We start from the raw sequence: 104,313 nt of genomic DNA, 5'->3' as shown, positions 1-104,313 counted from the left end.
TGCTGCCAAGTGCGCTTCTCCCCCGCGGGATTGCACCTAAATGAAATAAATTAATAGGCTACCACTCAAGCAGTTTCCCCCTGTAATATTATTGTGATTGCAAAGGACTACATTTAAACTTATGCATTGACCCGAGCACCAATGTTCTCCCACGCCGTCTCCCTCTCTTTTGCTTCTGCAGCGGTGTTACACTTCCTTCTAAAAACGTGCTCAAACTCACCGTATGAGCGCATTAATATTTCTAATTCCAGGTGGGGTGAAAAACGTAGCCCTCCTCTTCCCCGTTGCCATGGTGACTCGTCGAATCGGGGCTCCATTGATGCTGTCTTTTTATACTTGTGGTGCACGTGCTTAACTCCAGGTGAAACTACTCCGAGTTGATCAAACTAACTCAAATCTGCTGTTCTGGAACCGAAAACTCAGAGTTTCCTATCTCAGAGTAGATCAACTCAGAGTTTAGGGTTAGACTCAGAGTTTGTTGAACCTGCTTTGTGAAACGGACCCCTGGTTGGGTTGCATGTGCACAACAGATAAGAGGGAATCAAGATGGCTGACTCTGCCTTGCAAACAATGTCTATAAATTATTTGTGTAGAGCTAAAATTGTGGGATCTTAATCAAGATTAAGAGAAATGTTCTAGAATGTGTTCCCACTCCTTGTCACTGATGATGTCACTCATGTTTCTTCAATACACACCTGTTATAAAATCTTAGACAACAAGGCCTCAAAGAGGAGTGGGTTTGAGCTTATTCCACCAGGACCTCCCATTAGGGGCTTTGATGTATTTTTTGTGTAAAGGTCACTGTGGGATTACTGTACTTTGAACATCAGGCGCACTCAGCCCTGCTGCTCCCACCACGTGCATCACGCGCTGTGCGTAGGGCACCAAGTGCTGAGGGGGCATCAAAAGTAGCCTAACGAAAAATCATCATAATCATCATAATTATTATGCCGATATTATTTCAGTATAGAAATATTATGCACTGTTTAGGCATGTATATCACAAAACAGGCAGAACAAGAAATATATTTAATTCCCCCCCGAGATGATGCCCAGGCATCACTTGCAGGTAAGTCCATGTAAAATCATTCTTAAATATAGGAAATGTGCTGCTTATGTGATGGTTAGCCCAGCATACACCTCCAACTAGCTGACGTTATTGCTAATGTTAGCAAACTCAAATATGTTATAACTTAGGTGCAAGCTAAATTGAGATTTTACTGTTAAACATTATCTATGTATTTTACAAGTAACTGACGCCAGCTTACTGTTTCTTGATATTTAGATATTGAGCAGTAGTTTATGGTTTATTTTGACGTGATGTACGTGGTCAATACTTTCTCAGTAACAATAAGCAGTCGGTGCACAAGGTGGGCTAACAATTCCTCTTGCTACAGACCATTTATTACTGTGTAGCGTGCAGTTAATAGTCTTTAGCCAGGCATTTAGCAAAGTGTACCTAGCATAGTATCATTAGAGAACACATATTTTGGTGTTTGCAATGCATAATAAACCCACGACTATCTTTAGGATTGTCATTCAGAAGAATTCAGCAGAATGTATGCTACAGTCTCTCACACAAATTAGGTGAGGTGTTTGATGTGCGGCGGGACAGAAAATGGCACTTGATAATGTGAAGTTTGAAGAGCTCAGACCTTTAGTGTTACTGCTACAGCTAGCTTAGTTACAGCTGAATGTGACACAAGCTACATGACCAAATGAACTGGTGTTTTGATTGCATTTATGTCAGGATGCAAAGGCATGGACGATATCTGCCAGTGAAATAGAGAAATGTTTTGTAGTAGACAGAATGCTCTCATGACCATATTTAAGTTGTATTCAATTAAATGGTAAAATAATGTTTAAGATTCAGAAATGTAGTCTTGTGTAAGGTGTATCATTTTGCTCTTATTCCTGTAGGTAAGACATAAATATAAAATGTCATTATAAATGATAGAAAGCAAATATTATTGTTGAATTGTGTGCAATATTGCAACTCATTCTCTTATGTTTTTATATTAGATTAGACTTATCAAATAGTTGATAAATAATTATACAACAAGTAGTTCTGACCAAGCAATCTGATTGGTCAACAAGAAATTTAGAACGTGATCAAATCAGCATGACAGCGCGCCTGACTCATTACTCAAAATATTACTCCGCCAAGTCTGTGTCAAAATTGTATCATCTCCCAGCATAAAATGCGTCGGTTTTTTGTTAATTTTGATTTATTTGGTGGTCTCAGTTTGGATGAATGGTTGGAGGAGGATGAGAAGAACCAAATGACAAAAAAGGAAAGATTTGTGCCTATGTCACATGAAGAGCTCAATCAACTGGAATTGTCCAGGAATGAACAGACTACGTCCCGATCAACGTCTTGGGCTGTCAGAGGTTTTCAGGAGTATCTGAAAAGCACTAAACAGGATGTAGATTTTGTAACTATAACAAAAGAAGAGCTAAACAGGATTCTTCGTGAATTTTATGGGTCAGCAAGAAACAGCCAAGGTCAGCACTACTCCATCAGCAGCTACGTCGGATTGAGGGCTGGCATCAACCGTTATATCGGTATATACCGGTTTCTTCATTTGAAAAATACATTTCAAAAATCCCAAAAGAAGCCAAAGCTTTCTACCTCCATCCAAAAAGAGAAAAGTTAGGGGGCGTGTTGTACTCATTGGAGCTAATGGGTGTTAATTACCTGGGTTCGATGCTATCGCTTTTATCCAAAGAGGCAGGAACATCGGTTATTTACACAAATCACTGCATCAGAAGCACTACCATCCAGAAACTGGCTGAGGGTGGACTGGAAGCCAGAGAAATAATGACAGTCAGCCGACACAGGTCTGAGAGTTCTCTCCAGAGCTACTGGGCACCTTCTCTGGATAAAAGAAAATGGTGGAGCAACCTGCTGTGCGCTGGCCGGGAAAATAAGAGACCTTTGGAAGTCAGCCTCTCAACCAGCTCTAAAACATCACCTGTTAACGGCAGAGATCCCACATGGACTTTATAAACAGCTACTTCAACAACTGTAATTTTAATGCCAGTATGCAAGTTAATTTCTATAATAACCCCAAATAGGCGCTGCAGGACGGCGAAGATGCTGTCACAGAGACTGCTGGCTACTGTCTGCCAGTGGCGGTTCTAGACCAGTTTTAATAGGGGGGCCAGGTTGGGGCCGGCTTTTTTGTTAGGGGGCACATACAACCCGGAAAAAAGGATGAATCCCTCATTCAGACAAAGCAGTGTTTACAATTTCAGCAATTTTGATTGGGTAGTAAACTGCTGAGACACTTTATTTCTGCCTTTCCCTTCAGAACAAAATCATAGCAAGAAATCTGTCATTGTATTATTAATGCAGACTCACTGTCAGGGGGGCCACAGGGGGGTCCAGACTCAGAGTTACGGGGGCACTGGCCCCTGTTGGCCCCCCCCTAGAACCGCCCCTGCTGTCTGCGGAGACTTGACAGTGGAAACACACTTTATTAATTTGTTCTTATATATGGAAATACATTTGATTTTGTATATTATTAATATGCAGTGTTGGGAAGATTACTTTGGAAATGTAGTTGGTTACAATTACAAGTTACCCTGTTGAAAATGTAATAGTAGTGTAACTATTTCAATTACTTTCTCAAAGTAATGTAACTAATTACATTTGATTACATTATTATTACTTTTCTTAATTTTGAATGAAATCTCTCAACTGCTAACTATTTTCACATTTTAAGACCTATAGTGTGATAAACCTTTCAGTTCAAAGGTTTAACCATATATTATGAGTCTGACCTTAGGCCTGTACTGAAGGAGGCTCACTTCCTCACTAAATTGAGCGACAACAGGCTGATTTCAGCCAAGAGGAGCAGGTTGTTTTAATGGAGAGAGTATGAGCGATACAAAAAAGCCTGATCACAGCCTGAAGCAACAGTGTTGCTGCAAATATGACAAGAGGAGGCTGATTTTAATTTCTGACATCTCTACATTGAGCTGCTTTTAAATATGAAGCTTTAGAGCAACAACAACTGTTGTTTTAAACTGTGTTTTATATTGTTTTCATATATTTCACTGATCGCAATTATAAAATGCCAGTGTGTGTTTTATTGAAAGCGAGGCTGGTGTGCGTATGAAAATAGGTTACAGTGGGTTTTTTAGGTGCTGTAGCTACAAGCAAATCTCATGTTGTCTCTGTACAAAGACCTTTTTAAATGTGAGAAAACACAGTAGCCCTACTCAAGATTTGCGTTTGGGCAACACATAACAGGCGAAACAATTAATTTATTCATGGCCACATTAAGTTGAATTAGCCTATCTGTCCTGCTGCGAGCGCACAACTTCTTTCAGTGGTGACTGACTTTATATATCTGCGCGATCTCTCCCTCCGTACAAATGCTCCATTCTGATCCAGCTCCACTGGACTTTCAAAGTAAAGGTGACGTCAGCTGTAAATTAGTTAAATAGTGAAACAGCGGCGCTTTTATAACCGATTTTATGATTAAACTCTGAACAGAACCTGGTCGGGACCAGGTTATGAGCTAAGTATAAGTTACCATGGTGATCTAGCCGGGTTAAAAGAGAGCCACCTTTGTAATACAGGGAAGCCTGGCTTCTGTCTGTAGGAAGTGTTTTTTGTATTTCCAGCCCAGGAACATCTTGTGCGCCGCCGACACTGTTGCCGCTGAGTCTGACTGCCGCCGTGCGGTTTGTCGGTTGAGTCGAATGGCACATGACCAGAGAGAGCCAATCACAAGCGTCAGTTTTGGAAGGAGGATGTTGATATGAAAAAAACTAAAAACAAATATGAATCCAGGGGGGCGAAAAACTATTTGATAAATCCGAGCTTTTGCGGCGATTTTTCAATGTAACTTAAGTTGTAATCATTGAAATTTCCAAAAGCAACTGTAATTTAATTACATATTTTCTCCCAGTAATGTAACGGATTACAATTACGTACATTTTGTAATAAAATTACGTAACGTTGTTACATGTAATTCGTTACTCCCCAACACTGTTAATATGTAACTATTTAAGAGCACATTGGAGGTAAATACAGTGATAAATCTGGAACTTATTTGTTCTTTACAATTAGATGATAATAAGATTATAATGAAGTCAGAGCTGAGTATTTTATTATTATTTTTTTTTAGAAACGTTATTTATTCCTCATGAAAATAAATCACAAGGCACCTGACAGGTGCCAAAGTCACATTCATAGAATAAAAAGTCCTGTTTTAGCCGAGAGGGTAGCCTATTCCCTTCGGTGTGAGAGACACTATTGTGAACGTGGTGAAAACTTATTATAAAACATTTAAAAGAAAAAATCAACATCTTTGTTATAACTTGGGCGATAAAAATAAGCATTTTCTGTTTATCTGTGCAGTATTGATTTAGTTCGGGAAATTCCAAGACCGTGATAAAACATTAACGTCAGCTCAGAGTTCACTCATCTGGGACTAGAAAATCCTTTCTGTTGCTAGGTCATTACTAAGGGATGTTATTTGCTGTAGTGGTAAACTACGTTCCATTACACATATGAGTCTACTGACGTGACTGATTTTGTTTCAGTTATTAGTCAGACCCCATGTGTTTCCATGGAAACACGACGCACACTCGCAAAAACCTTTAAATTTTAAGAGCAAATTGTCCATCAAAATGGATATATTTTGATTATACATTTTGTTTTTGTTTGTATTAGTTGTACAAACGCAGTATTACTCTCGAGGGTGTGCTTAATTGATAAAAAGGGGAGAGCTCCTTGGCTGCATGCTTTTAGTTTTAAATGTTTATCATTTTTTTTGGTATAAGATTCTTTGATTGAATTTTTGTCTCTTTCTATGCTGATCCTTTTTCTTTGTTCTTTTAAATGAATTCAGGGTCAATGCTGAGATACGTACAAGGAGGAGCAGGTGGCCAAGAGGATACAGGTGATGAGCAACCATCCACAAGCAGTTCAGGCACAGATCAACCCCAGCCAGCCAGCAGGGGTCCGTTTCACAAAGCAGGTTCAACAAACTCTGAGTCTAACCCTGAACTCTGAGTTGATCTACTCTGAGATAGGAAACTCTGAGTTTTCGGTTCCAGAACAGCTGATTTGAGTTAGTTTGATCAACTCGGAGTAGTTTAACCTGGAGTTAAGCACGTGCACCACAAGCATAAAAAGACAGCATCAATGGAGCCCTGATTCGAAGAGTCACCATGGCAACGGGGAAGAGGAGGGCTACGTTTTTCACCCCACTGGAAATGTAAATATTAATGCGCTCATACGGTGAGTTTGAGCACGTTTTTAGAAGGAAGTGTAACACCGCTGCAGCAGCAAAAGAGAGGGAGACGGCGTGGGAGAACATTGGTGCTCGGGTCAATGCGTCATTTTAAATGAAGTCCTTTGCAATCACAATAATATTACAGGGGGAAACTGCTTGAGTGGTAGCCTATTAATTTATTTAATTTAGGTGCAATCCCGCGGGGGAGAAGCGCACTTGGCTGCAGCTTAAGATGAAACATAAAAACATTAGACCTCGGCATAATCTCATGGGGGTACCTCATTTTGATCATGTTTTACATTGTAAAGTAAATATTAAGTGGCTGTTTGACTGTACAGTTGTTTTATCCCCAACATAATGCTGTTTTCACACACATAAATGTCTTCTCATCTATATCATGTTCTGTTAAATAATTAAGCCTATTTAAACTAACACAGACTTCTACTCAGCCAACAGAAAGAAAGCAGATGCCCGTAAAACGGGTGGTGGCCCAGCACCGCCACCTCTAACGGAGGCAGAGGAGCTGAAAATGATAAAGATGGGTAGTAGCCGTTTCAGGGCGAGGCACACTTTTCTGACCGCTCTGCATACAGTTGCCTTGCTGAAGTGCTTTGCATCTCCGAAGTTGTATAAAAAAACTCCCATTTGCAAAAAAACGCAGCGCAATACACAATATCTGCTGGGATGTGAGAGCATGACTTCGGTTGGTAATGTTGGAAATGTAAGGACGGATCAGGTTGTGTATGTAAATGATGGACTGTGACTTGAAACGGTACCGCTCAAAAAGATAATTGTCTGGAAATGCAAGAACATCTATGCGCGTCTGATAATCATCTCCCGACGAATATTTAATTATCTGCGCAGTAATGCTGCACCTTCATCCACGGGATTATTATCAAAAGGACATGCCATGGTAGTGAAAATAGTCGCCACCTAATATAACTTTGAATGTAGGCCTACTGACTGATTTTTGCAATGATCAATGAGAACTATACTACGCCAAAACTCGCCTGCTGACTGAATGAATGAGGAAATCAAATACCGTGTGTGGCTGAAAGAGGGCGGAGACAGAGAGAAACTCGAGGTTTGTTGAGAAAAACCTGGTCCCGACCAGGTTAGTTTCAGAGAGTATGTTACCATGGTAACTGACCGAGAGCTTAAGTTACCTCTCTCTGTGAAACAGGCTAGAGTTACCCCTCTTTCTCTGGTTTGAGTTACCTCCCTTTGTGAAACGGAAAACTCAGAGTTTCCCTCATTTCAGGGTTAACAGACTCAGAGTTTTCACTAAACCTGCTTTGTGAAACGGACCCCAGGTCTATAGACTCCACAACAGTACCAAACCCTGATCAACCACCCTCAACCAGCAGTTTAGGGACAGATACGCAGCAGAGAACCACCACCTCTGAAAGCCCAAGTCCTGTCATACAGAGTCCATCAGCAGGTGACAATGTAGAGACCTGTGTGACCTGTTCTGTGTGTTGTGTTTACAAAGTAGATTTTCCTTTTTCGTTTTATTGTTCTTAGGTGTTACATTGTGATGCTACTATTGTGTTATTGGTATTGAGTCATATGTTTGGTAATAAATTGTTGGCAAAATACTGGCAAAAACAAACTTTTTTTTTCTCAGGGTGGGGCATCATAAAGGAATTATGCTTAGGGCACCAAAATGGCTACCAGCAACACTGGGCACACTAAATGCTACAGACACACATCCAAATTGTGCAGCACATGAACGTTTATTTTTGAGTGTTTGTGAATGGTTTTAAAATATTACTACAATCACACGACTTTGAGCCAATAAAGGAACGCGCCACATGATTAATATTTTGGTTTGTTGCCTGTGATGAACGTGTGCTGGAAACAAGCAATGTAAGGATGAAAAATAGCGTCACTTTAGTTCTGTGTGTACAGGGAATCAGATTGGATAATTGTTTGTGCAATATAATTACAGATATTCCCATTGAGGAGCAAATGCAAACTTGCTCCCCAAAAGATGACAATATAATTAAAGCGAGAGACATGTTAAACCTTTTATTTTAAAAGCTTAACATCATTACTTTAAAAATCCAAAGGTAGTGGATTTTCACCTCGTCCCATCCCAATCCCATGACAGAATAAAACAATGAATCTGCTCCATTGGATGTGATGTGAATGTGATATAGTATATCCAGTGTTGGGGAGTCTTGAACTACATGTGGGCTAGTTAAACTACTAGCTTAAATACATTTTGCAGTTGTTTCAAAACTGACGAGACAACAGGCCCCTTTTTTATTTCCTTATTTAGAGTTTTATTGTTTTAATGTGTTATTTATTAACAAATGTTATTTGTTTTTTAGATATTTTTTATTTTATTCATGTATGAACTGTGTGGAAAGAAATTGCACTTACAGTTTAATTGCAATGAACTGGAAATTTCTTTTGCTATAATTTCATATCATATGTTCATTGTCAAATTGTCTGTAGTTTGAACATTTTTTCTAAGTGGCTTTAGTTAACCAAACTAGATGTATCCCCCGAGTTGCTTTGCTGTAGTTTAACTTTTTCCAGTAATAAAGAAATGGTAGTTTGGAAAGCTATACTTTCAAAGTAGCTTCACCAACACTGTTTTGTTTTTTTCACTTTTTAATCATGCATCATATTGCTTAAAGTCAATATGCTACGTGAATTGGTTAATGTAGGTATACTAAACATATACTTTATATATACATTTATATAGACTCACTAATGTTAATTTTGTGTGCTTAAGTATGCCTTAACAGCAGAGACGGTTGAAGAAGAAAGAGAAAAACCTCAAGAAGGCTTCTAAAAGAAATGCATCATTGCAGAGCTGGGTAAAAACTGCCAGCAGGCCAGCAACAGGAGGGGAAGCATTTTGTTGATGATAAGACACCATCCTACATAATTGATTTAATGTGAAGCAGGCCAATCTTATCAGAAGCATTTTCTGTAAGTTACAAACTCTGCACTATACAGTATACAGTATGTGCTATGCATAGTATTGTGAATGTATAAATATGTTCTGTAGGGTGCTAACCCTGAAAGCACCTGTTCATGAGAACATTTGAGAGCCTAATGATCAAGTAAAATAGCGGTAGTGAAATATGGATGGTAAGGCCAGATAACGGGTTCACAAAGGCTTTATAATATATTGTGATTGTTCGTAATACAAGTAGGCAACATACTTTCATATATTCTTTTGAAATAAATAAGTAGATATTCTCCAGTGTAATTCCTTGGCTTCACCAGAATCACTGAATGAAGCCACATTATATGGAAATTCAACTGATTGCTATAGAGGTTTCGGTTGTCAGTGCATTTTTTGGTGCCCTTTTTCCAGGTTAGAGTAATAGCCCCTCCAAATGTCTGTGCACGTCCCTGGACTGTTTTCTTTTTGGGGAAGAGTACCATCAGGGGATCAAAACCTAGTCTCATATCTGTGTAAAAAAAAAACCTATAGAAAAAATATGGATTTACTTTATTTGAAGTGTTATCAATTTTTACATTTACAAAGACTTAAAAATCAATGCTCATTTGCGGGAAATTTAACTAGTCTTTATTTACAAAGTGTACAGCATTGGCCTGATTAAAAAATGTGTTCATAGACAGTCCATTTTTTATTTGAATAAATTAGCACAGGTTTAAGTGTTTCAATTTTTTAGGGAAGGTCAGGCAAATCCTAAACGTATCCTGTGTGTTAAAAACAAAAATTCAGTATCTTCACTAGTTGTTTATCCTTGTGGTGAACGTGGGGAAATACAAGAACTTCATAGTTTGTTTTTATTGCAGTGTCAGGATGTTGATAAAAGAACAACAACAGATATCTTGGCATGCAACACTAAATTGTATTATGCTGTAAAAGTCAGGACTTTTATCATGATATCTTTTTTCCCAAAGATTTTTTTAGCGAAAAAAAAGTGGTTCAATACGATAGGACATATAGTTTTGATGAAGAAATAACCTAGTAGGCTCTCTGGGGTCTTTCAATCTTTCTGTGAGCAACCTTGATCTGATTTAATGCAGCACATGGCCTGAGTCTGTCCCCTGCAGCTCCTTTTGTGACATCTCACTTTTTTTTGTCCATTACTGAACTTCCTGCAATGTTTCAAACTGATTCACTGTCAAAGATAGTGTTGTCTTATTCTTAGAAGCATACAACACAGATGTAACATGACAACATTCTATTAAAGTTTGCTTAAAGTAGGGCTTATAACATTTAACCAGTTCGTTATTAAAGATTCTTAAAATTTTCATGTTAAAGTGAATTCCAACCATAGTGACTCCCTTTTTTAACAGCATTGTGCATTTTTTTCTGTAATAAACAACTAGTCTACCTATTTCTTTTATACACATCAAGGAAGGCATACTTTTTCAGTGCATGAAAAAAAATATCATCCCTGAGCCCATATATCAGAGGACTTAGACATTTTGGAGTAAGATAAAACATTACATAGTTAAAGAACCTTACATTAATAAATAAACTTAAATTAATCTCTAATACGTAACTCTCTATGAATGGGATCCATAGCTGGATGAGACAGAGCAGCAGCTGGAAACCATGAAGAATTACTGTTCTGAGACCTTTCCATGTTGACTTTTTATTGTCTCCGGATGCCGTTTTGGCCACTTTCATTATTTTAACATAACAGAATACAATGATGATAACCATAATCAAGAAGTAAAACTGTTGTACAGTTGACCACATGTGATCCTGCCATCTGTGCAACATGTACATCTGTGGAGAGCATATCTTGTGTTGTTTGTACGAGCTGAGAGAGGCTGATGCAAAGAAAGAGGAAAAAACAGCAATGCAGGGTAAAGAGCTGATGCCATGAATGATGAGAATGCAATGCACATGGATGTGTTCAGAGCACAGCTCTGCATGGCGCAGAGGCATGCAAATGGCAACATATCGCTCCAATGTCATTGCTGTCAGAGTAACTGGTGTGACCATCGAATACAGAATCACCATCGCAGAGATACTAATACATAACCAAACTTGTACTGTAAAATTAAAATAGGACAAGAGGAATTGAACATTAGATATGAGCAATAAAAAGCTATCAGACAGTAGTGTAACAGCAAATAAGATGTAGCGTGAAATTGTGTAGAAGGACTTCTTCTTGAAAAATGTTAGAATGAGCAGAAAGTTGATATAGAGAAACATCATGACCAGGACCTGCACAGAAATCAACCGGTCAGTGATCTGTCTCACCTCACCACCAACCCACGAGCTGTTGTCCCCCATCACTTTTCTAGGCACATACACAAGTTGTTGAGTTACAGTCAAGTGTTCAATCATCATCCATCGAAAGAAAATGTGATCCTCATCACAAAAACAGTTTCCCTGCAATGTCTCAGCATTGTGGCACTCTATAAGAAGACAGATGTCTGTTTCAGCCTTTCTTCTGAGTGAAGGTTCTGCATGAAGACTTTATAGGACTGACTCCACTGCAAGGAGAGTAACAGCTAATTAAAGTTTACTCACCACAGTGTCATCATTGACACTTTCTGCTTATTCTCTTAGTGGCTATCTGTAGACATATCTGGGTTGTAAGCCATTACTGTCATGGCCCGTAACTGACCCTTATCCAAACCTGACTTGTAAGCCACAATCCAACACTACATTATATTTATTTACATTATATGATTTATTGGTTTCCATTCAAAATGTTGGGAAGTCGCTTTGTGGATCATGAAAAGCACTATATAAATAACATTTATTATTATTATTATCATTGTTTTTATTTTTATCATTATCATTATGATTAGAACTATAGTTTTGAAAAGTTCTCTCTCTAAGCTGTTTTGCCAAGACTTTTTTTTCCCCAACAGGGGAAGCTGAAGAATGATGAATAAACTGATAAAAAGGACACCTCATTTGTTTTTCAGCATGATGTCTTTACCTGATGCCATTTTCTCGTGAAGGCCTGGTCAGGTTGCATGTGCACAACAGATAAGAGGGAATCAAGATGGCTGACTCTGCTTTGCCAACAGTGTGTATAAATTAATTGTGTAGAGTGAAAATTGTTGTAGCTTAATCAGGATTAAGAGATATGTTATAGAATTTATTCCCACTTCTCGCCACTGTAGTGATGATGTCACCCATGTTCCTGCAATACACACCTGTTATAAAATCTTAGACAAAAAGGCCTCAAAATTGAGTGGGTTTGAGCTCATTCCATCAAAATAAAAGACACCACATGATTGGTATTTTGTTTTGTTGCCGATATGAAGTTTTGAAGGTCAATTATTGTTAATTTTGCATGTACATAGAATCTGATTGGATATTTATCAGTGCAATATCATCATGAACGTTTCATAAGGGACCAAATGCCAACTTGCCCCCCAAAAGATCTTTTGAATCATTTCAGTAAAATGACAATATAGTTAAAGTGAGAGACATGTTAAACCTTTTATTTTTAAAGCATGAATTTATTACTTTAAAAATCCAAAGGTTTTTTTATACAAGCCACAGAGAGCGTGGTATTTCAGTGCATGAAAGAACATTTCGTCGCGAAGACCATAAATGAGAGGACTCAGACATCTCGGAGCAAGAATGAAAGTAATGTAGTTGAAATACCTGACATTGATATATAACAGAAAATTAGTCTGAAGTGTTGACCATGTTGACTTTTTATTCTCTCCAGATGCAGCTTTGGCCACTTTTATTATTTGAACATAACAGATGACAATAATGCTCACCATAACTAAGAAGTAGAACTGATTGATAGCTGATGGAAGATGACCCTGCCACTTGTGAAAGATGAACATTTCAGAAAAGCATACATTTTTCTGAATATAGAAGCCATGGGTTGAAGATGTAAAGAAAATGGACAGAACAGCAATGCAAGGTAAACAACTAATGATGTGAATGAAGAGGATACAGTGCATACAGCTGCGTGTGGAGCACAGCACTGAGTGTCGCAGGGGCAAGCAAATGGCCACACAGCGCTCCAGGGTCATTGCTGTCAGAGTGACTGGTTTTAAATAAGTGTATAGAAACAAAATCATATATATAACGAGACAAAACCACATTTGTATGATAAAACCAAAATAGCTTAAAATGAGAAGGATATCAGTCAGGAGTAGATACAGACAATCAGACAGTATTGTCATAGCAAATAAAATGTATCGCATAGTTGAGTAGAAGTAATCCTTCATAAAAAATGTCATGATTAGCAAAGAGTTGATGCAAAGAAAGACAAACACCAGAACCTGAACAAAAATGACCCGACCACTGATGATCTTCAGAGAGGAGTTACCACCATTCAGTGAGTTATTGGCTGCCATATATCCTGAAATATCAAGGGCTTAGACACTTCCACAGCTCTTCCAGCCAAAAGACAGTTTCAAAATTAAAAAACTCATATATCTCTCAGTATAATCTAAAATATTTGTATTGGCAAGATGCCCAGATTATCTGTGGCACAACACAGCAATAACTTCAACTTCAACAACCTCACAGATGTGATTGCTGGACTTGTAGATGATTAACACAAACATGACACACATCAGAATAGTATCAGATACTTTGCACTTAAAATGCATTTGACAGAAACACATCAAAAGGTCAAATGGCATATACCATCAGCTTAACAAAACATCCCTGCATCAACATGGAGTTGTTGCACAGAGTACCATAGATAAACATCTTCTGCTGGAGCTCTGTGTGGCCCTCTGAGAGAGGGCTGTGTATGAGGACTTTATAAGACTAACTATGATGAAACTAACCACAGTGTCGTCATCATTGTTACGGCTTCCTCTGCTACTTAAATAGCACGGCTCAAAAGAGGAAGCAACACACAAGGAAATGCCACTCACAAAGTCCGCAAGAATGCCAAATTTATTATTACTCTCAGAGAGAGGGAAACAAAAACCAGGAGCAAACAAAAGAGGGACAGGAGACCCCACCAAAAAGAAACCAAACGTGGGAGGATGCGGGACCAGCCACACAATGGGCCATCGCTCCCGCACCTTTCCCCTGAACTCCCCACGTAACAATCATCAACCATACTGAATATAGTTACTCACTTTGTGTTCCAGAGATGTTTTCCAACAAATATAAAAAACTTCTCATATCACACACATTATGTACACATGAGGTTGGAGGTTTAGTTATGAATATGTTTTCTGTTGGATGACCAAAGCAAACATGTTGACAGATGTTTCAAAACTTCCACATAGGAAGGTTGGGTGTAAATCCAGCTGTAGCAGTCAACAGCCTCTCCTCGAAAGGCATTTGTAGCGTTGCATTCATTTTTACACATAAACAGTGATGGAATTAATTGGGTTATGGCTGGCCCATGTAAGAAGCGAACTAAGCAGTTTGCTTAGTTTTATAGGTTGATGAGAGGGAGTCATGCTATATGGGGTCGAGGTGAAGTCTGAACAACGTAAGTCGTGATTCCGCTGTCCTGACATTGGTCAGGAGCTCTTTCCACCACTGATGTGTCAGAACAGTTGCTTGGGTTGACAGGTTGATAAATATAATTTGTTTGTGTGTGTGATGTGTTTTATCAGTGGTAATCATACAAAAGAAAAACAACATACTTTGTTATTATTTTAACTGTCTGGCAAGTCCATACTACTGGTTAAATCATTTCCGTACAAGTTCCATTTCACCCAATACATTTTACATCGATCAGGCATAACATTATGACCACTGACAGGTGAATGGAATCTCTTCATCATGGCTGGGGTGGGCTATATTAAGCTGCAAGTGAACATGTTGTTCTCAAAGTTGATGTGTTAGAAGCAGGGAAAATGGGCAAGCGTAAGGATTTGAGCGAGTTTAACAATAGCCAAATTGTGACTGCTAGACGACTGGGTCAGAGCATCTCCAAAACTACAGCTCTTGAGAGGGGTTCCCATTCTGCAGTAGTCAGTATCTATCAATAGCGGTCCAAGGAAGGAACAGTGGTGAACCGGTGACAGGGTCATTGGTGGCCAAGGCTGGCCCATGCGGACTGATCCAACAGATGAACAACTGTAGCTCAAATTGTTGAAGAAGTTAATGCTGATCTTGATAGAAAGTTGTTCAAATACACAGCGCATTACAGTTTGTTGCGTATGAGGCTGAATAGCCTCAGACCAGTCAGGGTGCCTATGGTGACCCCTGTCCACAACCAAAAGCAGCAACAATGGGCATGTGAGCATCAGAACTGGACCATGGAGCAATGTATGTCTTTTTCATCACGTAGATGGCTGATGGCGTGTACATAGCTTACCTTGGAAACACAGGGCACCAGGATGCACTTTGAGTAGAAGGCAAGCCAGCGGAGGCAGTGTGATGCTTCGGGCAATGTTCTGGGAAACCTTGGGTCCTGCCATCCATGTGGATGTTACCTTGACACGTACCACCGACCTAAACATTGTTGCAAACCATGTACACCCTTTCATGGAAATCATATTCCCTGATGGTTGTGGCCCTCTTCAGCAGGATAATGCGCCATGCCACGAAGCAAAAATGGTTCAGGAATGGTTTGAGGAGCACAACAACGAGTTTGAGGTATTGACTTGGCCTCCAAATTCCTAAGATCTCAATCCAAACAAGCATCTGTGGGGTGTGCTGGACAAACGAGTCCGATCAATGGATGCCCCACCTCTCAACTTACAAGTCTTAAAGGATACAATATTTGGCAGGTGGTCATAATGTTATGCCTAATCAGTGTATGTCATTATTTAAGTTTCTATTTAATTTACTTCATATTGTTATATATCTTTTTATTTTTTATTTAATTGAAACATTTGCATTTTACTAACATGTTACTTACTTAAAGCTAGGGTCTGTAATGTTGTTCAGAAGCACATTTTGTTATACTGGGTGAAATGATCCTGCTATCCTGAGAGTAGTCAATACATTATGTATTCAGAAAAAGTAACGAAAATAATTGGACCTCTGTGGCAGCTGTAGGACTGAGAAAAATCTGACCAATCCGTGCCGTCCGTGCCGGTCAGATGCACGGATTGGTCAGATGCCTTCATGTCTCGTCCTCTGTCCCACCCTCCTCCGCGCGCGCACACGTTATGTTTAACTGATGCCGGAAATATTCAGCATGCTCCCTTGCAGAAATACGAGTTGCAGGAGAAGACGTTCATTTGGTTACAATGGCAGAGAAAATGCAGCCAGCCTTACTTGTAACAGCCCACCCCGCTAAAAAGGCAAGGAAAAGAAAGCCTGAGGCTGAAAAGGCTGCTACGAAAAAAGCTCTGGATAAAGAAAGAAGTTGGACCGAGTCAACATCAGTGTGGCGTTTGAGCGGTGGAGACAACTGGGGCATGTGAAGGGCTTGAAAAGTGATGCAGAGGTTGCTCTCTTTCTGTTGGACAGGTAATTGTTTGTTTTGTTTCAGGGGAATTTGTTATTTTCATGAAATATGTGAGGTTTGCTGTTACGTGGGGCGGGCGTGCGTTTCTCTCTCTCTCTTTCCCTGTGTTTCTTTCTCTTGCAGGTAGCGCTCCTCCCCCGTTAGCTGAGCACACCTGAGCGGAATCAGGGCTCTGGAGTGGGCGGAGGTGTTATAAGGGCCAGAGTACAGCGACACAGGGGGGAATGACACACGAGCAGCAGCACACCGGCGGAGGCTCTTCTTCTCCCGTTTCCTCCTGGCCTGATGGTTCGAGCCAGGTTACGAAGTCCTTTCTCCCCCCTCCCCGTGCGCCTTGGGTGCTGAGGGTTGATTGTCTTTGTTATTCTGCTTTCAGGGCTGGAGATCACTGGCAGTTTTGTTGTTCGCCTTTTGTTTTAGGTTTAGCGATCATTTAGGCAGTTCAGGGGAAAGGTGCGGGAGCGACGGCCCATTGTGTGGCTGGTCCCGCATCATCCCACGTTTGGTTTCTTTTTGCCGGGGTCTCCTGTCCCTCTTTTGTTTGCTCCTGGTTTTTGTTTCCCTCTCTCTGAGAGTAATAATAAATTTGGCATTCTTGCAGACTTTGTGAGTGGCATTTCTTTGTGTGTTGCTTCCTCTTTTGAGCCGTGCTATTTAAGTATCGGAGGAAGCCGTAACTTGGCTACGTTTGTAGCTCGTATTAGCACAATGCTAACATTAGCTTCTTTGTGTGTTGTTTTTAGCCATGAGAATGGCTAATGAGTCGGCCCAGTTTCCACTGGATAGGGGTCCGCTGCGTTGCGGCTCCGATCCGGTTTTGCTCCGCCGTCCGGCAACCCATGCCGGTTGCGGTTTGAGTCCGAAATGGCGCAGTACGGTAGGAAGCTACTGTGCTGAGGTGGGTGATGCGTTTAGCTGGGGACCAATAAAGGCTCTTGTACACCGATGGAGAAGCACCAGGGTTGGCCGGCCAGGAGTGTTGACTGGGAACCACTTCCAGGTGTCGGCAGTGCTGCCAACGTAGAAAAATGGCAGGTGTCGGCTCGGAAGCCGAGTGTGAAACACTGGCAGGAGGCAACTTAACCCCTGACGGAATAAAAACGTGATTCATCTGCCGAATCACCGACGGAGAAACACAGGGGTTGGTCGATTGCACTACCAACTGAGAACTACTGCCAGAAGATGGCTTCACGATCGGCCCATTTTCCAGTATCAGGCACATCAGCATCCCCACACCAGAGTACTCTGGAAAAAAAGAGGCTCATCATAGACCTCCCTTTTCCCCACATCACTACCATACCAAGCATCAACAGCTTCATCCCCAGCCCAGATTATTCCATGCTTTACACCAACACCATACAGGCCATCAACCTCATCTCTCTTGCCAGCCACGGCACCTGGTTGGAAAAAACAGACATCACCAGTGCTTTCAAGTTCCTGCCCATCTGCCCAGATTTCCTCGGCATATCCTGGAGAGGCTGCTTCTACTTTGCAGTCCATCTCACCTTTAGAGGCAAAAGTAACTCAAAAATATTTGATTCCCTCTCACAAACCCTTTGCTGAATACTCCTAAACAACCACAACCTGCCTTATGTTGTCCACCTCCTGGATGAGTTTCTCATTGTGTAGGAGACGCTACTTTGATAAAAAGGGATAATTAATTACTGGTAATTAATTAATCACTGGTAATCAACTATGCCTCACACGGGGCACCACGAATTTGTAGGACAGGTAGGTAGGCTATGGGCCTCACATGGACGGCACCATGGATATAAATGTAGGGGACTATCACTGCTTGATAATCAAGGTCATTAATCACTGGTGATTAATTTTACACTCGTAGAAGGGGCACCACCTCCATTGTTTGATTTACTAGAATAGGCTGGAGGGAACTATTCCAAACATCTAACTGTACAAGTTTGACTTGGGCAGCTAGAGTATCAATTTCAAATCAATTTATTCAATCTCAATATTCTGAAGCAGTGAATTCTTTGCACGTATCCATCGATTCTCCACATCAAAATTAAGTTCCAGACAAAAACAAATGATTATATATATTTATTGACTAAATAATTTGGGGTAACATAAATGAACGGACAATTTTAGGACGAACAACAGATAACAGAAAAGGTAAAGACTGTAATTAGAAATAAATAAATTACGTGACCGTTGGCAGATGGTAAAGTTAAAGGGTCAGGTTTTTATATATTAAGTTTAACGGGCGTAATCTTTTAATACTAACGAGACCCTAACCTCAACTTTCTTAAGTTTATAAGATAGAAGTCAGAGCTTTAGACAGAAGTCAGAACCTTAGACAGAAGTCAGAAGTTTAGACAGGAGTCAGAAATTTAGACACCACTCATTCTCACGTGTGTGGATCCAACTGTATGAAGACGTTCAGCCTGTTTTGTCTGGGCGTCAGGAGGCACTGAAGCTTGGTCTCTTTGAGAGTTCTGGGTTGGACCACGGCACGGCGCGTCGGTCCAGTAGCCAGAGGGAAGGCTGGTACTCTGTAGAGGGACTCTTGGTCCGAAGGCCCAGCGGGGTTTCCGCCTTGGGAGCGCTGGGGGCAGAGTCGATCTCGGCTGGGAACAAAGTCCCTTTTGTGGAGACTCCTTGCACGGCTTCTGAGGCAGACGATGGACTGCAACGTTCTTCATCAGATGATCACAGTCTTGAAAAAGACTTTTCTTTGATGTTTCAAAGTGGTTCTTTAAGTTCTTTAAGTTCTGATCCTTTAACTAATTCAACTTCTTCTGGATCAGGCGGTGATACTTTAAAGTTATATTAAAATCAAATCAAAAATCAAAAAGAAAAGAATTTGTTCTATTAAAGACTTGGATAAAAGTAGAGTACTTAAAGTAGTTATTCAATTCGCTTTCTTAGAGCTTGTTGCAAAAATAAAAGTAAAGATTACTTTAAAAATAAAAATAAGAATAAAAAGCAAAGAAGTGAAGAGAAGAGAAGAGAAGAGAAGTCAGGAGGAGAAACAGGGGGGCAAGAGAGCCCGGAGGAGAAGACTCCAAGTCATGACCGAAGTCAGGACCCAAAAGGAGAGAGAGAGTGAGCCAAAGTCCTGACCGAAGTCAGGACCCGAAGGTGAGAGCAAAGCCTCAGCATGAGAGAAGACCAGAGAAGAGTAAGCGAAGTGAAGAGAGAAGAGCATCTTCTCTGTTTTTATGACCTTACAGCAGGCACACCAAGCAGGGGTGGGGCTGGCTGACAATGCTCCTTCTGTGTTGGGAGTTGTGACCCACAACACTTTAATTCAAATAAACTATATTGCCTTAATGTTTCAAAATCGTGTTTTAACTTCCCAAAAACTTTGCCATCTTAAAAGTCGAATTTTTGTCTTCGTTAAAAGATGTAACATGAATATGATCACTTATCATTCAAGAGAATTATAACCTGGTTAAGACATAAAACAATAAGGTATACAACATAAACAATAAAGCATTCAATACACAATAGGACCAAGGACTTATACATATTCCTTGTAGTTCTATCTTAACAAAACATATCAGACATGTAACTGGTGAATAACACAAGCATTACACACAAAGACGATCATGATATGCAAGTCTGTGCCCATCGCAAAGGTGGGGCTAGTTTCTTTCAAACCCCAAATTCATTAAGTAATAAACTTCATTTGGGCTTGACAATAACATGGAAAATATCTACTGTATGACTTTCTTGGCTATTTGGAAATCTGATAAAATTAAGAAGATGAAATTGTAGTTAATAGTTATTCAGAACATATTGAAATGTGGATGAGTATAGGATTGGGATGCAGCAAGGATTGGAATGTCACAGACAGGGTCGTAAAACGCTTTGGCCTGTGAGGGGGGAGGACTGGGTCATCTTTACCCCAACCAACATCAACCCCCACTTCTTGTCATCTGATGTGGAGAGAGAGGACTCTATTGTAGTAAGTCGTTAAAATTGATAAGAAAACGTCTCCAATGATCTGTTTATAGCAAGAGCAACACACCGTCCTAATCTATAGGGAGAAGAGGCCATAGTTTGGCCTGAGGAAGAAGGACTTCATCTTCTTTGTGAGGGGGAAGAAGAGGCAAATATTCAGTCAAACAGATATGCTTTGTTTGTTAAATTAGTCTTGTCTTGTGGTTGAGATGTCAGAGGTCAGAGGACGCAGAAAGGGAGCAGAGCCTCGTGATGGAGACATAAGGGCTGGTGTTCCTACAATTGTCACTCTGCCATCCTCCCCACCAGCACAAGGTCTCAGTCTTTCCACTCTTAAATCAACCTTTCACGAACTTAGCGTCCCCCTTTCTGCCGATACAACAACAGGAGCCAGTACATCCCTCAAATTCCTCAGCGCCACCCTTGATACACTAATCTTCCAAGCCACACTCCAGACTGAGAAGCCACTACGTACCTCCTTGTTCATCTCCAACCACCTCCTTGCCCACTGCTGTACCAAGCACCAGCTTCTCTCCCTGCTTGGACACCTCAACTACGCCATTCGCATTATCCCCCAGGGTCGATCCTTCACCTCCCACCTACCATCCTTGTCTCCCACCATTCGAACCCTCCACGACGACATCACCCTGGACGACTCCGACTCTGCAAAATGGAGCTGAGAATGTGGCAGAACCTTCTCTATGTTGGAATGGCATGTCTTTCTTCTGAAACAACCAAATCACCTAGCAAGAGGACATCCAGCTATACATAGATACAGCATTATTAGTACGTTTTCTACAGCAGTAGATGGTTCGCCTCTGTCTGCCCCGCAGAACTGTCCCCACTCTCCCCTTCCTCTGCCTTCTACGAACTATATCCAGTCATAATTGCTGCACTTCTTTGGGGGCACTAATGGTCCAGAAAAGTAATCTTTATCCACTCAGACAACCTCACTGCCATCGACATAAAAAAAAGGCAGCTCGCAATCACTAGATATCATGAAATTCTTCCGACACCTGACCATAGTTTTATCTTAGCACCACTTCACAATCCGCACAGCTCACATTCCTGGCCACCAAAACTGCATTGCTGACTCTCTGTCACGGTTCTCATTTCAAAAATTCAAAATCCTTGGCAGCAGACTCAGACCCTAACCCAACACCAGTACCACAGTTTTCAGCCCCACCTACCTCTAAACCCCCAGTTCCTCCACCTCGTCGCCACATCTCAGCAAGCCATACTAAGCAGCCTGTCCCTTAAAATCTTTTCATCTTACTATTCCAGATGGTGCAGTTTAAGATGTCCCATACCCTTCACAACATCCTTTCCCCCTCGACATTGTAACAATAACCAGCTTCATCACATATGCCCATACCATTCTCAAAATCAGAACATCAACCATCCAAGTGTATCTCAGGTGCATGAACTTTTTCACTTAACTTTTTCCAAACTACCTTAACACTAACCTGTGGCATGGTCTCTTTATGGATATAAAGTTATTATAACTAAAATTCAGGAACTGGACCAAGCAATACTACCTCGCTGATTTGCCACCTGGGCCCATCCAATTCAACCCTCTCAGTCTCATCAACCTAACCACCTGTGTCTCATTAAGTCAACCAGCTATGCAAACTTATTTAGGCAAGCCAAACCATTTCCCTCCTGTTCGTCTCAAGTTCTCTTAATCCTCCACCCCAGACATTTTCTTTCTCCTCTATCCTCTCTTACAGGATCACAATCCCGACTTTGACATCACCATCCCATGGCAAGAAGATCCGCCAGAAGAGTGACCCGGGCCACTCCAGCACAGGATCCACGGGGGGATGATGAAGCCAAGCTGACAGAAACATGCGCACATCTAGACGTGCCCCCACGCACCTTAATCTCCCCGATTCCGAGATGGTTCCCCCAATCTGTAACCCAACTCAAACCTCCTTCTTCATCAACCAACCTCGACCCCCGTACTTCATCCACCAACCCTGACCCAACTTTCCTTCATCCACCATCCTCGACCCTCCCTTCTTTCATCCATCAACCTCAACCCCAATTTTCTTCATCCACCAACTTCGACCCCCTTCTTTCATCCAACAAACCTGACCCCCCTTCCCTATCCTTCCCAAGTCTTCTATCAATTTAAATAAACTACCGTAATGCTAAACAATGGTGTGGTCTTGTTAGTGACACGTTCATTATTTACTTTGCCAGAGTTGCTTAGTCCTCTCAGTCTCATGTTACTGAATATGATGTCTTTACTTCAACATTTTGCAGTAGAGAAAACACTATTTTCTTTCCAGTCTCATAGCTGTGGACATGAGTTTGTAATGATAAAGTAAGCGGTTGGTATGCATTTAAAGATTAGCAAAGAAAACTATAGAAAATCTCTGGATTTACTTTATTTGAAGAGTTCAAAGGTGTTATCAATGTGTACAGTTACAAAGATTTACATATCAACGCTGCAATTTATGATGAGGGCAAATGTAAATCGTCTTTATGTACTAAATTACATTTGGGCGAAAACACTATTGTGTTTCTGGGGAAGAGTAACATCAGAGGATCAAAACCCAGTCTCATATCTGTTTGTTGAATATGTAAGGATACAGCAAGCAGTCGGTATACATTTAAAGAGAAAAAACAAGTATATGGACATGGCCCGAGTCTGTCCCCTGCAGCTCCTGATGTGAGATCTCACTGCTTTTTCATGGTCCATCATTGAACTTCCTGCAATATTTCAAACTGATCCACAGTCAAAAACAGTGTTGTCTTGTTCTTATAAGCATACAACACAGATGTAACATGACAACATTCTATTAAAGTTTGTTATAAGTAGCGCTAGAATATGCCGGCTTGAAATGAAATGTTCTTAAAATTGTCATGTTAAAGTGAATTGCAACCATAGTGAGTCCCTTTTTTTAACTGCATTGCGCATGTTTTCTGTTATAAACAACTAGTTAACCTATTTCTTTTATACACGTCAAGGAAGGCATACTTTTTCAGTGCATGAAAAAAAATATCATCCCTGAGCCCGTATATCAGAGGACTTAGACATTTTGGAGTAAGATAAAACATTACATAGTTAAAGAACCTTACATTAATAAATAAACTTAAATTAATCTCAAATACGTAACTCTCTATGAATGGGATCCATAGCTGGATGAGACAGAGCAGCAGCTGGAAACCATGAAGAATTACAGTTCTGAGACCTTTCCATGTTGACTTTTTATTGTCTCCGGATGCCGTTTTGGCCACTTTCATTATTTTCACATAACAGAATACAATGATAATAACCATTATGAAAAAGTAAACCTGTTGCACAGTTGACCATATGTGATCCTGCCATCTGTGCAAAATGTACATCTGTGGAATGCATATCTTGTGTTGTTTGTACAAGCTTAGAGAGGCTGACGCAAAGAAAGAGGAAAAAAAAGCAATGCAGGGTAAAGAGCTGAGGCCGTGAATGATGAGGATGCAATGCACATGGATGTGTTGGGAGCACAGCTCTGCATGGCGCAGAGGCATGCAAATGGCAACATATCGCTCCAAGGTCATTGCTGTCAGAGTAACTGGCGTGACCATTGAATACAGAAACACTACCATTGTAATACTGATACATAACCACACTTGTATGGTAAAATTAAAATGGGACAAAAGGAACAGAGTATTAGATATGAGTAATATCAAGCTATCAGACAGTAGTGTAACAGCAAATAAGATGTAGCGTGCAATTGTGTAGAAGGACTTTTTCTTGAAAAAGGTTAGAATGAGCAAAAAGTTGATGCTAAGAAACATCATGACCAGGAGCTGCACGGAAATCACCCGATCATTGATCTGTCTCACCTCACCACCAACCCATGAGCTGTTGTCCTCCATCATTGTTCAATGCACGTACACAAATTGTTGAGTTACAGCCAAGTGCTAAATCATCACCTGTCAAAAGACAAAGTGATCCTCATCACAAAAACACCTACAGTTTCCTGCAATGGCACAGTATTGTGGCACTTATTTCCAAAGATAGATGTCTGTTCCAGCCTTTGTTCTGAGCGAAGGCTCTACATGAAGACTTTATAGGAATGACTCCACCACAAGGAGAGTCACAGCTAATTTAAGTTTGCTCACCAGAGTGTCATCATTGACACTTTCTATCTGTCGACACTCCTGGGTTGTAAGCAACCATTACTGTCGTGGCCCCTGACTGACCCTTATCCTAACCTGACTTGGTAGCCACAGTGCAACACCACGGTATATTTATTTGTGCATTATATAGATTCAGCGCTGGCCCAAGTCTTTATGGGGCCCTAAGCAGAATTTGATTTGGTGCCCTCGGCCTCCAGCTAAATGCACCACCCTCCTATATATTGTCCATGCGACATCGTTTTCTCCATTGTACATCTCACTCAACCATAATCATGGCTTACTGGTGAGCTGGAAAGTAAAAAAATAAATCAGCATACAATACATTCATCGTCAACAAATTCATTATTTTAATATGAAATATGCAAAAGTGCAATGAATGAAATGAATGTGGAGTATGTACAATGTGAGTAAAATGCTAATGTTAAAAAGAGAATACAACAATATGAAATAAATTAAACAGAAACGTAAATACTGACATAAAATTAACTGGGTTCAATGGAAATTGTGCAGAAATCATTAAACTGTTTATCTGTCATTGTAAAATTAAATTTCACAAGGAGTGATTGAAACAGACAAGGTTTTAACAGATTAGGGACCAAAGGCCTTGTATCGTTTCAAATATGTGTGTGACATATACAAAAGTAAAATATACATTAAGATACCAGACGTTCATTGTTCGCTTCACCAAAGTTGCTCAGTCCTCTCAGTCTCATGTTACTGAATATTATATCTTTACTTCAATATTTTGGGAATAAAATGCTCACAGTATTTTCTGTCTCGGGGAGAGAAACTTCAGAGGATCAATACCAGTCTCATATCTTTGTATTACATATGTAACAATACAGTAAGCAGTTGGAATGCAAGCGAAAGAGAAAAAAAACCTATAGAAAATCTGTAGATTTATGTTATTTAAAAAGTTTACAAATGTTATCAATTCGTACATTTACAAAGATTTAAAAAACACACTGTAATTTGCTATAAGTGGATACCAAGGAATTCTGCTTCAATCTGTTCTGCTCATGGACAGTCCATATTCTATTTGAATAAATTAGGAACAGTTGGAGAATTTCATTTTTTTAGGGAAGTTCAGGCAAATCCTAATCATATTCTGTATATTAAAAAAGTTAGCATCGCCACTAGTTGTTTATCCTTGTGGTGAATGTAGAAAAATACAAGAACTCCACAGTGTGTTTTGTGTTGTAGTGTCAGGATGTAGATGAAAGAATGATGGCAGTTATCTTGGCTTGCGAAATTGAAGTGCATAGCATTGTGACAGTCAGGAGCTCTATCATGATATTTCTTTCAGAGAACCTTTATCTTAGAAGCATACAACACAGCTGTACGTATGTTATTAGTAGGGTCTTGTTATAATAAACCAGTTAGATTTAAAAAAAAAAAAAAAAAAAAAATCATGTTAAAGTGAATTGCAACCATAGTGAGTAACTTTTTTTTCAGTGCGTTGTGCATTTTTTCTGTTAAAGGCTACTAGTCTACCTTGCAAAATATATTCTTTATACAAGCCAAAGACGGCATAGTTTTTCAGTGCATGAAAAAAATGATCATCCCTGAGCCCATATATCAGAGGACTCAGACATTTTGGAGTAAGATAAAACATTACATAGTTAAAGAACCTTAGATCAAAAGATAGATTCATCTGAAATACAACATTCTCTATGAATGGGGTCCATAGCTGGATGAGACAGAGCAGCAGCTGGAAACCATGAAGTATTACTGTTCTGAAACCTTTCCATGTTGACTTTTTATTGTCTCCGGATGCCGTTTTGGCAACTTTCATTATTTTAACATAACAGAATACAATGATGATAACCATAATCAAGAAGTAAAACTGTTGTACAGCTGACCTGATGTGACCCTGCCATCTGTGCAAAATGTACATCTGCAGAGTGCAGATCTTGTGTTGTTTGTACAAGCTAAGAGAGGCTGATGCAAAGAAAGAGGAAAAAACAGCAATGCAGGGTAAAGAGCTGAGGCCGTGAATGATGAGGATGCAATGCACATGGATGCGTTGGGAGCACAGCTCTGCATGGCGCAGAGGCATGCAAATGGCAACATATCGCTCCAAGGTCATTGCTGTCAGAGTAACTGGTGTGACCATTAAATACAGAAGCAGCACCATAGAAATACTGATACATAACCAAACTTGTATCGTAAAATTAAAATAGGCCAAGAGGAACAGAATGTTAGATATGAGTAATATCAAGCTATCAGACAGTAGTGTAACAGCAAATAAGATGTAGCGTGTAATTGTATAGAAGGACTTCTTAAAAAAGGTTAGGATGAGCAAAAAGTTGATGCCAAGAAACATCATGACCAGGAGCTGCACAGAAATCACTCGATCATTGACCTGTCTAAACTCACCACCAACCCACGAGTTGTTGTCTTCCATCACTTTTCTATGCACATACACAAGTTGAGTTCCAGCCAAGTGTTAAATTATCATCTATCAAAAGAGAAAGTGATCCTCATCACAAAAACACCTACTGTCTACTGCAATGTCTCAGCATTGTGGCACTCTTTAAGAAGACAGATGTCTGTTTCAGCCTTTGTTCAGAGTGAAGGCTCTGCCTGGAAACTTTATAGGAGTGACTCCACTACAAGGAGAGTAACAGCTAATTAACGTTTACTCAACACAGTGTCATCATTCCTACTTTCTGCTTGTCCTCTCTAAAGCTATTTGTAGACATGTCTTGTTATTACTGACTGACCCTTATCCTAACCTGACTTGTAAGCCACAGTGCAACATTACACTACTGTGTCCTATTGTTTTTGATCCTACATAGCTACAAAATAGATTCATGACCTCATCGCCCCACATCTTGCTAACAGCTGTGTTCACAAAAGAAAATCAATTAGTGCCAGAATCAACAAGAAAATAGAGTTCCTTGTAGCTTCTTTAACAAGATTGTTGCACATTTAAAAATGCTCACCTTGGGTTGTATGTGTACAACAGATAAGAGGGAATCGAGTTGGCTGACTCCATTGCCACTTTCATCATCTACTCAAGGAAAAAAATGTGTTTGTAATTGTTTTCATCCACTTATTAAATCATCAGCATCAGTTTCCAGATTTGTTAGACTGACATGGCATTTTACTTGCTCTAGGCAACTGGGCAATATTTATATTTGACCCATGTGAAGTCCACAATTTGAATTTGCCAATACAGGAAGATAGTTTGGCATTGACTTTTTTTACAAAAAGATCTGAATTGAAAATAGACGAATCACTAAAATCCAATTAATAAATTAGATTTTTCCTAATGTTTAAGCACACATATGGCATACAGCCAACATTGCAAGTCTTCGTGCTTCTGTTTGCTATTTTAATGAAAACTTGTCTGTGTTTTATAATAAAAAGTATTTATATCGGTAACAAGATATTGGCATTGAATATCTTGGTACTGGATGCAACCAAATTTTGTGGTATCAGCCCAACATTTCCTCCTGATTTGATGAATAAATTATGTGTGTAGAGTGAAAATTGTGGGACCTTAATCAAGATTAAGAGAAATGTTCTAGAATTTATTCTCACTCCCCACCACTGTATTGAAGATGCCACCCACTTTTCTGCAATACACATCTGTTATAAAATCTTAGACAATATGGCCTCAAAGAGGAGTGGGTTTGAGCTCATTCCACCAGGACCTCCCATTAGGGGCTTTGATGTATTTTTTCTGTATGTGTCACAGCGGGGTCACTTAACTTTGTACATCAGGCATACTAAATGATACAGTCACACATCCAAATTGTGCAGCACAAGAATGTTTATTTTGGAAAAAGTGTTTGTGAATGGTTTTAAAATGTTAGCAAAATCACATGACTTTGAGCCAAAAAAGAAACGTACCACATGATTGGTATTTCGTTTTGCTGCCGATGTGAAGGTGTGCTAAAAACAAGCAATATGATTACAAAAGAAAGTTTGTGATTATATTGCCAACTTGTCCCCCCAAAAGATCTTTTGAATAATTTCAATGACATTTATCTGTAAATTGACAATATAATTAAAGCGAGGGACATGTAAAATCTTTTATTTTAAAAGCATAACATCATTAATTTAAAAATCCAAAGGTTTTTTATACAAGCCACAGAGAGCGTAGTATTTCAGTGCATGAAAGAACATTTCGTCACGAAGACCATAAATGAGAGGACTCAGACATCTCGGAGCAAGAGTAAAAGTAATATAATTGAAATACCTGACATTGATATATAACAGAAAATTAGTCTGAAGTAGAGCAGCTTCTATAAATGGACACCACAGCTGGATGAGACAGAGCAGCAGCTGGAAACCATGAAGAATTACTGTTCTGAGACCTTTCCATGTTGACTTTTTATTCTCTCCAGATGCAGCTTTGGCCACTTTTATTATTTGAACATAACAGACTACAATAATGCTCACCATAACTAAGAAGTAGAACTGACTGATAGCTGATCGAAGATGACCCTGCCACTTGTGAAAGATGAATATTTCCACAGAGCATACATTTTTCTGAATGTAGAAGCCATGGGTTGCAGATGCAAAGAAAATGGACAGAACAGCAATGCAGGGTAAACAACTAATGCTGTGAATGAAGAGGATACAGTGCATACAGCTGCGTGTGGAGCACAGCACTGAGTGTCGCAGGGGCAGGCAAATGGCCACATAGCGCTCCAGGGTCATTGCTGTCAGAGTGACTGGTGTTAAATAATTGTACAGAGACAAAGTCATATATATAACGAGACAAAACCACATTTGTATGGTAAAACGAAAATAGCTTAAAATGAGCAGGATATCAGTCATGAGTAGATACAGACAATCAGACAGTAGTGTCATAGCAAATAAGATGTAGCGCATGGATGAGTAGAAGTAATCCTTCATAAAAAATGTCATGATTAGCAAAGAGTTGATGCAAAGAAAGACAAACACCAGAACCTGAACAAAAATGACCTGACCATTGATTATCTTCAGAGAGGATTCACCAGCATTCAGTGAGTTATTGGCTGCCATATATCCTGAAATATCAAGGATTTACACACTTCCACAGCTCTTTCAACCAAAAGACAGACCCCAAATTCAAAAACTCATATATCTGTCAGTATAATCTAAAATATTTGTATAAGCAAGATGCCCAGATTTTCTGTGGCACAACACAACAATAATTTCAACTTCAACAACCTCACAGATGTGATTGCTGGACTTTTAGATGATTAACACAAACATGACACACATCAGTATAATATCACATACATTGCACTTAAAATGCGTTTGATAGAAACACATCAAAAGGTCAAATGGCATAAAACCATGAGCTTAACATAACATCCCTGCATCAACATGGAATTGTGGCACAGAGTCCAATAGATAATCATCTTCTGCTGAGCTCTGTGTGGCCCTCTGGCAGAGGGCTGTGTATGAGGACTTATAAGACTAACTATGACAAAACTTACCACAGTGTTGTCATCATCAGCTGTTGCTACCAACACACCTCAATGACCATACTAAATATAGTTACTCACTTTGTGTTTCAGAGATGTTTTCCAAAGAATATTAACACTATTGTGTTTCTGGGGGAGAGTAACATCAAAGGATCAAAACCCAGTCTCATATCAGTGCATTGAATATGTAAGGATATAGCAAGCAGTTGGTATACATTTAAAGAGAAAATAAAACTTATAGAAAATATGTTGACATGGCCTGAGTCTGTCCCCTGCAGCTCCTTATGTGACATCTCACTGCTTTTTCATGATCCATTATTGAACTTCCTGCAATATTTCAAACTGATCCACAGTCAAAAACAGTGTTGTCCTGTTCTTAGAAGCATACAACACAGATGTAACATAACAACATTCTATTAAAGTTTGTTATAAGTAGGGCTCGTAACAATATACCAGTTTAAAATTGAATGTTCTTAAGATTGTCATGTTAAAGTGAATTGCAACCATAGTGAGTCCCTTTTTAACTGCATTGTGCATTTTTTCTGTTATAAACAACAAGTCTACCTTGCAAAATATTTCTTTTATACACGTCAAGGAAGGCATACTTTTTCAGTGCATGAAAGAAATTATCATCCCTGAGCCCATATATCAGAGGACTCAGACATCTTGGAGTAAGATAAAACATTACATAGTTAAAGAACCTTACATTTATAAATAAACTGAAATTAATCTCAAATACGTAACTCTCTATGAATGGGATCCATAACTGGATGAGACAGAGCAGCAGCTGGAAACCATGAAGAATTACAGTTCTGAGACCTTTCCATGTTGACTTTTTATTGTCTGCAGATGCTGTTTTAGCCACTTTCATTATCTGAACATAACAGAATGCAATGATGATAACCATGATCAAGAAGTAAAACTGTTGTACAGTCGACCATATGTGATCCTGCCATCTGTGCAAAATGTACATCTGTGGAGAGCAAATCCTGTGTTGTTTGTACAAGCTTAGAGAGGCTAATGCAAAGAAAGAGGAAAAAAAAGCAATGCAGGGTAAAGAGCTGAGGCCGTGAATGATGAGGATGCAATGCACATGGATGCGTTGGGAGCACAGCTCTGCATGGCGCAGAGGCATGCAAATGGCAACATATCGCTCCAAGGTCATTGCTGTCAGAGTAACTGGTGTGACCATCGAATACAGAAGCACTACCATTGTAATATTGATACACAACCACACTTGTATGGTAACATTAAAATGGGCCAAGAGGTAGAGAGTATTAGATGTGAGTAATAAAAAGCTATCAGACAGTAGTGTAACAGCAAATAAGATGTAGCGTGCAATTGTGTAGAAGGACTTCTTCTTGAAAAAGGTTAGGATGAGTAAAAAGTTGATGCAGAGAAACATCATGACCAGGAGCTGCACAGAAATCATCCGATCATCGATCTGTTTCACCTCACCACCAACCCATGAGCTGTTGTCGCCCATCACTTTTCGATGCACATACACAAGTTGTTGAGTCACAGCCAAGTGTTAAATCATCATCCATCGAAAGAAAATGTGAGCCTCATCACAGAAACAGTTTCCCTGCAATGTCTCAGCATTGTGGCACTCTTTAAGAGGACAGATGTCTGTTTCAGCGTTTGTTTTGAATGAAGGCTCTGTATGAAGACTTTATAGGAGTAACTCCACTACAAGAAGAGTAACAGCAAATTAAAGTTTGCTCACCACAGTGTTGTCATTGACACTTTCTGCTCCTCTTCTCAGTGGCTATCTGTAGACATATCTCAGTTGTAAGCCACCCTCAATGTCGTGGCACCTGACTGACCCTTATCCTAACCTGACTTGTAAGCCACAGTGCAACACTACAGTATATATTTATACATTATATGATTTATTGGTTTCATTTCAAAAAAAATTTAAGTGGCTTTGTGGATCATGAAAGCACTATATAAATAAAATGTATTATTATCATTATTATTATTATTATTATTATTATTATTATTATTAAATAATTTCCCAGTCTGGGATCATTAAAGTAATTCTATCTATTATTATTGATATTATTATGATTGGAACTATAGTTGTAACAAGTTCCCTCTCTAAGCTGTTTTGCCAAGACTTTTTTTCCCCCAACAGGTGAAGTTGAAGAGAAATGAATAATTGATAATAGATAGATAGATAGACTATTTTTCACAACAAAATTTTGGGTGCACTCAAGTACTGGACTCAGAATACATTAAAATACCATCAGTAATGCATTAATTCAGCAGTTCAAAAAGGTGATGAAAACAAAAAACACCTCATTTGTTTTTCAGCGTGATGTCTTAACTTGCCGCCATTTTCTCAGGGAGGCCTGGTCGGGTTGCATGTGCATAACAGATAAGAAGGAATCAAGATGGCTGACTATGCTTTGCCAACAGTGTGTATAAATTAACTGTGTAGAGTGAAAATTGTGGTAACTTATTCAAGATTAAGAGAAATGTTCTAGAATTCGTTCCCACTTCTCGCCACTGTAGTGAGAATGTCACACATTTTTTGGCAATACTCACCTGTTATAAAATCTTAGACAACAAGGCCTCAAAGAGGAGTGGGTTTGAGCTCATTCCACCAGGACCTCCCATTAGGGGCTTTGATGTATTTGTTCTGTATGAGTCACTGTGGGACAACTTAACATTGAACATCAGGCACACTTAATGATACAGGCTCACATCTAAATTGTGCAGCACATGAGCGTTTATTTTTAAATGTTTGTGAATGGTTTTAAAATATTACTACAATCACACAACTTTGAGACAAAAAAGGAAGGCACCAGATGATTGGTATTTTGGTTTGTTGCCGATATTAAGGCGTGAAGGTCAGTTTAATTTCGTGCGTACAGGGAATCAGATTGGATGTTTATCAGTGCAATATCATCATAAACATCCTCGTGAGGAGCAAATGACAACTTGCCCCCCAAAAGATCTACTAAATCATTTCAGTGACATTTCTCTGTAAAATGCCAATGTAGTTAAAGCGAGATAAATGTTAAACCTTTTATTTTTTAAAGTATATCATCATTACTTTAAAAATCCAGAGGTTTTTTTATACAAGCCACAGCGAGCGTAGTATTTCAGTGCATGAAAGAACATTTTGTCCCTGAGGCCATAAATGAGAGGACTCAGACATCTTGGAGCAAGAATAAAAATAATGTAGTTGAAATACCTGACATTGACATATAACAGAAAATGAGTCTGAAGTAGAGCAGCTTCTATAAATGGACACCAAAGCTGGATGAGACATTCCTGTATTTGACATTACTGTCATTGTTAAGAGAACACAACTCACCACTCTCCTGCAGCAGCTTCCTCTTGTGGGGAAGCCCGCAAGTCGATTTCCCTGTCCGCTCTCGATAATCACTGTTATAAACTGGTAGGCAAGACACATATGAACTTTGAATGCATTTCCATGGAGTAATAATCCTACATTTTCATCCTTGAGCTTCGGAACTCTACTGCACTCGGTAATCGACTCGTCGGGCTTCCCCACAAGAGGAAGCTGCTGCACGAGAGTGGTGAGTTGTGTTAACTTTACAATAGAAATCCGGCTAAGCTAGCGGATGTTTGATGCCTCGAACTATGTGCTGGGACCCTATTTGTACTGTTGCAGAAGTTTAGTGCTGTTCTGAGCATTATTTGTGGCTTTTTGATGCCGGTTTCATCTTGGAGGCATATACTGCAATGTATTGTTATCGTGCAGTCTTTTTCTGAGCTTGCTAAAACTACGTAAGTTAGCAGTCTGCAAACTTGATCTCTCGAGGGGGGGTCTTACTCTGTGTCACGGTGTGTTAGACCATGGATTAAATTTACACCAGAATATCCCTTTAATTTGTACACATAAACAGTGACGGAATTAATTGGGTTATGGCCGGCCCAAGTAACAAGTGAATTAAGTGGTTGCTTGGGTTGACAGGTTGATGGGAGGGAGTCATGCTATGCAGGGTCGAGGTGAAGTGTGAACAACTGAGTCTTAAGTCTTTTGCGGAAGATGGAGAGTGATTCCGCTGTCCTGACATTGGTCGGGAGTTCGTTCCACCACTGAGGTGCCAAAACAGAGAGGAGTCGCGACTTTGTTGAGCAGGCTTTGTTTGCTCTCAGCGATGGGGGTACCAGCCAGCTAGCTGACGTAGTGGAGTGAAGCGCTCTCGCTGGGGCGTGTGGTCTGATCCGTGTTTGGAGGTAGACAGGTGCAGTTCCGTTGACGGCTTTGAAGGTCAGCACCATCATCTTTAATTAACAGTTAATATTTTAACAGTTCATACTACAGGTTTAATCATTTCCACACAAATTCCACTTCACCCAGTTTATTTTCTGTCTTTACAGTTTCTATTTAAGTATTAGTATTGTTCCCTTTTTTTTATTTAGAAATAGATAGATAATAGATAGATAGGAACGAGAGGCCAGGCAACTGGTGCCAAACTGGTGGTGTTGCTGCTGAACTGTATGTTACATTACATCTGACATCTTGTGTTGCACTCAAAAAGTGGGGGGCCCTAAAATTGCAAAAGTACAAATTCCTACATAACGACACTTTAAGGATTAAGTTGTTTGATGTTTACAGCAGCAGTGTGTTATGTTTCACAACTTTTAATTGCTACAGTTATTAACAATTATGTTAGCTCAGCAGAGAAGCTTTAGAGAACGTCTTTGTTTTAATAAATTACAAAGTATGCCAGCCTCTATAAACTGACACCACATCTGAATGAAATATAGAAGCAGGAGAAACTTTACTTGGCCCTCTCCATGTTGCCATTTACACTTTCCGGGTACAGCTTTGTGAAGGCCTGTTCATTATGCGGCAGAAAAAAATTAAAAGAATGTCCAGTATGATGGTTTATTTTATTTTTGATTTGTTTTTCTCCATATGGATTAAGACTCAAAACAGAGCAGCGATACTAATGAGCCGATCAACAGTGTTCCCTCATGGCAAATTAACTCATGTGAAACTCCTTAAGGAAATTTAATTGCCTCATTTATTATTTAAACTGGATGGGTGACATAACAGGTAAAAAACAACAAACTTTTTGTCTCAAAGTTTCTGTAAGAATTCTGTGCTGTTATCAAAACGATGATCAACATGCTTGGATTCAAGTATATGTCTAAACAGTCAGATTAAAATGTATTTAATTTGTCATTTCCACGCAAATTTTGCAACCAACACCAAAACAACACATCATACAAACGAGACAGAGCACCTTGTGAATTTTTACTCAGACATCGTGGTGTTTTGGGCTAATGCTCACATAAGCATGCTAAGATGCTCTCAATTATATTTCTAGCATGCTTGTGTGGTTGTGTGCTAGTGTTTAAGATACCCTAATTATCCCTTAACCCAAACCAAAGCTGATGCTGATGGGAATAAGAAAATGTTGAGATATTCCACTGCAGAAGTAAAAATTTGACAGACTTATGCAACTTAAGGAATGGTCAGAAAACCAACAAAGTAATTTTAATTTTGTTAGAATTCGATTATATTCACGGAAGGAAATGCAAATATCTGTACCAAATTTCATGGCAATCCATCCAATAATTGTCAGTACATGTCACTGAAACCTAAAGTTGGCAATGTCATGATGGTGCAAGAGTGAAAATCAGTGGATCAACATTTTAGTAGGTTTCCTCCTATGGGGAACATGAATACCTGTCCAAAATGTAATGGTAACCAATAGTCGTTAAAAGTTAATGTTTGAATATTTTAGCAATCTTGGCAATGTAATTAATTCATTCACATGCATGTACAATGAGCAGTCATTTTTGTATTTCAGTTGCAAAACAACACTTTTCATCCCTTTGGCCATACACAAGATGACTCAGATATCTTGGAACACGAAACAATCATTATAAAATAGTTGTCCCTAATATAAAATAATATCATAAGATTTATCTGAAGGAGAGCAGCTTCTGTGAGAGGCCACCACAGCTGGATGAGACTGAGCATCAGCTGGAAAGCATGAAGAATTACAGTTGGGGGCTCTTTCTGTGTTGCCTCGTTGTTCTTTCCTGATGCAGCTTTGGCCACATTTTATTATTTTAACATATGAGAATACAATAGTAATACACATGATCAAGCAGTAGAACTGACTTATAGCTGACCTAATATGACGCTGCCAACTGTGCAAGACGACCACCTCCACAGTGCAGATCTTGTATTTGTTAAAGTTTAGGGTGACAGATGCAAAGAAGCTGGACACAATAACAACACAGGGTACAGAGCTGAGACCGTGAATGATGAGGATACAGTGAAGGCCGTTGCATGTTGAGCACAGCTCTGCATGGCGCAGGGCCAGGCAAATAGCCACGTAGCGCTCCAGAATCATTGCTGTCAGAGTAACTGGTGTGGAAAGTACAGAGATGACCCACAAAACACAATTACCCATAACCACATCTGTACCTGAATATCCTGATTCTGACATATCACGAAGAGATTTGTCACAATTACAATCAGACAATCACACAACAATCTAATACTGAATAAGATGTAGGGCATTGTTGTGTACAATAAATACTTCATAAAAAAGATTGCTATCAACCTAAAGTCGTGAAGCAAAAGTTACACAAAAACCTTAACAAATTAATTTGTTCATTGATCTGTGGCATTAAGGATCCATTATCATCCACTTATCAGTTGTCATATATTTTACTATTGTGACTAAAAACAGAAGGATCTCACTGTGACTGTACAATTTCCCCCTTTATACAAGACACATACAGTGAATACATGAGGACACACAGAGAATAAAGTTCAAATGTTGATAAATACCCTTGTCTCTGTGTGGAAAAAAAAATAAATGTCAACAAACTTAAAATTAAATGTAATTGTAATGTAACTGAGTAATTTTATTTAACTTTCACACTTTGCTGCACAGTGAAGCCTGAACTTCTGATAGTTAACTCTGAGACATCACAAGGGATCATCACAGTCAGAGCGGTGGCTTGTTTGTCATCATCAGATGTTTTCCTCGTTGTATTGCTGATAATTAGCCATTAGTCATCTGCATCCCTGTGTGTAATAACAAACTCCAGAGAAACTAATTAAGAGACATAGTTAATGGCATCATTAATTATTTAAAGACTGCTCTGTTGATGTTGACTTGACTAATGAAGGCACCTGTAAAAGCTTGTTTAGAGTTCAACATTGTTAACAAAACTTTAAATAAAATGTATTTTATTTATCTTTGTTATATTTGTACTTAGGATTAAACATAATGGTACATTAAGGCTGCATTCACATCAACAATTGCAGTGCAAATGCATTGGTACAGCCGTGGTCTTGATGCAAAAATGGCACAAAAATACACACAAAAAAAGATAGCATTACAAATGTGAGGTCATCCAACAAGAAAGTTGAACATGGCTGAATCATCACTACAGTGCAAAGCCAAAAAGCTCAACAAAATGAATTGTAGTGCTGTCATAAGCAGTAATACCTGCTAAGTCACAAAAATGTATATGCATTAAAGCAAAGCTACGAAGATGTTGATGTTTCTGAAAAACCGTTTAACACTTTTTCAAGTGTGCTTTATTTACATTTTTGTACTCGTATTGGACACATTTTCCTGACTCTTTGCTCAGTGCTGACAGGGAGATCTAAAGGCCTTAAAAGGGTATGATGTTTGCACAATGATGTTTCATCATTACATATCTGGAATATGTGAATGAATGAATGAATGAATGAATGAGTGTCCGAAAAGGAGTAGGGAGAAGAAAAACATACACATCCCTACCCCTTTCTCACTTTTCTTCCCATTTATTATTTCAACGAATTCCCAAAGTTAGTTACAACTTTTATACAAACTACTATCCCCAGTTAATTTCAAATAGATGACTGTATGTCAAACCTTGACATAATTTGTTGATGTACTCGTTTCCCTTTAGTTTAGTTTTATATAATTTTGGGTAACTTCCCTTAGGTTTGATTTTCTGATGAACACACTTTAACACACAGAGAGACAAAATATCTTCGTTTGCCATTAAACACATAATTTTTGGTGTGTTTTCCACAAAACATTACTGAGACTTTACAAAACCTGTGGCCATGAGTCTTTTTTTCTTGAGCAGACGAATTGATTTTGATTGATCTGCAATAATTGAACATAAGAAAAATATAAATAACATACACAAACTATTTTGTATTATTTACAATTTATATTATATTCTATATAGTATAGAAACCTATATTAAGTTAAACTATAATGCCACATTTTACCTAAAATACTATATTGTATGTCTCATACAATGTCATACGGTACTATATCATGCTATATTATGTCAATATGTTTAAATGTTTTATTCATAATCAAGTACATCTTATTGCTATAGTTAATACAGATAAACACTAAGTACACTAATTATAAATATCATTGATGGAATGTTACTAGGTAAAGAAGCACATGTTTATTAGTTTTTATTTGATAAGCAAAAAGGTTTTTAAAATGTGATTCCAAAAACTGGTTGATGATTTTATATATTTAATTACATGTAGCTTAAATATGTGTACATTTTACTTGTGTTTGAACTCTCGATACACCTACACATTTTAAACCAGATGCTAACACAATATACTCACCCCACTACACTCTGCTTGAAATAGTTCTGTACAAGTTACCTTGTAATATGAGTATAATTGCCCTTGTCTAGTTTCTATTTTATTTTCTATTTTATTTTTTGTGTTAATTATCTCTGTTTACAATGTGTCTTTTTTTTCTTAATCTATAATAATCTATATTGTGTCACTGTGCTGGCCTTATCTTTTGTTATCTTCAACATGACTGAGCAGAAGATAATGTTGTTGTTTTGACCACCAGGTGGCGACAGTGTTGACAGCCACACACCAGGGGAACCTTTGCCCGGTGACGACGAACATGTTATTGTGGCGGACCAAGATGGCCGCGCTGTGGAGGGTAACAAGCTACCTCCGTCTCCTCAGGTAGGATGTTTATTACAGCTAGATATCTTCACACTGGCAACGTTTGTCGTTTCATATATATATATGCGCTTTACTTAACAATCAGTCTCTTACGGATTAAATGCTGCTGGTGATGTTAATGTGGGGAATTTAGCGTGTTACGCTTCATAACAGCGGTGGCAGAGACAACCGGAAGTTGTCAAAAAAGACGTTTAACTTGTTTTTCATTCCCTAAAATACGCATATTCGTTTTATTTTCTGTACGTATGTCTTTCATTGTACTGAATCATACAGAAGTGACTCACTAAAAAGAGCTTCATGAAAAGCGGTGTTAAATATATTTTCAAATTAGGTTGAGGTTTGGTGTCAGTCGGATTCTGTCGCCAGTTTATTACTACCTAGGTAGTTTTGGCATTATGTAAGACCAGTTTGCCATATGTGACAGTGCGTCAGATAAATATGAGAGTATTTGATGTAGTGGGACTCGACATTAAGCTGAACCTGGATATTTGTGTTGTTCAGGACTTCTGCTCGTGTCCTGTTAAGCAGCAGAACACCTGCAGTCCTTAAACCTGGGAAATGGAGAAATCTTCTCTACACAGGTGTGGCATCTTTTGCAGTTGGCGGCGGGCTGTGTGCCATACCCTTCAGACAGGTGAGTCCGAGACACATTGAGGTTATAACCAGTCCTCTACAGTATGTTACTTCATACTCTGTTCCTTGTTTCCTCTCTGTGTCTCTGCTGCAGGTTGAAAACCTCTCTCACGACTCTCTGATCAAACGAGCGGCCTCTCTGGTAACAGACAGCTCAAGCACATTTCTCTCTCAGGCCACCTTGGCTCTTGTAGATGCCATCACAGAGTACTCAAAAGTAAGGTTTTTTTAAATCTTGTTTCCTATGTCATTAGCATGTTCATATTCAGTTTTAGATGTTGTATTTTTAAGTGTAAGAGCTTTTAGTCAATATAATTTTATGTAATGTTTTGTATAGTACCTGTGACAGCTTAATCAGTTGAAGAAAAAATTCATGCCCAACTATTTTTTGCGATGGATTCATTGTACATCATAATTCTTTTAGCAAAAATGTCAAATATTTGCTGGATGCGGCTTCTTAAATGTGAGGATTTACTGCATTTCTGTTATATATGATAAAAAGTAAAGAGTCTGTGGGTTTTGGACTATAGAATCAATTTGAAGACATTAATTGTGATAATTTTTCACAATTTTGTCAATAGAAGATAAATTAATTAATTGGGAAAGTAAATAGGCAATTAAACAAAATTAATAAGCTGAAGCTCAAACCAAAAGATTTAGTTTCTCGTGTAACTACACACTCGCTACAAGTCACAATATCCTTGTAACACAATCACATGCATCAGTGTTGTTGGAAAAACAGAAAAGAAAATGAAAGTAAAATTCACACATGTCAAAAAAGTGCACTTGCGAGAAAGTTTAGGCGCTCCATAGACCGACGCTTCAGTTTCCTGCGAATGTTGTCGTTAAGCAGAACACAACTGTGATGTGAAAACCGCAGCTAGACACAGGGTTACTCTTAATCTTAAAACTGACCAGGAGACCTGTCAATCATAAACCTTAAAAGGTCAGTTCACCCCAAGCATACAAAAAACGGAACACTGTTTTCTCATTCATCTCATTGAAAGTCAAGTCTGCAGACAAGTTTGGTTTATTTTTGAATACAAGATCTCTGTGACTTCTCCTCCCATTCTGATAACAGTTGTGAAAAGGATTTCATTTGTGGTACTCAAATCACCAAAATACTTTATCCACAAACATTCTTTCAAGAAACACTGTACTGGCTAGCGAGTAGGGATAATCTACAGACCTATTTGTCACTTTTAAAAAATTTGACATTATCTGTACTGTGGAAACTCCTCCTCTGTGCTATTCACCATGCTTGGCCTATAATTTTTAAATGTAAGCTGTGTACATCCCTCTGATTGCTAACAGGCTGTGCACACACTAATCGCTCTCCAAAAACGATATTTGGACTCACTGGGAAGACTGAGTCCAGCAGAAGAGGACACGATCTGGCAGGTGATCATTGGCCAGCGTGCGCAGGTTAGTTTATATTGTCTGTCAAAACAAACCTGAACACATTGTGTTGATTTATTGATCGTGACGCCAACGGACAACAAAACAGTTGCAGATCTGTTTGATCTCACTTGGGTTTTATAATTCTCTCTGTCCTGACAGGTTGACGACAGACAAGATGAATGCAAGCGTTTTGAGTCCACCTGGATCAATGCAGTCAAGCTGTGTGAAACGGCAGCGGAGGCAGCATACACGTCAGGTGTGTAAAAGAACATGTCAGAGTGGTTATATGGCTGTGTGATTGAATAGGTCAAGGCAGGTTTTCTCAGGGCTCTAGTAACGATGAATTCAAGTGTTTGGCTTTGAATCATCTTCTGAAAGCTTTGTATGTCTTTGTCTGTGCCTGCTCCCATTCAGCTGCTGTCAGTTTTACACTTTGGACAGTGCGCGGATCATTTGCTGTCACTCAGTAGGCCTTTGTGTAAAACCAAACTGAGATGATGGACAGGAGTGCCTTGTTAATGACCACACACTAATGTCTGAACTTGAGCTGGTGTTATGTCAACCTCTGAACCTTTTACAGCACACTGACTGAGCGTGTGTTTGTGTCCAGGAGCTGAACATGCGTCAGTCACAATGAGGACGAACATTCAGGTGGCCCTGTCGCAGGTGGAGGAGGTGCAGAAACTGTCAACGGATGCGGAGAAGAAGCTGGCGGAGACAAAAGTGATGGAGGTTGAAAGGATGTCACAGTACACCGCCTCCTTACAGAATACTAGTGATGAGGAAGAGGTGCCTGAGGCTTACCTAAGAGAAGACTAAAACAAAAGAAAGCATTAAAAAAAGGTTAATTTGTGTTCATTGCAAACAATAATTGTATATCATCCCTACAGTGTTGTCTTTCTTTTTGGGTCTCCAACATGTTTGACTCTGTGATTTGTCATGTCTCAGTCACATTCAATTTATGTCCTTTCATCTGCACTTGAGCTACAATGCGGAAAAAGTGAATCAGACAAAATGAGGACCACCTTTAAGACTACTTTTTGAATTACTCTCCACTGTTTATTGTGTTGTGACTTGTCCAGCACCAGATTTTTTGCTTTATATTTTGCTATAATTCATTTTAATAAAGACAAAGCACAGCACAAAAAAAACGTACAACTGTTTGTTTTTGGTCTTTGAGTCAGATAATGAAGCGTAGCACTTTTCCGTTTCCTGTTTACTAGATGATATTTGTGTTGACTGAGCGACTGGTATTGTCTTGCTGTGGTTGTTTTTTGATCCAAAGGGCTGAAAAACACTTAACCAGTGCTAAAAATGGAGAGAAAACAATGTGTCCACCTCATACTGCTGCCGAAGGATAAGAGTTTGAAAACCAGCTTTTGCCAGATTTTGTTCTGATTTAATTGCTGGTGTGAACTGATGTTTCACACGGGAAGTGTCTCTGCCAGATATGTGAACAGAATGTCCCCTGCGGTCATCTTGGGAGATATTCTGTTTGCTGAAGTCACCAGAAGCCACTTTGTAAACACCATAAAACCCAGAGACACCACACGATTGGCTGACCAACACTTTTTTGGTGGAGTTGCAGTTTTTACATGTTGTAATGTGTGATCATCTCATCCACACAAATTTCGATCCACAAATGAACTAATTTCTCACTGATTCCAACTACTTGTGTTCCCATGAGAACATCGTTTAAGGCAGTGTTGCTTTACTCGTTATTTGTATCTCTCTTTATCACTCAGCAACTCTACCTTCGCTGCAAATTACCCATGTCCTGACTCTGTCAAGGAGCTTTTAGGTCTTTTCTCAAAGCCTTCTCTGCCTGTCATCACTTCATCTTCAGTGTCACCTCTTAGCGCAGAGTCTACCTCTGATTGACATAAAAAATAAATAAACAGGTTGAAATATGATGACTTTAATAATGGAAAAGAATAATTATTTTGTTTTGTACACAGATAATAAAAAGTTAATATTAATTTTAAAAAAAAGTTTTCTTTAAGTTATATTTAGGCTACGGTACAGGATGTTGCCCAAGCTTTTAGATGAGAGGATGGCAGACTGATGATGATGATGATGGATGTACATTTTTTTCAATTTCCCACTGCAACACATGATTTAGAATATCAGTCAGAAAACCAACCATATTAGTTTTTTTTGCTGAGGGAGAACCAGTATCTTATATGATATAACCATCTTTCTCTCTAAGCTTGAAGGACAGGTTCACAATTCTTCCAGACCAGGTGCGGATGTGTACACAGAACCAGGTTTGGCCTTGAGAGATTGTTTTATGCTTGTGATGTTAGTGGCAAAATCCACAGTACTCGTTCTATCCAAAAATATATTCAAGAGTCACATGTTTTTTGTTTTTTTTATTGAAGTAATTGAAAGCTTAGATTTTATTTTTACACAGATGAGGTCCTATGGCCCCGTACACTGGACGCACATTAGGAATCAATCAAACAAACTTTATTTATTAAGCATATTTCGAACAAATGCAATGCATGTGCTTTACAAGTGATTGGAAAAAAAAAAACAGGATATTTAAGGAGTTCATTCAGAGACTAATGTACACCACTTGTGTAAAATCTGTTAGAATAATAAAAGAAGATAAATACAAGCAATAAAAATGACTGAGATAAAATCAAAAGTGACAAAAAAAAAATTCAAATAAAATAGAATATTATAATAATAACAAACAGCAAAATATAGCGAAAAAAATATTAGTGGTTACAATGAAAAACAAAACAATCACAATATTAAAACCATAAAATTATAAGAAACTACATAAAATTCAGACTGAATTCATACATTACAAGTTTTTAGTTTATATTTTAAAGGATCCATATTCCCGGACGGAAGGAATGATCAATGAAAAGCTGTATTAATGACAGCTAACTACTAAATATTGTTTTCATTGTCGATTGATCTGTAAGATTATAGTCTCAATGAATCAATTAGTTGTTTGTTTAGTTGTCTGCAAAGCCCTTAACATAAAATATTCACATTAAAGAAATAACTTTGACAACTGATCCATTAAAGGATTCATCGTTACAGATCCAATTTTAATATTCATGTCGACATGATTATTTAAGATGGACTTGAACATTAAAGAACCTCTCGTGTTATTCCAGCAGATGGCGATCTAAATCCATCACTACACATCTTATTTTTTTTTTATTGCCACATTTGGATGCACTTTGAACTTTAATTTCTTGTCAATTACATGTTTTTTCTTGGAGTCACTTCTTTTAAATTGCAAGAGTTATGACCCACACTATTTTCTTTGGTGTTTCTGGTTGTGAATACATGGGAACACCAGATTAGGAGAGGAGCTTATTATCTCTAAACACAATGCTCATGTCTGTCACCACGTATGTGCATGCCTTCACACTGTATTAGATTCTGGGGAGACTATAGAAAAATATACCTAACCTGCAAGACTGAGACCAGATCCGCTCACGTTCAGTAATATGAATGCTCTCTAACAGGCTCAGTTGTCTTTATTGTCTTCACGTATGCCTCCCAAAGGTCAGTGTGTACCGCAGAAGGTCATTTCGGAGGGAGCTCATTACGGGGAAAGACCTGTGTTAGGCTGCAAACACAAGTGTGTGGCGTCAGCAGCGAGGTGACCTCTCCCTGCTCTAGATGGTCAAGCCTTGGCAGGGGATGGGACCATGAGGGTGGCTACAGAGGGGTGGGGGGGTTTGAGGTGTGCAAGGACCGGCTCACCAATGTGACTAGTGAGGAATGTTGTGTTTAACAAAAGGCTGTTTTCACAGACTGTAAAACCAAATGTCCCAGACGGTCTGTGTGGATGTGCACCCACTGGTCACAGGGGAGGTGGTGCCAGCGCAGCCTTGCCTGCCTGGAAGAAAATGTAATAGTGCTTACTGAGTATTTTTGCAGCATAAACCCTCAATGAGGTAACCACAATTACAAAGGTCATGGGTAATAAATGCTCATAAACTATTTAGTGCTTCTGAGGGGATTTGAGCATTGGTGCAGCATTGGTGCAGCACAAGTAATGCCGGCGGCGTGAAAGTAAGCCTCGTGAAACTATTTCACCCAGAGTAGTGATATCATTAACACATTAAATGTATTGTGGGAGAAAACAAGACGTGATTCATCATCTCATAAATACACGAGCCTCCTCCCTGCACTGACTTTACTGTTCTGATGTAAAGTGGCCCAGGAGGGGAGATTGATCGGTGAAAAGGGCAGCACTTTCACCTGGGGATTTATAGCTCTTTGAGGATATAAATAAACCACCAGAGGGTATAAAGGCAGGGGGTATAGTGTGGTGACACATCATGGGTCATGCTTTAATCACAGTGAAGCTGGGCTGTAGCGCAGAGAGAGAGAGAGAGAGTGAGAAAGAGAGAGAGAAAGTGAGGTACATTTTGCAGGAGATGGAGGCTCCCCGGAGAGTTCCAGTCCTCTGATGAGGACACTGATGCAGGCTTGCGAGGAGGACGTCACAGCAGAGTGAAACGGGAAGCTACAACGTGAGGGAATCACATTGAGACGAGCGGCTTTTTGCTTATCTTCACTGACTGAATATGATGTCCGCCTAAAACTGCTGAGGGAGCGTGTTTATCGGTTCAAGCTACGGAGCATGATAATAACACCGTGCTGCACACAACGCCGGATTCCTGAATGTGTAAAAGCTGTAATTATCTCAAAGAAAAAGAACAATGCAGGAGAGTGTTTCATTACCGCTCTGTTTTAGGACAGAGTGGAGCAGTGTGCCTGTGTTTAAGCTGGAGGAAGCACACTTTTTCACTTTCTCAGAAACAGGAATAAGGGAAGTTCAGCTGCATATGATTGCTTTGTCCTTCAGTGGCTGATCTCCTGGGGTTTATATTAACTTTCACATTCACTTCCTTGTTTTCCCCCTCACACTTTTGGAATAACTTTATGACATTGGTTATACTGTCCATGAAATATGTGCCTCATCCAGCTCTGTTACAACAGTCACAGATTAACCTTTTAATCTTGGTTTAGCTCAAACAGTTCGTATGGTAAAGGTGCTCAGAAATGTTCCTTCCAGGCTGTGTTAACCTGTCTTATACATATTTCCCCTTGACTGATTGAATCTGCTCGCGCAATCTGAGAGCCCTTTCAGATGTGTAAAGTCAAAACAACATTTATATCAGCTTACATTTCGAAACCTCCGTCTTTAAATAGGCTGGACATGGTGGTTAGAGAGTTATAGAGTAACCAGCTGCAGATCTCCACAACACCCATGGGATCTGCCAAAAACAGATAACAGTTCGGTGTCTCCTCCAGCAAGACAATGAGCCTTTATTTGTTCAGTCACTGCTGTGAAGAATGCAATCACGCTTAAGAAGTAAACTGTTATTTGTGCAATTAATGGTTTCATTGCAGTTTAGCGAGCGCACAGTGCCAGTTTTCACAACCGTGCCCTCCGAAAACAAGGGGGTTCCCAACCAAACCCCACTTTAATTTGACTGGTTTTAAGATAACTTTTTTATACATCAATTACCATGTTAATATTTGAATTGTGTTAGAAGGGTCATGAAATTACTCAGGCACCATCACAAGCAGGGGCCTCACAATTACTGCATGTAACAAGGTCGTTAGGGCAATTATCATGGCAGTTTACGTTGTGCTTTAGTGTTGCAAACAGCATTACGTAACTAATGTTCAGTTAAACAAATGATCAAAAATTTGCCACATGGTGAACTTGGAGCCTTTGGGGTCCCCTGAGGTCTTTTGGGGGGGGCTCAGGGCAGCTGCTGACTTTGTCCAGCTGGTAAGTCTCTAATGTTTTTAAGTTGTCTCATGAATGATGGTCTGCTCCTGCTATGGGTCTTTATGGTGATTATAACTTCATTATATTTACAACTACAACTCCAGGACACCCATTGGACAGCAAGTTACTTTAAGATTAAGATGTACGTACAAATCACATGACAAAGGCTTTTTAACGATTTTAAGCTATGTTGATACTTATACAGAAGTAAATACTTCCACCACTGCTAGCCCTGATCCAGGCTACTCTTGGAAGTTTTCATGGTTTTTGTTTGTTGTTATTTTGCATTGAATCAGATGAGATTTTAACTGTGTAAATGTACTCAAAAGTCCTACTTGAGTAAAAAATAAAGATAAATAATAAATGAATAAAATATTACTTTAGTGAAAGTCACCAATGCAAACAGTATTAGAGAGAAAGTCTTACATTATCTGATATTCAATGTATTTAAGTATCAAAAACAGAGGTAAAAGTAAATTATAGACACTGTACGGTGTATTTACATGTACTTACTTCATACTATGGGTTAACTGTTTATTGGCCTGGATGATTATCAGACCCCATATTCAGCATTTTCTGATTATTAGAATCAACAGGTTTTTTTTTCTACTGATTGTCAAATAAATTAGTTTAAACATGTGCTACTTTTGATCAACCTGCAAAGTAACTAGTAAAAAAAGTTATCAACTAAATGCAGTGGAGTAATAAGTACATTTCCTCATATTGCAGTGGAGTGTAAGTATAAAGTAGCAGAAAAGGGAAACACTCAAGTAAAGTCCAAGTGCCTCAAAGTTGTACAGAAGGTACGTGAGTAAATATACTTAGTTACATTCCAACATAAAGTAACTAGGAACTAGGGGTTATCAAATAAATTAAGTTGTGTAATGAAGTGGAGTAAAAAGAAAAAAAAAATATTCAAAAATTTAAGTATTAAGTTGCAGAAAATGGAAACACTAAAGTAAAATACCTCAAACTTGTACAGTACTTGAGTAAATGTACTCAGTTACATGCCATCACTGGATGTAATGCAGCTTCTTCAGATAAACATCAGATAAAGGAGTCTTTATAGATCCCATACTCACCACACTGCTCTGTTGACTTGTCATTATATCTCAGAAGTGTCCCGCGTGGTTCAAATCAGATCAGATTAGGGCTGATTGGGACCGTATGCGTGCGTGCGTGCGTGCGCGTGCAGGCTGCGAGTGTCCGTGTGTTGTCCCGCAGCAGTGGTACAGCCCACGCGGGTCCGTCGCTATGGAGAGCAGCTCCCCAGGAGCGCGAGCCAGCAGCAGCAGCAGCAGCAGTTAGAGAGCAGCGAGCGACGAGCAGCGAGCAGAGAGGAGGACGATCCACCGAGAGTGCGAAGGCGCACACACAGACGGGAATCATGGAGAAAAGAGCCGCTCTCAGGAGGACTTTGCCACCTAACGGACTGCGACTTTTAACATCACTCCTCACCTTATACGGACTTACCTGTGAGTTAACCGCTCTCTTTGTCATTGTGCTACTTTCGAGGCTGCTGAGGGAAGTTGCAGTGGAGGCGTAATTCACCAATACAAAAAGCCCCTAAAACCGGCCGGACCTCGTTGTGTTGAAGTGGGGCTGTGCTCCATTGAAGCCAGCTAGCTTTACTTGAGCTAGCGGTTCTCGTCTGCGGACAGTTATCTCAACAGTACGTCGGTTGGAAAGTAACTGGCGGCTGGCGTCAGTTAACCGTTAGCTAAACCTCATTCGTCTGTCCCGTTAGAACACAACTTCGTTAATGTTACCAACAATAGTTTGTGTTAACTTTCTTACCCCATATAGCCACTGCTAATTAAACATTACTGGCTTCTCATTCCGAGTGACTCAACCAGAACTTAGGGCTCGGCACTGATTCGGTGGTAAATATGCGCACATTTTCTAGCTAACGTTACTTCCAGTGTGTCACATCATGACTTCGCCTTCATTGCTCAGGGAGTGTATGGGGGGGAAAATACCGGCTGCTCGTCTCTCGCACTCAGATGGCCAGAAACATAGAGGAGCAAGCAGCAGCGTACAGAAATAGAAACGAAATAAGTGTTATGGGTGTCACTTGTGGTGAGCAAAGAGGAGCCCCTTTGTGAAAAGTTTGCCAAGTGGTTGCACAGATGAGGGGGGGATATGTGATACGGGACAGGAGAGGCAGCGCAGACTTGTCTTGCTTTGGGCGTGAGGGGTGGCAGGGGAAATGAAGACATATTTCAACAGAGGCACTGCAGTCGCAGAGTCTCTGGAAGTATTGACCTGCAGTTGGGCTGCATGCCAGCCAGAGCACCTTTCAGCCACCATACTGTCCCTGGTAGTGCAGCTGGAGAGCTTTGCTGTATCCCATTCCTGAGCTGGGATTACAGTGCATGACAGGACCGCTAAGACAAAAGAAGAGACAAACACTGGTGGGTAGTGAAGTAAATACCGCCCAGGAATGCACCATTTGTTTTCTCTTCCTCAATGCAAAAGCAATTAATGCCTCTCGGATATGCCATGGTAGCAGTTTCTATAAATAAACATAAAAGCTTGACTGCATCACTAACTGTTATAAGTATGACAGCCACAAAAATCATTTCTGTAGAGCTGACATTGATCAGTCCCTTTGTATGGGACAAAATATCAATATGGCAATATTTAGTATCGCCTCCTCTTGTGATACGATTATTGTTACCCTGCCACTGAATATCTATACTGTCATTAAAGTGTGCAGGCACTAAACAGATTCCCCTGACAATTTGATTACAAGAGTCACTACTTTATGACTCCTCCTGGTGTAAACTTCTGTAACGGTATTGTAGTCAGTCAGTTAATGTTTTTTTCTACATGATAATGATGCTAGACATGGACAAGTTGCTGTCAGTGTGTGTTAATGAGACCCTAATCTAAGAGTCACCACACTCTTATACAGCATCTCATCTCAGTTCATGTCAAATTCTGTGAAACTGACAACACAATGCAGCGAATAAATAAAACTAATTTGTTACATAGACATTATGACTTATCATAGATGATTATCTTGCAATGCACCAGGATTTCAGAATTGCTGTGTTGTGTTACTAATGTTATTTTGGACGTTGCATTGTGCCGTGAGTTACTCTGTGGGGACCCTGCCCCAAGCTACCAGTAATGATTTTAACTGATTAATCTGCAGAATATTTTATCAGTTGATTTATAATCTCTTGGTGTGTAAAACATCAGATAATGTTGAAAATGTCCAGTTTCCCAAAGACGAAGGAGATGTTGTCACATGTCCTGGCGATGAAGGAAACAAGCAGGGATTCTTTGGGGGCAATTTTTCCCCCATAACTCAATCATTTGATTATTAAAATGTTTGCCAGTAACTTTTCTGCACAGAGACATGTGCTGAGTGCTACATTTTAGAGTTAACCGTAAACATTTTGGTCTGTATTAGTGCACAAACAATATAATGGAGACATTTCCAAATGACCCCAAACATATTTTTGGCATTTCTCAACTCTTGTCATGTATCAGGGGACACATTTTCAGATACTGATATATCTGCGATAATGGTGACTGATATATTATTGGCCTGGCGAATTCATCGGTCGAGCTCTAGTATGCAGCGCCTCAACAGCTGCCGCCAGTGTCATCTCTGTCATCCTTATAGACACACTCACACACACACACACACACACACACACACACTTCCAACACATACAATTACAGAGTCCTCTTCATACCATGCTCTTTCTGTCTCTACCCACAAAACACTGGTTCGTAAATCAACACAGAAAACTGATAAACAACGAACTGCTCCAAACTAAGCTGATTAGGCTCCAAACGTGCTCTTTGGTGCCATGTGCATGCAGGTTTTCAGCCCAACTAGTCCTAGTCCTGGAATGCCAAATTAGCTTATTATTAACATGGGACAAACTAGTCAGTGAAAGGTTAGTTGTGGTGTCGTGTTTGGAAGAGACATGTGTGCAGGTTTTTGACTCTGTAACATATGGTTGGAGACCATGTGGTGTAGGCCTACTGTGGTGTGTTTAGCAGCAGAGCACAAGTGTGTAGGGGGACTAAAGAGACAAAAACAGTTTTGATGCCAGTTTCCTTCAGTGTGTCATTTTCAGATTCCCTGTATTGTAGATGGGCTTGTGAGGAGGGGATTCGTTCGAGGCGTGGCTACAGGCTGTGAGGTCTGTAATTGAAGACCATAGCTTTGAGGTTTCTTCTCTTGGGGCCGCATGATTCATAATCTAAATAAATAATGTAGTAATGGAGCCACCTAAATTACAGACTCAAAGCAGAAATAGATTTGAAAAAGCAGTGCACTGACTGAGCAGATTTGGTCCTTATAGAGGTTAGTTATTAATTGAAAGCAAAATGTAGCCAAGAAAGTAGGTTTGTCATTTAGCTCTGTCACCACATGGCATAGGGCAGATCAGGTCAAGCACATTTTTGGGACCATTTGTTCAGGGGGGTTTGATTGAACAACTTAATTCATTTGTCAGTCTGAACATTAAATATGTGTCATGTATGCAGAAATATAGTTATGTGCCAATATTTGAACATTTACTAAGCTAAGAAATATTTTATTTGATTTACTAAATACACTTACAATTTCAGTCATTATTCTCCAAACAATCATAACTTTTTGCAAGAAGACAAAGTGTGATCCATTGTCAAAATGTGTCCGCTGATGCCCTGTTACTATTTGGAGTTGGAGTTATATGCAAGAAAATAAGTTTAAAAATGTGGATGCACATCTGCTGGTCACAGCTGCAGCATTCATCTGATCCTCTCATTTGATCTGAAATCTCGGTTGTGAGGCAGCAGACTGAAAACTCCTAATCACATTAAATGCAGGCAGTGTTTTCTTTTTGAAGGAAGGCCATCAGCAGATGAGTTGGCTGCTTTATTGTGGGACACGGAGGCTGTGTGTGGGGCTGGGGAGCAGGCTGTGGTCACCAGCTTCTGTTGACTCCACCCTTTGCTTCCTCTTCCCCCGACAGATGTGACTGACTGTCACAGGCTTTGTATGCCAAGCTGCTCCCTGGTGGTCCATTAGTAAATTCAGAGCTGTAACCCCCAGTTTTAGCTTATCCCTGGACTTGAATACTTTCAGCCCACTGCTTTAACAAATCAATTTCAGACTGCCTACACCAACCTATTCTGTCTTGAATCACACTAGATACTAAATAATATACTTTATAATGGGGATCTTTAAGATGGCACCAATTCCCAGTTATTCGTTATCATTCTTATTCCATGATAAGTGTTCCACTACTTATGCGCTTCAGTGTCACAATCCCACTGTTCTAAACTTCTGGTGATTATGATGCACAAAAGTCAAAAACAGTTCTCAACATTATAATTGCCTGTAACAGTTTTGCAGGGCTTGGCTGCACCCTGCAGGTCATAGAACTGCAGGTCATTGTTATGCCTCAAAATTTTGCATGTTAAACCATACCTGATGTAAACATGTGCATCGTGTTTACGTTCTAAGCTAGGCTACTTAAGAAACTGGTGAGGATGGCTGAGCGTGACCAAAGATAATGTAAGTAAATTCATCTGTTTATCAAATTATGGATCATTGCCAAACACATTTTAAAAGTAAGGTAGTCACACAGTGAGATAAATAAGCATGTATAGAAATCAAACGTTTAGAGTCAAGATGGATGATTGATCATTTTATAGATGGCATTTTTTGTCCTCATATGGCTTATTCCTCCGATGTTGTCCAAACCACCAGTGAGTCACACCATTCACCTCCATTACATTGAACGTGGCCAGTTTAAGTTATTCTGAGTAAATCCCACATAAACAATGCTGGAGACATAAATACTAGCTAGCTCACCAAATGTACCAAATGTCATCAGTGAAACTTAAATTTTGTTTTGCTTTTACAGATTTTCATCTTCTGTAGAAAAGTTAATGGGCTGGGGCTGATTGCCACAGGCAGGGTAGGGAAGTCGGAAAGATTTTGCATGCAGACTAACTAATTATTGAATCTGGTCTTCATGAGATTTAATGATAATGACACAAATATAGAATAACGCCACACCTCAACCTTTAACCCAACCATCTGGTTTCATGAGCCAATCCCAGTCCTTGTGCCATTTACTATTTTGTGTCTCCTTCCTCCCCAGACCAGCACTGGGATTTACCAGTCATTAGGACCACAGTGCACTGGTAATTGGCCATTCAAAATTGGGAGGAAAATGCTAATATTAGGGATGCTGTGTGTTAGCTACTATGTCTTGTCTACTGAATAAATCTCAGATAGACAGGAATCGACTGTTTGAATCAATGCGTCATAGGAAAGTACGCTGTAAAAATGGCTTCCAGATATTTCCATGGCTAATTACCCACTGTGAATGAACAGAGGGAAACCTTTTAAACAGTTTCTTGCCTGCTGTTTTCAGGAGTCAAGTTTTTTCTTTCTTTGAAAGAGCACATCACAGTATGTGACTGAGGCTAGGGTCACTCGGATACACTGAGGCTCCACAGTCCACATTAAAGAGGTATACATGCAGGATGTGCACACTCAGCAGCTGAATCCCCCAGGAGAGGAGCGCCGGGGTTATGGGAAACAGGTGTGGCTGCTTTTCACCGCTCAGTCTTATTTGTTTCACTCATTCAGCTGTCAGGTTGCTCTGATGTTTGGGAAGAGCACACAGTCAGTTGTATGCACTGACACACCCCCTACCACCCAAGTGGGAGATTATTAACACCCACCAGTCAGATACGGGAAAGTGCTGATTGCTTGTACACAAGAAATGCGGACATACAGTATACCACAGCTAGATAGGAATCTTTTTTTTGCTGATGTTTTCCAAACACCTGCAAGATGGATCCTTCAGTATTACACCCAAACTTTTAAGATGTCTACCACAGTGTTTGTTTAGTGTCTTAATAGACATCTGGCTCTGTTGAATTTGAGCAAAGCCAGTCAACCAAAATACTAGCTTTTTTTAGAGACTATTTTTCCTTCTACAAAGTTTATCAAAGTTATTAGGCAACAAGCTGCATACAACTTCTCAGTGAGGTAACCATCATTAGACTTGTGGTTAAATCCGAGATATTGCTTTTCACTCCTGTCATAAGTGAAATGTGACTCCTTCTACTCTGCGTAGCGACTCTGCTGCTGGCGCTGCTGGTGCGTTCATCATCAACCAAATATTTATTAAAAAACAAAATGACAGCGAGGGGCTGTGGACAAGTAATGTAATCGGTATATGTCCAAACACTGTGTAACAACGGTAACACGGACTACTGCAGCGAGCCTATTATTGACAACTAATAAATCTATGACATACAACGGAAATTAACCGTGAAAAATAAAACAAGTCTCTGAGAATAACAGGTCCAAAACCATAAGTGAGCAGGAAATGTTCACTGCATGCATTATTTACAATAATGGACTTGCTCATGAGTGACAGTCCACAACCGTGTCTTGTGGTACTAAGTGTTAACATTCCTGCATTTCAGTTGGGAACACACACACATCATTTGAAGCAGACTGCCTGTGACAGTCCGATTTGACGCAGTTGGGTTTCACATAGTTTGCTATTTTATCAGCACTTTTGTCCAAGTTTTCTAGGTTTCAGCACCCGCCCTCTGCCCTCCTTTTGTCTGAGATAACATCAGACACCGAAACTAAGGGAAAGAAAGACCTGTCCCTTACCTCAGAGTTCCCTGATTTGGCTTGCAGAGCAAGGCCCTAGTTCTTGATGCAGATATATTGCAGTAATGGCTTGAATAGGATAACTGTATCCCTGCTGGTATTTAGCCAAATTATTATGTATTCCCCCCACCACCCGCATCCACAATCCCCCTTCTTTGTTGCTGATGGTCTCTTTATTTTCAAATAGACTTTAAAACTGAAGACACTACCCACTGTTTGACTAAAACTGTTTCATTAATGTTTAAAATTGATGAAGAAAGGTAGAACATACATTGTCCTTTTTCAGTAGAGAAGCGGCTCTGTCACAGAGTCATAGATTACTGCTCACTACTGACAAACATGATAGGTTAATGTGGTTGCTATATTTTGCCTCTACTCTGATTGCGAAAAGGATCATAACAAAACAAGTGGCCAGTTCTATTTAGGGCTTAAAAACAATGTTAAAATGTGCATTGCATTTCATTTTAAAGAGGAGGGCATCACAGTTGAAAAGTATACTTATTCTCCAACCCAGAGCTGTTAAACCACCAATAAATGGGGTACTGCTACCTTTATGTTCTCAAAATATTTCTCTTTCAGATCCAAGCGAGTTTCACATAATGGGAATACTATGTCAAATTAGACATGTAATCCGAGTCCCAGAAAAAATACACTTGGATGTTGCCATACAGACTTTAGTCTTCTAGCAAATTGAATCTCTTTGGACTTTGCAATTGTAGAAGGGGAGTGTGGTGTACACTGCAACGATGTGTAGACTTCGATTGAAGTCTATACATAGTTTTACAGGATGTAGGGCAACTTAATGTCATCATACACAAAACAGCTGGCCTAATGCTTTGCATTGGCATGGTGGCATTGCACATAATTGTGAGGTCACTATAGATGTGCTTTGGTCAGCTGGGATATTTTTCACCTAAATCTCCTTGTTTTCACTGTTCAAAGTGGGTGGTAAGTGTGATTCAAGAGTACCTCTCTAATCTGTTGCAGAAACAGGGTGAGAGTGTGTGCCGGAAAAGTGAACTCCCTCTAACCAGGATAATGCTGCTGAAATGCCACACTGACCGAACTCTCTACTGTTTTTATTGACCACTGGATACACACAGTACAGAGGCAGTTGGCTTGCTTAACTTCTTCCTGTTGTTAAGTGGTGATTGTTGACATATGCAGTGATGCTAATTGCTCAAGAATGTCCAACGGCACTAACTTCAACAATGTGTTAAAACACTGTACGTTTGCTAATTTCTAGAAACTTTGTTGATAAGAGGCTGCATCCAAAATGGTCAACATTTGGGTATGGCTAGGTTACAGCGATAAGAACATATATTTGGTCCCGGATTTTGGATATGGTTATATTGTGATATGTCATCTGTCATCTTTTCCTGGCTTTAAAGGCTGCATTACAGTAAAGTGATGTCATTTTTCTAAACTTACCAGACTGTTCTACTTTTCTAATACTTGCCTTTCACTTAGTCGTTATATCCACATTACTGATTTGTTTTTTGTGAGAGTACCAATAGTCATCCCTACTATATTGTTGCAACATCAATATCAAAGTAGGGCCTATTTGCTCAAAAATATTGTGATGTTTGATTTTGTTATTGAATTGCTTTTGAGAAGATTTTAAAATATCGAGGTATATATCGTGTTGTTTGAGAAACAGACTGAGTTGTTTGAATCATAGCTTCAATGATGGTCCCCGGTGCTCTAAAGCTTAGATCGGGCCCAAAAGATCAAGCCCGACCGGACTGTAGTTTGAACTACAGAAATCTGTTTAGAAAAAAATCTTAATGAATAATGCAACACTTAATGCACTCGACAAAGCCGACACATATGTTGTCACTGCCCACGACTTGTTTAAAATGCTTCCATACCTGTGACTGTCCTCCAAACTTGCTCAAAGTTAATTCAACGGTTTTAATTTTTTTCTTTACATCTTCAAGCTCCATGTTGCACCTAAGATACACAATCAGTGATGCCGGGGTTAAACCAGTTATCATATTAAAGTTACTTACTCAAGTCACTGTGCGTTACTATTTTTTTGGTCATTTTCCTTAGTAAAAATATATAGTTTTGCTTTCTTCTCACATCTCAGGAAGTGATGTCAGTTATGCGACAAGTCACGTTTTCAGCATGAGGACAACTCCCAGGTAACAACACGGAGTGACACAAACACAAACAACAATGAAGGGAGGACAGAGATGCGTGTTTTCTAGCTGGAAATACAGTCATTATTTTGAGTTATTAAAAAATAAATAAATGAATAAACACAAATGCTTCATCAAGGGCTCGGCCCGGCCTGAGGATAGTGGCAGGAAATATCGACCCGAACTCTATTGTGATCCCTCTTTCCTCTGTTGGTCTTCAAGGAATGGTCATATAAAATTATGTATTTAACATAGCAAACTATCCCATATAGCATTAAGGCCCCATTAGAGGACACAAATAAGGTTAGATGCTTGGTTGGCAGATCAAGCACTTAAACAAAGCCGGACTATTATTCTTGTATCAATAAAAGGGCTGTAGACATGTTCAAATAGCAATTTTTTAAAGATAAAGTGGTTCGCTTTTAGTCTGAAACGCGTGTTACTGGATAAAAAGATGTAGTTATATATAAATATATATATATATATATATATATATATATATATATATATATATATATATATATATATATATATATATATATATATATATATATATATATATATATATATATATAGATAGATATATAGATATATAGATATATAGATATAGAGATATAGATATAGATATAGATATATAGATCTATCTATCTATCTCTATCTCTATCTCTATATATAGATATAGATATAGATAGATATCTATATCTATATCTATATCTATAGATATAGATATAGATAGATAGATAGATAGATATATAAAATAGCTGTGTATTGTTCCCCGCCCACCAGTATTCTTCTTCCACACCAAAACATATTTCAAATTTCTGCACTTTCCCAGATAATACTAGTCCAGTGGGTGTAGCTTACATGTGACAGCCACTGACATAATGTAGGAAAAGAACAGGACATGCTGCTGGTTGTTGGCAGAAACAGCCGTCATACAAGAAGTCTAAAATTGGACAATCATGGGAATCATTTTAAAGAAAAACAGTCTAATTCCCTTCAGGGTCTCTGTGGCATGTGGGAAACTTTGTTTCCATTATGTTAGATCGGCCTAATGAAAGTACAGTAGCCCATTTAGACCCAGTCGAGGGCAGTGGAGTCTGTGATTAGTACAGGTCTCATTCGCTTTTCTCTGCAAAGCTCCACCCACCGTCTGCCACCACCACCCAACAAGGGCCTGATCTATTTCTGTCCTAATGAATGAAATTTGAACTTGGCTTTATCAGATTTCTTGTCAGGAAATTACAGTATTTATCAAAGGACACTAACATGTCTAAAAACAATGCATAATTATTTACTGAAACAGTTGGTATGGTTCATTGCTGCCTGAGTTAACACTTGAGCATTGGTAAGGAGACTGCCGTGAGGAAAAGGATATTTCTCCTCTTTTAAGCCAAATGTTTGTGAGCACAGTTGTGTGAGACATAGTGGCAGAGTCTTGAGGGCAGTGGGAGCATGTATGCAGCTGCGCTGAGTCAAAGTTGAACAAATGCCAGTCCAACATACAGTTAATCTTTTTTTTTATCACAGTGGCTAATGCAGAGGGTTAGACCTCCAATTATCACTCGGTAGCCTGTCTGTGCTGTCTTTGTTCGTGATGGTAGATTTCAGTGGACGCTGTGAATAATTTACTAAAATCAATTACACAGATACTAGGCCAACCATAAAACACCTCTTGTTCTGAAAGTGTAGACGCTTCAGTTGTCTTGACTAATTGCTTTGTGTAGTAAATGTCTAAACATTCGTTCATGGCTGTCAACTTCTAAGACAAGATAAAGGTTTTTTTGAGAACACTCAGCTTTCTTAAAGAGGACAGGAGCTGTACAGATGCACTTGATGAGCTTGCAGGACCCTGCGATAAACAACATTTCTACCCCACTGCAATTTTCAACACTGCTGTGGTGAGTTCAGTGCAGTCTCTATTAGCATCAACATGTCAGGGATGACATACACTTAAGCTCTAATTGAGAAAGAGTCCCTTTGTAGCCTCTCCGCTTGAAAAGAAGACCTCTAGAATTAGGTTACTTATTTACACAACAGACTGAAAATGCCTTTCTTTTCCTCATGTGACCAGCTGTGACTTTTGCAGTACTCCTTACTCTTTCTGTTTTCCATAAGTTCCATGTGCATGGAAAAATAACAATGCTGGCCCACTCTGGATCCATAGCGCTGTGTTCACATGCTGAAATACCACAAACACCCACAGCAAACAATAACAAATCCCACACAATAAGGCAGGACGCTGTAGGAGTATTTGTGTTGCCTTGATACACAGTGGCAGACATTGTCCTTCACGAGTTCCACTTCATCGCTGTAGTTGACTCTGACGAGAGGTTGTAACCTACCCAGACACTTTGTATGTCAACACTATTGATCCTTTTCTTTTAAGCATGGATCTTTAATCAAATGTGACCGGGATGCGAAGGACACAGGAGTCCACACTGCTATGGGGGAGCAATGAGAAAAAGGATTTGAAGAGGACAGTGACATGTGAAAGAGGCCCGCCTGCCCCTTTTTAAAGGCCTGTCAGCCTGTGTTTGTTTCCACCATGAATTAGCCCACTGAAAAAGCCACCCACCCTCACAGGATACAATGCGAGGAAGGAAGGGGGTTGATGGAGCTGGTGTAGGAACTAATGTTTTCACACACTGCACAAATATTTCTTACGATTAAGACGCGCTATAAAACAGGCAAGTCACCACTTGGTCTATCCTGTGTCGAACTGATTGGGACAGAGTTACAGACCTCACAAAAATAAAGCAACAGTCTGGGGGCCTGTGCTGGGCATTTAGGCATTGTCTGATTTTTTTTTTTCCCTAGTCACCACTTTAGAGCGTAACAATAGCAAACAAATGGCTCCACACCGCCTATTGACTTCTTTGAGTTCGCAGTGTTTAAAAGCACAGAGGAGTAAGAAAATGCCGCCCCCAGTGGAAGATTTATTGATGTGCTATTGAAATTCCCAACTGTTCGACTCTGTGTTCAAATTTCTCACCTGTCTAATGCGTTTTTTGTTTTGTTTTTTGTCCTCCACACACAGGAAATGGGTCAGGGACAGTTGCTGCCAATGTCTTATGCCCATTCAGTCCTCAAAAAAAAAAAGATTATTTTATGACTCTATCTAAGTCATTTATTAGTCCATATTCATAGATCCATTTGGATGTGTTGCATGAGGTTGGCATAGTTTGCCAATACAGTTTTCAAATACATGTTAATGGACATTTTTGAAATGTGACCTTGAGAAAAAGATGGAAGTTTAATAGTCAGCTAATGTTGCCATTGGCCAGTATTAGACTGAGGGACTTCAGTGCCTGGAAAGAGTGTAAATTACTGCGCTCATTAAACAGTAATGAAACACTGCCCTTCAGCCTGTGTCCACCTCCTACTCACAGTCGAAAACTACTGAAGCAGGGAAGAGGCTGAGGAGGACTAGATTAGGTGTGGTGCCCGGAATGCTTGCTAACACCTTAAAGAGGAGACTTCGACCGACACCATTCCAATTACCAATTTGAAATAAGGGGCACATAAAGATTTTGCCAACTTGGTTTTGGCTGTTTTAAAATCTTAAATGTGATGTAATCAGAAAGGGCTGAACCAGCTTTGCTGCAGTCAGTAGAATTTCAAAACCTGGAGAAGGCGTCTAACTACAATTTGAATCCCCCCAAACAGCAATTTGACTATTTATCTTCATTGCATAACATTTTACTTAAAAATTAAGAGTTAAAAAATACATTTCTCAAAATAATTATGCTTGACGTGATAATTTGGATCTTATTTTGCCACTGGTTGTGATCACACTGTACTCCTCTAAGTAACTGTTGAAGGATTATTGCAATGATGGACTATTACTAGGGTGTGCTAACTTCCTCTAAATTAAGTTGTAGATACTATTACTAAACTCTTTCTCAGCCTCCTCTCCGATGGTCTGACCACATGTTTATTCCCTTGTTCGACTTTGTTACAGTGATGTTGCAGGTTTTCAAAGCGTCACTAGTAGTTTATTGAGAACATAAACGATGCATGTAATCATAAATGATAGAAATGATTATGAAAGCAGGCACTATAACGTCTGCTCAGATCAACCAGTTTTGTCCTGGTTCAGCAGCAAACTTGGTGGTCTCTGTCATTCCCTGTCATGTATTAATATGAGTTTGTGAAAATGATTGACCCAGCCTGGTTACAGTTTTATATCCTAACATAGTTCACACTGTTGTAAAATTCTTTTTTTTCGGTTCATCTCACTCCTCTACTTCTTCTCAATAACTGCCCTATTTTTTGCCTTGTGTCCTTAGTCATCCTCTTTTCACTGTATTCAGAGTTTCCTCTTGCTTTAGTCCTAAACCACACTCCTTCCTGCGTAGATCTCATGTCTGCATTCTTCTCCTGTGAGGTCTTCAGATCAGTCCCTCATGAGTGCTGTTTGACATGATAATCTATGCATGGAGTTTGTCTACACGAACATGACATATTGTCTATTTTGTTGCTGCTTGTAAATGTTTCTGGCCTTGGATCCCCCTCGTCTCACATGGTTCTGACATGCACTGCAGGCTTCATAGTGAGAATCTCCAGCCAGGCGACGGCCTCCTCTGCGGAGGTCAGGGCTGAAGCTGGGTTCAGGTCTGAGGAGGTGGAGATTTTGGCTCAGCAAGTGGCTGACGTGGAATGTTTGAGCCAGTTGCCAGGCAAAGAGGAAGGTTTTGATTTAGCATTGCGTCTTTCGAGCAGCTTGTCGCAATTAGTGATGTCAGGAGGGAAAGAAACAAATATGAAGCATTTCTTCAAAGGGCAGGCATATCCTTCCCATGAGTTCATTCTTTCCTCGCCTTTCTCAGGGAAAAAGGGGGCAAAAGTGCAGCTGTGCTCTCTTCGGTCAAATTAGGTTTTTGCCGGATGTTCTGTGGTGCACGGAATCACACTTTGAGTTGACTAAATGGGTTGCAAATCAAAACAGTGACACAGCATAAAGATGGCCACCCAAATAATCATTTCAAGTTTTGAGCCTAATTGTTTACCAGATAAGATTGATAACCAGTAATGCAACTCTCGACAGCCCTGAGCTGTGCTTCAGCTCTGCAGCAGTATTCCTTTTTCCTTGATGAAACAGTGTGACAGCTTTGTTTAACGCACTGCTTACATTACATTTGCCTGCAGTATTTTATATAATATTTCGCGGTGCTCTAGTTTGCGAGCCCTGGCTGTGTTCTTCATGCTCCCAGCTTGCAGTGCCAAGTTTCCCCACTCTCCTCCTGGCTGTAGGTATCCCATGCAGAGGCCATCTGTCACCCCTCCCATAATGGTAAGGGTGGAGTCCTCTTAAAGCACTTCCCCCCTTTCTCTCCCTCCTTTCCTACTTACTCCCAAATGCTCACTGTAAAACAAACAGCATAGCATGGATGGAGTCTAGTTTCTTTGTATGCTTTGACAGGCTTGAAAGCTGACACACTGAGATAGACAAACTACGTACGGTAGCAGTTGGAGTGTCGTGTCAGGTAGCTGCAGTATGTGTAGCATGTTTGGGAGAAGAAGCCTGGTCTGAGACACGTGTCTGCATGCATCAACGCAATGTCACGCATGCCAGGCATGTTGGTTTACTACTGAGAAAATCAGCACTGCAGGAGAATTTTTATCAGCATGCCATCTCTTTTCTTATACCAGTTATAGATATATATTTGCAAACATTTATCTGACTGTCAAGCTTTTGTCATGGCAGTGTAATTATGTTATATATTGACAAGCAAAGCAACTGAGTTGAACTAGTAAGGTGGCAACAAACAGCTGTTCTGTCGGCTCAGATGTCCGTGGGGTGGAGAACGCAAAACTCACAAGGCTCTGACCCTCATTCTCCCCCACACCAGTGCACCCAGAGGACTCCGGCAGCCGCAATGCAAACACAGGCAACACATGCACTGCAAAGCACATTATAGCAGCATGAGCTCTCTTTAGTAGAGCAGGTCATGATTCAAAGGTGGGAAAATGATGTTAACGTATCCCTTAAATTGTCTTGTAGAAATGTCTTAATAATCTTTCCTTTGGAAGTGACTTTAAGTGGTGTCTTTCCAAGTGAAAGATAATAAGGCAGGCTGAGTTAAATTTTTTGGTTGCTAGGTTAATAGCCTAAATACAGTGCACAAGTGTGTTAGAGTAGTTTGAACAGCAAGACAGGAAACATAAGGAAAATATTTTGACAAATGTGGGCCAGCAGAGAAAAAAACAAACAGGAAAGCCCAAGTATTATAGCACAGCATGACAGTTCACAACACAATGCAGCAAACATTTAGGATGCAGCAGCCATTCAAACAAAATCCCTGACTCTTACACACATGGTCACACTCTTATTCCTTATTTTGGAAGAGTGAAACTCTGTATGTGTGTGTGTGTGTAATCACTAAAATTACAGGGGACGTAATGGAGCACGGGGAGCCTCAGCCTCCCTTGGCTTTATTCCTCACAAACCAAGATAGCATTGCTGTGGCTTACCACTCACATTCATGCCAAAGACTCAAAATACCAGCCAATGGACCACTTTTATAAGCTTTACTCCATACACATCCGAGACTACGTACAAAGTGGAAATTTATGACTCCCAATATAGCTTACTCCAACTGCAACTGTGTTAAGAAAACAGAGACAGTTTGAATTTTTTGAATGAAATCGACTTTCTGTATTTTGTTTACAACAGCGACATATTCGTAAAGGCTTACTACAGATCTACTTGTCAATTCACCTTTGAACTTGTAAAGCCCCCAAAAAAGTCTTTCTATCAATGACTCATTTGTGTGATTATACTCACAAAAAGCAGAGCTAGGATGGATTTTTTTTCCATTCAAGGTTATAGGCCTAGCTATAACCTGTAATTTAGGATTTATGTCCGGCTAGTTTTCCAATATACTGCATTCATTCCCACTGAGCTTGTTGTTTTTTTGTTTTTTTTTTATACAACCCAGTAGCACATCTATCAACTGTGACATGCACATTACTGTCCATACAGCTTGCACGTTAACAATATTGAGTCACATCTCCTCACTGTTGATTTATCAAGATCTAAGTATGATTTTAACCATAGAGACTACTCAGACATTCGTTGTGACATGCTCTTTGTGTCTTTACCCGACTATATGAATTGCAGCATCCAAACGGCCGTTAACATTCAAAACCAAGTTTACATGCTGCATTAGCTTTGAAAAAACCTGTGGTGGGCTTCAAGTCAAATTAAGGGCCACATAAAAAGAGGGAATAAAACCATTAAATTGCTTGTTTTGTTTCATCTCCTTCCAGAGGTTGTTTTTTTTCTTCCCTGTTTGAAAGGTGCTCAGATGATTAGCAAGAGGGACAGTCTGAGTGTCCTGCGGTGAAAGTGTGTTGCTTATTAAAGCACTCAGAGTAACACGGATGAAGTCTGGTCTTTTTTACTTCAACCACAGGAAAACATGTCTGAAACAAATGATGGCTGTTAATGAGACCATGGAAACACTAGTACTGATGATGATGATGAGCGAGGGACAGGAATGTGTGATACAGTGTACTGCAGCTTGTAGAAAGCTCATCAAGAATTAAACTCTACCCTGAATTTCACTGCTGCTTTTATGTATGAATGTAATGCACTGTCACCAACACCACACCACAACTATGTAATCTCACGAGTGGTACAGAGTTGTGACTCACTATGCCATGTAGGTTTATGCTAATGTCCTGTTTTTCCAGCGTTAACAATAATGAGCATGCCGTAATAGCAGAAAATGTCTCCACACTAGCTCCCTGGATTGGACCAATAAATTGTAATTTTATGGACTTTTGGCGATTAGACATGGGATGATATGAAAACTTCATGTCAAGAGTATTCTGTCCAACTTAACTGGGATTCATACTCATAAAACTTAAAAGTTAAAAATATTAATTTCACTTAAAACATACTGGAAGCACTTACACTTTGCATCACAGATAGGACATGCATCTTTTAATGAAAATAAATGAATCAAAGAATTTTAGATAAGTAATCATAAATCACGAAGGTAAGCCTAAATAAATGGTGGCAACCTCACCTCCTTGTGTTTAGTTTTTAACCTGATTTAACTTGTTTTTTGTGGGGGATACAATTAGCAAGCCAGGCCTTCAGCTGGAGTGACAGGCTCAGGCTATTCAAATAAAACGGGAAACCAATATAAGACTGTACATCAGTAAGCTGGACAGTTTTTTTGTCGATCATGCAAAGATATGAACTATTATCTCGACTCATCATCACAGTATTCAACAATGTTGGTGCACAGCAGATTTTCCTCATGCTGTGCACACCTAGTCTGGTGATAGCTGGTCTACTTCTGTGGTGTTACAGCTGTCACAGTGGAAGAGAAGAAACTCACTGTGTGATAAATTGAATTAGAATTTTAGTTCCCAGACAGTTCTCCTCTATCGTTAGACACCAGAGAACAAAAATTGTCATTTCTGAATCCAATGCAGTGATGCATTTTTATAGTTTAATTAAAGCTTCAACAATGATGTGTCACTGCTGTTTATCTGAATCTTATCTCTGTCATCTTCTCTCTCAGCAGGTGTGAGCAGTAACCAGGTGGTTGTTCCCGAGAAGGTGAACGCAGTGCTGGGAAAGAACATCACACTGAGCTGCAGAATAGAAGTGGGCTCCAACCTCAGTCTCACACAGAGCTCCTGGGAGCGTCGCCTTCCTTCAGGCACCATTACCTTGGCAGTGTTCAACCCCGAATTTGGGATCTCCATCTCCCCAGAGTATATCAAACGGGTCTCGTTTGTTTCCCCCTCTGTTCGTGATGCTACCATTAACATCGGAGGAGCTAGCTTTGAAGATATTGGGTCCTACATCTGCAAAGTGGCAACGTTTCCCCTGGGCAATACGCAAGCATCAACCTACGTCAATGTATTAGGTAAAGAAGAGCTTTACCTTCCTTTTTCATAGTATTGAGTTCTTTATACTGTTTTTAAACCTTACTTTTCAAAGCAGAGCATTGTTTGCTGTGATTAAGCAAAGCTGATGTGACCACTAAGCATTTTCCCTGGAGGGATAAACTACTTCCTGAAGCTACATTGCTTTTTAAATTACCTGGACAGAGGGGATGTAAACCTAAATCCCAGTAAGAATCTGCAGATGTTTAGAAGCTGCTGTGGTGTGGCCCCACTCATCTCACTCACTCCAGTGTCGCTCACTGTAGAAAATCTGCTACGTCAGGTTAAAATTAATTTCACTGAGTCTCTATAATGATCTCCATAAAGCCACTTGCAGACTGCACACAAAGTGCACATAATAACATTTTTATGGAATATGCAGACTCTTTCCTCATGTAGCAACTGTGTAAATAGAGTACAAGAAAGTTCAAACAGTCCCAACTTGATGCAACTAGTTGCATGCAACAAGAAGTTAATTGCAGGGTGTGATACAGCGTGATTCTCATGACATTCAGACGCATTTAACCAAGCAGCATGAAAAAGTTTCATTTGTAGCACTGGTCATAAAACTACAATGTGGAGCTATTTCCCTGGAGGCTGTGAGGACTGTTGTAAGTTCTGCCCTCTTTAGCCTTTGTCACTAATTATGAAATCATACCTCAGACTGAATAATTGGCATTTCTAAAGCTCTCACATGCCTTGAGTAAGCAGATGACAAACTTCACTTTCCAGTGTAAACAGTATATCATAAAATAAGCTATACTTATCTATGTCTGCACATTTAGCTTCACCAATTTTCTTGGTGCTCCATGCTTCTCTCTATTGTTGCTGATATTACATCTTTAATTTGAGGCTGTTTGTCTGCCCCTGATAACCAAACAGAAAAACATGGCAACAGTTTATAATAATAATATAATAAGACCAAAAAATCAATTTGAAATGTTCAGCATCACATCAAACACACCGTGGTCCAGAGTTTGCTTATTTATTGCTGATTTTATGAATAAGAAAAACTCCCATTTCAATGGGGTTTTTTTTTTGTTTCCAAAAGCATTGTGTACTGACAGTATACAAGAGAGTATGGACACAAAGGCCTAATACTACTACCACCCATACCATTTAGGCCCAGTCCCATTTCTAACTTTTACCCCTGCCCCTCAGAACAGAGTTGTAAAGGGTATTACTCCCTGTGAAATGGGACAACCCTTAAAGATCCTCATACATCATCAGTTGAAGTAACATCTGGACATTTCCAACAAGGTTTCTTCTGCTGTGATGATTCCTCACTCCCTGTATTATTGCGATGCCTTCTGCAGTTTTCTGAGGAAAAAGCATGAAGGCTTGTAATTCGTTCACAATGTCAATGAAGTCATCAAATTAAAAAAAACGCTGCCTTTTTACTGACTGCTAATGTTGGCGAACTGTGCTCCTACCTTGCCAGTCTGCACTGATATTAGAGGAGCGGTATCAAGTACAGTAACTCCACTGTTGGACTTAAGTTAGATTTAAGGGGAGGGATGCAACATTGAAACACCTCAAAATCTTGGACTGTAATGCACAACTCTGCAAATGCAATGTTAGCAAGCAAGATAGTTAGCTGCTGAGACATCTGCAAACGGGGCGGATTGTGATACGCTTGTTATAAAGAAAAGGACCGTAACACATTAAAATTTCAGAGAGTTCTCGTAACCCTTGGCTGCAAATGTGCCTTTGAAAAAGCTCTGTTTGGAGGGTCATGTAGCCTTAATGCTTCATGTTCCCCTCTAAACCATAAAGCATAAAACATTCGCTAACTAGCAAGCTTACGCGTTACATTGTTTGATTTATCTAAAGTCTGGCAGCAAATCTTCGTTACTTGATAATGCTGCTTTAATATCAGTGCAGAGTGACAGTGGCAGAATCACAGGGTTGCTAATGTTAGCTTATAAATCCCAGTTAGTGGCCAGCAGTGATATATTTTATTGATGGCTTGAATGATAACGTGAGGTTGTGGACAAATTGCCGGTGTCCATCCATTTTTATGTCCAACAGATAAATGGCAAATTGCATTTTGATAACACTAGGATCGAGTGAAATCACCACAGCTTAAGACGGCATACAGGAAATGACCGGTTGCATCTGTTTACACAATTGTCAACTTGAAGGGTCGTGTCATTCAATAGGAGGAGATTTTGAACACTGCCCCTATTTGATCTGTTCTGAGGGGCAAAGGAGCACTTAAAATCACAGGCTAGGAGTAAACGTTGGAAATGGGATTGGGCTATAACCTTCTGTCTGAGGAGCATGAACGCTGAACTTCCTCTGTGGTCAGCATATGTTTCAAAGCCCCAAATAGGTGGTTGGATTGCACTCGGGCAGGACTGAGAGGAGCAGATTGCACTGTAGGCAGAAGTTTCTTGTCTCCCTCCAGAGAGCGGAGGAGACTCTGATGACTAATGAGTGGTACATTAAGTGCTGCTGTGACAGCCACAGTGTCTGGAGAGTCACAGAGTTCAACTACACCTTGCTCTCCTCTCTGAGCAGCTTGTCAGACATAGCTCACATAAACACATAACATGCACACCCATTCACAAATACATGCTTGGGCCTACTTTACAATTCACATGTAATTATAGGGTTTAATTATGGAGGACATGTATGTTCTTTGCAATTTGATACATGTCATGTTGGAATTAGGTTGTCTCGTAGCATATTTTCTCACAGGGAGTACATCACAATTACAAGAGCTAAAGTCAGCAGATTCTATTTCCCAAGGCAGCGATGAAGAGTAGACTCTTCATCTCTGCCTTGTTTTGGTTGACTGTTGCTGTTTTGAGAAAGGACACGATGGCTGTAGCCCTGCACTGTGTATAACACGTCAGTATATGGACAACGTATCTGTGTGCATATTGTATTTGTTTCAGTTTAAACATGTTTTTTTTTAACTCAACTCAAAGTTCCCAGTTTTGATTTGTGTTTATACATTTGAGGTTTATGAGAGAGAACTTGACCTCATTTTCATTCCTTTCAAATGAACTAAAGTAAATCAGTGAAAAGGCTCAAACGCATAAATAATAGACCAAAGTCACGACACGCATTATAATGATTAACAGGTGCCGTGGACATTGACTTAATTTCAAAACTCGTCTTGTATTAATCAGTATCACTAGACACTCAACACACAATATTTGTTTTGGACCAGCACATTCTTGATTTTTTTCCCCCCTCCTTGTGTCTGCAACTTCTCACAGAAAAGGCCAGAGCATTCAAGGAACGGTTCCACAGGAACTGCGCTACAGTACATGAGCCAAAACTCCCTACCAATAAGAAACAGGAAGGAAAATATGACACATAAAGTGAATTAATTAGAATTACCCTTTGTTTGAGAGTGCTGACAGATGAATGGGGCATTTATTGAACTGCACTTGAGGTTCTTCAAAACAAAACAAAGGCAGATTTTTTTGATAAGCAGTTCTGTTCAAGCCTACATTCTTTTATCTTTAGAATTGTTTTTTCATCATGTGCCCACTAATGCAGTTCTTTTTGTGCTGAGACATAAAATTGAGAAATCTCCCCACAGAGTTGGTTAAAGTTGCTTACTCATTGAAGCCAGTGGTTAAAAGTATTTATTCCTTCTTTCAGTGAAGTCATGCTGAATGTGTCATTAAGCTATATTTTGTTTGCAGTTACTATATAACCTGCCTTGTTTCTAGTTCTGTTAACTATCAGCTAAATGAGGCCAATCTTAGTTCAGAGCTTACTTGCAGATAATTCCACTGATCTTACTTGCTGCCATGTGTGACTCCATTTGCACAATGAATTATAGTTGTTTTGCATCACAAACTTGCTTTTGGTGCAGAATTTAATCTTTGTCTACACTCCAGCTTTTTGCATCACAGCATCCAAAATCTAAAACAGAAATTATGGCTGCTATAGATCATCACACCACCCCTCGTTTTAGGGGATCCCACTCTGACGTCATTCGGTGTGCATATGTGCATCAGTGTGTGTCTGTGTGTGTGGGCGGGAAAGGGCCAATGCAGCCAGTTTGCTGAAGGGAAATCGTTACCCTTTCCCCGAAGCATTTCCACTCATCCAAAGCACTCCCCTCCCTTCCTGACAGCAGCACCAAATTAACACGTCTCTCTGATTTAGTTATTGTGGAGCTTCAGCCAGCTCGCCGCCGAACATAGAGCTGCTACTGTTTATAGTCAGAGGCCTGTAAGGAGGGGCAGAGAGAAGGGAGTGAAGAATGTGGGGTGGATGACTGAGAACGGTGTCCCTGCCCCTGCACTGGGCACAGGAGACGCCAGGTTTTATTTTGGGAAAAGAGGGAGCCAGGAGTTATTTGGATTTGTTGTTGGACCTCCTGCTCGGCTGGGGAGGAGTGGGGTGGCAGATGTCTTTAAAGGTGATGGCCTTGTCTTAGGCCGATGTGTGCCTCCACGTGCCGCCTTTAAAGCTGTCATCATTGCAGTAAGTGGAGCAGCTGTTATTGTTTTTTCAAGAGAGACAGAGATAGAGGAGGTGGCGCACTGCAAGACAAAGAAGAGAAAATTAGCTTAAGATAGAAATTTGAGTGATGGAAGTGTAATCTTGTGTAACCTTAGTAGCCAGTTTACTTCACTACCCCTACACAATGTCCTCCCCTCCCTCAGCAGATTATCTTTTGTATTTCCACTGTCCTGTTTCCTCTTTTGTCTTGCTGAACTTTCGCAAGTGTCATTTCCCACAGTTTGTGATTATTAAATACAGCCCCATACGTGTTTTTAGGCCAGTGAAGCAAAAAATAAATAGTTGTACCTTGTTGCACAACAGGTAGAGTGTTGGATTATTCTGGTGGCGTCCCTCTTGCATGAGTCTGCTTTGCCTGTCTGTTGAAAAAAATCATTAAGTCTAAACCTCCAGTTATTCATCAGAAGCCTGGGTTTCATTACCACAGCTCTACAGCATTGAGGCTTAGCTTCTCATCTTCCAGTACAACATAGTCAGATACAAACACAACAGTTTAGCATCAGTATCCTCTGATTCTGCATTATTTAGGGTTTTGTCCCCCAACATCAAATCCATACTTTAGGCACTGATATGCTTTGCTAGAACCATGCAGTAGGATCAATAAATTACCCTTCCATATGTTTGACACACAACAATAAAGAGAGCTATGTCTCCACTGAAATGCTTCCATATGATTGAATAGTGTGGTTCATCAATTTTTAATGCATATATGTGAAATGGAAGACTTCAATCTGCTCTCACTGGCAGTTAAGTATACTAAAGCCACTTCCCTCTGTCCATTGACTATATGATGGACAATATTTATTCATATACATACGCAAAAAAATCGATATTCATTTTGTAATCTCTTCCCGATTCTGTCATTTCCTCCCCTCCCCCTTCTCTCTTTCACACAGTGGAGCCAAAGGTCTATGTGTCTGCTGGCCCCACAGCTCTGCTGGATGGCGGCAATGAGTCACTGGTGGCCACCTGCATAGCCGAGCGGGGTCGTCCTACCGCGGAGGTCTTTTGGGAGACAGAGCTCTATGGAAGAAGTGAGAAACAAAGTCAGGATGAGCCCAACGGCACCAGCACCACACATGTGCGCTACATGTGGCAACCGCAGAGCTACGCCCAGGGGAAGACGCTCACCTGTGTGGTGCGCCATCCGGCCCTGCAAACAGAGTTTCGCATACCCTACGTACTTAATGTTCAGTGTAAGTGCTGAGTTGTAAGACCTTCTTTTTTTGTGTTGTCTTCTTACATCTGCCAGAAAAAAATTTGTGATATTTTCTTGTTGAAAAGAGATCCAACAATAACGTGATTCCACTGCTTCTGTTGGGAAAAAAAACCCACAACATTTTAAACCCATATTTGCCGTTTTTCAGGTACAGCGGAACATGTTTAGCTAAAACATTTGACTTTTCCCAATGCAGTTAACACAGCTGCAGTTCCTCTGTAGACAAAAATTTCTTTAAATTATTTGGACTCAGAACCTTGACATGGAAGATTTGCATGTGTTTTGAACACTGATGAGTGTTTCCTACAGAATGACCACGCACCTGTGGTGGATATATGAAATCCAAGCCTCCAACCTACACCGTCTGTATTTGATGACCTGAGAATGAGCCTCAAAAAATCATCTAGGCCTCGGATTTTCTGTGTGCCTGAATAGTGTTGCTTTAATTGTCCACCTATTGAAACCAAGGTGGTACCAAATTACATCACAAAAACCAGGGGCACTAACAAGCATAAAAAGAGCTACATTAGATATCACAATCAGTGCTTTTACAGGAGGAACATAGTACCAGAGAAGAGAACATCTCCCTCTCTCTCTGTTTCTCTGCAGAGCATGTGTGACTGTTAGTAGATGAGAGGTGTAGAGAGGTCAGATTTTCCACTAGTTAATTGATCACAGATGAAGTGTCCTCTCAAATGGATGAAAAGAAATTCTAAAAAATGCTGAAATGGGTCGCCACATATACTTGGGCAGCGTTTAATCTACCTGGGCGGCCCGCCCAAGTAAAGTCTGTGTGGGAAATATTGCTGACTGCCCAAAAACACAACACTGATGAGGACCATGGATACTTTAGTTTACTTTGAGTCACATATGCAGTCCTGCTGCAGTAAATACTCACTGGCTCATAAAATCTGCAGTCCCTGATCAATTTACAATGTACTCCAGTTTCAGCAATGTTTACTTAAAAACTAAAACAACAAAAATATAGAATATCAGCCGCCCTAAGTTCCACCTCTAAATGTTCATAGTTAGTCTGAATGGTATCATCCTCTGTAAAAAGTTGCTTCTGATGATGTTGCTCACCCCCTTGGATTGAGTTCAATCAGATGGCTGCTCAGTTAAATGTGTAAGGTTACACTGTGTGTTGAAATCTTTTTTATTCTCATTAAAAGTATTAATTTAATTTTAAATGTCCTCTTCTGTGAGTATGAAACAGAGAAAAAACGATTTTCTTCCTGAAATCGAGTTGAATAATCATGATCATTGCATATGAGAAGTAATGATTATTGTAGCTCTAATTGTGCAGCCCTAACAGGTACAGCATATCTTATCGATATTATCCCATGCTGATACTTGATTTATGGCTCCCTACCTTTCCTTTTGCGCCTGTAAAGAGGCCATTTAATAGTTATTTTAACGTTATAATCATTGATATGTGCTTCCTTGGTGATCAGCACAGAGGGTGAGTCTGTGTTTGGACTATGTGAGCGCAGGCTAATTAAGGTATTTTATGAAATATTGATCAGGCCTCCGCAGCAACACAAGTAGCAGGGGGGCTGCTGGGGGGCAGCGGATGGAGATGCAGAAAAACCAAGGTTAATACAGGAAGAAAGAGGTTTTCCAGCTCAATAAATCATGTCAAATGCCGAGGCAAGGGATTTTAAGTGCAAAAGAAGCACAATTTCTACGTCGAGCTGCGTGAAAAGGGTCAGTGGACACGGTGAGCTGGGGCATCTTCCTGCGTGTCGTAATGAGTTCCTCATTTGTCCTCCAGAGAAATCAAAATGAAAAATTGGATATCTAAGGCAGTGTTTGCCATTTTTTATTGCAGTAGCATGTGCCGAGCCTCATTTAGGCATCCTCCTGCCTTTCGTTGTTTTTTTTTTTTCTTTGTCATGGTGAGGCAGTGGAGTTTATTATTAGCTGCACTACATCTACTGTCTGACTGAGTCTGTCATTTTCTAACTTTCCACCAACCCAGGGTCATTTGTTTGTTCTCTAGGCTCGTTCACCAGCAGATGCTGTACCCTGCTACAGTCCTGCACAGCCTTTGTTTTTGTCAGCGCTCGCTACTGTGCTTATAATGCAAGCTTTGTTCCTTCTGGAAAAGCTTGTTTGTCATCAGGTTGCTGGGATCACAGTGACTGATTATTGAGTCCTGGACTTTCACATTTTAGAATTAAGATAGAATAACATTTTGGTTAGAACAACCAGCCTTATGTTGTAAAAGAATAACACAGCCTTAATATAAATACATTTTCTTTTCTGTTTGTCTTTGTAAATCATTTTAAACATTGTAACCCTTTTTTTTTAATTTTGTGTACAGTTGCACCAATGGTATCAATAACAGGAAATGACAAAAACTGGCACGTGGGTCAAGAGAATGTGAAGTTCATCTGTGGCGCCAAAGCAAACCCAGCTGCCCATCACTTCACATGGATCAGGTCAGTATCAGCAAAAGCTGCCAGAAATCTGTCCGACTTTGGATAAGATCGGATCTCTGGGACAACCATTTTGTTTGATTGTCAAGTGTAGCAACACAGTTATTGAATGGAACTCTGGTGACTGACAGTAAGCTTCAACCTCTGTGACTGAATGCTGAAACAAACAAGGACATTTCTCTAATGGTGGCTTAATACTTGCTTCCAAAAACCTCACTTCTCATCGGAAATAGATGATCACACATTTTCCATGGTTTCAGTAGATTATCGTGTTCCTCTAAGGGTTGAGTTATGCTCGAAAATAACTGGTTGTGATCATGCGGATGGCAAAAGATTTCAGCCACACTTGAATATGGAGTGAATAGTCACAGATGGACGAGACGCAGTAATGGTTTAAATTCATAGAGAGATATGAAAAAGTGACAGAAATACTTGTATGTGGAATCACAAAAGAGCATTTCATTGAAATGTTCAAACCCTCTTAGTTACCCTGTTGAAAGCTGGCTAATCAGCCTGAAGTGGGTGTGAATGTCGGATTGTCAATTTAAGAAAGTTTCCATAAACCATTTAACCATTCAACAGACAGACTTTATAAAACGTGATGTGTCTTCAGGTGTTTCTTGGCTGCTGTATTCTACATCCTTACATTGTCAGACATTAAGTTAGTTGGAGAACAACATATCCCTGAGGCAAAACTAAACCTGCTCACAGTCTCACCAAATCTTTATGCCCTGAAACAACTACATGAGCATGTCATTCAGAAGTGCTCCTTGAACCTTAGCTACACACACTAAATTTGGACTTAAGAAATGAATGAGATGATGCTACAGTCTAATTCAATGGCTGTGACTTTCGAAGGGTCTCAGGTACTTCTTTGTGTCAAAACAGGCTGTTATATTCTGCCAAGTTTCTTGCTGCTTCTACCTGCTTTATCCTTTGCAGACCTTGGTAGCGTCAGAGTGCAGTCAGTTGTTGAAAGGTGCATTCAGAAGGTTATTCTCAGCGTAAACCTTGGGAAATCTTTTGATATTTGTATTCAGGTTGTCAGCAGCTAATGTTAAGCTGCGTAACATGATCTACACCTCTGAAAAAGCAATTGTAAAAAGTAAATAATTAAAGTCAGGCTTAAACTCCACTTTTACTTTTTATTATACACTGGTATGTTACACTTAGGTGGCTACAGCAACACATTTTGACTAGTGAATGTTATAGCAAATACTACACAACAGATCAGCTTCTGTTTGGTCCAGTTGCAGCGGTCCAAACTGGGTTTTAACAAACTTATATTAAGGCTCGAAGTGAAGAAGCGTCAGTCTATAAATTACCTCCAGCATAACTTTGGAACCCGGACACTGGAGCTGTTGAATGCTCTGCTGCGCCCATCGGGACTCCCTGCTATAAATAAAAGATTCCAAATGGTTCATGCATCGGAACAACACCGGCCTATTGGCAGCTCTTTGTCATCATCTTGCTTTGAAAACAAGAAATATGGTCTCATTTGAGCTGACAGAACCAGTAAAGTCTAGAAAGCCGAGCTCTTTATTTTCTTTTTTATTTCGGCTTTTTTTTTTGCCCTGACGCTGAAACCTTGTGTTAGAGTAGAAAGCTTTTCCCCTCGATTGATGCAAGTGCAGTCATCTTAAATTATCACAGTCATGTGATCTTTTAATAGCTGCAACAGGCCTACAGTGGCGTCATTGGAAGTCATGAAGTGGTTTCTCAATTATAGTTGTGTCTCTGAAACATAATAAGAGTAATAACAATGTATGAACTTTAAGGTCTGTGTTTGATGCACTGTGAGATTTATGTAATGTTTCATTTTTCCACAGGTTGGATGGAGTGATGCCTGAGGGTGTTGAGATCTCAAACAATAGCTTTGCTTTTACTCGCGCGTTGGAGCGCAATGACTCTGGAGTATACCGCTGTGAAGTGATAAATGACATCGGTCTCCGCAGTCAAGATGTGAACCTCTGGGTACAAGGTACTTTTGACTTTTTCTCTCAGTTTCTTAAAGTGCTAGTGGATGCTTTTATAGCCATCTACTAACTTAAATAAATAAACTTTAACATCTGAGTTCAAAAGAGGAATCTGTCTACTTCCATGGTGCCTTTCTGATGTAAGATTACCCTCTCAGTACGATCAGCCCTCGGTTCAACACTTCTAGCCGAGCTAAGCCGCCGTATAAATGTCCCAGCCCAGATCCACTTTCACACATTCCTGGCAACAGAGGAGCACGGAGCGCAGATAAAGAGTATCAGTACCAAACATTTCCACTGTTGTGGTTTTGGCAACATTAGATTTCTCAGATAAGGAAGAGGGTGTTTACCCCTGCTGGTTCAGCAAAGTATGCCCCCATGTAACCTTTTTCTTTGTTTTGTTTAAGGTCAGATTTCACAGCGGGGTGTAATGAATTGTGTTCACAGATTTGCTGTACACAGAAGTATGTGTGTGTACTCTCTACTCCCTTTGTTATTCTTCTCTTAAAGCTGTTCTGAATGAAAAGTGATCAACTTATTTAGTTCAACTCAACACTTCACAGATTAAACCCAATAGCCAGAGAGGGGACTTCCCTGCCTCATTTAAAGGGGTTTCCCTGTGTTTGGATTAGTTGATTCATTGACATAAATCCTCGTCAGAAAACTCACAGGAAACCAAACGACTCCCGTCTGCTCCCTCTGTCTGTCCATGGGTTTGGAGTCCATTATTGTAAGGTCAGGGCGTGGATCCTGAGAACTCTGCATCTCTTTTTATTTTCACTTCTCCTCTGCTCCTTTTAATCCTTTTCCAAACAAAGCAACTGCTGCTTTTGGACACGTACTCGGCTAACACACACAACCCTTTTCGTTTCTCACTGTCGAGAGGGAAAAGCTGGAGGAGCCCCAAAAAGGGCTGTCAGGCTCCATCTGTGTACAGGCCTGGTTTGGAGTCCTGCTCCAAACGAAAGCACAGCTGACATCCTGTCCAGGACTGACTTGCACTGAGCAATTATCTTGCTTCTCTTGTCAAATATTAAGAGTTGGGCATGCAGCCTCTCACTTCCCTCCCCTGTGGAGATAGTCAGGTTGAGCTCAGCTATATATCCCCCCTCCCCCCTCCAACGCTGCTTGGTGTAGCTGTTTCATATTCCCAGTTGTCTGTGCAGCCTTGTGGTTTTTGGCTGCTCGTCACTCAGATGATCAGCTACATGGTTGCAGATGCTCATAACCTACATGAGGTTAAAATGTCGCGCTGCAGGGTGGGATTGATGACTGACGAATGAGACGATTGCCAGTGTATCAGTTCACTGACCTCAGTCTGTCTCCATTATCCTCACTCATGCTTTTACTTTAGCCCTGATCCTTCAGGCTCACACACAGTGCATAATTGCAGGTAATTGGATTCTTACTTAAATTGTGGAAATCATTATGGCTCTACAGGGAATTTGGTTTTGATAACTAGCGCCTCAAAACCTCCTGGAGATGCAGACCTCTATTAGTGCGAGTCATATTGCTTTGTAGTCAGGCCTTTGATGTGCCGGCACAAGGATTGACTAGTGGTATCAGGCTGCTCTTAGCCCCAGAGGCTGGGGGTCAAAATGGAGACACTTATCCTGACCTTGAGCTCCACACAGCCCTTTTCTCTCCGACTCTGGCAGCTATCAGAAACGCCGGCCACCAGAGGACAAATCAGATGCAGGAACCTCACATCGATCACACAGCGCTTCATCTTCTCACATGACTTCCCCACAGCAGGGTTTCGCAAGAACGGGGTGGAGAGCCAATCACGCTCACTCAGATGCTCATGAGCGCATGTCCTCTTGTCCTCTGATTCCTCTCTGTCTTTCTGTCACGCAGACACACAATGACATTTAGCACTTAACCTCACTCTGCCCCTTTCATTTCCCTCTTTATGCTATACAGCACGGCTTTCAACAAATTCTGTAGTCTCAGGAGAGGCATGTCTGTGCTCCAACACTGCTCAGTGTTGTTATAGATTAATCTAAAAACCAGTCACACTTGCTTCGTCAGTTGTTACAGAGCATAATGTGCGTTTTTTCTCCCCTTTATTTTTATGACTCCTCACTCCATATGCCGTCCTTCCTCTCTGTTTAAATCTTTTCATCACATGTTCACTCTGCAGATCCTCCCCCCACCACGGCCGCCCCCAGCACCACTGCATCCCTCCTGCACGACACAGCCGGAACCGGTACTGCAGTGGACCAGCATAAATCCCCGTTCAGCTCGCCAACCCTGGCCTCCTTGCCTGACAGCAGCCTGGGCACTATAGTCGGTGGGGCTGTAGGTGGAGTCTTGTTCCTGATTCTCCTGCTGATCCTCGGTGGGGCCTGCTTTATGCGACAGCGCCGCACCTTCAGAGGAGACTACTACACCAAACAGTACCTGGGACCCTCCGACATGCAGAAGGAGTCTCAGCTGGACGTGCTGCAGCCGCACGAGCTGCAAGAGGTCTACGGGGACAAGACGAGCAAAGGCAGCCAGGATCTGAAACCCAAACTGGGAGGAGACATTATTTACCCTGACTACACCCCTGAACGAAAAGATAGGGATGACTGGGCTGACAGGGGGGATGGCCACAGGGTTCTCAAGGATGGAAACTACTACCCAGATCACTACAACACCCAAAACATGCACCCCTGTGGGCCTCCTGTGCACAGCCCCGTGGTGAACAACGGCTCCCCCTATATCCCGGAGGACTGTTATGACAATGGTACAGACAGCGACTATGTGTCCCACATGGACGGATCTGTGATCTCACGCAGGGAGTGGTATGTTTGAGGAAAGGAGCGCATAAAAAACGGACGAACGACTGGCTGAGAAAAATTAAACAAGTGACAGATATAAATATCATTAAAGGTCATGTCATGTCAGTTACTCAGCTCAGTCTCACAGTGAGCTCTTTGAACAATACTGCTCTGCCTTGATTGTAACCACTTAACCTTAAGGACTTGGATATGGATTGTATTACAGTTGTTGTAGCATTTCAAGAAGCTACAACTAAGCTGGAACACCTTGATGATATTATCTTTGTAGGCTTAAGAGGCACACAGTGGAGTTTCAGCTGATGTGAATGAGGTTTTTTATTGTGCTTGTTTGTGTTTGCACCTGTCTTTAACGCAGGTCACAGGTCAGGTGTTCGGACCCTTGTTAGTGAAGTATTTATACCCCTGACTGACTGAGCTCTGCTCCCATAAAACCTCACAGCTTCTGTGGCATTTTGAAACTGATATCTCAATTGCTTACAGCGTTTTCATACACAAGAAATGTTTTATCATGGCTGCAATCAGTATTTACAGCTCATTGTATTGCATGATTTTTTTTTAAGAGACAAAAATGTATCATCACATTAAAGGGAACGTTCGTCAGACACATTGTTAAAAGGGAGATTACACAGGCATTTATTCTGAGGGAAAAGTAAACTGACACTCTTACAAAAAAAAAACTGCCCCTTGTTAAACTTCTGGTAAAGTTCTTCAGTTGCTTTTGCAAACTTTCAGTATCTTCTGTAAATTATTCATGAAATAGAAAGCCTGTCACCTGACAGCGAAGATGACAACAGAGTAAAAGAGGTCACTCCCTGTGGAAGTGCTCTTACTTTCAGCTTCAGTTTAGTTTATTTATTCTACAGACATCTCTGATCCTACTGTTGTTATCCTTCAGTTAACAGTCCTGACCGATTTGGTGATACCCGTGGTTTCTCTAGCAACAGCCAGTTTGGTTTTAAAACTGCAAACTTGAACAACTTTGTCAGAAATATAAGGGGAACATGTGGTGCATCTGTTTTCAATGCAGCCAAAGACAGTGACTAATGAAGTTGTCAGTCAATAATAAATTGCGTGTGAATGGCGTGAGAAGTTTTTTAAACAGCAGCAGGTTAAACTGAAGTTACCTTTCTGAGGAGTTGTCATCTGCAGCTCCGTCTTGTTTCATGACTTGCTTTTGAAATTAAAAAATTATTCAGTGACATTTAGAGCGGCATCAATTAATGAATTAGCTAATTGGAAGACGATAGCCAGCTATTTTTTCAACAATTATTTGTTTCTGTCATCTTTTAAGCAAATCTGTAAAACATTTTCTTGTTTCAGAATGTAAAGATTTGATGCTTTTCTTTGTCATTTATGATATCAAATGAAGACTCTTTGAGCAAGGGTGTTGCGATATACCAGTATTGACGATAGCCATGATATTAAAAAATTAAATATTGATACTGTGCTAATAATGCACATATGATAATATCCTGCTAGTATTCTTGGAAGAGATCTTGGAACAAGTGCATCTTTTAATCATGAATTGGTTTAGTTGCCTTTTCACTCAATTTATATGCCAAAAAGAGACAAAAATACTCAAAATAATCAGTAGATTAATTGATAATGGAAGTAGTCGTTACTTGCAACTTTGCAGACAAAAGAATGCCAAAAAAAGTCTTGTTTTGTGGACGCATTTGTAACGAACAATCTTGTTTTGCGCTCTGCTCAGTGACAACTACTCTCCAATTGGATCTTCACAGTAAAAGCCACCCAGCAACAGAAGGAAACGTTCGGTTAGCAGATGCAGCTCTGACACAGTGTCAAAGAATGTAAACAGTAAACAGTGAAGCCCATATCAAGATCAAATCGTGCTGGACTGAAGTCATGCATCATTTCCACTGAATCTCTTGTGCTGAGGAAGGCAGTCAGATTCTTGTGTGGGAATGGTGGACTCCGCCACTGCCAATAGAAACTGTAAAGATATTTAGATAATTCCTTACCATGAATAAGTTAAAGGGCTATGACAGAAGAAATGCTGACCATATATAGTATCAGAACTGGGCTTCAAGATTATAACTGTTACCACACACATCATCATTGTTGAGTTGTGTTAATACGCTCACTCCTTGCAGTGAAAGGCACAACTCTGTTATTACAGTCGTCAGTACACATCAAAGGAAGCCAACGAGGCCTCGGCCCTCTGCACTTATCCATGATAACAGGCTGCATCGCTGTCTTTTCCATTTACCCTCCTCTGTATCCAATGATTTCTGTCTGCGCGACTAACACCAATTGGTCATTATAGTTTTTATTTTAAACGCCAAATCAAAGCAACGTGTTATAAATACCAGATGTGACTATCACAGCTGTCATCGTCTGATGTTATGTGGCTCCATTAACCACCAACAGTTTCACTGCTCCCGCTCAAGACTCCTCAGCTGTGATTCATGACGGTAAATAAGCAAAATGGTTGTTGAAAATGAGGTCGGGGAGCTCAGAAATAAGGGGCAGTAATAAAGCGATCCCTCAGCTTCAGTTTGTTTGAAGTACGATTGGGCGAATACCTCACAGAAGAGTTGGAAACACTGTGAGCGGCTGACATCACCGCTGATCACAGAACAGGCTATAATGTTGGGGTTTGGCTCCTCGGCAGCTCCTCTGAGGATACACAGCGATTATGGAAAACTAGAAATTTAATCTGTAAGTGAAAAAATAAAAAAAACCCATCTAGGTCTGAGCTGTCTGTGTAACGGCTCCCCAAGGGATATATATTTTTCCTACAAACAACAAACCCAGCGACTTAAAGAAGAAACAAAAGAGTTGACATCATCAGTGATCTCATCTCTCACTGCTTGATTTGACCTTACGCTTTTCCACTTAGTGCTCCCCCCCTTTTTTTTTTTTTATTTCCTGAGGAATGATGACATGGATCAAAGTGGCCTAGCATGAAAGGAAAAACAAACCCTTTTCTGGAAAGATCTCCATTTAGTCAATCAGGGTATTTGTTGCTTGAAGACGGAACCATATATGTGTGTTACAGTCGGATCAGAATGGGGGGGTTGGCTAAAGTTTGCGGTCTGCGCTTTCTTATTGGGGTTTTATAGATTGTGGTTGCAGTTTCTCCCTTTTTTATTATTTTTTTTATTTTTGTTAACCCTTCTCCACCCTCACTTTCCCATGCCAGGGCTTTGGTTGAAGGTTCAGATGTCTGAGAATAAACTACTTTAATCTCGCTCTCACTCTCATCGTCGCACGCACGCACCCAGCCGCCACACATCTGCCACTGCGGCCCACATCCAAAGAGCAGTCCTCACCTCAAACCGTGAGCTTTTCAATTAACTTTTCTGTTTTTTTTTTCTCATCGCCCATGGCAACCAAAGTGCTTTGACTCCATGATTTATTGCGCATCCGTGTCTGCATGCACACATCTGATTCGTCGGTGTCGACTTGTTTCTTACTTGGTAAAACTGCTGTCTCTGTCGTTTTCTTTTTTTGTCCCTGCTTCATCTCTAACGCAAAATGGACTGAAGTGATGATGAATTGGTCGCCCATCTAACTGGTTGCATGTAAATTAAGTTATTCGCTACACTACTACGCTCATTATTTCTCATCACTAATGTGTATACACATGTACATAATGCTAATAGGTTAGCGTAGGATTAGCTGTTTGATTTATATGTTTGTGTACAGTTTGTGTACCCCCCCCCCACTGAACAGTCGGTGCCTTAGATGGGCTGAGCAATGCACAGAAAACTTTGAAAAATGACAATTACTGAAAGCGTTAATGTAAAGGATACTCGAGAGGAGGACTGACTGCTCCGTTAACATGTCTTCCATCCTGATATTTAAGATTCTGCTGTTATCAAAAATGTCAGAATAGACAAAAGGTTGATTGTCATGCCTTATACTCTTTGAGCGGACACGTGTAACAAGTCGGTTACTGAGAAAATTAATAAGTAAAGTTTCACTGGGAATTTAGGCAAGCCAGATTCATAGAAAATATTATTGTCCTGTAAATATGCTGGCTGTTTTTTTTTTATGATTATTATTATTATTGAGAAAAAAAAATCTTATTTTTTTGTATGAGGTCTGTAATTTTCACAGAGTACTAGCTCTTCTTTGAGGAGCTCATGATAACCTAGAGGGCGATGCTGTTTTCACTGCATTTTGTATTTGTTCTGGAGAGTTTCTGACCAATTATTTTGTATGTTGTTCTTTGAATGATTGATGTCTCGCAGGAATCAGAGATGAGAGTGCGGTAGATTGTGTTTTGTTCCTTTTGTTTGCAATAAAAGACCTTCATTATTGCACTCAAACGTGTCCTGGGATTGTGCTTTCAGAGAGGAGGGTTTTTTGTTTTGCTTTATTACATTTTTTTTAACTCGCATCAGCGTTTTTAGGGGAATACTGTGTTAATGTGATATGTAGATTGCACGTATCCGTCTAGAGCTGTACAGGGAGACACAGGAGAGGACAAAAAAAACAATTCACTAAATGGTACAGAACCCCCGCAGGAAAAAAAACGTAGCTGTTTGATGAATGTCAAGATTTTTAGTTAGCTATTCCTGTTTGTAGGTGTTTAATTTTCAGTCTTCCTCAAATCTGCTCAGGACGGCTGTGTGACTCAATCAAAAACTGCAGGACGGCGACTAAATTGATCTCGTGGTGAGATTGTTTTGTCATCTGCTGTTTCCAAGGTCAACGGCAAACTTTCAGTCCCCACTTTTAATCTACAACATGGACAAAGTTCTCCTTCAGAGGTGCTCAGAAGAGAAATTCAACAATAATTCACGTGAAAAACTGAGCAAACTGAGGAAGACTGTGTAAAAAAAAAAAAAAAAAAAAGCTCTTAACCCTACTTCAATTTGCAACAGACCAAAGCAAAGTTCAAGGTGATTTACTTGCAAACTTCTTTATTTCAATTGTCATTTTTGACCCTAACTATAGCATTTAAAGGTATATAGTGATTTTTTTTTTTCTGTTTTATATAATTTTAATTGGAATATAATTGGGGTTGGGGCTGTTGTTCAGACAGAGTAAACGTGACGGCCTCCTGCTGGTGTGTGTTTTCCCTTTGTTTGTTCTGTTGTCTGCTGTCTTGCAGGTGCCTGGGGTGGAAGGTTGGTTAAGGTAACTGGGAGCACCTGGACAGACTCCACAGCCTTCAAGATCCAGCAGTCACAAATCTCTCTCTCTGTCTCATCGTCATCCTCATCCTATCCTCTGGCACTGCGATCCTGTTAGTTTGGCTTCGGCCTGGTTAGTAGTTTTAGTTAAACGCTACAGCACTCTGCATCCATCACATTTACTCCCTCATCGGCTGACAATCTGATAACACGCCTCATATCTTTGGTATGTATTTTTAATGTTTGTGTCTATTAATTCATATATTCGTAAAGCTTTCCGCGTCTCCAGCCCTTTTGTCATGGCTCATGAACCGGGACCATGACATAACTAAATACATCACAATGGGACATGGAAACTTGTGATATAGATCATCTTTTTGGCTGTCTTTATATCGTAATAGGTCATAAATGTTTTCTTTCCCTGGTTTTAAATGCTGCATTACAGTAAGGTGGTGTCATTTTATACACTTACCAGACAACAATAGATACCATCCTTACATTATTGTCACATCAATATTCATATATTTGGTCACAAAATAATTGTTTCTGTTGCCCAGTCCATTATGAAATGCTTTTGAGAAATGTTGAGACTTATATTGTCTATTTAAGGCCAAAGTGTCCAGAAAACAAAACTGACATTTATGATTAAATCGCAGCCCTTTGCAGGAGTTTTTAAGATGTGATACGGCAACTTTAAGAGCTACACATACGCCAGATAGATAAAAAAGACAGCAAAGACTTAGAGTGCTTTTTCTTCCCTTATGAAGTGAAGGTGTTTCTGTCTCTGAGGCCAGTGGCCATCAGTCTCTGTCACCTCCAGCCTCTTCCACTGTCCACACCTGTGATTGTAACTAACTGACCCATTTCACACAGCCCTCCATCCTGTCTAACTCAGCACCCTCTTCATCACCGGTTCACAGACTGAAGCGAGTGGGTGTTTTTTTTCTTGTCACACCTGCGCGGACTTGGCCGGTCGCTGACCACCCACAGCTTCCTCCTGTCGGCCGTCAGAAAGATGCGCCTCCTTGAATATTGTCTTATCGCACTGAAATTATGCCCTCAAAACATTTACAAAGGAATTTTGCAGCGGCATCCCTAATCCCAGCCCTCCCACTTTAAGTGCCCGTGTTTAATCCCCAGTGTTAACCTGGCTTTGGAGGTGACGCACACACTATCAATATGTGTTGTTTAGCAAAGTGACAATCGTCCCCTCTGGTCCAGATTAAATGCAGGAGGAGAAACCAGATACTTAATCCTCTGTGGCATGTTGGACACAAATCTCCCTTCTTGGACGTCACTTTCATCACTTCGGCGTCGACGTCGCCTCAGCCCAAAAGCACTCACTCTATTATCGCGGTGTTGCCTGACTGGGATAACCTCGGCCTAATCCATCACTGCTACCATCTGCATGTTTGTGCAGGCGGTGTGGGTAAATAACTCCGTGCTGGTGGGCTTGGGTTACCTCTCCTTTTCACTCCTTGAGTTTTTGGCAGATGGCTGCAAGGGGCATTTTCTTTTCTTTTTTTTCACACTTAATGAATCCATCAGCAAATGTGTTTAGTTTTGTTACCCCGTAAAACAGCAGAGGGTCCATTCTTGAAACATTCTTTCAGACCCCACCCAAAGAAGTTCAACTGGCGGGGTTTTAATATCAAACTTTAACCTTTAAAAACTATTCTCGTAAAAATGCCTCTTCTTGCATGTGTTGTTTTCTTTTGTTGCCTTTCATGATTTATTCATTCAGACCGAAGAAAACAGAGGTGGCCACTTCTGTTTTGTTCCCCAACCCCCCTCCTCCTCCTCCCCCTCCTCCTCTGCAAAAACACTGATTGTTAGCTAATGAACACGAACGCAGCACCGGGGAGCTCACATCAAAGGCCACAGCTGACTGAGCTGAACAGACAAATTGTTTGAGCTCATGGGTTTGGAAATAATGAAATGCTGCAGAGGGTGGGAGAGTGCGGAGCAGTTACAACAAAAATGTTGTCACATGGCCCGCGGTCTCACCGGCCCTCGTCTCGGTGTGAAGTGTGTGAGGCTTCAGGGCAGCAGCCACCTGTGGCTGAGACAGGGGTGACGAGCACCGGGGCAAAAATACAAGTCTGTCAGTCATGAGCAGTTAGCGTTGTCCCTTTATATGAGAGAATAGTGATAACATTCGTAAGTTCTCCATTAGTAGCTCTTCTCTCTTCTTTGTAGCTGTGTTTCCATCTTACTGCCAAGAAAATTTGAAGCGGAGCTCTGAAAAGCTTCGTGTTATAGCCGTTTTGAATCAACTGCTGTGGAGTGAATAAACTTGGCTATGCTTAAAAGATGGTGGCATATGCTACGTCCCACATGGCTGCCATGAACAGTAGAAGGGCGGCAGAAGCAGAGGCGGTGACAAACAAATCGAAACAAATCTTCCTCTTCTTCTAATTCTTCTTCTCCTTCCTCTTATTCTTATTTGTCTGGGGGGGGAAAGGCTGCTCAGTCATGTCAGTTAAATGTCAGAAACTACTCGGAAAAGGTGTTCAATCACCCATTAGACGCATTTACTCTTAGGCGGCCTTGAACGTTTTGGTGAAATTGAGGAGGTGTCTTTTGAATTTGCAATTTTTCACCTTTTTTTCGACCTTTTCTGATGCAATACTTTAGAATGCGGCTATTAATACATTAATGGGAACACTGAACGTTGAGTTATAGTTGCCATAATCAATATTCTTATGTTACCGATGGATCAAATAGTGCACACACTATGCATGATGTTAAAGGAGCCGCTTGTTTAGTGCAGCTCATAGTCGTCATAGTGACAAATCTATGGAGGATTTTCACTTCATAACCAGATATTTCCCTCAGGAGAGGGTAGAGACCAAACGCGGAGTTTAAAGCAGAGTTAATATCGGAGCTGATAATGTTGCTCCACATCTGCTAGATCTCTAAATAAGCAACTTTCTGCTATTCAGTTCACCATACTGACTTAAAAGTTGTTGATATGCCAGTGTTGCTTATTTCTATTGCGGCAAGAGGCCGGAAAACGGTGCAGGTTCAAGTGCTCAGAAAAATACAAATGACGACAAGTGGGCCAACTCAGCAGAGAAAGTCTTTGGTTTTTCTGTCTTTGTTTTTCAATGCTTAATTTGCTATATTTATTTTTATTCTCCAAAGGCCATCCTAAACAAATGAGCAGACATAGTCATTTACTAGAAACATACAAAGTTCAAACTGTAAAGCAAAAACAAATAGACAAATAAACTTTCTTTCTTTCAAAGTTTGTAAAGAAAAATATGTAGAATAAGTCTGGAAAAACCTTGCGGCCTCTGGTCTGTGTATCTGCAGACTGCTACTGTTTCAGTCTGCCTTTGTGATTCACAAGCCACAAGTGTAGGTTTCACTGTGATGTGCAATGGAGCTTTTCAAATGATGCAGTATTTCATCAGCGTGGCTTGACTCCGACTTAAAATCTACAACCAAAATGAAGAACCAGCTCTCATCTGTATCGAGATATATTTACAATCCCTCCGACACGCATCACCTTGAAGCAGCGAGCTTCGGCTCGTCTGCAGTATGGATGTGTACTTCCAACAAAGCTGAGAGGTTTGGGCACCGTTACAAAACCCCCTTTGTGCAGCGACTCCCCTGAGACCGAGAGCAAAGACAATGAGGGTTTTCATCGATGAGCCTCATTGTTACTCTAGACTTCACTGAGGCCCATTCACAGATCAGGTCTTGCAGCTCCGGCTCGCTCTGCCGCCACCGTGGAACAGCTCGCTGCTCTGAGTCGCTCTCTCTCTCTCTCTGCTGACTCAGAAAGTTTTCCAGAGACAGTTTAAGGAAAAGCACTGAGAGAAGCATATCTTATTGCACAATATGAAAGTAAACTGGGATGATAGAGTGGTTTTCTCTTGGGTCTAATAAATAAGGTCTAAACACGGCGGACGGGGAGAAAATATCTATAGGATCGTCCAAGCTCCTGGCAGACTGACCATCTCTGCCGCCCACCGCTGTAACAGGCACCTCTGAAGACTAAAACATGCACATGTTGAGGTGCAAGGGGCAGACAGCTACATGGTTTTACATATGCGACCCAGAGTTTTTCTTATGGATCAGCCTCTAATTGGGCTCATGGCATGACACAGGCTCTGATCAGAATGGGTGGGCAGCGGTCTTGCTGGGCCGTGACAGGGAGACCCCCACTTCCCCCCCGGCATTGTTCTGCAGTGCTGGAGCAGATATAATCTTCAGTGAATTTTAATCCCCACAAAACAATGCAACGTACCCTGGGAAACGTCCACAGGATATAAAAATAAGGATACAACGACACACAAGTGAATGGAGCAGAGTTGAGCACAGCGAGGACTGCTCTGGACCTGCAGCTCCATAGATGTCTGTCAGACAAATATGAGACACGCCTGGAGGAAGTTTACTTCATGCAATCAACCAGAGAAAGAGGATAGCTGTACTTGGACACAGCAGTGGTTTGAGCTAAGGGTCAGCACGCTTACATCACAATTCATCCTCTGGGAACCATGAATATCTGTAACAGGTTTCAGGGGAATACATCCAATGGATGTTAGGACATCCCGGGCAGATTATCTTTTGGCTTACTACACTGGGCTCTTATCCAAATGACCGTGGAGATAACTATGACTTCACTTTCAACGGTCACTGGGACAAAACAGCTGCATGTATAGAATCAACAATCAAACCTGATGAGCAACGCTTGTGAAGTTCAGTGACTTTGGCCGAAAATAATGTTCAAGTGTTTCTCCACGGGTTATATTTCAAGCTTTTACGTTGTGTTGCGTTGCGTTGCGTTGTATAAACTTGTTAAGCAGACGACTGGCTTTTTGGGATGAGGAGAAACATTTCTTCTGTTACAGACTTTTCTAATCAAAATGCTTTGAGTAGTTCGCCTCCTCTCTTATAACACCTCTGTCCAAACCCGAGTTGATAGGCTTGTTATGAATGTCTGTACATCTACATAATCTCACAGCTGCCTTGACGTTTCTCTCTGAACTGCCGGTGGTGCTGCATGACAGGTCACATGATCACAAAAGTCATTTGAATCTATTGTCGGGGAAACAAAGATGTTATATTTGCGAGTGGCCAAATTCTTATCTACCCTCTCTAAGAGAACCGAGAAGTGTTTTGTGACAGTCACCCAGAAGTTATTCTTTTTTAAATTTTGTTGCATGAATTGCATTAAATACAACAGACTTCATACAGCTGTAGCATAGTATAGTATCGTAAATCCACTTATACATAGAGGGATTTGGCATCACCCATTTTTTTTATGTTTACAATGCAGATCATTGGCATATTGCTCGATGTGGGGATGTCACGATAAATCGATAATGACGAATGTGGTATAGAAAAATAATTTCTGTAACTGATAAAAATAAGATGTAGATGACACTGTGCTAGCTCACTTCTACCACATTGTCAGAGAGGAGATGAAAACCATCACAGTAATATTGCTTCACTGTAATCGTGTAGAGAAAATCTGGTATCTTGAGAGCCCTAGTTGGATGTCTGATTTTAAATCCAGCCCAAACAATATCCTGGTAAATATTTCAAAGGGAAACTCAGTAACTCAGTAAAAGTTTGATCATGGTTCATGAAAGGAACAGAGCCAGACATATTGAGGTATTTTATTGTGAATGTTTTGGCCTGCTGGTGTCACTTAAGGAGACCCGAGTTGTTTGCAGTCCTCTTTCATATCTGTGGCAAATGTCAATGTCAATGCATTCAATTGTTATCAAGTCATTTCACTCTGAACTACAGGTGTAGTCCTCATGGTGGCGCTAGAGGCAGAGTCAGGTGATCGCTGAAATCTGTTCTATTCATCATCTGGGGATGACAAACGACAAACATTGAAGACAATAAATCCAGGAGCTGTTGAGTTATTTCAGTCTGGAGCAACTCACTGAGCGACATTTCCACGCAGTGAGCACGGCTACAAAAATTCAAATTGACTTAAGAATTCCACCATCTATCACTTTCAGGGTCTTCTGTCTGTCCGTCTGCTGTCCTCTGCGTCCACTCTTGTTGTTATTTTTAGTGTTAGCGCTCCGTCTCCTTCACCTGCCTGCGTCCGTCAGTCTGCGTCTGCCACAAGGCCCAACGAGCTCCGTCTAATCTGACCGTCCAGACGCCCTCCGCTCCCTCTGCATGCTTCACGTGAACAGCTGGGCCTGGTGGTGTGGATGCAGCCTGACAGCCGGACCAGCCGCCTGCTCGCCTGCTCTGCCGCCACCAACTGCGAGCATGTGTGCACGTGAGGGTGCTCGTCATGTGACCGCTGCCTGCCTCGGTGTCAGAGCTCAGCGGCCTGCAGACCACCACCGGCCGGCTGTTGTTGTTAGTTCCGGGTCCTTGGAGCAGATGAGTGGTTCTAAAACCTCACCTCACATCAGGCCCCAACAAGCTCAGCGTCTTATGAATCCGTCAGCTAGTTTGTGTTTTCCAATGTTCAATCATCTGTTTGGCTCTGATTTGTGTTCGCTGCCCGTATTTCACAGCCTTCCTCTTCAGTCTTTTTATCTGACGGGGGCAGACGAAGCCCGTCACGCTCAGCTGTTCGGCTGGATGATGTATCACTGAAGCTTGGGCTTACAGTCAGGACATGTGCTTTACTGTTACAACAACATCAGCCCAACATGTCTGATTTATAGCTGTGAGTTAAAGCAGGGGCAGACAGCATTCACTTATCTGAGGCAGATAGAGACTAATCGGTTTAATTTTATGACCAGTTTGTTTTTGATGTTTCAACTACAGTGTGTCTGTCTCCTCTCATCTCTTTGGTGGATTTTGTTTCCATCTTCTTGTTGTTTTTGGTCATTCATCCCCCCCCAAATGAGACATTTTAAAGTGTTTCCTTTCTCATTTACTTTGGTACGCTACACAAATGGAAAGATTTATACATTTTACATGACAAAAAGCAATGTGAGAATACAATAATAATGCTCCTGGTCTGTGTTTAAAGCTATGACTTAATTTAAAGCAGCCATCATCTTCATTTCATGTTTATTTGTCATTTGGAGATGTTTTTCATATAGTTGATATGTCATTGTTCGTGCACCCTTCTTTAAGATGAATTGATTGACTTTGATTGACTTTTCACTGAACGTACCTTGAGATGTTAATTGTTTTGAGATCTTTATCTCCCTAGGCGGGGCTCATAGTGATCTGTCCCTGTCATCATAAAGCCAACTGGGAAACCGGGGGCCTGTCCCATGACCTTGGACCCTCAAAGGGGTCTGAAGTCCTGAAAACAACAATGTCAACGGACATTTTAGCCAACTTTAGATAACACTTGTACTGTGTAATAATGAAGACCCATGTTGTCTCAGGCAGCCTGAGTTAAGATGTAGTTTTAAAACCTTTATCATTTTAGTTAACCTTGGGCATTTACCTCATTCGTCTAATATGTATATTTAACTTTAAAAAAATCTTCTCCCATGTCGGGCTAACTAACCACATTGGCCTGTCATCTCAATTAAACAATGAGGGAGTAAAAATCTTGTAAAACTAAACAAAGACAAGACAGAGATACTGCTGCTCGGACCTGAACACAACAGAAAGACAACTTTTGAATTGGCTTGTGACGTGGCTCACCAGACCAAATCAGAAGTAAACAAAAGATGTGGTGTCATTCTGGACTCTGACTTGAACTTTGAGGCCAGGACAGCAGTCTTTCACCTGAGAAATGTTGCTGAACTAAAGTCATTCTGGATGCAGTGAAGATAATTCATGCTTAAAAATCAGATTCAAAGCTACTCATTCAGGCAGGTGTTTAGTTAATGTTACATGTTCGATCTCTTTTAGTAACTACTTTAATGCATTTGACATTTTATTCGTTCTTTAACTAAATTTTTATAAACGGAGCTGCTTTATGAAAAAAGTTATTATCATTATGCACATTAGTATTATTTTTATGATTATTAATTTGACCAGAAGCAACAAACTGATTACTGATTAATAGATACACATTACACAGATAGTGACAGAAATGGTGCTTGTTTTTGCACTGGGGCTCCATGGAGGGCTGGGATCTGATAATATATTTCAATAAACTGGGGGTTTGGGGTCAGTGTGCAGATGTTGATCTTTTAATTGATTGTGATTAATCACAAAACCAAAAACACCCTGAATCATGAGTGTCATTACGGACCGGAAACAACAATCACGTATTGTTCTCCAACATCTGCACAGAAGGAAAATGTACAGTGTTCATGTAACGTTCCCTCTTTTTGTCTTGGACTTGTTTTCGCTTCTCATAATAGTTTCTTGATTGCCCACTTGACTTCCTAATCATCTACCCTAATCTAAAAACAGAGGCACTTTTGACTTCATTAAACACAGCCAAGATCATACACAGAAGCACGGATGACAAACGCAAAACGAGACAAAAGGAGGAGAGGAGCTCCATTGTTCAACAACAACACGGGCTTGTGCTGCAGGAGAGGCGAGGATGAGGTGAAGCACAACTCATGTCAAATCGAATAAATTACAAGAAACAAGGAGGGACGGCCGGCTGCGGGAGGCCCATTTAGGAGCTTTTAAAGTCGAACAGCGTGAAGTCTTAATTACTGAGACTTAACACTGGCCAGCGCTGCGCTCACGCTGCGACGGTCAGGAGTTGGAGGCTGCTGCCCCCGTGGCTTCAGAGGAAGGAGAGAAGACGGACAGCTGAAGATAAAACAGAACATTTCCACTGTTTCTGCCAACAGGACGGGAAATAAAAGGTTGATTAAATTTCATTTCATTTCTGGATTGTAGATAAAAGCAGCCAGGGCCTCATCCTGTTCTCCACTTCATGTCGGGATGAAATGGATTTCCAACAAATTGCACCTTTTTTTCCACCTTTTATCCCTCCTGTCAGATTGAACCTTCATGCACACTCGGGTTTATTGGCAGTAATGATCCCTGGTTGCTCCCCGCTGACCAATCACGTGTTAATGCCTACTGTTCGGATGAAGGGGGGAAGGGTTGGATACTTGGAAAAGGACCAAGAGTGGGTGAGAGGCTCCGGCACCATTAGTTTGAAGGTGTGATGGTGTGGAGGAGAATATAGATATACATGCTGACCTTTGACCTTTACTTCCCTTCTGAGATGTCAGACTTCACGTCTGCTGTTGCTGCTTCAGTGGGGAAAAATACTCACATTTATTTATAGCAAACAAGCCAGTAGTATAGTTGCTATAGACCACAACTTTTTTGTGTTGACAACTACGTCCAAAATCATGAAGAAAAGGTGTACCACAGGGGTCTATAATAGTACCTTTTCTGTTTTCTGTTTTAAGAAACCACACCGGAAAATTCAGCAAAGTTTCATGTCTATGCAGATGATGTTATTGATGCAGTTGACCCCTGCTTGAACCAAAGTATAACCAAATTCAATCGAATTCTGTTATCATATTCACTAATTCAAATAAACTTTGAACGCTCAAAAACAAGTTCTATAACCTTCAGTGCAGACGGTCAACACATCCTCATACTTAAACGCCTGAAGAGATCAGTTGCCAGTGACTTCCAAACAACATAATACACTGTTTCTAAAACCACATCACCACTGAAGGGTGGTGACAGGCGTACATGACCTCTGTTGTGGGCTCAAAGTTTGGTTTTGTAAGAAAATGTTACATAATGTAAAAATATGTTACATTATGTAATTATGGGAAGGAGACATATTGTGTTCATTTCAGGTTCATAATTTTATTTTGGGTTACTACTAGAATAGTTTTACACGCTCTATTGCTCAAAACACACATCAGTTTTCTCATATTGTGTTCCCCCCTCTGTCTGAGACGCTCTGTCTCAGCTCCTGCGAGGAGAGATGCTGTTTTTCTGGGGGAAAGTTCACTGAAGCCTCAGTCAGGAGGGCTGACAGTCGCAGTGATTTTTTTCAATATGTATTTCCGGAGACAGGAACTGCAACAACACAACAGTGTAAGGTGACAAATACATGGTGAGTTAAAGTTATGTGTTCTGGTGCACATCACATAATCACCGGCATTCATCTGCCGGGGAGAGCCGCTGTTTTTTGTGCAGAAATGTGAGTGGGTAGGACAGACAGGATGACAGACACTTTTCCATATATGGATACGATATTTTTTTCCTTATATAAGATGCTGAAAACATAACTGTTGTTTGGTCCTGTAACATTGCTTTGTGGGTTGAAATGTGGGACAGTTCTATTTTATTTGATGAGTCAAGGATCTGTTTAGCTGTCAGACTGTGAACACCATGAGAACAACACATCCCTGTCCCTCTGTAACTCTCACACAGACACTGAGGCAGAGTATCCCCACATGATTCCTGCCTTGAAAGGGTAGTGGGAACGGGGATGACTTCCTCCTACGCTGCTGTAATGATTATTAAAACCACTAGAGGTCGCCACCTGACGACAAACGTTAATATGAGTTGTAATAAGCTGCTCTCATAGTTGACTTGGTTTTGGTTTTGTTTCTGATGAGGATGCGATGAAAAGGTAGGTAACATTCCTCCTCAAACGCTCAATGGAGTTGGAGAAGAAAAAGTATTCACTTACGGAAGCTAAAGGCCATTTCAAGTTTTTATCCTCATTCTAAGAAATGGTTTCCGTTTGTCACCAAAGAGGAAGGAAAAACGAACCTACCATTGAGGACTCTGGTAAATATGTCCTCTGTCATTTTCTTGGAATCTGGGGTTTTAGCAACCGAGGTAATTACATGTGACAATTAAAGATACCATATGTAACATTTCTGCGTTAAAATGTAAAAAAACATAAGGGCCTTTGTAATGGATTTTGTTGAGTTGTGTTTGCACCATCAAGAATGTTTCCAGAGGAATCTATGTATCACTCCTCCCTCTAAATGTGTGAAACTCAACAAACGGTGCGTTTCATTGCGACTGTGACTTCCAGGGAAACACCAGATGATATGTCAGAGAATGAAGAAGGAAGCAAACCAAAATTCTCATAAGAATTTACTCCTGGCAGAGTGGAAGAGGCTTTGAGGCGGCATGTAGATCAGATCGGGTGTAAATCGAACGAAAGTATTTCCATAAAATATAATTAAACAATTAACTTAATAAGTAAAATATGACAAATCCAAATATGTGAGGAGCTGGTGGTGGGGGGACTAAATTCTTGGCCACAGCACAGACTTGATCTTGTCTCACATTCATCTCTGTGTTTTATTTGAACTGTTGGGTCACAAACTCATCATGTAATTTATTTGTGTTAACTGGAAGGAATAAGAATACAGATGGAGATTCATGTGTATGTTTTCATCTCAAAAGCAGTTCTATACAATGATTTGTGTTATTTCTTACAGCTTTCATGTCAGATTATCCAGACTGATAATCTTCAGTGTCTCCACAGTCAGTTCTGAACTTGGCAAGACGGCAGTTTCATACTCCGGATGCTGGGCTGGAAATAATTTACAAGTTCAACTTCTTTTGAAAGCTCTGAAAACCTATAACAACAGGAGTAAAATGTATACCTTTATTAGAGTACTGTACTTATAATATAATTTTGAGGTACTATGTTACTGTACACTTCCACTCCACAACATACATATAGAGTATATGGTTTGTAAATAAAATAAAAATAGATAAGATCGGTCAGAATTAGCTCCACCACCACCTCCACAAACCAACTACGACTTACTTTTGATACTTTATTTAATCTATTTGATTAGATACAGGCAATAACAAACAAACACATGACGATATAATGACATAATATATGTTCACAAAAGGACAAAAAGATAGCTGGGCACAAGATAATGTAAGTTGGATCCTTCAGCAGTTAATATGACTAAATTATCAGTGTATCATAAAACATTTAAAGAGAAAAATTCAATTGTCAGTTGTGAAACATTTCATTTTCATACAGTCCCACTCTTCACCAGAGCATATTGTCTCCGATTTCATATTGTGTTGTGCTACTCTGAAAAGGTTAGTAGCATTTCTCTTTTTAAAAAAAAAAAATGGCTTCACAACACTTTGTTTTTGTAACTTAAAGGTCATACTGAAAACATTTGTATGTCGAAAAATCACTTGTTCGAAGTGAAACATCTATAGAGCGTGTAGAAAGAAAAAAATCTCTTTTGCTGAAAAACATTATAATGATTATGAATTAATCATTTCAAATAATATATAGTAAATAAATAATTGTTTTGTTTATGTCTGTGTAAGAAAACATTTGTGTGTAAGAAAACATATAGTAGTATAACTCTGTTGGTATCTGTATCCTGTGGGGAAAAGAACAAGGGATTAGCTGAGTTCTACAACTTTAATGTTAGTTAGCTAGAGTTAGCAACATTAGAAATATTTGCTAGGTAAAGTTAGCTAGTGTCAGCCATATCAACTGTAGAGTAGATACCATTAGTAATGCTAATGTCTGCTACCTAGCGTAGCAACATTAGTAGTATTTGCTAGCTAACATTAGCTATACAACAGCGGGGTTCTGATATGAATGCGATGGCAGGGGGGAGATTGAAGGACACACTTAATGGCTGAATGTTATCAATAACGCCTTTTTAATTTTGAATCAGTTCTTGATTGATATTTTGCCAAACAGAATCACTGTATTCAATGTCTAGTGTCAATTTTCATCCAGAATCCCCAACATGATGGTTTCATGATGAGAATTTAAAATGAAGGTTAAGTTACTTCAGCCAGTTTCTGATATTTTAAGTACATTTAACTTGTCCTTTTTCTTCTCTCAGCGCAGAAGTTTTACTCGTAATGGAGCATTTTATTGTGTAGTTTCAGACACACAAGTGTTCCACAAGTCATGTTACTGAGTTGAATATTCAAGCCTCACCTCTTCACGCCTCTCAGGTTCTGTTTTACTTTACTCCCCGAGTGTTGTAAATTAATTGTGTGTGACTGTGCGTTAAATTCTGCGCTGCCTTTTTGGCCCCATCTCTTTTGTGAAACAGAGGTAATTATCTCAAGAGACAACCTGGATACATAAAGGTTTATTAAATGACACATTACTCGTCTTAGTTTCGCATTTTGTGTATTTGTTTACTCATTATAAGACCAGTTTTACGAGGAAAGTTTTATTGCAACTGGACAGAATCTCACCTGATGTAACTCCACATCATTCTGCACAGTCAGGGCTCTTTTGTTTCCTAATTGGCCGAACGTCTGAGTGTCTCCTGTGGCGATATCGGACCGAATGTCACGCAGCATTCTTATTTTGGCTGAAACGCGTGTTTGTGCTTGTATAAGAATCTCCCCGGGCTGGGTTACCTTTAGAGGTCATGCAGTGGCCCTTCAGCAGCCGCGAGGATCAGGGGTCTGGGGGCCGTGACGATACACTTTCATTTCAGCCAGCTAGTAATCCCACAATGCAATAAAACTGTCTGGCCCCTGCGTCTGGCTCCAGTCAGACCAACTTTACTCACAAAAATGTCCACCCTACCCCCCCTCAATATTATTAAGTGGAATGTAAATCTCAAAATAGAAGTTTAGAGCTCCTTTCTCTTTTTTTTCCTCTAAAATTTGAGATGTCATTAAACAGCTATTTGCCAGGAGGAGGGAGTCAGTAATTATATATGTGGAGAGAGTCATATGTGTTATAATAAGGGAGTGCATCACAGCCTGACCAAGACACCAGCGAGGACGGAGGTCACTGCAGTCTGGTCAGGCTGTGTTTATGTTGGCGAAGGAGTTGCAGCTGTGCGCAGAAAGTGTGTCTCTGGGTTGAGACATTATCTCACAGTTGGTTTCGGTCAACTTTACAAAACAAACAAGTGACTTCTGCACTGTCCTCTGCTGGTCTTGTATGCAGTTTTGTAAAGATAAATACCCTCATGAATGGATAATAATCTCAAGAATAGTTCCAGTCAGAGAAATGTATAATTCATTGAGTTCCTTTGTTTTTCTAATTTTGGAGAAGTCATAAAAACGAACTTCAAACCTACAATGACTGATTTTATTTGACAGCTTGGGAGCAGCACAACATTGACTTATATTCAACTCTTACATAAATATTTTTAATTTGTGAGCAAACAGATGCTCATTTACACATTTCCTTTCCTTTTAGCTCTATTTTTGGTCTCCACCACTTAGACATGGACATTTCATTTCTCATTTCTTTAGCTGTTAAACACTCCACAGTATCCATCAGCTAGTCGCCAGCTGTGTCTGTCTGCTGTTTGGTGCTGAGCGGGTGATGTTTAAAACTTTTAAACTAGAACCGGTGTCCTGCTGCAGCTGAAAAAGACACCATGAGAGCAGTAAGAGTTAACCAAGCAGTCGAGTTTCAGGCCGAGGGAGCTGAGATCCAGGTGATAATTGTCTGTAGGTTCATCACTAAAAGCCTCTCTCTCTCCCAATGTCATACTGCATAATGTCCCATGAAAAGACCAAAACCAATATTAATTGATTCTTGCAGTTAAGTAGAATATTGAGTGTAGCTGAAGCTTGACCTACCTCCCTCCTCTGTGTCATAGAGCCCTGAAAAAACTCAAGTCAAATCGAAAACACATCAGTGAGCCACAGTGCAGCCCTGGGTGACGTCTTCCTCCGGTATAAATACCACGGCCGCTGGAGTTTATTTTGAGTCCCTCCCACATACGCTGACCTGCTGCTGCCGTAAATACTCACCGGGACATTAAATGTGTGTGATCCCGCCAAAAAAGTCTGCAACAAATGCATTATTTGCTCAAGTCTGAGTCGAACAGAACTTGACAGAACTAAGAGTCAACAGCCACACTCGCGGTTCTGTGATGCTGTACTTAGACACTGTAAAGCTTTGAGCAACATAAAAGCATAAGCATGCTAACATTTGAACTAAACAATTAACACTGGAGGAAATTACAATGAGGCTGAACTAGCCAAGTTTGAACTTTTACCTGATGATGGCGCTAGATGAAAAGCTTTGGCTGGACCAAGGTGATTGTGATTTATCTTGACGGGACTGTAAATAACTGGGCAACATTTCATAGTTATGTATCCAATACTTGGACCAGGAGGAATCACTACAGTCAGTAGGGCTCCTCATCTGGGGATCATGAATGTCTTTACAAAGTTTGTTTGTAGTCCATTTGATAATTGAGATATTTCAGTCTGACGGATGTTGCTAGCATGGCACAAACAAATTCTTAGACATGACTAGTACAACTCTCCATCGCTATGAATACAACTTAAATTTCTTCTTGACTCTGTGAAGCAGTGACACAATACAGAGAATATGAAACCTATGGATGACTCTGAATACAGATCCATTTCAGACACTGAAGCCTGACTCACTGTCACCTGACCCTCTGATATTAACCTTACTTCCTGTACCACAGTTTTAGTCTTCATGGGAGTGTTTTCAGCTCATAAGGCCCGTCTGACCCTGAAATGAACCAAATCTAAATATAAGCAAGAACACAGAGTCCTGTGAGGTAAACTGAAGGTGTAATGTTAAACCATGTTAAAGCTTGTGTTTCACTGAGGAGCAGCAGTCCATTTAAGGTTTTAGAGGCTGATACTTGATGATAAAACATGGGCCCATATTATATTTCCTATATTGTGTTTCTGGACATTCTGTCTCTAGTTTATTGTTAATTCTTGCTTTTGAAAAAAAAAAAACAGCTCAATTGTCACAACAAAAGGAATATGTCAATGGAAAGTGTAATTATCTACCTTACATTTGAGTAAGGAAAAAAGCTGCAAAAAACAAGAAGTATACACTATTTAAAGGGACTTCATGCTTCACATTAAACATATAAGGCATAACTTAGTGCTCATCATTGACCTTTACTCATTACAGGAATCAATTAGTTTCTGATCAGTGAGTCCAGATGGATTTATGGCCTCAGGCTTTCCAGGCTTTTTAAATTGCAGTTAAGAGGATGCTGGACTGATCACTGACAAATGCCTCTCACACCCAGCGGGCGTCACCAGCAGCATAATCACTTAACATTAAGCAGCAATGCTGAGTCAGTGTAGGTAAAGTGAAGGTCAGGCTGCGTGTTACTGACAGAGGCAGAGAGAGCGGTCACTCAGGGACACTGGAGACACCTCCTTTCAAAACTATTGATAACCGCTCGCAGATATGATTTTTTTCCTGTTGGAGGCTAAAAGTGTGGGAATGTCCCTTTAGATTCTAGAGACTTGTGTTAACAGGGGCAGTCCTGCAGTACAGTGTGCTGCAGGAATGCACTGGTTGAGCAGTCAGTGCGTACACAAGAGGCGCCACAGGGATTTCTGAGGGCCTCCCTTTCTCTGTGTGTGTGTGTGTGTGTGTGTGTGTGTGTGTGTGTGTTCGACATCTCAGGGGCAAAATTTAGGATAATAAACAATTGCTTTCTAAATATACGTACTGTGTGCTTGGTTGGTTTAAAATTAATCCGATCTGATCAGTGACACTATCTCTTGAGAGAGGTGCAAATAAAGGGGACCGCCCTGCAGAATAATAATACACACTTTCCAACTTTCCTGCCATTTTGGTTTCCATGTGATATTACTGCAGGTACCACTCTCGCAAAGACAGCGTTAGCAACATGGCTACCATTAGCAGCCTGGCTACTGTCCAAAGCAAATAAACACTGTAACACTGCACTGATCTCAGTGCTGTGAAACGGCAGAGTAAAACACCCACTTCTGTTAGCATGTAGGCAGGTTTTCTTTCTTAGTGATCTAGTAAGCAAGAGACCAGACTTTGACATAATACCGGAGGACTCTCCATTGAGTGAATGCCTTTTATTGTTTTTTTGTTTTTTTTGCAGTGTAGAGTTTCCACAGTTCCTCCACTGCTACCTGGGGAAATCACAGCCAGGAAGACCAATGTGCCAATGTTTTGGTTGGGCAGGGGTGACTGTTTTTGATTATTTCATATTTTTGCTTGCTGTGTTTTTATTTGCACAAGTTTGTGTTGTTGCATTGCATGCTTTTATTGTTTGAAATTGGTTTGTGAACACACTTCCTGTCACTGCTTGATGTCTGCACTCCCCCTTGACTAATTTTATTGCCTGATAACCTGCACCTGGTAGATCTCTTGTTTTTGTAACAGGCATTGGTGTCTACCAGTTGGTTTTCTGAGAATGGCACAAGGGACCAATGGCATGGTTTGATGGGTGGGACCAACCACCTAGGCCAAATGATAAGGATGATGGAAGGGGCACATAGAGGGGAAAACAAAGGAAAAGAAGGTAGAGGTATGGAGCAGGGAAGGCGGTGTACCAGTTGTGTAGAAACACACACTCTTTAAATAAAAGTATGCAAGTATTGGCATAAAAATTCACTTAAAGGTCCCGTGTGTAGGGTTAAGCGTCATCTAGTGAGGTTAAAGATGGCAAACAATACCAACACCGATTCTGTAGAGGAGGACCCCCTCCTTCTGAAGATATAAAACGCTCGTTCTGGTGTAACAAAAACACAAGGCTACATAGTTTCATGTGATTTTACACTAATGAAAACAGAAATAGGAATTCCTGCCAACATAACTGAATTTTGCACTCTGGACTTGAAGAAGAATACCAATACGTGTTTGCAGCAAGATTTTCCTAAAATACCAAACAGCAAAAGTACTCATTATGCAGAATCATCTGTCTCACAATGACTATTATAACAACACTGAATTGTAATTATTGGTACAATAATGTGTTCAACACTTTTATGTTGCAGCTGATAAAGTTGGAGCTCATTTGGATTAGTTTATTCACTCCTCAATCTATAATAACACATCAGAATGTAGGTGTTGATTATTTTTTGTATTGATCATCTCAATCTGTGGGGTAAATAAGACTGTTGAATAAAGTAAAACGCACAATAGATGCCTCTGAAATGTAGTGGAGTAGAAGGATAATATCATGATTGGGATACCACTCATACCACTGGTTCTGTGTTGGTGGTTCCATCCACAGCTCCTTCTTTCCACATGTCACTTTGGCAGGATACTGTACACCTGGCTGCACCGTTCATTGCAGCTCCACCACCATGTGTTGGAGTTGGAAAAAGTCCTGTAAGAGCAGTCCAGTCAACATATCTCAGGCAGGATGTGGTATGTAAGACAGACAGTGCTGTGGCTCACAACTCAGTTATCAATTGTGCCCGTAGATGGCAGCCATGAGTTTTGTTTTGCTGGAATCCAAAACTCAGTCCTGTTGCACAAAGTTTTCACCAAACCCTTTTTGTCCTTTACGTTTTGTAAGCTGAACCTGTGCAGAGTTGATGCGGACTGGACTCTGTAAAACTATAAAACATGATCAGAATAGAGGTAGAACATTGATCACCTCCATCACGGCGGTCTGAAGGTGTGCGAGTGCTCTCCATGAGACACAACGATAAGTGAAAGCATCAGAGCTCAGAAGCAACATTTAGGCATGATTCAGGTCTATAAAAGTGTATTGATTCGCTGCTTGCCTTCCTGCACAGTCCCTGCCTGGCTGGTGCCAGAGTAATTTGTCCCTCAGGTCTAAGGTTGCATGTGAATTTTCTGTTGTGTCAGCTGAGTTTAGTGCAGTGCATGCCTGAGAGGAGGTGAACTCTCATTATCCCACACTGCTTTAATTAAGAGCTCGCTGTCAACCAAAGCAACATCTTTAACTCATTTATTACCTCCTGCAGTAGGCATCTCCAAAACGGCAAGAGCCAATATTTCATCTTCCACAGTCGAGTGTTAACTTTGTCACGAATACATCTGCAGGACGACAAATCATAGCAGAAAATAAGGTTCATATTTAATAAAAGACAGCGTAAATGCTTCACTGTGTGAGAGTCAGAGGGTGATGTGTGTGACCCTGTTAAAGGTTCAGTTCAGATGTAAGAAGTGTTGTGTCCTTTCTGTATCGAGGCAGAAAGTGAGGATGTAGACTGACTCACATGCAGGAGGTCAGAGGTTAACGTTTGTCTTTCCGTAACCACAAATTTTCCCCAACTTTAAACATACGTTCTAGTTGCCAAACTCTAAACCATACCATCACAATGATTTAGTTTTCATGACCACAATGTTTCTATAAACTTCATAGTTACCATTGTTGGACGGTTGAAGAAATCTTCCTCTTCTTGGAGCTGCATTAAGATCATTTTTTTTTAGAAATCTGCAGGATCCTTGAAGATGTACAAACAAATAAACCAAAACAAAATAAATGGCTGACGCTGTAATGAAGGTCGACTTCATTACCCGCATGCCGAAGCACATTACATAGATCTGCACTTCATCAATTTGTTTAAATTAACACAGTACAGGAGGAAATTATTGCACAAACCTTTTGGGGTTGCATGTATTTCATTGAGATTGATGATGTAGGTGTGTTTTGTACATTATATTAATTTAGCGGCAGTGTTTGTCCCCAAAACAACAGCAATAAGCGCATTCAGCCAAAAATGGCAAGAACCTGACAAGGACATCAACTGCAATATGAGAATGAGAGAGAGTTTTTACGGGCAGTCTGAACAGATGAGTCGTCACATGGGACAACATATGTATAGAGTTTCTGTCGTCCGGATGTCAACGGGGAGCTTGTTTCACCATCGTGGAGCCAGGACAGTAAACAGCTGTGGTTTTTATTTATGTCTCACACAGCGTCCCAACTCTTTTGTAATCAGGGTTGCAGGATAAGCCTGAGACTTCTGCAGCACTGTGGGCAAGTACCACTGTCTTGAATGGGACCAGCCACTGGTAACCAGTGCAGGGTGACCAGGAGAAAAACTTCAGCAGGTTGAAGAAAAAGTGCACTTCTACATTCTGGATGAGCTGCAGAGATCAGATTGCAAATGCAGACGAACCAGCGAGGAGGAAGTTGGAGTAGTCAAAGCGCAAGATGACAAAAAACAGAACTCCTCCTGGAGGGGGAACAGACATATCCTCCTGATGTTCTGTAATGAGTGATGGCCTGCCCTGTGAAGAAGAACACACAAGGCTAGTCTGGTTATCTCAACAGGGGATTACATTGTATTGACGCCAAAATGATCAAATTGAATGACTTAATGTTTTCAAGTCCAGTCTGTGTGCTTGAGTGGCACCTAGTGGTTTGGTTGGAGATTGCAACCAACTAAACACCCCTCGTCTCGGCAGACAATGTTTAGTTTGTCCGTTCTGGCCTTCTGTAGAAATAAGAAATGGACCTGTAGCTATAAAAGCCTCCTTCTAAAGAAACAAAAACACAATGGCTCTTAGTTTCAGGTGATTAAACATGAAGGAAAACATTAATTATCAATGTTATGTTCCATTTCTGCCCCTAAAGTTTACATTAAGTCAAAGATAAACTAACATTAAAGGGGACAGATTTGTATGTATTTGTTGTGTTTCTGTAGATTTTAATCTAAGGTGAGGGTCACACTTCTCTATGCTGTGGCAGGGGTTGATGTCAGTGCCATGGCGGACTTCTATCAGGTGTTACTGCTGTCTGGATTACATATCACCTGTTGTCTGTAGGGTTCGTTTTGAGAACAATATCCAACCAAGTGTGAGTTTGTTGTTGGACTTTTTGTGAAATAAACACCTGGTTGGTTTACACCTCACCTCCGAGTCAAGCTTTGAAAATCCAGCTGCCAAACGATCGTCATCACAAACCGTAAGCGCTTTCACAGTGGTTAAAGGTGCAACATGTAAGACATGGCAACCTGAAGATGGTTAACTATAACTATACTCACATCCCAGAAAACACAAAAAATGAAAAACATCATGAGTCTGCTCCCTGACATAACGTCAACGCTGTTGTTCCCTCACACTTTGTTGATGGATTTACCTCATTTTTAAAATGTTTTAAACAAAAACACCGGCCATTTCTTACACAACAGTCCCAGGTTGAGTCCAGCAG

General features: G+C 40.3%; 8 protein-coding genes, 1 long non-coding RNA gene and 1 pseudogene across 11 annotated transcripts; 2 read left to right on the top strand and 8 right to left on the bottom strand.

Moving 5' to 3' along the window:
* Positions 1–10,580: 10,580 nt before the first annotated feature.
* On the bottom strand, positions 10,581–11,498 carry LOC115571546 (odorant receptor 131-2-like). Its single transcript, XM_030400996.1, has one exon. It carries the CDS (start codon positions 11,496–11,498, stop codon positions 10,581–10,583), a length of 918 nt encoding a protein of 305 aa, XP_030256856.1.
* A 1,190-nt stretch (positions 11,499–12,688) lies between these two features.
* On the bottom strand, positions 12,689–13,543 carry LOC115571537 (odorant receptor 131-2-like). Its single transcript, XM_030400988.1, has one exon. The coding sequence runs from the start codon at positions 13,541–13,543 to the stop codon at positions 12,689–12,691; it is 855 nt and encodes a 284-aa protein (XP_030256848.1).
* A 9,896-nt stretch (positions 13,544–23,439) lies between these two features.
* On the bottom strand, positions 23,440–24,372 carry LOC115571530 (odorant receptor 131-2-like). Its single transcript, XM_030400976.1, has one exon. It carries the CDS (start codon positions 24,370–24,372, stop codon positions 23,440–23,442), a length of 933 nt encoding a protein of 310 aa, XP_030256836.1.
* A 541-nt stretch (positions 24,373–24,913) lies between these two features.
* On the bottom strand, positions 24,914–27,043 carry LOC115571522 (odorant receptor 131-2-like). Its single transcript, XM_030400970.1, has 2 exons — positions 26,131–27,043; positions 24,914–24,924 (listed from the first exon to the last, which is right to left on the bottom strand). The coding sequence occupies exons 1-2, from the start codon at positions 27,041–27,043 to the stop codon at positions 24,914–24,916; spliced, it is 924 nt and encodes a 307-aa protein (XP_030256830.1).
* Positions 27,044–28,707: 1,664 nt separating this feature from the next.
* Positions 28,708–29,637, bottom strand: LOC115571513 (odorant receptor 131-2-like). Its single transcript, XM_030400962.1, has one exon. It carries the CDS (start codon positions 29,635–29,637, stop codon positions 28,708–28,710), a length of 930 nt encoding a protein of 309 aa, XP_030256822.1.
* Positions 29,638–30,183: 546 nt separating this feature from the next.
* LOC115571501 (odorant receptor 131-2-like) lies at positions 30,184–31,551 on the bottom strand. The gene is made up of 2 exons (XM_030400953.1): positions 30,630–31,551; positions 30,184–30,194 (listed from the first exon to the last, which is right to left on the bottom strand). Exons 1-2 carry the CDS (start codon positions 31,549–31,551, stop codon positions 30,184–30,186), a joined length of 933 nt encoding a protein of 310 aa, XP_030256813.1.
* A 1,571-nt stretch (positions 31,552–33,122) lies between these two features.
* On the bottom strand, positions 33,123–36,612 carry LOC115571496 (odorant receptor 131-2-like; annotated as a pseudogene).
* A 2,297-nt stretch (positions 36,613–38,909) lies between these two features.
* LOC115566482 (diablo homolog, mitochondrial-like) lies at positions 38,910–42,216 on the top strand. The gene is made up of 6 exons (XM_030392398.1): positions 38,910–39,027; positions 39,529–39,661; positions 39,755–39,877; positions 40,975–41,085; positions 41,221–41,317; positions 41,672–42,216. Exons 1-6 carry the CDS (start codon positions 38,963–38,965, stop codon positions 41,878–41,880), a joined length of 738 nt encoding a protein of 245 aa, XP_030248258.1. The 5' UTR covers positions 38,910–38,962; the 3' UTR covers positions 41,881–42,216.
* A 1,292-nt stretch (positions 42,217–43,508) lies between these two features.
* LOC115566475 (uncharacterized) lies at positions 43,509–47,998 on the bottom strand. 2 transcript variants are annotated; one of them, XR_003980992.1, is made up of 3 exons: positions 47,923–47,998; positions 46,226–46,316; positions 43,509–45,562 (listed from the first exon to the last, which is right to left on the bottom strand). It is a non-coding gene; the product is annotated as an uncharacterized LOC115566475 (long non-coding RNA). The 2 variants fall into 2 exon arrangements; XR_003980991.1 differs by having other exon boundaries at positions 43,509–44,929.
* Positions 47,999–48,112: 114 nt separating this feature from the next.
* On the top strand, positions 48,113–82,762 carry nectin3a (nectin cell adhesion molecule 3a). 2 transcript variants are annotated; one of them, XM_030392366.1, is made up of 6 exons: positions 48,113–48,315; positions 65,185–65,535; positions 70,945–71,244; positions 73,594–73,711; positions 75,538–75,689; positions 77,828–82,762. In XM_030392366.1, the coding sequence occupies exons 1-6, from the start codon at positions 48,228–48,230 to the stop codon at positions 78,481–78,483; spliced, it is 1,665 nt and encodes a 554-aa protein (XP_030248226.1). In that variant the 5' UTR covers positions 48,113–48,227; the 3' UTR covers positions 78,484–82,762. The 2 variants fall into 2 exon arrangements, with proteins under 2 accessions (XP_030248226.1, XP_030248234.1); XM_030392374.1 differs by having other exon boundaries at positions 48,134–48,315; positions 65,188–65,535.
* The last annotated feature ends 21,551 nt before the right edge of the window (positions 82,763–104,313 follow it).

Source organism: Sparus aurata, chromosome 2 (genome assembly GCF_900880675.1).
Source record: "Sparus aurata chromosome 2, fSpaAur1.1, whole genome shotgun sequence".
NCBI lineage: Eukaryota > Metazoa > Chordata > Actinopteri > Spariformes > Sparidae > Sparus > Sparus aurata.
This window is presented reverse-complemented; position numbering and strand designations above follow the sequence as displayed.

Coding starts and splice junctions, on each gene's coding strand:
- LOC115571546 (XM_030400996.1), bottom strand. CDS start 11,498: ATGGGGGACAACAGCTCGTGGGTTGGTGGTGAGGTGAGACAGATCACT.
- LOC115571537 (XM_030400988.1), bottom strand. CDS start 13,543: ATGGCAGCCAATAACTCACTGAATGGTGGTAACTCCTCTCTGAAGATC.
- LOC115571530 (XM_030400976.1), bottom strand. CDS start 24,372: ATGGAGGACAACAGCTCATGGGTTGGTGGTGAGGTGAGACAGATCAAT.
- LOC115571522 (XM_030400970.1), bottom strand. CDS start 27,043: ATGGAAGACAACAACTCGTGGGTTGGTGGTGAGTTTAGACAGGTCAAT.
- LOC115571513 (XM_030400962.1), bottom strand. CDS start 29,637: ATGGCAGCCAATAACTCACTGAATGCTGGTGAATCCTCTCTGAAGATA.
- LOC115571501 (XM_030400953.1), bottom strand. CDS start 31,551: ATGGGCGACAACAGCTCATGGGTTGGTGGTGAGGTGAAACAGATCGAT.
- LOC115566482 (XM_030392398.1), top strand. CDS start 38,963: ATGTTATTGTGGCGGACCAAGATGGCCGCGCTGTGGAGGGTAACAAGC. Junction 39,028..39,528: donor AGCTACCTCCGTCTCCTCAG/GTAGGATGTTTA, acceptor TGTGTTGTTCAG/GACTTCTGCTCGTGTCCTGT. Junction 41,086..41,220: donor TCATTGGCCAGCGTGCGCAG/GTTAGTTTATAT, acceptor CTGTCCTGACAG/GTTGACGACAGACAAGATGA.
- nectin3a (XM_030392366.1), top strand. CDS start 48,228: ATGGAGAAAAGAGCCGCTCTCAGGAGGACTTTGCCACCTAACGGACTG. Junction 65,536..70,944: donor AACCTACGTCAATGTATTAG/GTAAAGAAGAGC, acceptor TCTTTCACACAG/TGGAGCCAAAGGTCTATGTG. Junction 73,712..75,537: donor CATCACTTCACATGGATCAG/GTCAGTATCAGC, acceptor ATTTTTCCACAG/GTTGGATGGAGTGATGCCTG.